Consider the following 144,179-nt stretch of genomic DNA (forward strand, 5'->3'; position numbering starts at 1 on the left):
AAGGATTAAACACTGAAAGAATGAGTTTGTTTAATTAAAGGCAGACTACAAGAGATTGATTTTCCTATTTATTATATGGCAGTATAATTTAAAATAGTGGTAATATTGACTACAATACATATTTCTTATTACAAAGTGAAAATACTCTACTTTGTCATAATGTTGTCCACACTTACCAGCAACACCATAAAAGATGCGTAAAACACTTATATACACAAAAATGAAACTTTGATTGCAGGAGTATCATCTCACACTAAAAAATTAGGAAAAATCCCACCTTTAATTTGAGAACATTTATTCAATGTGGTAAAAATTCTGTGGTAAGAAATAACTGATTCTAAAAAAACAGTTGTTCCACAATCATTGTATCCCTGCTGATAATACTTTGTACAACCGAGTTTGCCAAATGTACAGCACCTAGTTTTCTTCTATAAAAGTTCACAAATTTAAGTAAACAGAAAGTGAGATCTTTGATGTGTCCTTTTTGCATAATCCCTGTAGATCGTCCAGAGTCCTGGGTCCTCTCTCATCTCTTCTCTTCAGCTCATCACACAGGTTTTCTAAAGGATCCAGATCAGGAGACTGAGATGACTGTGGAAGAAGGATGATTTGGTGTCTAGCAAACGATTTGTGTTGATTTGAGTACATGTGTTGGGCCACTATCTTGCCCCGTGGTGACCCATTTTCAGTTTTCTGGTCAAGGTTTCAAAATTTTACTGCTGAACGAGTTGATAATGTTGTATACTCTAAGGTGCTTGTACATATAATGTAACAGATGTTGCTAAGCTATGAGCTACCAAGCATGCCACCCTGCACTTTGCACCCAAGTTGAAAGGAGAAAATCCGACAGAAATATCTACACAAAAATCCATGTCTGTGAATGAGCCTTAGCACTCATGTCTTGACCATAAAATTATTGCTTGCTTTCTTTTATTTGTTATCAGTAAATATAGATGCAAATGTTTTGGCTGGTAACGAGATGTTATGGCCTCTGTTTTAGATTATATTTGTACCACAGGCAAACAGAAAGTCATGCATTTAAAACTTTCTGAAAACTTTGATCAACTTAAAATCGTAGTTAAACAAATATTTCGGTTAAATGTATAAGAATTGTTAGGATTTGACAATAATTATGCTCTCCTTGATTTTGTATGCAATGAAGGCTTTCAATGTAAGATTGGATTTTTCTTAAAACATGTAGAGTGAAACTGCAAAAGTTAGTTCTTAACTGATTAATCCAATCAAAAGTTGAACCTTTAAAGAGTGAAGGGTTTGTGGAAGGGTCCTGTTGAAACAGATCAAGAAGCAGTCAGACACAGGCAGCATTTATAAATCTTATTATTTAACAATAGTCACAAAACAACATCAACAATGCCTTGCTAGTGACAGGTTCTAATAATCCCAATATATTGTATAGTTACTTTGTAATACATTATTGAGAGGCACTTCCAGTAAGTCTGGCAATAGAGGAGCTACAGTATTGTGTCTAAATTACAAAACAGTAAAAATAAATATTATTTCTAAAAGTTTTTTTTTCTTTGTCGTAATATACTTTTGAATATGTACAGTATATATTTTTATACAAAGTCAAACAATAACAAGAAATAAAATGTTATATTTTCCTTAAATACTGGTGAATCACACACGTTCCCCATCCTGTAGGTATTGCTACATGAGTTAAGTGCAAGATACTGGAGACAGAAAATATAAAGAACTGAGCATGTGAAGCATTTGCCTTAGCATTAACAGATAAAACTGTACCAGCCTAATCTTATTTTACAGATGGTGGAAAAAATCATTTTGGTTTTGCTTGTGACAAATGTGGAAAACCATAAAACAGTAGAGAGCAGTAGAGACATACACGTGAGACCTAGCAGAAGCCACAAACCCAAGAAAAAAAGAGAGTTTTTTGGTTTATGATGGCTTCATTCTGTGGAGAGTTGGTGAGTTAAACTGTAGTCCTACCAAAGTCCACCGACACGAGAGAGAAAGAATAAATTAATCAAAGGTACAAACACTTTAAGCATTGGTCCGTCAGACGGTTTTGTTTCACTTTAATTTCTGTTTACATATAAAAACAAAATGTGTATACAATGTATGCATATCCTAAAATTGTCACCAAATTCTATATAACAATGTCACCCCCCCCCCCAAAAAAACATGCTTCGTTTAGGGCTCATTTTGTGCAAATCAACAAAAGCTGCAAAGCTCAAAAGTATTTCTTTGGTTTGCACAAGTAAGTCTGGTTGCAGCAATCCCCTTTTCCATATTTAAAAAATACTTAAAAGAAAGAACTCGATGAAATGAAATTGTTTGCCTCTCATTGTAGACTGTTGTTTTTCTTTGTTTTGGCAAAGTTGTGGCAGAACAAAGAAAAAACTAGTTATTAATGCCATCATGTAGGACTCAGATGACTAAATCCAAAAAAATAAAAAAACAGAAAGTATAGAGAAGGTAGAACTGCTAACCAGAGTAGCCATAAATGCGAACAAAACCTAGTTGTTATGGGGTGGTAAAATCATCAAATTATCTCTGTACTTCAAAGTTTTAAAGAGGAACAAAGGGCTACAAAGGTAAAAGCTTTGAAGCTATTTTTTCAGCAGTGCATTGTTGTATTTGTATTAAGAATATTCTTCACTTATGAGGTTTAATGATATGTTATGCTTAAAGGGCATTTATCATCATGTTTAGAACCAGAAAATCTAACAGTTTTTTTTTCACACAAATCAGCTTTCAGAGACATGACTTTGTAAACCAGTGATGACGTGCTATACGTGAAAGCAGAGCTTTATCCAAAATATCTGTTGTATTGAAAAATCAGGTGAAGTTTGTAAAATAATCTAAGAAAGGGGGTGATTTTCTCCTCACCAACTAAACACAGTCTCTCTGTTCAAAACACACCAGGATTAAGAAACAATTGGATGCTGAGGGACAAATACACAGCACAGTTCATGCAGTTCATGGCTGCTACAAATTTCTCTAATGGAGTATGCAACCAGATAACTGTGGCGACCAGTGGTGTTATCCGTGAGCAAAAAAAAAATCTCAGGAGGGAAAATTTGTTGTTTTACAGCAGTTTCTCTTTGTTATTTGGCCTCTGACATCAGCTGATCCTGTAAAATTTAATCAATAACTGCTCTTTCTGCAGGGTTTTACTGACCGTAGCAACAATCTTTTTCTATGTCTAATCCAAATGTGTCCAAGCCAAACAACTAAGCTTACAGCATTAGCTTAACCTGACCTAGGGCCAAACAACGGGTTTAAAGAAAACCAACTGTACCGACTTTAAGGGGCCTGTCACTGAAATGATATTTGACAGCAGCACTACTTTAGTGCAGTTAAACCTACTTATCACTGAGTGATAAGTAGAAAACTGAGACTTTCAGCTGCTTCCATTCACTGCTGCTATGTTTTACAGAAACACCGCTTGGCTTGCTAATTTAAAGTGCTCTGGTGACACAGTTGATTGTGCTAGTTCATCCCCTTGCTGGTCAGAACAGACTGACTGTCCGCTACAATGCTGAGCAGAACCAGAGCAAAAATTAATTCTACCCACATAATGCTAGGATTGTAATTTCTGAAAACAAATTTTGTCACAAGCAGTTTTTTTTTTTTTTACTACTGTGTTGGAATTACAAGCAAACAGAGCTTTGAAGGGTGCTGGTTTGTTAAGTCTCCAAACTGCTGCTAGTATTCCCTCCCTGGCTTCCTCTTCCTTACTGGACAAACTGCCAAATGAAACTTTCCTATGAGACTTAGCTATTACTACTTTGGTATTGGCTAGTAATTGTGTTATGCACATATGCCTGTGTTTGGTGTTTCTTATGTAACGCCATCACTCATTAGCAACTTCCAGCTGCGTTCTTAGCTTTGCAGGGGATTTGATCCTGCATCAGTTTGCCTCAGAAGTCGGAACACTGATCTGTGAATGAAGTGCAAGTTGACCCTGTCCTAGTTAGAAGTCTCAAGACCAGTGTGATGTGCAAATTGCTGATTTGCAAGCTTTATCTTTTTCAAGTGTTTTTTTAAAATATATTTCTTGACTTTGAACATCAGAATATTATAATTATTGTATAGTGATATTAAGCAAATCTCCTAGTATCTGGATGAAGTTATTCTACTAGAATATTGCACTGCACCAAGACATCATGCAGTGTTATGGTCTTCACCCATCTTAATCATATGGCTGATTTGTGTATGTAAAACAAAAACTTTGTTAAATGTAAGTTCTGCTAAACTAATTATTTTTGGAAAAGGCCTTAAAAACTTTCAAGAAAATACTTTTTTTCTAATGGAATAATCTAAAGAGTTTTAAACAAAATTTTCCTAATTAATTTCCTACTATAAGAAATATTTCATTTGTATTACAATTTCTCAGAGGTTTTCTACAAACATTTAAATAATGCATTATCTTATTCAGTGTGTTTAGCTCTCATGTTACAGAAAAAGAAGATAAAAATGTTGAAAATGTTTGATAAGTCTTTTCAAAACAAATAAAATTAAGATATTCACTCATTTGCGTAACGTTTGGATACCCTTTATTTCCCTTTAGTTCTTTATCAAATGGGTGTTTAACTAAGTTAAATGGTTATGAAACATTGATTCAGCGTGGATTAAACAATTCTCAAGCTTATGGGGTCGGAAATAAATAAGGCAGAAAATTAGTTTGTTTCAAAATAGTTAATAAAAACGAGAATTTGTATAGTCTGCTTTTTAAACTGTTAATGATTATAAACAATATGTAGTTAAAAAGTGAAAACATTGCAATCATTTGGAAATTTTACTTCTCATTTAAAAAATATGCAAACAAGTCTTAACTTTTTTTAGGTTTCCTAAAAATGTAGACACACTAAATAACAAAAAAAAAAAATTCTTTAACTGTACTTTTACATTATCAACTGGCTGGAATTTAGGTGTAATTTCTGCCCGTTTATTATGCTTGTTACCCGGAGGACTCCACTAGGTGGCCCATCAGAATGGTTACAACAATTGGACAACAGAGGATGTTATTCTGCACCAAATTGCCTCAGAAGTCAGAACACAGACCCAGGAATAATGTCACAGGTGAGTTGACCCTGTTCTAGTTGGGAGTCACAAGATCATTGTGATGTGCAAATTGCAGTTGTGGTAACTTCTGCTAGCAATGCATGTCAATAACAACAAATTTCTCTCCATTTCATGCGTTTAAAAAAATAGAAGATACAAAAAACATTATATAGCACTATGTACGCCTCGGTTTTATAAGCTGCATGTAAATAGCGCATTACTGCAACTTTCACTGCATCTCAGCCAAACTGAATCCAAACACGGGTTGGCCAAGAAATTCTGACTTGTAATTTTGACATCTATGGTTTTCTGATTTGAAAAAACAAACATACCATTAGCCATAATTTGATGTTTTTTGTGCAGCTGATTTGCAAACTTGTCTTTAAAATATTCTGGCATTTATATCCACAGTACTGTGAAGGAGTTATTGCCCTTTTATATTTATTCTGTTTTTGCTTTCTTTTACACTTAGGTGTTAGAACTTTAAACTATTTTTTATGTTAGACAAAGATAAGATGAGTAAAAGCAAAAAGCAGTTTTCAAAATATGATTTCACTCATTGGGGAAAAAAGATTTGCAAACCAACCTGGCCCTATCAGAAAAAATCCTAATATCCCTGGTTAAACTGAATTAACTTTGATTAATCTTGTTTTTTTGGCTCAATCTTACTAGCTACTCCAAGTCATGATTACTGTTAGACCTGCAAAATCAAGAAATTCCTTAAATAGAACGTGTCTTAAAACATGAAGTAGGCTAAAAAATCTCAAAAAGTCACATATTATGCTTTGTTGGCTATCAGTTTGGAAAGGGTTACAAAGACAAGACTTTGGGACTTCAGGGCCTTATCTACAAATTAAGAAAACATTGTGGTTGGCCTACAGAAGTTACTCCAAGAAGATGACCAAAAGTGGAATATTCTGGTGTTAGTATGATGGTCTGGGGTGGTTTTGCTCCTTCAGGATCAGGATGACTAATTTATTAAACTATGAATCTTGCTTTCTATCCAAAAATATTTCAAGTGAATCTTTGGGCATTGGATCTTGACCTTATGGTTAAGCAAACTTGGGTAATCTAGCAGTACGATTGTTTGAAGCACACCACAAGTCCACCTCTGAATGCCTAAAAGAAAAATAAAAGAAGATTTTGGAGTGGTCAAGTAAAACTCTGGACTTAAACCCAAGTGAAATGCTGCTGCATGACCTTTAAACATGCCTTTTATGCTTGAAAACTGTCAAATGTGGCTGAATATGAAGTTTTTGCAAACTTTTAAAGGCAATTGTTGCCATGGTGGCACAAGTATTCGGTGGGTTTAGGGGCAATTTCTTTTTCACACAGGACCAGGTTGGTTTGACTTATCATCATTAATCAAATCATCAGTTGAAAATAGCATTTTGTATTTACACTGCTTATCTCTATCTGAAAATGATGATCTAAAACATTTGTGACAAAAAGCAGAATAAATGTGTAAGAGGACAAATTCTTTTTCACGGCCCTTTGTAGTTGAATTAGTAAGTACAAGTCCAGTCAAAATTGCCTCTTCTCTTCTATTGCTGCTTCAAAACACTGATTCACACATTTAATTTTCTGAGAACTTGTACAAGCAGAGCTCCAAACAGAGGCAGAATTTGTTTTACCAGACAGAAATCAAGTTCAAACGGTTCCTCTCTGTAAGGAGCCACAGCTGCAGACATCATTTATGTTTGAGGGAATCTTCATCTGCATTTCAAGGCAATGCAAAGTCAAACCCCTGAAGCATTAGTTCAGGAAGGTATTCCAGATCCAGATGGTTGTTTTTATTAAGATATTAAAAAAGATTTACATTTTATTTATAATTTTATTTTTAACTTTGCCAATTATCTCTTTTGACCTGGATTTCCTGTCAGCTTAACATGTTTATGTGGTCTCAAAAGCAGTTCCTTCTTTGAACGTCTAACTGGCTTCTATAAAAACAATCCACATCTAAGCCTTTCGACTTAAATGTAAACGAGAACAATAAGCAGACGGTTTGATTAACTCTGGCTTCCTAATTTATAGCATAACAAACAAACTGAAGTAATGCAATCCATTAGTGAGCAAAGCCAAGGAGCAGTCAAGGGTATTATGTTGCACTGTTTAGCCCTCCTGTGCAACAATGGGCATTTTGACAACAGTGCAGTTAATACAGCTAAATATTTATACAGCATTACAACAGTATTAGAAAACAGTAATTGATTGAAGAAAATGTGTCAAAGCAAACATGCTTGTTTAACAAACTGCATAAGTCTCTCTTTTCATCCAGTGTATTTGAAAAATGTTAGCCTAGTTGCTTAAAGGGCATATATAGTGTATGTCAGGTAGTTATTACTGATCAATAATTACCCTGCAACTCACATGCTACATTAGAGCTTTAGGGGCTCCAACCATCAATACTCACGGTTATTACCTGTCATCTTGCTCCTCAGCTTATCATACAGTCGAAAACGCCCTGCTGTTTGATTGTTTTACACAGCTAGCACCATTGCTCTTAAACTCAAAGGCTACTTTATTAGGTACACCATATTAGTACTGGGTTGAACCCCCTTTTGCCTATAAAACTGCCTTAAATGTGACATAGATTAAACAAAGTTGCTGCTCATCCATGATGCTAATGTCCCAGTCCACCGCATTCAAAGGCGTTCTGGTGGATAAAAATCTGGTGAATGGAGAGGCCTCTGGAGTACAGTGAACTTAATGTTATTTCAAGAAACCAATTTGAGATGATTTGAGTTTTGGGACATGGTTGATTATCCTGCTGGAAGTAGCCTTTAGAAGATGGGTATGCTGTGGTATTTTCCCTCACAACATTAGTCTACCAGCAGCCTGAACCGCTGATCCAAGGCAGGATGGATCTATGCCTTGAGGTTGTTTATGCCAAAATCTGACCCTTCCATCTGAATATATCTGCTGAGAGTGAGACCCGTCAGACCAGGCAACATTTTTCCAGTCTGTTATTGTTAACTTTTAGTGAGCCTGTGTTAAGCCTCAGTTTTCTGTTTTTAACTTATAGGAGTGGCACCATGTGTGGTGTTCTGCTACTGTCGCCTGTCCACTATAAGGTTCAGCATGATGTGCATTCAGAGATGGTTTTCCACATACCTTGGTTATAATGATTGATTGTTTGAGATACTGTTGTCTTTCAATCATCTCAAATCAGTTTGCCCATTTTCCTCTGACCTTTGACATCAACAAAGCCTTGTCACTCACACAACTACCACCCCCTGGATAGTTTCTCTTTTTCAGACCATTCTCTGTAAACTTGATGGATGCTTGTCTCTAAAAATGCCAGTAGATCAGCAGTTTCTTAAATACTCAACCATGTCCCATTCAAAGTCCCTTAATTCCCTTTCATCACCATTCTCATGCCCAGTTTGAACATCAGCAAGTCTTCACAGTGTTTGATGCCTAAATGTAATTGCCTGATTTATCATAAGCCTTATCAAGCAATTAATCAGAAGTACCTCATTAAGTGTCTGATGAGTGTATATCTGCGTTGCGTGTATTAGAGATAGCAACAACTCTCACACAGTGCCAGTGAAGTCTTTCAGCTGTGAAAATGAAGCTACCTGTTGCTGATGTGAGTAAAGACAATAAGTAGCCTCAATCCCCCCCTGTTGCTTTGCCAATGTCAGTTTAAATATGCTGCAATGCATGTCTGCATAATGACTGGGAAACACATATCATCACATGGTTTTGATTTGAATCCAAACTGGCTCCTCTTCAAAGAGCTGCATTAGGAAGAATCTGCTAAAATATGAAAGCTATCAAGACCCTGCTGACCATTCGTGGAAAGCTACATGTGATGCTAAAAGGCTCCTCTCCCTTCTCTCATGTCTCCTCTGTTTCCTTGCTAAGCCTCATTACTTGGGGCAGTTCTTCATGTTCACGCTTTCCTCCATCACCACCAATCAGAATCTCTGAAGGCACCAAAGGAGAGCATGAACACCACCTGTCAGGATATATGTTGTGTTATAGTTACAATCAAATGTGGAGTTCATAGTGTTGGGACAGAAACATCATTCTTTAAATTACCTCTATTTTGGTCACAGGATAAAATAAAAGGGTAAAATTATGCTGTATAATAATGTTAACGTTATTGGGTTTTCTGATGACTTTTGTTCACACTAGAAAACAAGTTTGTTCACTTAATATAACATTTGGCTTTTACATGCTCAGTACCTGATAGCTACTTTTTCCAGGTAATGCAACCTCAACGTTCATGTTTTGACCAAAGCGATACTTTATACAGTGTTATATTCTGAGAATAAACTTTAAGCCACAAATTCAACCGTTAATAAACGTCTTATTACTTGGTTTGTGACTATTAGTGTTATGTTTAGTGGGCAAATGTTTCTAGTATTTATGGCATTAATTAACTGAATTAAAAAGTAAGAAAAATGGTTTTAATAAATGGTTCTAAAATGCAAGTAATGCATGGGGGTTCTACTTGCCGAAGAGGCAATTTGACCTGGAGCTACTGGTGACCTGTCCAGAAGATGCCCTGCTGACTGCTACAGATAGGCCACACACCCCCTGCAACCCTGCAAAGATCAAATGTTTACAGAAACTGGAGGTATCAATATAAATAATACATTTTATCCAAATATTACTTGTTTAGTAATATTTCATCGGTTTTTAACAATTAATTTTAGCCATTCTTTGGGGGTTAAAACCTAACCCTGTATGCTGTATAAAATTAATTGCTCAACCGTGTTGTGTAAAATCAACTTAAGACCATTAAGACTAATAGCAAAATAATGGTAAATAGGATGTTTATAACCCAGCAGTTTTTAGAGTGTAAGGTTTAAGCTGAGGAACCTTCACCTACAGGATCAGTGTCAACCTCGAATAAAAATGTGAGTCTCTGTGTTATTTAAAGTGCTTACACCTCTTATTCTGCTTTTTTCTCCATGCTACTATTAGGAACTGGCTACATACACATGCTACTTAAATTCCCCTTACCTCTTTATTATAAAAAAGGCTTGATTACCCTTGTCCTAAATGTGACATATAAACAGTTTCCTGTTGCTGCACGGCGCCCCCTGGATGCCGACAGGTGATTTGCTGTGACTCAGCACTAGCCTGGTCCACTACAGCAGATTACTTTACATTCTCAGAGATTTCACTAAACTGCTAACATTGAAGTTTCCTGCCATGTTGTACAAATCTCGCCCAGATATTTAGAGGACATAAAAGCAAACAAATAAAAGAAGAAGCAGAGAGAAATACAAGGACAAGGACGTTGGAAGTCCTTTTGTGATTCTAAATCTGCCTTCCTGAGTTGTTCAGCCTGAAAACACGTTGGTGTCTGTGTGGACTGAATGACCAAAAGCAAAAAAAAACAGGGATAAAATGAATGCTAAAATTGGACACGGACGAAACTTCGTTTAGCAAGATTTTCCAAGAATAAAGCTTTTGGAGCAACACGGTTCTTTGTCAAATATCTTCTCTGTTTCGAGCGTTAAATGTGAGTGTGACTGTGTGAAACTTGTGTGGTCCTCTGTTTTTTTATACAATACCATTGGCTCTTTCTTCAGTCTCCTTTAATCCACATGACTGTAGACAGCTTTTTCCCTCACTTTCATCCCATTATCCTGAAGAAGGCGCTTGCTGCACACCTTCAGCCAGCTGGGTTGGTTACATGGAGTGTTGATAAAATGAGAGATGCAGGAAGAGCGTTTGTTGGCCCATTAGTGCACGAGGGACAGCCTGGGTGAGGACAGGGCTCCAGATCCAGAGTAAAACAGCTGCTAAAGTAAAAAACAAACGTAGTCCGTTATTTGTAATTACCACTCTGTTTCTTCTTTTTCTTCTTCTTTTGAACATCTCCTAATCAGATATACTGGTCATCATGCGTCATCCCAGTCCTCTACCCTGTTTTTGTTAGGCACATTTTACCCAAAAACATCTTCTACAGTGTTGTGTCAAAGTGATGTGCTGGCTACAATACAAAGAGTTTGGTTAGGAAAGAAACAAACGTTTCAAAGAATGGTCAAGATTCCTGGTTTAAGAGGAGGTTCAAGTTCATAATCTCATTCTGGAACTTCCTCTTTTTCTCCTGAGGTCTCTGATTGTGGAAGGACTTCCTCTTCCTCCGCTGCCGTTGCCTCTTCACCTTCATTCAGGTCATCGGCTGACTCGTCCTCTTTGCTTACTGGCTCCTCCTCTTCCTCGTGGATTGCTGTGATTGAATCTACAGGGTTCCCTAAGCAGTTTGCCTTTTCTCCTTGGGTCTCTGAGGTTTCAGTTGCAATTACACGTTTCCACATTTCATGATTTTCCAGAAGATGCTGTGTGATCTGACAAAAAACCTTCCGTCTTTTCAGCTTTTTGGTTTCCTGTTGCTCTATAAAAACAAAAGGACAAAAAAACTGTTAGACAAACGATTGATGAGAAATTAAGATTTACATATAATGTAAAAAAGTACTTAGAAGCTTTTTTTTCACTATCATAAAATGACATTAACACATAAAATCACACTAAATTTTCTTGTCAGGTCAGTTAAGATCACAAAAGATATCTCTATTTGCTTAATGTCAGAAAAATGAGAGAGAAAGAGCTTTTTTTCAAGATTTTTATTATTTTCTTTGAGTCAGAGGTTTACACAAACTAAAATTAGTAAGCCTTTAAATAATTTGAGAAAGCCCAGATAATGATATAATTGCTTTGTAGGCCTCTGATAGTTTGCCCTGCGGTGGACTGGCGACCTGTCCAGGGTATCCTGCCTCTCGCCCATAGACTGCTGGGGATGGGCACCAGCTCCCCTGTGACCCACTATGGGATAAGCGGTATAGAAGATGAATGAATGAAGGCCTCTGATAGGTTAATGTGCAACATTTTGAAGTAAATAGAGACACACATCTAGATGAATTTTAAGGCAACATCTCAAACACACTCTTTCATGGGAAAATCAAAAGAAATATGCCATGAAATCAGGATGAAAATTGTGCAATTCCCCAAGTCTGTTTTATGCTTTGATATAATTGTGAGATGCTTAAGGTGCCATTTTCATCTGTGTAAAGAATTATACACTGTAATAACCATGGGAATTTCCAGCCATCATACTGTTTGGAAATATATGGGTTCCGATATCCTAGAGATGAACAGGTATCATTGCAAAATGTGCGCATCAAACACAAAACAAAAGCAAAACACCTTGTGAAGATGGAGTCTAAAGCTGGCAAGAGAATGTCATTATTCACAATGAAACAGATTCTGCACCAGTATGGCATGAAGGACCACTCATAAGCTTAGGGACGAATACCTTAATTTTTGGAGACATGTTAATGTGGTATGATAAAACTTAAACTGAAATGTTGCCAATGATGACCATCATAACTTTTGGAACAAAAAGAGTAAGCTTGCGAGCCAGAGACCACCATCCCTACTGTAAAGTACGGGGGTGGCAGCATCATGCTGTGTGGGTGTTTTGCTATAGAAAGGACTGGTGCATTTTTTAACAAAGATGGCATCATGAGGTAAGAACATTATGGAGAAATACTGAAACATCTTAAGACGTTAGTCAGGAAGTTAAAGTTTCTGCAGAAATGGTTCTTTGAAATACAAAATGACCCTAATTTAGCACACTGCTAAAAATTGGTTACAAAATGGCATAATATATATGAGGCCATTCTGATGCGAAGCCATAACTGTACACTTTAGCGGTAGCACAGTTGTTTCTTGCTAACACAAGAAAACAAAGCTTATAAAACATCTGCAGCCTTGTTTATTGCAATTAATGTGAAATGTACAGTGGTTGGACAATGAAACTGAAACACCTGGTTTTAGACCACAATAATTTATTAGTATGGTGTAGGGCCTCCTTTTGCGGCCAATACAGCATCAATTCGTCTTGAGAATGACATATACAAGTCCTGCACAGTGGTCAGAGGGATTTTAAGCCATTCTTCTTGCAGGATAGTGGCCAGGTCATTACTTGATACTGGTGGAGGAAAACGTTTCCTGACTCGCTCCTCCAAAACACCCCAAAGTGGCTCAATAATATTTATATCTGGTGACTGTGCAGGCCATGGGAGATGTTCCAACTTCACTTTCATGTTCATCAAACCAATCTATCACCAGTCTTGCTGTGTGTATTGGTGCATTGTCATCCTGATACACGGCACCGCCTTCAGGATACAATGTTTGGACCATTGGATGCACATGGTCCTCAAGTATGGTTCGGTAGTCCTTGGCAGTGACGCACCCATCTAGCACAAGTATTGGGCCAAGGGAATGCCATGATGTGGCAGCCCAAACCATCACAGATACATCCCCATGCTTCACTCTGGGCATGCAACAGTCTGGGTGGTACGCTTCTTTGGGGCTTCTCCACACCGTAACTCTCCCGGATGTGGGGAAAACAGTAAAGGTGGACTCATCAGAGAACAATACATGTTTCACATTGTCCACAGCGCAGGATTTGCGCTCTTTGCACCATCGAAACCGCTGTTTGGCATTGGCATGAGTGACCAAAGGTTTGGCTATAGCAGCCCGGCTGTGTATATTGACCCTGTGGAGCTCTCGACGGACAGTTCTGGTGGAAACAGGACAGTTGAGGTGCACATTTAATTCTGCCGTGATTTAGGCAGCCGTGGTTTTATGTTTTTTGGATACAATACGGGTTAGCACCCGAACATCCCTTTCAGACAGCTTCCTCTTGCGTCCACAGTTAATCCTGTTGGATGTGGTTCGTCCTTCTTGGTGGTATGCTGACATTACCCTGGATACCGTGGCTCTTGATACATCACAAAGACTTGCTGTCTTGGTCACAGATGCGCCAGCAAGACGTGCACCAACAATTTGTCCTCTTTTGAACTCTGGTATGTCACCCATAATGTTGTGTGCATTTCAATATTTTGAGCAAAACTGTGCTCTTACCCTGCTAATTGAACCTTCACACTCTGCTCTTACTGGTGCAATGTGCAATCAATGAAGACTGGCTACCAGGCTGGTCCAATTTAGCCTTGAAACCTCCCACACTAAAATGACAGGTGTTTCAGTTTCATTGTCCAACCCCTGTAGGTGGAGAGGGTCATTTCAGCTAGAATTATGATATGACTGAAATAAACTCAGCTGATCATTGTATATCAGAGGAAAAATACAGTGAAAATTTAGATATCATAAAAAACTTAAACGTTTTCTATAATAAACTTTTTTGCAACTAAATAATAATAATAATTATCTAAAAACAAAGTTAACGTTCAGCACAAAAACTGAAACCAAAGCTTCCCCCCTTAAGTGTAGATGTGAGATTAACTTGGGGTTGGTGTACATAGATAAACATTTCTGGTTTGTTGACAATTAAAAGCTTTTAATTTGTGCATTTTGTCTTGGTCAATGTTTTGTCTTAGTTTAATACCCATATTTTCTCAGAAGTTTCATTATGTTTAAGTTGTCGTCTATATATATATTTAGCATTTGCAAACAAAACATTAAAACCCAGTTATTGCTGTGCTTTTGACTGATTACAAGGAGTCCTGGATCAGAAACCATGCTACAGTGGTCAAATTAGCTCCATGCTGTAGGCTACTTGTTGATCATAGTTTCTACAGAGCAACCTAACTCAGAGTTATTCTGGTTATTTTTACTGCACCTTTCAGCAATGATTTCCTGCAATTTAATAATTAGGAGGCAGACATACGGGAGGCATCGGAACCTGTTGAGGCCTCCTCATCCGCTGTGTCCTCCTCTTCTGTATCTTGTCCTTCCTTGTCCGCAACCAGCTCAACCGCCTCTTCAGATGGGTCCACCCAGCGCCCCGGCATAAGAGCAGCAGAGTCGTAGGAGGTACACAGTGGTCCCACTATGTGAGAGATGAAGGATTGCTGCAGTTTGGCGAGCTGGGGGGCAGACCGGTCCATAAATGGGCTGATAGGAAGGCCTAAAGTTGCCTCTTCATCACCCTGGAGGGATATACAAAATGGTAAATATGTAAAAGGGAGAGAAAAGATCAAATATACAGGCAATGGAATATTAAAGATTTACATGTTATTTAATAATAGTACTCAGAGTAAGCCAACATTTAATTGGCTTAATTGACACAATTTAACAGTGATCATGAATATATCACACAGCATAGTCATGACAATCCATTTTCCTGTTTTCACATATGATCATCTTTTTAACTGCTTGAAATGATAAAGTGAAATTTTTTTTTTATTTCAACTAAAAAATTAATTATAATAAAGGGTTTTCTTTCAAGAACCCCTCATGACGACTCCTAAATCGAGGCACGTGACGTTGCTCGGTACTGCGGAGCCGGATTCCCACCCTAGAGACAGGCCTGGGGTTGGGACTCATTGGAGAGCGCCCGGTGGCTGGGTTGCTCCTCGCGAGACCCAGCCGGGCCAAGCCCGGACGAGAGACGCAAGGCCATCCCTCTCAGTGGACGAGAAGATCACATCCCTGCTCCTTCGGGTTCGGGACAGGTCTCTGACTGTCATTTTGGCCAACGGGTTGAGTGGTAGTGCGGAGTACCCGGCCTTCTTGGCGTCCCTGTCAGGGGTGCCCCTCCCGGGGACTCCATTATTCTGCTGGGGGACTTCAACGCCCATGTGGGAAACGACAATGACACCTGGAGAGGCATGAATGGCCTCCCCGATCTGAATCCGAGTGGTGTTTTGATATTGGACTTCTGTGCTAGTCACGGATTGTCCATAATGATCACCATGTTCAAACATAAAGGTGTCCATCAGTGAACTTGGCACCAGGACACCCTAGGCAGGAGGTCAATAATAGACTTCGTTGTCGTATCATCAGACCTTCGGCCGCATGTTTTGGACACTTGGGTGAATAGAGGGGCTGAGCTGTCCACTGATCACCACCTGGTGGTGAGTTGGATCCGCTGAAGGAGGAGAAAGCCAGACAGACTTGGCAGGCACAAGCGCATAGTGAGGGTCTGCTGGGAACGTCTGGCGGAGCCCTTGGCCAGGGATGTATTCAACTCTCACCTCCAGGAGAACTTTGACCAGATTCCGAGGGATGTTGGAGACATTGAGTCCAAGTGGACCATGTTCTCCGCATCTATTATCGATGCTGCCGCCCGTAGCTGTGGCCGTAAGGTCTGCAGGGCCTGTCGCGGCGACAATCTCGGAACCCAGTGGTGGACACCGGCAGTAAGGGACGCTGTCAAGCTGAAGAAGGAGTCCTATCGGCTGTGGTTGGCTTGTGGGACTCATGAGGCAGCTGACGGGTACCGTGAGGCCAAGCGTGCCGCGGCCCGGACGGTGGCAGAGGCAAAATCCCGGTGAGGTGAGGCCATGGAGAAGGACTACCGGTTGGCCTCGAAGTGATTCTGGCAAACTATCCGGCCCCTCAGGAGGGGGAAGCAGTGCTTCGCCAACACTGTTTACAGTGGGTATGGGGAGCTGTTGACTTCGACTGGGGACTTTATTGGGCGGTGGAAGGAGTACTTTGAGGATCTCCTCAATTCTGCCATCACGCATTCCGTGGTGGAAACAGAGGCTGGGGACTCGGGGTTGGACTCTTTCATCACCCAGGCGGAAGTCACCGAGGTGGTTGAAAAGCTCCACGGTGGCAGGGCTTCGGGGGTGGATGAGATCCGCCCTGAGTACCTCAAGTCTTTGGATGTTGTGGGGCTGTCATGGTTGACACGCCTCTTCAACATTGCGTGGCGGTCGGGGACAGTGCCTCTGGCCTGGCAGACTGGGGTGGTGGTCCCCCTTCATAAGAAGGGTGACCAGAGGGTGTGTTCCGACTACAGGGGCATCACACTACTCAGCCTCCCTGGTAAGGCCTACGCCAGGGTATTGGAGAGGTGAGTCCGGCCGATAGTTGAACCTCGGCTTCAGGAGGAGCAGTGTGGTTTCGTCCCGGCTGTGGAACACTGGACCATCTCTATACCCTCTACAGGGTACTCAAGGGTTCATGGGAATTTGCCCAACCGGTCCACATGCGTTTTGTGGACCTGGAGAAAGCATTCGACTGTGTCCCTCGTGATGCCCTGTGGGGGGTGCTCCAGGAGTACTAGGGGCAAACCGGTCTCTGTACAAGCGGAGCAGGAGTTTTGTTTGCATTGCCGGCACTAAGTCGCACCTGTTCCCGGTGCATGTTGGTCTCCGGCAGGGCTGCCCTTTGTCACCAGTCCTGTTCATAACTTTTATGGACAGGATTTCTAGACACAGCCAAGGGCCGGAGGGGGTCTAGTTTGGGGACCAGTGGATTTCATCTCTTCTTTTTGCAGATGACGTGGGCCTGCTGGCCCCCTCTAGCCAAGAGGGGGCCAGCCGAGTGTGAAGCGGCTGGGATGAGGATCAGCTACTCCAGTCCGAGACCATGGTTCTCGACCGGAAAAGGGTGGCTTGTCCTCTTCAAGTTTGAGGGGAGTTCCTGCCTCAAGTGGAGGAGTTTAAGTATCTCGGGGTCTTGTTCACGAGTGGGGGAAGAATGGAGCGGGAGATCGACAGACGGATCGGTGCGGCTGCCGCAGTAATGGGGGCGCTGTGCCAGTCCGTTGTGATGAAGAGAGACCTGAGCCAAAAAGCGAAGCTCTCGATTTACCGGTCGGTCTACGTTCCTACCCTCACCTATGGCCATGAACTTTGGGTCATGACCGAAAGAACGAGATCCCTGATACAAGCGGCTGAAATGAGCTTCCTCCGTAGGGTGGCCGGGCACTCCCTTAGAGATAGGGTGAGGAGCTCGGCCATCCGGGAGGGGCTCGGAGTAGAGCCGCTGCTCCTCCACATCGAGAGGAGCCAGTTGAGGTGTTCCAGGCACGTCCCACCAGGAGGAGGCCCAGGGGACGGCCCAGGACATGCTGGAGGGACTATGTCTCTCGGCTGGCCTGGGAACACCTTGGGCTCCCCCCGGAGGAGCTGGAGGACGTGTCTCGGGAGAGGACGTCTGGGCATCTCTGCTCAGTCTGCTGCCCCCGCGACCCGGTCCCGGATAAGCGGAAGACGACGAGTACGAGATGCTATCAACATGTCAATTGTTTGCTTGGGAGACATGCCAGGAAAAAATCTATTTCTGTCCTACCCTCAGACATTAACTCTATGGGAATCTTTACTGTGACCATGTGCTTTGGTCAGATGATGGTAAATGGCCTGAACTTGCATAGCGCTTTATCAAGTCCCCAGAGACACCAAAGCGCTTTACACTACAATCAGTCATTCAACCATTCATACACAAATTCACACACTGACAGCTGCCCTGGGGCCCACTGACAAAAGTGATACACAGGCACCACCAAGTCCTCTGACCACCATCAGCAGGCAAGGTCGTTGCCCAAGGACACAACAACTGAGAAGGACAGAGCGGGGGTTCAAACAGGAAACCCACCGGTTACAGGACAAACACCTACCACCTGAGCGACAGCCGCCTGAGACTAAGACTGTGCTTTTTGACAACAAACACTCAAGCTGGTTCAAAGGGATCAATATGTCACGAAGTACCTCATTAGGCATGGTGGGGGATCCATGATACTGTGGGCCTGTTTCTCTTCCAAAGGCACCAGCAACCTTGTTATAGTACATGGTATCATGAACTTTATGAAATAACTGGACTGTACCAGTTACATGAAAATGGGCTTTCATTCTTTCAGAAACATAATAATCCAGAACATAAGACCACATCAAAACAGAAATGGTTGACATGACACAAAATCAACCTTCTTCTGTGGTCACCACAGTCCCAAGACCTAAATCCTATAAAAACCAGTCAAGTGAGCGGAAAAAATGAGGGTGTAAGACAGACTGTGACAAGAGGAATGATCAAATTTCCATCTATCTCTGTATACTCAAACCTTGTGCAATGTTAGAAGATAAACTGCTGCCCTACTGGCAAAAGAAGATATGCAAAATATAAACAGTTGGGGTACCAATAACTGCAGCAATAGTGATTATGTTATTTCTTCTGTTGCATTAAAAGATTGACTTATTGTAAGGGTTTTTTCCATATCTTTACTAATGGCGAATGGAAAAGCTAAGGTTTTGGAGAGTAAAATGTATCAAAAAATAATTAAAATAGCTGTTCAGTCAAATGTGGGTAAGCTATCTGTGAAATATTATGCACTAAGCTGTCAAGCACTGAGAGTCCTAGATATACAGCCCCCGGGTACAGTCACTGGAAAGTAGGTCAAGAAGACTACAAATAGAAAAAGATGACTTCAAAGTATTACTAATTTGTAGGTATGAGCTCCACAAATAAAACCGTTTGATTGACTGAGATTTAGTGCAGTCGTGACGACTACAATCTGCACATTTGTGCCCACACGACCAACACAAATGCAGACATAAATACTCTGCTGAAAATTCATCTGCCCCCATTTACTCTAGTTAACAGATTACTCATCCAGAAACATGATAGTTCATGAGTCCATACATTTCCCAAACCCAAAATAACAAAAAGGGGAAAAAATTGTTGTTTTGCTCCTTCAGACAGTATGACAGCACAGGATTCTGCTTTTATGTTAGTTGGTCTGATGTTACTGCTTTCAAGCGGTACAAAAAGAGGACAGGGGGGGTTGGGGCACAAGGATTTCTATTTCCATGGCAACCCAAAACCTGTATGGCGTCATTGTGGAGTACTGGTGGGTATTGTATATATTGTATGTAGGTAGAATCAAAGCCTGCATCGTATAATCAGATATCAGTGGCGTTTAATATGTTAAAGATGCATACTGCAGGGTGTAAAATAAATGTGTGTGTTTACATTTCTGACAAACAAAACAACCAAATGCAGTCTCTCTTTTAAGATTTTCTAGATTAGAGCTCTGCTGAACTGTGGTTTTATGTTTCTGATATGCAATTTCCCTTTATTGTTAGTCAAAGTAATGCCTTTTACAACATCTGCATGTTAAACATATACATTATTATCATACATTCAGTTTTTTACATGTGGGAAAAATATGGATAGAGTTACAAAAACAAACCTCCCTAAAAGTTCCAAATCAGGACAGTTGCTGCGCAATAACACTATGCTTCCAGCTAATCAGATCATATCTTTAAGGTTCAAGTAGTTCGAGGACGGATTTGTTGCCAAGCATCTGCCTACATTAACAAATTCATGAACCAGAAAGTGTTCTGAATATTCGATTCCAGGCAGAGGTAGACACACGTAGTTGCACACAAAAGATCCTTAGTGGAGTGTCCTTAAGCACAAACAACCGTAAATCCCCATCATATGCAGAGGTACATGTTTTCCACTTCTCCTTGAAGCATGATCTCCCTCAGGAGAACTGCATGCGCAGAGATAAATTACCTCTTGAGAGATGGGGAATTCAAAATATTGACTTTCCTATATATTCTTTCCTTTCCTTTATTGTAAACATCAGAGAAAGTTAATGGTTGTTGCCTTCATGTTTAACTATACAGTGCAGTGAGAAACTAGTTTTCCCCCTTATGAATTTCCTCTATTTTGCTTGTTTCTCACAATTAAATGTTCCAAATCTTCTGAGCAATCTGAGTAAATACAAAAAGCAGTTTTCAAATGAGGATTTCATTTACTAAGGGAAAAAAAGCTGTCAAAACCAACCTAGCTCTATCACAAATTGTGAATTCAATTTCAGTTTCCACACACAGGACTGAATACTGCCAGACCTGTAGAATAAAAAAACCACTTAAATAGAACCTCTCTGACAACATGAAGTAGGCCAAAAGATCTTAAAAAGCAATACATCATGCTCCAACCTAAAGAAATTCAAGAACATTTGAGAAACAAAGTGATTGGCATCTTTCAGTCTGGAAAGGGTTATAAACCCAATTCAAAGGCAATGAACCACAGTGAGAGCCATAATCCACAAACGAGAAAACATTGAAAAGAGAACTTCACTGTAAATGGCCGTCCTACAAGAATTACTGCAGACGCGTATTGATGACTTATCCAGCAGGTTTCAAAAGAACCTAAAAACAACATCTAAGGTACTGCAGGTCTCTCTTGCCTCAGTTAAGGTCAGTATTTATGATTCAACAACAAGAAAGAGAGACTGGGCAAAATGGCAACCATAAGAGAGTTCTAAAGACTGCCAACCAAAAGAACACACAAGCCCATCTGACATTTGTCCAAAAGTGTCTTGATGATCCCTGAGACTATGCTCAACTTTACAGAAAACTCTGGGTAGCAGCTTTAAATGTGCAATCACTGCGTTTCCTTTTATAGGATTTTTCATGTGATTTAATCACTATCTAACTATTTGGCTACAGATATTGTCATAACCTCACTTGTTCATAGAACTCATTCACAATCCCTTCTGTCCATTGCAGATGTAGCTCCTTATTCTTCAGAGGTCCATTGACATCAGCCAGCTTGATGCACATCTGGCACACCAGCAATCGGTCGTTGTCATTGGTCCAGTCAATGCCAGACACTCCTTCATCACCAACCTGAAGAGGAACGAAGGCAAAAGAAAATGTGTTGTCTATTGATTAGGATATTCAGGATTAAACAACAATTACCAAAAGCCAGAAAGAGATACGTAATCTAGCTAATAAAGATAATTATAAAGAAAATATTTTACCTTTGCATTAAATTCTGCGAGGAAGTCAAAGTGCTTTTTGAGGTCGGTGGCCAGGATTGCTTCAATGACGAGAAAGCGGAACCGCTTGAACTCCACGTGTTCAAGATTAGCCAGGAAGTTGAACTCGGGTCGAGACATAAAGAGGTTCCAAGCTGCTGCCGCGTGATGGTTTTCTAGCACCGACCTGTCGTTGTACAGAAGAGCCTACAGCAAAGGAAGAGAGAATAACATCCAAATTAACAGTGTTCATTGGATTATTCACACGAGTTTACATGGTTTATTACGTTATTACAGTATAATAAGTATGACTATGAGTTTGCCATTTAAAAAATACCTACTTAATTCATTGATTAGTAAAGTTTCTTTACATGATTTTTCTACTAGTTGTTGGTTTGTATTTGCATTCTGTTTGTTATAAAGCAGTTAAATAGGAATATCTACCAAATCATAAACAATGGATATTAGATATTATTCTCTGATACTGTGTGGGAAGGCAAATTACACAACCTTTTTTTATTTCACTCAATCAAAACATTAATGAACCTTTGAAATATGTGAAGCCTTAAGAAATACTAAAGATCAAAAAACAAACGGACATAAACGGAGCCTAACCTGAAAAAGTACTAATTTGACACTTGGTTGGTTAAAAATAATAAATACCTGATTTCCTATCATAACATTTTTTGAGAAAAGGTAAAATTGATTTCTTTATTAGTGGAGGAAAAGCTAGAAATTGTCTAGCTCTCCAGAAATGTGTGTGCATAATAGTAAGTAAAAGGATCTGCTGGTTTAAAAAAAAAAACCACAGCTTTGAAAGAGGAAAACAAAATGTGCAAAAGTAGAAAGTTTTCATACCTTTGGTAAAAAGGTAAAACAGGGATTCACTGTTTGTTAAAGTCTGAGCCACTAAATCTGTAAAAATATAATTTAGCCAATGACCATTACCAATCAACCCATATTTTTATCATGTGTTTCATCTTTAATTGTAGGGAAACATCTGCAAATATGTCCATTACACTGTCTTTCAGTGTGCAACTAGTATTTGAAAACACAATTTTATACAGTCTTTCGTTTTTGAAAAAAATGGAAATTTTCAAGTTACGGTACAGTGAAAATTGCCTGCCTGATTCTTTTGCTCGTGGATGGATGAATGGATGGATGGATGGATGGATGGATGGATGGATGGATGGATGGAAGGAAGGAAAAACAGATGGACAGTTGATACATAGATAAATGAATGAAGAGAGGAATGGTTGGGTGGATATTAGACAAAGGAATGAAGAGATGGATGGAGATTTTTCCAGACTTCATAGGAACCTGGGAGATTACAAAATGATTTGCTATAAAGGTTGGCTGTCTTGGCCTACTAATGTGTGCCTTGTATCATCATAACTTAGCACAGCTCATGTTTTCCAAATAAAAGATACCCGACAGCTTGAGTTTCATCACAATCTGAGTAACAGTTCAAACTAGTTATATACTTGATCTTTGTCTTTTGTTAATTAATTTCTCTATAAATACAATAAATTTAAGCTGAATCTGCAGCTGTTTGTGAACGCTACAAAGACTAAACCATTGCCAACCTTTGCCACCCGCTGAGCTCCCTCTCACTGCCAGGACACTACGTTTACGTACCTGTGGTGCACTTGTGGCTACCAGAAAGGCATTTGTTCTCCCAGGATGGTCGTAGTCATGCATGGCAGCAGCTACATAGAGGGCCATGAGCTCCAGAGCAGGAATTAGGCCAGACAGGGAGCCGTAGCCATCTTCTATCTCAGAGCCCATCTTGGATACCAGGAATCCTGACGTTCCAGGTGTAATGCTGTTCACTGAGTCTGAAGACAGCAACAAAACAAACTGTCAGTGAACAAAATCTTGTCTCTTCTTTGATACAGTGCAACACTTTAACAATCTGACTGATTCAATCAGTCATCTTTAACAGTCCTAATAAAAACAAGAGACACTGAAAGAAGAATACTAAATAAGAGGAAAATAGTGCTGTACCAGCATAATTTGCTTTTACACTCTTCTTGAGACACAATAAAAACATGAGTTGTGTTTAAACTGCCACAACATACATTGCTAAATGTGCTTTATTATCTGTTCATTCTATTTTGCTTCCTAGGTGAAACACATTTGTGTTCAGTTTATCTATCAAAGTAAAGTACACTCTGCTGGGTTGCATCTTTAACCCAGACGTTGAGAAGATGTTGTTGGGACGGATGTTGGGTAATTGTAATCAATCGTTGGGTCAGCAATTGTGACCTAGTTGTTTGGCTAGAGAAGAGGCGGGAAACAGCCTCATCTTTCTTCACAGATTGCCATTTCGAGCTATCAATAATCTGTTCAGACTTCACTGAACCTTTTCCACAGAACGAAATATGAGACAGAAAGAGGATAAAATGATGCTATAATGTTCACGTCAATGGATTGTGTTTATGACTTTGGTTCATGCTAGAGAGGGATTTAATTATTTTCTTTTAAGATAACATTAGGCTTTTACTTGCTAAGTATATTAGTTTGCATGAGCAAGTGCTAGCTATGTTTAAGACACATTTTGACCAAAAAATTGGTCACAAAGTCAATATAAACAGGTACAAATATTTGCTTATATCTAAATAAGAAACTATATTTAATTCTACTCTGTTTCCCTGTCAGTCATTTATCATTCAATTATAAAGTTTTGGTCAAAGAGGACATCAAAAATACGACACATTTTATAGAGTGTTATCTATTTAGTGTGCCTTGTGTTATCCAAATTCAACTGTTTACCAATGAAAGTCCTATAAGGATAATATGACTTTTTAAAACCCGCACTGAGTTGTTTTTACCATGCATGTGGTTCGAGTGTTTATTAACAGCACAAATAAACTTAATATATAAATAAGCTTTTAGAGATCTCCATTTGACATTTCTGAAAATGCCTTAACTAAATGTAAAGAAGAGGGAACACTCTAGAAGTTTATCTATAAGAAATTACTATCTTTAGATGCTACGCACCATTGTGTATCCCGTTCTCAGTGGGCAGGGAGGGCAGGCCCGGCACAGGCTGTGTGGTGAGGTACCAAACGGCATGCAGCACGTCAGTCGCATGGATTCGGTTGTGATCTGAAAGAAGAACCACATTGCTAATACAGAAACAGCAGTGAGCATATTTCTGCCGTAAAGTAGCCCTTTACAATCACACAACTTCCAAGTGCCACAATGATTAATGTTGTTGCATCAAATTACTAAAGAGCTTTTTAATTGTTTAATACTTATTAAGTTGGCTTGCTTACAAAGTGACAGCAAAACGTAATTAAAATTAGGCCCAAAGGAATCAGAAACATGGTCAGAAAATGTTTTGAAAATATAAACACATAACTTGAACCAAGACAACACGTAAGCAATTTGTCTGTACCCTAATAATTTGCACTGAAAAAATGAACCCAAAAACGCCTGATTGTGCTGTTTTTAATGTATAATTAAGATGAGAGAACAAACCTGAGTGAAGCATGTGCAGAAAATTAGCCAGTCACAAAATGAAGATGTGACGACTTTTTAAAAACCACATTGCTTTTCAGAGATATTTTATTTAAATAGACCAGGAGAGGCATCTGAGTAATCTGAGATTTTCATGATATAAATAAAACTTGTTCCCTAAAGTTGGACTTTCAGCTTTGTCTTCGTATGGGTATAACACAATCATCTTAGAACCAAACAAAACCTTTGCAAAGAAGGTGAAATTAGGTATGATTAGCATATTTTTGACTGTTGGCTTCTTTGCCAACCTCAAACAGGCTACAGTTTGGGTACTTTTCTTTATGCCCCAGCTGGTGTAAATTGATGTGATACATTTTGATGCCCTACTTTAAAATGAGTTCTCAGACCCTCTAGATGTACGTACGGAAGGCTTTGAGGAAGGAAACATATTCAGAACTAATCTGATTATGGTTTAGCTTGAAATACTTTATGGATTCCCATTATAGGGTAGAAAACTTAAAATGTATTGAGCTGAAAGAGTTAAGATAAATCACATGTAGCTTAGGATTGTTACAAAGACATGTTAGTAGCTGCATCATTATTGCTGTGATTTATAGTATTTTATGTTCTATGAAACAATCTGCTGCACCTGTCAGTATCTTACCTGCAAGCAACACCTGCTGTGTCAAGTGCTGCTGTTGATTGATCAAGTAAGTATGTAAAAGAGCACATTTATAACTTTATATTGTAATTGCTGTAGTTAAAATAAAATAAAAAAGGTCCATCTGTCCTAAACTCATGTCTGCAACCTGTTTCCAGTGTTAAATTACACATTCCAGACAGAGACTGAGAAGTGATGAAGTTTTATTACATGAGCAACAGATCCACCATGTGGCAGCTAAAGGTATTACTGCAGTTGTTTTTTATACTGTATATAAAAATGTGGATAGTCTACTCACAAGGTATATCCCTGTATCCGTTTTCCAAGGCATGGAAGTAGTTCATAAACTCTTTAGGGGGAATCCTGAAGGTCTCAAACAGACCAGTGTCCTCAAAAAGTCGATAGGAAACCTAAAAAATAAGAAAACAATCACCGCTGAAAATCTGAGCAAATGTTTACAAAACTGCTTTCAAATAATTTAAGAACCTATCTACCGGAGAATACAGAGATCTGCAAATCATAAGCACCATTCATCCACTTTTAATGCTACAAAAACAACAAGATGGATGTTGCAATTACAAAAAGTTAAAAGGTTCTGTAATGCTAAATATGAAAAACAGTTATTTTACTGATATCTAGACACTTGCTGTTTTAAAAAAAAATATTTTTAAAATATTTATTTAGTCAGTCATTTTCTACCGCTTATGCCATAGTGGGTCGCGGGGGAGCTGGTGCCTATCTCCAGCAGTCTATGGGCGAGAGGCGGGGTACACCCTGGACAGGTCGCCAGTTCATCGCAGGGCAACACACAAACAACCAAGCACACACTCATTCATACACCTAAGGGCAATTTAGAGAGACCAATTAACAGGCATGTCTTTGGACTGTGGGAGGAAGCCGGAGTACCCGGTGAGAACCCACGCATGCATGGGGAGAACATGCAAACTCCATGCAGAAAGACCCTGGCTGGGAATCGAACCCAGGACCTTCTTGCTGCAAGGCAACAGTGCTACCAACTGTGCAGCCCCCATATTTATTTATATATGTTAAATTTATGGGTCTTGATGATCTGGTTTGACCTGGACTCGTGGGCAGATTTTTTTGTTGTTTACTTTTCCAAAGTTGTTTTGCTGAAAACTTAATGTGCAAACAGTCCCTGTGACCCACACTGTCAGCTAAATATCAACACTTCACCAGACTGTGAATTTACTTTTAATACAATTTCTTCAGATTATTTAAATAATTCATAACAAATGTTATCTCCAGGCACTTTAAATGACAAACAGGGAAAGGTCTGTTTCAATATTCTTAAAAATAAAATCCAGTTTGTTTAATTCTAATCTGTCCAATTGATTTCAGTTCAATCCTATATTCAAAATCAGATCAGAATACATACAGTCCAATTCTATCCGTATTAATAATATAGTCAATTTTAGTACACTGAGTGGTTTCATGACAACTGGTTAAAAGTTGAGTTAAACAAAGCCCAGCTGACCTGCTCAAGTGAGCACAGCAACCATCATTAGAAGCAATGTGCAGGTCATTGCAAAATTATTCATACCATTGTAACATTTTTATATTTTTTCATGTTATAGACATAAATGTTAATGTATTTTACAGATATTTTGTGTCACAGACCAACACAAATAAGGATATAACAGCAGGAGATAAACATCTGGAAGTGGCATGCATTTGCATTAAGCCCCATTTATTCTAAGAGCCCTAAATAAAATTTGGAATCCGAAAAAGTCTTTGTTAAAAGAAAGACATAGAAAGTCCTGTTGGCAGTTTCCCACAAACAATGACAAACAGCAGACATGTGTTATGTTTAAAGGAAATAATGCACATCTCCATGCCCACTATGAGACATTGTAGTTGATGCATCATGCTGTGATGTAAAGCTTCTCCTCAGCAGAGACAAGGTCAGAGTTGATGGGAAGATAGGTGAAGCTAAATACAGAGAAAAACTGGAAGAAAACCTAGGAGAGACTACAAAAGACTTGAGACTGGGGTGGGGGATCATCTTCCAGCAGGAGAACGACCCAAAGCATGCAACCAGAGCTACAAACAGAATGGTTCAGATAACAGCAGACAATACAGCGGCCATTGTAGAATAAGGTGGTTCCAAAAAGCCATAAGTTTCAGATTTCTATTCTTAAAGTTTTAAAAGTCCTGTATCATTTTCTTCCCAAATAACAATTGCGTGCTGCCTTATGTTAGTTGTCACATAAGATCCAAATAAATTCAGTGAAGTTTGTGGTTGCATTGAATGTGGACAACTTCTGTAACTTTAGGGTTACATTTGGATACAATTTTATTAGACACGTTGTTTTTACCTGGCTGAGGATGCAGCCTGATTTGCCATGAGTCTTCTCCACAAGGCTGAAAATGGGAAAGTTCCAGTTGTTGAGCTGACTCATCAGGGGTTCCAGACCCGGCATGACCGGACTCTCCGGGGCAGACACTGACTTGCTCTGACAGGTGAATGTAAAGCCATGTAAAGTTCATCTTTGAGAGCCTTACACCTCTTGTTATCTTGTTAAACCCCCTAAAACTGTTTACCTCTGAGGATGGCAGGAGTGGGTGAAGAACAATACCCTCTGTCGGACATTCCCTACAGCCATCCCTCACTTCCGGTGGCTTCTTGCCTCCCTCTCCCTCGTCGTCGTTTTGTGCAAAGTCGCTGCTGTCACTGTGGTTGGTCTCATAAGTGCTATCATAGGTGCTGTCGTAGTCTGAGGAAGCTACAACGCGCTCATCTGGGAGGGGATCACACAGAATCAGAAATATGCGATTCTAAATCTTGGCTACCTTTTCTGTTTTTACTGTTTCCATGAAATGTTTCTGGGCTTTTACCTGGATGGGGTATTCTGTCTGTTTTGCTGCCTGATCCTACTCCATTGTTTAGTCGATTGTTGAACGGCCTGCCGCAGCTAAAAGTGAGAATGCAGAGACATATCAACTTACTTTCTGTATTTAGAACTGCTTAGGAGAGCACAACTGCCTGAACTTTACCTGCCGCAGAGTGATGGAGGCCGCCAGTGTATGGTGGTGGAGCTTGGTGCGCTCTGGCTGTGTGTTAAGGCTTTGTGATGGCTCTTGGGGGCAGCAGACACAGGAACTTGCTCTGTCAGTGGCCTGGCTAGCTCAGGAAGCTGCACCGAACACGTCTTTATTGTTGGGCTGGAGACGGGAGTTCCCTGGACAGGAGGAGACGAACATGGAGAGCCTAGAGGTGATACGCTGGAGGGAGGGAAACCTGGAAAAGATTGTTCCTCATGTTAAATAGAGTCATTTAAACCAAGAGCTCAAAAGGACAGAATTGTCCACACACACACACACGCACACCCACACACACACACACACACACACACACACACACCTGGTCTTCCCAGTGGTTTGCTGTAGAGGTGGTTGGAAGTGCCAGAGGCAGTGTAGGACGCTGACATGGAGCGGCTCTTTGAGATGGTTATCATCAGCGGGTTGTTCCACGAATCACTGCTTTAATGAGAGAATTCAATCAGATACAGAAATCTAAGTAATCCCACCAGGTTTAAAGTGCTGAGGTGTTTACCTGTCCACAGTGTGTTTGATGCTGGCTGAGCGATCTCTCCGTACAGGGCCCGGCTCGATGGTGGGCAGCCCTGTAGCTGACGTGGTCGTAGTCCAGGTTGATGAAATTCTTCTCAGCAATCCTGGGGGCAGACTCCTTCTAAGACGCTGCAGGGCAAATAAGCAGATGCATGTTAACACACATGTAACAAGGTTATTCATACTCCTTCAATTGTTTCACATCTTATCTCTTGTTCTCACACAAACGTTAATCTATTTTTTGGGGATTTCCTGTGATAGACCTACACAAGCAGGCAGATAGTTGTAAAGTAGAATTAAAGGAGACAGAGTTAATATTTTTTAACAAATAATAATCTGACCTTTCACTACAATTACAGTTGTATGTAGGGCATATATCTACAAGCTTTGTCCATTGATAAGCTCTGTTCATTGATAATTTGCTTAAGCTTATTTTTGATATAAACATTGCCATTGTAGGTATGACTGTATGTTTAGGTTCGCTGTCCTGCTAGAAGGTGAGACTCCAGCCAAGTTTCAAGTCATTTGCATCCTATATAAGGTTTTCCTCCAGGAAGACCTGGGTATTTAGCTCCATCTGTTTAAACATCTTATTCATCTGACATGTTTCCCTGTCTCAGCATCCCCACAGCATGATGCTGCCTTCACCTTGCTAGGGAAGTTGTGCAGGGTGATGTGCAATGTTAGTTTTCCGCCAAACATAGCATTTTACATGTAGGCCAAATTAAATTTTGATCTCATCTGACCAGAGAACGTTCTTCCACATGTGTCCCCGCATGACTTGTGGCAAACTGCAAACAGGACTTTTAAGGGCTATCTTTCAACAATGCTTTTCTTGTTGCCACTCTTTTGTAAAGGCGAGATTTGTAAACTGTATGACTGATACTTGTCCTGTCGGTAGACTATGACAGCAGTGGTTCTTGGCAGCTCCACCAGAGTTACCCTGGGTATCTTGGCTGATTTGGTGATGAATCCTGTCCCCTCAGCCTTTCAGTTAGTGAGATAGATTTGTAAATGTCTCATACGTTTTCTACTTTCAGATGATGTGCTGACGTGGGCTGCACAGTGGATCAGATGTTAGCATGGGTCCATTGCAACAAGATGTATGGGTTCTCTCTGGGTACCCCATGTTCTTCATACTATCCAAAATCTATGCATGTTAGGTTAACAGGTCTACATAAAATTGCCCCTAGGGTCGAGTGTGTTTGCCTTAAAGTTTTCCACAGTCTCATCCCTAACTGAAGGTCTCTAACAAACCTCTGACTCCTTCATGGAACAGCTGTATTTATACTGGAGTAAAATTACACACAAATGGTCTGTTTATTACTGAAGACAGCTGGTTTCACTTGACTTTATTTAGAGGTATTAAATCAAGGGGTCTGATTTATATATGAATGCCAATCTATTTCAAAATTTTATTTTTCAAAAGAAAAACTTTGAAAACCCAATTTTTCTTTGACTGTTATAAATATAAGCTAATAAATTGTGTAAAAGTTAAAGAGTTTTTAATACTTTTTCAAGGCACAGTGGGCACCAGAGACAGTCTAAGGTTGGAAAACATGCAATGAAATAACTAGAACGTGTCTTTCCAGACCTCTGAAGAAGACCCAGCCCTGCCTTTCTACCAGACCTTTAGGTGTGATTTTTTTCCAGCTTTACTAAAATCACCATTTGCATACTCACTAAAATAATGTGCGGTTTACAGCTAATGCAGGGCATGTAATTGTGCTCCTGTGTCAAGTGTACAGCTGAGCTCCCAGTGTGAGAGTTGCTTGACTCTGCTCTGATAAACTGTGAAAATACCAGGTCTAACAGAGCAGGACATTTAATCCTCTTTGAAAAAACCTATATATATTTTTGATGTTCTTGTAGAAATGAAATATTGTAAAATAAAATAAAACATTGCATTTACTGTAAATTTATATTTAAGTTTATAAAATTCTCTTGGAAATTTATTCACAGTAGTAACCCATGAGTCTGTGTTTCCCCTGGTTATAATTATGATGTGACATAGAGATCATTTTCTGGACACAAGTGTTTATATCTTTTATTAGCAGGAATAGTGACAAGGATAGTTAGAGGTGAGATGTCCAAAGTTCACTGATAGAGAACTGCAGCTCTGCAGGAAAGAATGACATCTTGTGGTCACCCTGTCTCAATAAAAACTATTAGACACTATCAAGATCAGAACCGGCTGTTTGGAAGGAAAAAAAAACTACTGGGACTTTAACTGGAACCTACTTTGGTCAGATTAATCTAATAATGACGAACCCTTCAGGTGGGCCTGGTGTGATACAAAGGATGAATATTTAGAAAAACAACTGTGTTAAATATGGTGGAAGCTCTGTAATGGGCATCATCAGGCTTGGAACCTGGGAACTTTGTTAAAGTGAATGGCATCATAAACTCTTCGAAATACCAGAAAATCAGAAGACTGTAAAAGGAATTTGTAAATTTCAGCAGGACAATATTTCATAACACATGGTGACATGAACATAGATATAGCTCACAAAACAGAAAGAGAACCTTCTTCCATTGCTATATCAGCCTTCAGACCTAGTCCTAAAAGACATAGTAGTAAATGGCTTTTAAATACAAGCTTCATACAAAATGCTAACATTTAAAACAAATGATGCTGGTACTTTAGCAGTCCACTGTTTTGTTACACCCTCTAAAAACATGATATTTCTTAGATGATTATGTGACTAACTGGCAAACCGGAGCTGAATTATAGGTAGAAAAAAGGGCAATGAACATGAATTGTCATGTTCAGCTTGTATTATTGTAAAGCTTTGATTTTGTGCAGATGGTCCTTAAACCTACATACATATATTCGACATAGACAGAAGTTAATATATTTTTTTATGCAAGCTCCTGTGTTGCTTTGTATTAGATCCTAAAATGCTATTTAAATTTCTTCATATATGTAAGTCTTACTTGCAAAGCTCAAACCTAACACGAAAAGCTCATTGTTTCATACTTCTTTCTAAAAAATGTTTCGTTTTCACACTGCAGGTTTCCTTGTGGTTCCTAGAGCTTCTAAAAGTGGAGCAGGAAGAAGAGCCTGAGGGAGGTGACCTGGAGCTATTCCTATGGTTACACAGCTATGGCCTGAACTGATGGAGGATGTCCCATGATGCGCTCACTGTTAGCCTTTTTTTTTACTCCCATTACAGATTTCATTAGCCGACAGTTTTTATGTTTGTTTCTCTGTCCTGATTCATCAAACCATATATGGAGGAGGAAGATGCCTCCTATGCTGTATCTGTGTTTGGTTAATGTTCCTTCTTCTTTAAATTAAGTTTTTCTCTCTAAATTTACGCACTATAAACCATTATTGTAAATAGTTTCTATATTACTAAACAGAGTCAATGTGAGGGTGTGGTGATTTGTCCAGGTTATAAATCTGCTTCTCATCCACCAATTTAGGTGTTTTTGTAAGCTGAAGGAAAGGGCATTTATAGGGGAAAAACCCCATTACTATTTTTTATTCGTCATCCCACATTTAAAACCAGACACATAACCATAAACTGTTCCAGCTGAATAAGAGAAAAATACAAATAGTGCATAAAGTACAACCACAATTCTAATGAAGTTGGGATGTTGTGTAACACAAAACAAAAACAAAAAAACAGTACAGTGATTTAAAAAATTTAAAAATCCTGTTTAACCTATGCAATTAAATACATTACAAAGACAAGATAAATTATGTTCAAAGTGAAAAACTTTGTGTTTTTTTTTGCAAATATTCACTCTTTTGAATTTCATCTTTGCAACTCAATCCCTAAAAGACTGGGGAAGTTGAAGAATATTCAACACCTGTTTGGAACATTTCACAGGTGAACAGGTTAATTGGAAACATGAGTGTCATGGCTGAATTTTTCACTACATCTACAAGTGCATGTTATAACTCTACCATGCAAGGCTAAAGCCATATATCAACAAACAATGAATGGTAAATAGCCTACACTTGTACAGAGCTTTACTAAGTGCAAGGAATCCAAAGTGCTATACCCCACAATCAGTCATCCACCCATCCTCTGTCCACTATCAGCAGGCAGGGCAGGTGAAGTGTCTCGCCCAAGGACACAACGACTGAGATGGACGGTGTGGGGATTCGAACCAGCAACCCAGCGGTTACAGGACAAACTCCTGCCACAGTCGCCCAACACCCTGAAATGTTGCCAGCTTTTTTAGGCCCGAGCTCATCTTAGATGGACTGATGCAAGGTGGAAAAGTGTGATGTGATCCGACGAGTCCACATTTAAAATTGTTTTTGGAAATCATGGACATCGTGGCCTCTGGGCAAAAGAGGAAAAGGGCTTTCTGGATTATTATCAGCACAAAAGCCATCATCTTTGATGGTATGGAGGTGTGTTAGTGCCCATGGCATGGGTAACTTGTACATTTGTGACGGCACCATTAATGCTGAAAGGTTATGCTGCCATCCAAGCAACGTCTTTTTCAGGGACGACCCTGCTTATTTCAGCAAGATGATGCCAAGCCACATTCTGCACGTGTTACAAGAGCGTGGCTGCATAGTAAAAGAGTGCAGGTACTAGACTGGTCTGCCTGCCGTCCAGACCTGTCTCCCAGTGAAAACATGTGGAGCATTATGAAACGCAAAATACAACAACAGACACACTGAGCTTTTGAGCAACTGAAGTTGTAGATCAGTAGACTAATTGAATTTTGAATTGTGTCACTGTCAAACCACAAACTTGAATATGTTTTATTTGGTAGACCAGTACAAGTACTGCATTATTGTGAAGTAAAAGGGTTGGTATAACAAAATTAAAAATATGTTATCCAATTGTGTTAGGCCAACTTAATTTTTAGAATCTCTTCAATTCCAGCTACAGGTCTTATAGGTTAAGTCTTTATCGCATTTAAAGACAATATTTCTTATTCTCTGTTGCAGAGTCATCTCTTTGAGATGATTAAAGCTTGACAACTGTTTTAACCTAATCAGGTGTGTTCATTGGTCTTCATGATGCTGTTTCTTTTTTTTTATTATTATTATTATTTTTTTTTTATTTCAGACAATGATTTCGGTAAATAAATCAATTTCAGAAATGCTTATAACAAACGAACAAATATCCAAATACCATACAAAAAAGTGTTTGGTAAACATTAAATTAAATTTCCAGTTCCAAATAAATTAAATTAACTTAAACACAAATAGCAACCAGTAAAATAAACATAAAATAAACATATTCCAACAAGCAAACTTGTCAGTATAATTAACCTGAGATCTGACATTGATTATTAATTAATATAAATTGTCTGAAAAGGGGTATGAAGAAGTAAAACTTATTTTTAATACCCCTTCTCCCTCTAATTGCACTTAAATTAACTGAGTAACCTTCCTAATTAACATCTATGTTTTTGATCCAGAATTCACAAACCAAAAACTAATAAATAAATATATATACACAATTATCTATATATATACATATACACACATATACACATATATATATATACACATATATACATACATACACATACACATACATACATGCATATATACACATGCATAAATACCCACACGCATACATACACATACACACATACATATATATATATACACACATACATACATATACACATGTACACATACAAACAAACATGTACCTCCACATATGTACATGTAACTGCACACATGCATACCTACACTCACAGAAACACACCACACATTAGGCCTAAATCCACATTCACATTCTTGTATATCGGCACTTAGAGACCCCCCCCCAAATCATCAGAGCCACAATCCAACACCACAGCTCCACCACCACCAGCTCCCCCCACCAATCCCAACCCCACACTCCATAGCGCAAGGTGGCAGACAAGATCCCCAGGACCCCCCTGAACTACCAAGCCGTCCACAAGAGTCCCCTGAACCCCGACCTGCCCCCCACCACCACGAGGCACAGACCGAGGAGCAGCGAGAGAAGCCAGGCTGCAACAACTGCAGCGTCAGGCTGCAGCTACAGAGTACCAGAAGCAAAGAAGAGGGCCCAGCACCCCCATGCACCCCATGCAAACACACAGCAGAAACACAGACACGCACACACACACACACACACACATACATACCGTGCTCAGATGAGATACCATTCACCTCGCCTCTTCATCCCAATACATGTTGAAAAACATCAGTTGTAGTCTTTTTTTAAACAGACTCATGCTTGGACATTGCTTCAGCTCTTTTTGGAGTTTATTCCAGACCTTCACACCACTGACTGAAATGCACATTCTCTTCATGGTGGTTCGAACCCTCAAGGTTCTGAAATTGAGATTTTCCCTGTAGTCATAACCCCCCACTCTATCAGTGAACAGCTTTTGAATATTTTCTGGTAGTTGTTTATTTCTAGCTTTATACATCAGCTGAGCTGTTTGAAATTCTACCAGATCTGGGAGTTTGAGGAGGCAGGACTCTATAAATAGTATGTTAGTATGGTCGTGGAATCATGCCTTATGAACCATTCTGATGGCCCTTTTTTGTAATGTGCATAACGGTCGCAGTGAGGTTTTATAGGTGTTGCCCCATATTTCCACACAATAGCTCAAGTAAGGTAATATAAGTGAACAATACATAATATGAAGAGCATCATGATTTAGAAAATATTTAGCTTTGCTGAGAACAGCAATATTTCTGGATATTTTTGTTTGAATGTATTTTATATGAGGTCTCCAGCAAATCTTATTGTCTATCATTACTCCCAAAAACTTAATTTCTTTAACTCTCTCTACTGCTATATTATCTATTAGGATCTGAACATCTGTTCCTCTCCAATACCCTGGCCTACGCCAGGGTATTGGAGAGGAGAGTCCGACCGATAGTCGAACCTCGGCTTCAGGAGGAACAGTGTGGTTTTCGTCCCAGCCGTGGAACACTGGACCAGCTCTATACCCTCTACAGGGTGCTCGAGGGTTCATGGGAGTTTGCCCAACCGGTTCACATGTGTTTTGTGGACCTGGAGAAGGCATTCGACTGTGTCCCTCGTGATGCCCTGTGGGGGGTGCTCCAGGAGTATGGAATCGGGGGCCCTTTATTAGGGGCCATCCGGTCCCTGTACGAGCGGAGCAGGAGTTTGGTCCGCATTGCCGGCACTAAGTCGGACCTGTTCCCAGTGCATGTTGGACTCCGGCAGGGCTGCCCTTTGTCGCCGGTCCTGTTCATAACTTTTATGGACAGGATTTCTAGACGCAGCCAAGGGCCGGAGGGGGTCTGGTTTGGGGACCAGTGGATTTCGTCTCTTCTTTTTGCGGATGACGTGGTCCTGCTGGCCCCCTCTAGCCAAGACCTACAGCATGCGCTGTGGCGGTTCGCAGCCGAGTGTGAAGCGGCTGGGATGAGGATCAGCTCCTCCAAGTCCGAGGCCATGGTACTCGACCGGAAAAGGGTGGCTTGTCCTCTTCAGGTTGGAGGGGAGTTCCTGCCTCAAGTGGAGGAGTTTAAGTATCTCGGGGTCTTGTTCACGAGTGAGGGAAGAATGGAGCGGGAGATCGACAGACGGATCGGTGCAGCTGCCACAGTAATGGGGGCGCTGTGCCGGTCCATTGTGGTGAAGAGAGAGCTGAGCCGAAAAGCAAAGCTCTCAATTTACTGGTCGGTCTACGTTCCTACCCTCACCTATGGCCATGAACTTTGGGTCATGACCGAAAGAACGAGATCACGGATACAAGCGGCTGAAATGAGCTTCCTCCGTAGGGTGGCCGGGCACTCCCTTAGAGATAGGGTGAGGAGCTCGGCCATCCGGGAGGGGCTCGGAGTAGAGCCGCTGCTCCTCCACATCGAGAGGAGCCAGTTGAGGTGGCTCGGGCATCTATACCGGATGCCTCCTGGACGCCTTCCTCGGGAGGTGTTCCAGGCACGTCCCACCGGGAGGAGGCCCAGGGGACGGCCCAGGACACGCTGGAGGGACTATGTCTCTCGGCTGGCCTGGGAACGCCTTGGGCTCCCCCTGGAGGAACTGGAGGAGGTGTCTGGAGAGAGGGACGTCTGGGCGTCTCTGCTGAGTCTGCTGCCCCCGCGACCCGGTCCTGGATAAGCGGAAGACGACGAACGAACGAACATCTGTTCTTCTTCCGCAGTTTCCAAACAACATAAACTTGGTTTTATCCAAATTTAATGATAATTTGTTCATATCAAACCATATCTTAAGTTGACATAACTCTAAGTTGATTTCAGCCATAAGCTGATCCAAATTATCACCTGTACAAAAATATTAGTATCATCTGCAAACAAAACAAATTTAAGTACTTTAGAAACTTTACAGATGTCATTAATGTAAATAATAAACAATCTTGGCCCCAGTACTGACCCCTGGGGAACACCACAAACAATGTCCAAGCATGGTGACCGGCAGTCACCCATTTGCACAAATTGTTGCCTGTTGCTTAGATAACTTTCCATCCAGTGCAGAACTACTCCCCGGATGCCATAGCGCTCCAATTTCTTAATTAATATTTCATGATTTATTGTGTCAAAAGCTTTTTTGAGATCAATAAATACACCAACTGCCGATTTCTTATTATCTAAGGCGCCAGTGACTTCCTCTATCAATTCCATGACTGCCATTGCTGTAGATCTTTGTGATCTGAATCCATACTGACTTTCAGAAAGCAGATTATGTTTATTAATGAATGTATCTAGTCTACTCACAAATAATTTCTCCAAAATTTTGGAAAACTGTGGAAGTAGAGAAACAGGCCTATAATTTGTGAAATGGTGTCTGTCCCCATTTTTATAGAGTGGAATAACTTTGGCAATTTTCATCTTTTCTGGAAATTTACCCGATTGAAGTGACAGATTACAGATATAAGTCAGAGGCTGGATAATTTCCTCAATTACCTTCTTGATTATTGTCATATCAATACCATCACAATCAGTTGACCTTTTGCTTTTACATTTATTGACGATATCTATAATTTATTTTCCTCCCACAGCAGTGAGAAACATAGAAAAAGGATTTCTACTGATTAATGTTTCATTCAGAGCTCCAGTTGTTGTAGGATCAGGGATTTTTTCTGCCAGTTTGGGTCCCACAGTCACAAAAAATTTGTTGAAATTATGAACAACGTCATTACTCTCCTCCAATTTGCCATCATTATCTATAAAAAACTGCGAAAAATTAATTTTTCCCGAGTTTTTCTTGATAATATTATTTAATACATTCCAAATCCCTTTGATGTTTATCTTATTTCTATCTAATATTTTACTGTAGTAATCCTGTTTAGCTAATCGTAGAATAGCAGTTAATTTATTCTTATATTTCTTATATTTATTCTCCACCTCTAAAGATCTATACTTTATGAAATCTCTATAAAGTTTGTTCTTTTTTTTGCAGGCATTTTCTAAACCCTTTGTCATCCATGGAGCTTCTGAGTATTTGTTTTTGTGAGAGTACATTATTAATGGACCGTTTTTATCATATAATACTTTAAAGGTACTTAGAAAATGTTCATATGCTATATCAACATTACCTTCTTGCAAAACAGACTCCCAGTTGTGTTTCAGTAAATCATCTTTGAAAGATATGAGTGATTCCTCTGTTCTTACTCTTTTAAAGTGTGGATTACTTTTATTCTTATTTTTTATATAGAAATTGTCACTAACAACAAAGACTGGAAGATGATCACTAATATGCTGAATAATTAATCCACTTATTGTATTATTATCTAAGATATTAGTAAATATATTATCTATTAATGTGGCACTGTTCAGTGTGATCCTGCTGGGTCTAGTGATTTTGGGAAAAAGGCTCAAACTGTACATGGTGTTAATGAACTCTTCAGTAGGTTTATGATTAGTTGAGTTAAGTAGATCAATATTAAAGTCCCCACAGATGAAAAAGACCTTCTGAGATGTAGCTGTGTATGTTTGCTCAAACCATTCTCTATATATTTCCATATTGGAACCAGGAGCTCTGTAAACACAACTGACAATGACATTTTTTGACTTTTCCATATATATTTCAACGGTTATACACTCAAATACATCTTTAGTCACTCTGGTCATGTTTTCTACTATTTTATACTTTAAGTTTTTATCAACATACACGGCTACTCCTCCTCCAGGTTTCCCTTCTCTGTTGATATAATTAAACTCATAACCTTCCAGCTCAAAGTCAGCCTCCTTCTCATGACTGATCCAGGTTTCAGAGATCGCTATGATGCTGAATGGTTGTTTAAACTGACTCAGACAGTCTTTGATGCTGTTAAAGTTTGCATATAAACTTCTGCTATTGAAATGTATGATTGAAAGCTTATTATCTACTTTAACTTCCCTGTTGTATTGATCCGTTGTGTAGTAGCAGCAGTTATCAACCATATCATTAAAGAAATTGTTATCTGGATCCACATCCACTTCCATGTCCTGACTTTTATAATCCGTATAACTGAATGTCTTCAGCTCCAAGTTATCGGCACTAACAGTTGTAGGTGTTAGTGTTGTGTTCATAAGTGAAGAAGAAAGAGTTCCTGTAACTTGTGACATGCTGAAGTGAGTCGTGCGTGATATCACCTGTGCTCAAACGCTCCTCAGATAGTTCAGTCATATTTATCCAACTCCGTGATGTCCCGAACGAACAGAACCTTCGCCTCCTCCGGTGTTCCGATCAGCTTAATGAAGACTTTACAGTTCGTGGTCCACGTGGACTGGATCTTCTTCTGTCTCCTCAGGAACCGGGCCTTCCTTGCGATGTCGGCGTTTTTCTTGGTCAGGTGCTCGTTAATGAACACGTCTGACCCCTTCAGCAACCTGCCCTGTTTCAGCAGAGCAGATTTGTGATTCCGGTTGCTGAACCTCATGATGATTGCCGGTCTGTCGTTGTTACCTCGTCTCGGGAGAGGGTGGCATGCTTCCACGGAGTCACAGTCCAGCTTTATTCCCTTGGACAAGAGGAAAGAGGCCACCTGTTCCTCCGTGGACTCCGTCACGCGAGGTGACGGCTCACCAGCCGGACAGGGCCCTGCCACCGCTCCGGCGTAAGAGTGGGGCCTGACACGCAGTCCGGTGATGATCACTTCGTTCATCCTGGTGTACTGTTCCAAATCTGCCACGCGATTCTCCAGAACGGCGATCCGCTTATCCTTTTGTTCATTAAGAAATCGCAAAGTTTTCACCTCTTCAACCAAGTCCAGGATGTACTTTTGCTGGAGTCGGATGGCCGCGGTTTCTCCAGAAAGAAAATCCAATGCTTTCCTTATCTCCTCAAAATCCTCCCACGCTGGATTCTTCTTCGGGCTCATGTTCGGGATCAGTTCGGGATCAGTTTAGATACACCCCTTTCTTAACTAATGTTCTCTAAAAAACCTTTGAGGCTTTCATAGAACAGTTATGGCTGCATTGCGTTTGAAATGCACACAGGTGGATTGTGTTTGCTGCACAGGAATTTATTTTGGAGCATTGAATTTAAAGTGACTATGCACACCAGACTTTGTGTTAGTCTACCTGGCAATATCCCCATAAAATACAATTAAGTGAGTTGTTGTGTCATGGTAACATGTAAAAAAGCTCAAGTGGTATGAATGTTTTGGTAAATGTCTGTATATTTCCTGACAGAAATAGCATAAGCATAGCTCCTTAAATCATTCAATAGCCTTATGTTACTTTGTTTTTGTGTGTTCTTAGAGCACTACCAGTGAGAAAGACAAGCAGATTCTCAAATCCTGAATCCGATCAAGCAGCTCCTCATTGAGATTCAGCACATGCACTAAACATTTCAGTGCAGTCAGGCAGTTCTAAAGCAGCTACTCACTTTCCAGGTATCCTGTATTACATCACACGCTTTATTTAGTTTCGCTGCTGCCCTAAACGCCTGCTTGCATTTTGAAGCAGTGGCCTTGTCAAACATTATAAAGCCATCCAGAGGCTTTTGTACCATTAGAACCACATTAACCCTGCAATAAAATAGAGTAAGAGTGTGATTAATGCAGGAAAAGGGGTACACCTAGATAAAATCCAAAGGGTTCAAATTTCTATCCTCAACTGTTATGTCTACATAGCATTACCTGCGGAGGACAGAACTCAGACATTGTTTTGTATAGTCACAGTTTGACAAGGTAAACATGCTAATTAAATGACATGACCCCAAAGCATGCATATAGTCGGTTGGATGGATACATAAAACATTTACAAGCTTAGTGATGCTTGATAGCTAGCTTACTGCTCTCCACAATAACATAGTAAAATAAACCGGAATACAGCTTGTCTGTGGGGGGTCTTAAGACGAAACCAAATATTAACCTTTGGGATGGCCAATCTCTCTGCTTTTTCTGGCCCATCCTCTGAGTCGGAGCAGGCATTCTGCTCTGTGGGGATGCGGGGTCGATGGAGCGGCTGGACGTTGATCTGGGTGCTGAGGAGGCTGCTGACAGCTTTCAGAGAGCTACAGGTGTTCGGGGGCAGGGAAGGATCTGCCAGCAGGTCTGAGATTAAACCATGAGCCTCTCCCATCACCGCGATGTCCACCACCACGCTGGTGCCTGAAGACTGGAAGAAGGAGGAGAGAAAAGTTGAAAAGCTGTATTAAGTGCTCATTTAGGTAATGGAACAAGGATTTTGTTTCTTGAAAAAGAGAAAATAGGTTCAACAGCAAACTTTGAATCAGTGTGCCTGACTGTGTGTTTCTGTTCAACTTCTTTACAGTCCAAGAGACACAAATGTATCAAGCTTGTTGTTTCATTACATGGTAGCAGTGGGTTAGTACAGAGCAGATAATGACAGCATTAAAAGATCTCCACTAAAATCCATAAAAATAACTAAATATCCAGCCCCATCAACAGTGCCCCCAGCTGTTACAGACTAAGATTCTGTCAAAGGTCAAGTCTTTGTTGTTACAGCAAAGTATTTTCTCTTTAGAATGTGCTAATGAATTATTGTTTAGCTTATATCTCCTCACATCATATCACAGTTTATGATTAATATAATAATAATGTCAAGTTTCACCAAAAATTACTCAAGAAATGGAAGTCACTAAACAATGGTTCTGGACATGGTAATGGTAGGGCCTTTGTCATTCTTATGTAGATAGAAGGCAACAAGTGAGGCTAGAGGTTTATATTCGGTAAAAGTATTTGAATCCTGCTCACTTGCAATTATGTGTAGTTTTGTCTGATACATTGTTTTTTTCTGACAGGAAACACCAGTTCAAATAACTGAGTGCAAACAGTGCTATAACAAGCCTGAGTAATATTAGCCTATTTGGTCTCTTTCTCATTGTACACGCCTGCACTTTCACATCAACGGTACCAAAATCCTGCTGTAGGTCCTGTGATAACATTTGGGGTTCTTGGCAACTTCTTTTAGCATTTTGCTGTTCTCATGGTAAACTTGACGGCCAGATCTGGGCTTGTTGACAGTTTTGAATCTTAATTTATTCCTCATCAGATATGCAATAAATTTTGAATAGCAATTTAAAATGCATTGCCTTCAGATTTTATAGCGTATTTACATTACTTGAATATTTTAGCATTGTTTAAATTATCATTAAATGTCCATGTGTCCAAATATGTTAGGAAAGCACACACGGTATCACACAGACAAACAAAACTAACACGTTAAAGATCTTAAAAGATTTAAAGACAATAACTATGCCAAATGCTTTCTGTCTCTTATAAGTATATTCACAATTTAACCAATTAATTTGCTCAGGGCGGAAACATCGCAAATTCTTTTTTTAAGGTATGTGATTAACTCAATGAAAAGGTTTTGATAGTGTCTAATTGTGATCTTGGTGTCTTCCAAGCAAACTACTCATTGATAAAGAAAAAAGCAAGCAGAACAACCTGACATAAAGTGGTAAATTATGTGTCTCATGCAATATACTTGAAATATGCTGTGGAACATACAGCAGACAACTATAACCTGCACTACCTTTTCTGGGCTATATAGAAGTGCTCCTTCAGTGCAATCCAGACAACGGCGTTGTTCCATAAAGTGATGATACGCTGAAATGATCCAGAATTAAGAACACACAGTGTTACAAGGAGTTTTTCCATAGGAGATATGGCTTCTAGTTGTGACTTGCTCCAAATCAGCCTTTGGGTAATCCTGTAGCTCATAAATGGATAGACGACACGTCTACTTTATTTCTGACAGTCTAAATATGTTGACATGCGCACGAAAGATTCTCTCTCTCGGTTGTTTTACCTATGCCTCCTTCTCGCCAGAATGACGCAGACATGTGTTGGTAACACTGTGCCAGTTTGCACCTGCCTTTCAAATGCACTAAATACAGATGCAAGATCAGTGACCACAGTCTGTTTCAGGTTTCATAAATCACATTACGGGTGCTAAATGATGGCATTTGCATATCCTCCTCCCAGTATTTTGCACATTCTGACAATCAGCATATATTCTGCATATTCATGAACGCAAGCATACTAAATAGATTGCGCCTGCTATTTTGCTCATTAAATACGCAATCCTCAGTACACCCGGATAGTATATCCGCTTTGCGTGCACTATCAAGTTTGCACTTGTTTTTATACACGCAAACCTTTTGTACATTAGGCCCAAAAAGACAGCTGTTTACAGTTACCAACGCTAACTGCGCTAAACAGGCTCATCACAAATACAAGATTCTTAAAATTGCTTAAGCCAGGTGTGTAACACTTCAGAGCCTGGGCATGTTTTAGATGTGTCCCTGCTCCACAACACAGCTGACCGCGATAGGATTCCAGCTGTGTGTTAAGAGTGATCTGATCTGTTTGGAAGGACGTCAGGACCGCTGCGACCTCAAATCAGGGACGTCCAACTTGTTAGATTGCCTTGGCCCGATATCCTACTGTGTTGGGTTTCCCCGAGGACAAGTGAGTACTCGACCTGCTGAATGTGACGTATAGCCAATCAGAAAGCAAGGTGACAGAAGCACAGATAGGAATTACTCTGAACTCATGTCTAATCTCAAGAGGGTTTGCTCTTTCTAGATTTCCCATCTGACATCTGAATGTTCATGAGTGAAATTTGTTTGTGTGTGGTGTGTTGTGTTGTGCTTGTCATATGGCTGAACACTGCACACTGTAGGACCAAACCTGTTATATCTGCGATTTTTGTTTTTTATCGTTAGGTGCGGGCTCTCAGGTTTTGAAAATCGAATTTTAAAATTTTAAAATCTTGAGGTGTGAACCAGGCATTAAACTGTCAACTCTGTAATACTTTTCTCTTTGTTTAAAAACATTGTAAAACACTGTTGTACAGCCACTCCTCTCCCACACACACAGTGTGTTGTCGCCTCTGCTCATTGCATCACAACATCATGAGCATAAACTCAACTCCTTGGTCTCCCTCTTGTGTTAAAGCGTGGAACTCAGAGAAAATCTGACAAGTCAATGTAAAAAGTTAAAACGCCAAAAAGTTGTTGTGCACATCAGTACACAGTATAAGATTTATCAACATATCCAGTGTTTTCTAAAGGAAAAAAATGGATGGTAGAAAGTTCCAGATACATCAGTGACTAACAAATCTGTGGTAGCCATTAGGTCAAGATCATGTGTGCCATCTGCCTTTTACTACAGGCATATTTTTATTTGTTTCATAATTTTGTTTAAATATAGTTCTAAGTTTAAGTAAGTGCTACAATATAGCGGCAATTTCAATAGTGAATTTCTCAACTGTGAGATCAATAAAGTATATATTATCATTTGCTAGTTATGTAACATTCAATACTAGCAATTACCTGACAGGCGGCAGCTAGTAGCTAGTTTGTTTTTACTTGCAATAGGATATGAAATATCCAATCAACTCATCTCTAAATTGGACAATTGTCAATGTTTTCAGATGTCTGGAACCTTAACTGTTAGTCCTGGTAGTTATAGCTATAACTAGCTTATAGTACACTTGCTAAGCACATTCCCAGGTTTGAATATGGATCTGGAAACATCTAATGGTTCATTTATCATTATAATTTCAAGAAGCATGGCTTTCTTCATGCAGCAATAATTTTTTCAAGTCCTAAAATAACAATTCTTTTCTGGTTTCTGCTTACCATTACATTACAGAAAATCATAAATGAAAGTAAATTGGAATCAGCTAAAATTAGTATTGGCAGATCAGAGTGTTGTGAAAACTGGATATTAGAAATTAATCACAAAACTTTGTCCATTACATCTCTATATTAGTTGTGTTTTTATTTATTGAAAAGCAATTAAACTAAAATCTGTAATTAATACCTTATTAAATAAATCAAAACATAAATTATAATGTTCCTTTTATTTATTCAAGCTGAAATAGGCATCATGCCAAACTTATAACACTCAAAAATCAAAGCCTGTTTTCCCCTCTTCACTTCTGCTCTTTTCCTGTATCTTTCTGCCGCTCTGAGCCAGCTCTTGAAGCGAATGAGCTCACATGATCAGTCCATCTATAAGCCTCCGATCTCCCATCTGCCTGCTCCCCCCCAGGGCAATGAAGCTCAGCGACTGGCAACAGTCTTTGCTTTTGTCACTTATTTTGTATGTGTTCCAAACTTTTCCACTGCCTTTGTAATGACAGTTGTAATTTTTATTTCTCAAAGTGCAAGTTTAGTTCCCCCTCTCACGTCCACATAAAGCATTACAGTTGTGTAAAGAGGAGCAAAAAGGGGTATAATATTAGAACCGTCTAATCTTTCTCCAGCTAAGATGACATAATTCTCAAAGTTACTTTCTTTATGCAGGATGTACGAGCTTTTCAAAGCTCATGTTACAATTTGAGAAATGATCGAACTATGCAGCTTCTTGGAAAAGCTTGGGTCTATATGTGTGCATGTAGAAGGCTGCATGTGTCACCTCAACCCGAACAAAATCCATTAGACCACTTCAGAGCTTTATGACATCCTGCTATTGTGACATTCAAATATTACCTGGCAGTAATGGACTCTGTGCAGCTAATATCATGGGGAAAGTGGGATACTTGGATGGATTTATGTGTGTCTATAGACACCCGCCCACTGATGCTCATAGATTTTGGTGTTGCAACTGTTTTACGACAATTTGCCTGCTGTTGTCAGATGTTACGCGACCCCATTTTTTAAAATCTAAAACAGCCTGTAATAGGTGTGTGTCCCATTTTGTCAGTGCTTTCAGAACAACATTTAGCTGACAGAGGGTCACTGAGCACTGCTCTGATAGTCACAGTGGAGAGACAAGGCGAAGGAGAAGGTTATTGATCCCTCCCAGCATAAAGACCCACAGGATACAGCAGGGGAGTTATGGTCAATGAGTGAATCAACAGTGGAAGGTGTGTGTGTTTGTGTGCACGCACAGGCATGAATGTACCAGAGGTGCCTCTTGGGATCAGTCTACCAGGCTTTCAGGGTAATACAGTGCATGCTGCACACAGAAAGTTGGGTCATAATCCCACAACAAATGTGATACACTGTAACAGAAGACAATATCAAACGCTGGCCTCTGATGTACATAGATAAAGAAAATAAGATTTGTGTATATCAGGCTCCTAAAAATAGAAAAGCTGATTTGGATCTTTTGTCAAGCTACAGCAACAACATCAAAAGGTACACCAGCATGGATTTATAGTTTAGTCTGGGTTTTGCTTTCAGGCTGGTACAGACTGAGGGTCTCAAAACATGACAGTTTTGAAAACAGTGAATAATTTAGCATTTTCTTTTTTTCATGTTGGACATTATTTATACTCTTTTCAATAATCAATGGAAAAATCTGAATTGGTGTTACAGCAATCCTACACCTGTTGTAACTGCTGCTTTTGCATGTTTTCACTGGTATTTTGACAATTTCTCATTGAGGATGAGCTCCAAGTCTTTCAGGTAGGAAGGTCTCATTGCCATCACCCTCAGCTTCAGCTCCATCTACAGATTCTCTATCAGATTCAAGATGGGTCTCTGGCTGGGCCACTCCAAAACCTCAATATTATTTCCACTTAGAAGATATATGTTGTTAAAATGAAATGATTACTTTAAAGCTAAACTAGCAGTGGTGTGAGTAGTTTTGACAAGACATATATGGAATTTTAATCAAGATCTCTGGGAAACCTTTAAATCCACTTTTCTGTTTTTTTACAAATGGAATATAATGTTCACAGATTACAAACTATGTTTAAAAAAATCTGTTATTAGGTTAGAATGATCCAGTTCAAATTTTCATAATTTGTTATGTTATATAGAATTTGAAAATATTCATTATTTTTAGATTGTTTAGAAACAGGGGTAGGGCTTCAGGGGCTGCATCCTTCGAAGGACCTGGTCTATGTAGGCTGGGTCTGCAATGAATCATGGGATAGGGTGGGCCCTGAAGGATACACCGAAGCAATTCTTCAAATTTGGGGAAAAGAAGGATGCATTTTGTCGGCTGCATTTGTCGGTTTCGAATTTGGATAGGGCCTGTCACCTCGCTGTGACCTAATCGGCCTACAAATGGCCTTTCAAAGGATGAAACCCCTGAATTTGAACCCAGTTTTAGCTAAAAATATGAAATATGAACATAAATACCCCCAGTTATTAGGGGTCCTTTCCTTCCTGTCTTATGTATTAAAAAATATTTTAGTTGTAAAAATTTAGTTTATTAAAAGGCACTTCCTTTTTAAAACCCCATATCATTTAGTTTTAATGTTTGCTTAAGTTTAACCAAAAATGCATATCAAAGTTTGAAGGTTTTTGTTAAGAATGTATTCCTATGCATTTTAAGTATTAATAATCTCACTCTTCTTTTTTTACTTCTCTGATACTACTACTACTACTAGTTCTAATGCTAAAACCACTCCAAAAATGCCCCTTATTATGTTTTTACAATAAGGGGCTTCTACTTTACTTTCACTGTACTTTCACAAGTACAAAAAATGTTTTAATATTTCTGAAACCTTTTCAATGTAAAATGATCAAGGATCTAAAAATGTTCAAATTTTACCCTAGATGTGAACAACCGCAGTCCAGAGCAGATAAAACAATCGCTTCAGTTTAACACCAAGCAAAAGTAGATGCTAGCTTTAGCATTGTTAGCACCAAGCATTTAGCTCGCCACTGTCTTCCCTTAAAAATTGTGTAATCTTGTCAGTCACTCTGTCATTGTTTTCTTTTTCTACCATCCAGATAAACGATTTTAAAGTTGTGGAGGTTGTTTTATGTTTTTAATGCTGACTCTGTCAAACAACCAGATAAAAACTCAAGAGGTATGTCACATCCTACTTCAAACCAAAACGTAAATAACATAGTGCTTGACATCATTTTGACAAAAATACTATGGTATATTTTCCCGAGATCCCTAAACACCTATAAATAACAACAACAAAAGCCATGCCCCTTAGTCTGACATAATTCCTCATTTGTAATGTTGTTTTGTTTTATTTACCACTGACATGAACTATAAACTGCAATGAACCCCATGCTGCGATTTTTACCACATTCATATAGGGATGAAATCGCTACGGTTTTCCAGATTTAGTATTTTACAATTCCCTACAGTTAGTAAAAGCCATTCAATGTTTGAGGTAAAACAATCAACCCTGATTGTGATATTGACACCTATTCTGTGAGTGTGCTGGAGAGCCTGAGCTGCTGGATACTTCTCACTCTATTATGCGATCAACTGCAAAGTGTGTGTGATGTAAATTTTGAGAGCTGCACCCGACTTTTAACAAGTCTTTACCAGGGGTGCAAAATGTAGAAAACGTATGTGTTTGGTGTTAGTAATTTTAGAGCTTGCGCCAGAATATTAAATAAGAACATGCAAGTAGTTGCAAACAACAAAAAATTGCTACAGTTTCATTTCAGTGGCATTAGTATTATTAAGGCAACATTTCAGGTTAAATTAAATACAGCAGTCTTCCAAAATATAAAAAATTAGGAAGATATGAAACCAAGGTTCTATTATAAAACAACTCTAAATAATAATGGCAAAGGCAATCACTTATTTCTATAGTCCTTCCGTAGCTCTTTTTTGTTTTATCTTCTACTTCCCCCATCCCATATTTCCCTCTCGACCCCAGCTCTCTCCAGAGAGGCGGTTAGAAAGTATGTAGGCAGATTAGGCAGAAAGGCAGATGGGGGGAAGCAGAGAAAGAGAGATAAAGAGAAATGTAGTGACAGCCATGGTCAGTCAAGTGAAAAGGAGAGCAACTCACTCCAGGTCACCAGCTGAGCTCCTCTACATCGTAAGAGTAAAACTGCAGTGGACAGCATTGTTCCTTTTTGTAGAAAGCATGTAAACATTTTTGAGCTGGAGCAACTCACGTCTGTGAGACAACTCCTCAACAAATACATCTATTGATTTATTATTAATATTCCCAAATAATACAGAGACACGGGCCTCTTTGAGATTTTTCCTTTGGAGAAGAGACAAAATTTTTTTTATATCTTACATTTTGCAATTGTCTATTTAAGTTTGGGTAAAGATTAAGAAGGTATGCTAACCTTGTGTTGGAATCAGATAATTTTGAGCCATAGTTAACACATAAGCCCTCATTATGCAGACTTCTTAACAAATAAAAGACTACACACCTAAGAACAATAGTGACACTGATTCCCCTCAGCAGTGTCATCCCTAGTTTCTCAAAGGTGTAATTGACCTAAAAACTACAAGCTTAATTTAGACTCAGCTTCAAGTTGTCCCATTTAAACCATCTCATCATCACTGATTAAATTGCTTTTACACACTCTCCCTATACACACTCACTCAGTCAAACCAATCCGAGAAAACAGCTAACATTTAAGTTGAATTAAACCCATACTGAACCTGTCTGAGAAGATGTGCATTTTCCGGATGTCGCCCCATGGTACTAGCTGAGTGCCTCCGCTGCATCATTTGTGTTTGAACTGCTCAGTCACAAAGCTGCAACCGATTCCTTTAGATACACACAGTAATTGGCTGTTGACTAACTCTAACTCATTAAGAAATTTATAACCGAAAGCTGCAAACATTTAGTCAAGCAATTCCTTGCCGTCTCCAGCTATCCTCTGACTTTATCCTCTCTTCCCTCCTCTGACGCTTCATGAACCTCCCTCTGTCCTCTCACCCGCCCCTACCTCTCTCATCTGCCAATTACAAGTGTTCAGTGGGGTTTAAGGATGAGAAAACCTGGAGCACTTAGAAGGAACTTGCTCTAAAAACTACCTGGTCACCAGGAAACAGCAAGACAAAGATCAAAATGTCTATAAAATAGTTGTTTAGGCGTCAGTTGACCACAGTTACACTGTGGCTACTACTTGTCAAACGTTTCCTGTATCTTTGGATGATGCATGACAACCAGGCAGAGACAGAGAAGTGTTATTCTGTATCAGGAAACTGACAAAGTCATTGATTCACAAACAGTACAACTGAATTGGAGTTCTCTTGTTTGTTAAAGCTATAGTTGCATGCAAAGCATTGAGAAAATGTAGTTTGTTTTACAGAGTTTGATTGATTTTGTTGTTTTGTTATCTAAAAAGCATTATTTTAAAGGCCAGATATCAGTAATCTTTAGCCCAAATGGCTGTTTATTATATTTATAGAAAATAAATCCCTAACACTTCCCCATTCACTTAAAAACTTAATGTTTTCAGGCACATACCGAAGTAGCAAGAGAACCATCGGGTTTTAGTAGATTTCCAATCTCCAGGTTTTTGCAAATATAGCTGGTGATATATAGATTTCTCCTTTACAACTATATACACTTTCTACAATGACCAACTTATATTCAGAGCTATACAGTGTGGCAACATTTTTACCCACTTCTTTGTTTAAAGAAACAAGTATTGAAACAAAAATTGTGTCTATTGATGCAATAACCTACCCCAGACTTGATACTAAAGAGAAGTATATTGGCTAATAAACTTGCATAATTAGCTTGCCAAGCCAGCACAGCTTTATTATGTATGTTTATTCGATGTTTACTTTTTATAGCTGTTTGGTATTAATTTGTATGTAACTGTGTTTTTTTTTGTGTGGTGCTGATGCTGGAAGCCACCTTGTGTATTTCTTTGTATAATACATGCAATGACAATAAACATCTTAAATAATTTTCCATGTATAAATAAATATTTAGCTACCCAAAATGCCATCCATGCATGCACATTTCAGATATCAATCTTTCAAAAACAAATGTTGTCCCTTCTGGCGCCAGATTTCCAAAAGTACATTCTTCCAAGTTGGAATGAACAATGTGAATACCTGAAATAGAATTGTAGCAGTAGAAATGTGCATTTCAAATATACGCTATACTACTGTAATTAGTCACTAATCTCATTTTAGACCTTCAACATGATATATTTATGAAGTCATTCTGAATAGGCATAGATATTCTCCTGCCTATTTTCATCCAACTCGGAAAGTAAAAAATACACTTAAGTATGTAAAATAGTAAACACAGCCCCCGCAACCCCACACGGATAAGTGGGTAGAGACAATGGATGGATGGATGGATGTATATAATGACAATATACAAATATATATTTAAATATATTTAAAATTTTGTAGGTTACAGACAGGAAATAAGGATCTCTGTTGCTGTTAAAAGTACTTTCTGAGTACAATAAGAAGGCCTATTTGAGAAGCCAACAAACAAACATGCAGTAACTGACACATAAAGTTGATGATAATTAATTTTGATAAGTGTTTGAGGTTTAAATTTTTGAGGTCAAATTCACCTCAAAGATTAAAGATTTAATCTCTGTTTTGGAGACCTTAAAATAAAGATTTTTACTATTCAGAATACTGTTTTGGAGACTTTATACTCCTGACTGGTATAAATGGTATTTTTATCATGAGGAATCTGATTATTGACATCTAGAGAATATAATGGTATATAGGGGTGTGACTTGATTTTATGTTACAGTATCCAGTCATGCACTTCCTGATCTTCCCTTCTTCGCTCCACTGACATGGGATGTTTTCTTAGTTTATATAATATTCCCATTCTCTTAGGCACATGATCTGCAGATGGATCTGGAAGCATTTTAACAGAAGCCAGAGCTTCATCCACCTCCAGATTCTGTATGGTACAGTTTTGATTGTAAAATCACTTTTTTTCATCTTCTTTCACTGTCCCTTGTTAACTGAACCCCTCCTCCATCCTCCTTCCATCAGCCCATCTATTAATAAAACAAGAGCAGCCACTTCTGATGAAGACACAGAAAAGGACACATCACCCATAATGCTGGAGGGCTGATCTACATACGCCTCTGCTATCTCCTTACCCACTACAACCCTGCTCTGTAAGCCCTCTCCACAAATATGTAAAAGAAAAAGAAGCGTGATTTAATATGATAATCTGATTTCAACAGGCTGATAATTATGTTACACAAAAGCTTTGAGATGCAGAAATATTTCTCAAAAGGTACAAGAGAGCTAATTTAAAGATGTAGCAGGAGACAGCTCGAGGTCTCTCAAGAGTTGATGCATGAATCAAATTGACTCTTAAAGACAAAACAAACCTCCTGCAATGTGACAGGAGTACTGTAAAGTGCACACTCCTGAACTATATGATGCTAACAGCTGTTGTAGTGATGAGGACCCGAGCATTTCCCGCAATTCATACAAAATCAGGCACAAACAAAAAAAGCTGTTGTTTTGTAGCATCAAGTGTTTAACTTTTTTTTTTAATGTTTGTTATGACTAGCAATAATGCATGTTATATCGTCCCTATTTAGCTGTAGTGCAAATTATAAGATACAAATGCAAAAGCAGGATAATATAATCCAAATCAAAAGGTCAAAAAACTCAAAACAAGTCATTCCATTAAAATAAATACTTCTTAGAATAGTTTTCTGGGTGATTATGCTAACAAATATTTTTTGATTCCCAGGTTATTCCACAGTTGTGGAGCCCTTATGTCTCCAGCCCTGGGGCCTGGTAGCAACAGATGGTGTGCAGATCTGAGAGCACAAACAGGAGGGTGACGGGTGAGAAGGTTGATAGCATCAGATGGGGCACCAAAACTCAGTGAATCGCAAATCCACAATCAAATTTTCAAATCAGTCTTTATTCAAATATGAAGACACTCACCAGCAGTTATTATGACACATAACTCAGATAATCGATATTATTAAATTAGGTATTTCAAACATTTAGTATATAGTTTAAAAAGTGAACTAGATTTGCCTTCAGTAAGTGGGCTGTTTTGCTCCTAAATGAGAAATGTTCAAAATGGGGATTATTACCTGATATGGATTTTTTCTCAATCAGAACAGAATTAAATACCCACTTCAGAGGGGAGGTTGTTTCCCTAGCTTCCCCAGGGAGAACTGTAGCCCAGTGTTTTATTTACTGATCAATCCATAATATACAGGAAATATCACAGTCTCATTTGTCTCCATGTTTAAAAATCCATGTCTGTCAAATTTCGTATAATTTCCAATCTCTGTAAACGCAATTGCATAAAATTGGACAAGAATGTGGTTGCCTCAGGGTTTGTCTTGTTATTTGACAACAGTAAATAATTAACATTTATATGGTCCAGTTTATAGTATTCTAAAACCACACATACACGCAGGATTTAAATTTTTATTTGTTATTTGGCTGGAGTCTGTTTCAGCGGCCATGGGGTTGCTCCTTAGAGAAGTTTTACTGCCCTGATAATTTCAGTGATTCTACAGTTCAACTTTGTACATGTCATACTAGAGTACTAAGAAAATGTTTGAAAGAACACCTAAAAGCCAGACACTTACAGTGGTCTAGATGACTAGTTCTCCAGGTTTTCTGAAGGTTTTTAAAATGAATTGTTGAGGTAGAAAAGTTGTCTAAACCACCAAACCACCAAAGAGTGGTACTAGGCCTTTGATCTATTTGTACCGGACCGTGGAGCAATGAATTATGTGCAATAAGTATTCACAAGCGGAGTGTGTGAGAGGTTTTATTATGAAAAACCAGTAGGGGCCATCCGGTCTAATGGTATGTTGTGGCTTTTGTGGTTGTCAAAGTTGGCAGTCTGAGTTAATAACGAGGGAATGGCCTGACAGTGGCATCGTCATCCAGTGAAGATGACTTAGCATTTTGAATGGCAGATGAGATAATCTGTCTAATTCAGTGGATCTGTGTTTAATGTTAATGCCCAAGGACTGGAGCAAGGTTGTCTGGAGGAATGAAAAAAAGGAAGAGTGCTGAATCACGCATCACTCCGTTGTACTCAATTTGAAATGCTTTTCAGCTATTCACTGTTTGGATAATACAATATTAAAATAACAATGCAGTTGTTGTACACCGTCTCTGTCTCCCTTTTGCAATCACTTAGGCTTTCATCTATCCCACGGTCTATCAAATCTTCTTCTGGGTATGCTGTGCCGTCCCTCGACAGCCTCCATAATGGCCGAACATGGTTCTACTAAAACAAGCTGGAAAAATCTGTAAATTTAACATAATCTTTTACAGCCTCAGCATTCAGTTATATTTATACCACTACTAGTTTTACTTGTGATAACCAGCACGTGTACAGGTCCTTCTCAAAATATTAGCATATTGTGATAAAGTTCATTATTTTCCATAATGTCATGATGAAAATTTAACATTCATATATTTTAGATTCATTGCAAACTAACTGAAATATTTCAGGTCTTTTATTGTCTTAATACGGATGATTTTGGCATACAGCTCATGAAAACCCAAAATTCCTATCTCACAAAATTAGCATATTTCATCCGACCAATAAAATAAAATGTTTTTAATACAAAAAACGTCAACCTTCAAATAATCATGTACAGTTATGCACTCAATACTTGGTCGGGAATCCTTTTGCAGAAATGACTGCTTCAATGCGGCGTGGCATGGAGGCAATCAGCCTGTGGCACTGCTGAGGTCTTATGGAGGCCCAGGATGCTTCGATAGCGGCCTTTAGCTCATCCAGAGTGTTGGGTCTTGAGTCTCTCAACGTTCTCTTCACAATATCCCACAGATTCTCTATGGGGTTCAGGTCAGGAGAGTTGGCAGGCCAATTGAGCACAGTGATACCATGGTCAGTAAACCATTTACCAGTGGTTTTGGCACTGTGAGCAGGTGCCAGGTTGTGCTGAAAAATTAAATCTTCATCTCCATAAAGCTTTTCAGCAGATAGAAGCATGAAGTGCTCCAAAATCTCCTGATAGCTAGCTGCATTGACCCTGCCCTTGATAAAACACAGTGGACCAACACCAGCAGCTGACACGGCACCCCAGACCATCACTGACTGTGGGTACTTGACACTGGACTTCTGGCATTTTGGCATTTCCTTCTCCCCAGTCTTCCTCCAGACTCTGGCACCTTGATTTCCGAATGACATGCAGAATTTGCTTTCATCCGAAAAAAGTACTTTGGACCACTGAGCAACAGTCCAGTGCTGCTTCTCTGTAGCCCTGGTCAGGCGCTTCTGCCGCTGTTTCTGGTTCAAAAGTGGCTTGACCTGGGGAATGCGGCACCTGTAGCCCATTTCCTGCACACGCCTGTGCACGGTGGCTCTGGATGTTTCTACTCCAGACTCAGTCCACTGCTTCCGCAGGTCCCACAAGGTCTGGAATCGGCCCTTCTCCACAATCTTCCTCAGGGACCGGTCACCTCTTCTCGTTGTGCAGCGTTTTCTGCCACACTTTTTCCTTCCCACAGACTTCCCACTGAGGTGCCTTGATACAGCACTCTGGGAACAGCGTATTCGTTCAGAAATTTCTTTCTGTGTCTTACCCTCTTGCTTGAGGGTGTCAATAGTGGCCTTCTGGACAGCAGTCAGGTCGGCAGTCTTACCCATGATTGGGGTTTTGAGTGATGAACCAGGCTGGGAGTTTTAAAGGCCTCAGGAATCTTTTGCAGGTGTTTAGAGTTAACTCGTTGATTCAGATGATGAGGTTCATAGCTCGTTTAGAGACCCTTTCAATGATATGCTAATTTTGTGAGATAGGAATTTTGGGTTTTCATGAGCTGTATGCCAAAATCATCCGTATTAAGACAATAAAAGACCTCAAATATTTCAGTTAGTGTGCAATGAATCTAAAATATATGAATGTTAAATTTTCATCATGACATTATGGAAAATAATGAACTTTATCACAATATGCTAATATTTTGAGAAGGACCTGTATTCACAGAGCAGTCTGCAGGGAGAGCTGTGTCTGTTGTTCCAAGTGCATTTTAAATGTCTTCATATGGATATGTCAGTTAATTTATCATCACTATTTCTCATAAAAACAATAGTGTGTAAAGGTTTATAGTAATGCATTGATTAAATTCAAGACTCATTTTAAAACCGCAATGTAAAATACAGTAGATGAAAAACAACCTAAACCTAAAACGTTTCTGCAAATACCTTTGAAGAGTTCTGATCATTTTCTTCTGTGAAGAATTTATTTTAACCTTGCTATAAAATAGCTTTATTACTATAATTTATCATAAACAAAAAAACAAAACAAAAGGTCATTGACTGTAGTTAATCAAAGCCTTTGGCAAAGTTGGGAATACAATAAGTAGAGAGGCCACACTAAGCTAGTTTTATAAACTTAAATTTTATTCATATAGCACTTTTAAATATATCTGAAGGTGATCAAAGTGCTTTACAATTAACCACAAGATAACAAATCATAAGATGATGATATAAAAACAATAAAATTGCAATAAAATAGCATAAAAAGACTGAGTAAAATTAACCAAAATCAGTTGACTGAAAGGTCAACCCAAATGCTCCTACTGAAAATATTTTCAGCCCTTTAACTTTTTCACATGTTGTCACTAACAGCAACACAAAGCAGTGCATAATTGTGAAGTAAATGTAATGCATCCTTTTTACAAGTTTTACAAATACAAACCTGAAAAGTATGTTTGCGTTTGTATTCAAACCGCCTCAGTCAATACTTTGTAGAACCACCTTTCAGTGCAGGTATAGCTGGAAGAGACACACATTTTTGGGTTTTTCTCTTCCCAATATGTTGTGTACTATATTTATCCTTCACTCTTTTTCACTTTGTGTTCATTTGTAATTTGAAAACAATCAGGCAGCTTTTGAGAAAGAACTGAACCCAAACCATCCAAATCTGGTTATTTCCCATTGTGAAAATTAATTGTTTTGCCTAACCCAGGCAATTATATAAAACTGCATATTTCTGACTTCAGTGCTTAAAACGTTTCCCACCTTTTCAAATTTTTGGTAAATTTACTCAGAGCTAAAATTCAAACTTTATCCGTCACCCTCTAAGCAGTTGAGTGCTTTCTGTAACAGGCTGCTGTATTTCAAATCTAAAATTAATATAGAGACTACTAGACATTTACAAATGAATGTTTACATATCTACTAATGCGCTCCCGTCCACACAAACTCCCACAGCGGCACCAACACATAAGGGTGCACTGAGACACACATGCTCTGTGTCACGACTCAGAGTATGGAGTCCGAAAAATCCCAGCAAGCCAGACCCAAAACCCCTACTGGTCAGCAACTGTTCTTGCTAGATCCCAGCTGAGGCAGATAAGAGATAAAGAACAGACTAATTATATTTATGCAAATGCAGTAGACTAACACAAAAATATTATTCGTCATGATCACACTAACCTGACTGGAGTATTTGATGCCATGGAAAGAATAAGAAATAAATAAAAAAACATTAAATCTATTCTGTCCTCATACAGTTTTGCTTCTTCTGTTTTTCATATCACCAAACAAATGTTTAATTCAAACAAAGATAACTTGAGTGAACACAAAAACTATCCATACCAACCTACACATGTGAGAAAATATAACTGTCCCACTGTTAATTCATGAAGGTACTGATTGACTACCTTTTATTTTTTGGTTCAGTTTCACTAGTCACACCCAGGCCCGATTACTGCCAGACCTTTAGAATCATGAAATCCCTTAAAATAAACCTGTCTGACAACACGAAGAAGCGTAAAGTAACACTAAATGCAACACATCATGCCCCAGTTTAATAAAGTTTAACAACAGATGAGAAACTAAGACATCTATCAGTCTTACAAAGCCTTTTTTTAACGTGTCCTGTCTGGCAGAGTAAGGTAAGGTAAGTTTATTTATATAGCGCTTTTCAGCAACAAGACACTCAAAGCGCTGAGTAGCACTCAGAATTGCACGGTACTTATGAATGCAAGATGTATTTAGTGGCAACTACAGCTCAATATAGAACATCTGTGTATCTGCTAACATCTGAATCCAAACACCTGTGGGTGTAAGTGTTAGCACGCTTGTGTATATAAGGATTTTCCATTAAAAATATGCAATAGCAAATGTGAGGAGCCACAGATCTGCCCCCCTGGATCCGAGACAAACACGGAAGAGATCTGACAAAGCCATTTTTAAAGGCACCACATTGACAGCCATTATCCACAAATAGAGAAAACATTGAACAGTGGTGAACCTTACCTGGAGAGGCCGGTTTACCAAAATTACTTCAAGAGTGCATTGATGGCTCATCCAGGAGGACAGAAAAAAACAAAATGAATGTCACTCTGGAGAACAATCGCTCACATATAGCACTTTTTATCCTCTGATCAATAAAATGTTGACTTGTGCCAGTGTTTTATTTTTCCTTGAGAATTTTAAATGGGAATTTAATAAATGTTTTAACAACAAAAAACCCTATTACAAATCCTATCTTTGAATGTTCTCTCAAATAGCTGTTTAATCACTTAGAATTAGCTGACAACAGTGTCTAAATTTAGCTGGTAAAAATTCTCAGTCATTCAGGACATGGTAAATCCAAAAAAGGTTAAGAAACAAAACGACTGGACTTCAATTCTTGTAAATGATGACGTTTCGGTCTTTAAGTACTTCCTCAATTTGAAGCTAGTGAGAGAAATATTCCAAACATCCTAAACAGCTTGGAAGATTGGAACTTCTTCTTCACTACCTTCAAACTGAGAAAGCTCTTCGTATGAAGAGCAAAATGTCATCATTTACAAGAACCGGAGCCCAGTTGTTTTGTTTTTTAACCTTTTATGGATATCTAAGTTTAACTATTTACAAAACCTTCCCCTACATTAACTGAGAGATGTCAAGGTAATGCTGCTTTAGTCATGTCGGGTCAGTGGGTGGTTCAGGTGGTTTTTTAGTCTTAACACTTCAGACTCACGCAAATAAATTTCCCAGACCTGAAACCATCCTCAAAATGTTATGAGTGCATTCATCCCTGTATGTGTTGCTGTTTGGACATCATCAGATCATCCAGGATGGATATTAGTGCTAGGTGTGAGTGTTAAGCGAATTTAAACATACTATAAAAGTTTTCAAAAAATATTATTTGGAAAAATAAACTAGTTAAAAGGGTTGTTGGTCATAATGCACCATAAAATTAACCATAAAATATAGCTTCTCAGCGCCAACGTCTAATAAATGTCAAGCATGGCAGTGGAGGGAAGATAGTTCAGCCACAGGACCTGGGAACTTTGCAGTCACTGAGTGACCATGAAGTCCTCTGGAAAACAAAGTATTCAAGAGGCAAAAATGAGGACCTAATCTTGCAGCTATAAGGTTTGAATTTTGCTATGCAATAGGACAATTATCACAAGCCAATACATTTTTAACAAAAAGACTAAAAATGAAAAGGATCCAGGTTTTTCAATGGCCCAGTCAAAGTCCAAACTTCAAACCGATTGCAGTACTTATACAGGAAATTCAAATAGCTGTGTTTAAGCATATGTCCTCAAACCTCAGAGAAAATAAGAGATGCTATAGACAAATTCTTCCATTATGATAATGGTTAAAAAGGTCATACAAAACAATGTTGTTGCAAATGGTGCATGAAAAGTACCTGAATCGTAAATATTTACATTCAACGAATTGTGTTGAAAAAAAAATATTTTAATCGTAAAGCCATTTGTAAACAGTCCTTAAAAAAGTCCTTAACAGCTTTACTATTGACAGATCAATGCAACCATCCAGATGACAATTAGCCTACTAGCATTTAGCATTACAACCTTTTACCCATTTATTAATTACATTTGAATATAGCAAATATTATTTCTAAAAACAACAAAATGTAACTATTTTATCAATTACATTTTTTGTTTACCACAATCTGTCTGAGCAGTTTCCTGCAGTTGCAACTCACTTTTCCAGGATTTATTTGAATGTTTATTATTAAAATCAGGTTTTCTGTGCACCATCGTCATTTCATTACATCATACACTATGCAGTAAAAGCAGAAGGTATTTGCTGCATAGACTGGTTTGATTTGCCAGAGAAGAGTCATCGTTTACTCACTCAATAGGACCTAGCTTTGCCAGAAGGATTTGGCAAAGCTTTCTGTGCCTTTATGGTTTGCATGTGTGTGTGTTTATGAAACTGTGAGTAAAAGTAAGGGTGTGAGAGAGTGATGGGACTCCTAGGTCTGGATAATGATGACTCATCCACCCACACGTGCACACGTGAATTCAGACATTACCGTCATCAGTCAAAACCCTGTTAGCGCCGCTTACTGATGCTAATTGTTCCCAGTCAGCACATCAGGGGCCTTGTCAATGCACTGTGAAACCAGACCACACCACCAATAGCTTATTGATCTCATTACAGGCTCACGTCACTCCATCAGTCAAGTGCATGTGTGTCTGTGCATTCAATGGACTGACAAAAACATCCGTTTTTAATGCAGCTACATGCTTTAGTCTTTAAAAGGAGAAAGGAACAAGGGTGAAAATAATTTCTGCCTTCAAACCAGCCTTTGAAGGTAAAAAAATGTATATAATTTTAATTGCAGATAGTGTCAGTGGAGGCAAAGTCTATTTGTAGCTGTTGCTCTTACACATTCCCTACAAAGTAATGGAGCAAACATGAGGCAGCATGAGATAAATGATGCATGTTTATCTGGTTTGATATATTTTTTGTCGTATGTCATCTATGGCAAATGATTGCAGCTGCTAGTTTCTAGAACCTCTCACAACAGAAATACATTTTAAAAGAGAGATTCCTTTTCTGACAATGAATTAAATCAGATTTTCTAAACAATACTCCATCCATCCATCCATTGGCTTATTCACCTTGGACACGTCACCATCCAAGGCCTGGGCCATGTTCCAACTGACAATACTACAATCTAATGGAAAAAAAATAATAATATAGAGACAGTTTATACCTGAACATAGGTGTTTTTAGCTGGAAAGCCTTAATCACCAGTATTCAAACACGACATAAAATGTGTTCTTAATAATTAGAATTAAATTACCTCACCGTACATGCAAATAAACCGATACTGTGCAGATGTTTGCTGTGTCCACTACATGATATGTTGCACATGATAACAGGGATTCTTATGGCTTTCTTACAACAGTGGCTTTTGTCTTGCCACTCTTCCATAAAGCCCTGATTTGTGGAAAACTGGACTCCTAGTTAGCCTGTTAACAGATTTCCCTATCTTAGTGGTGGATCTCTGCAGCACCGCCACAATGACCATCTCTTTGCCCAGCCTGTCAGTTTTGTTGAACGGCTATGCCTCGGTAGGTTTGCGGTCGTGCCATATTCTTTCCAAAATGATGGATGTACTTCAGTGTGTTAGTTGTTCTAAACTTGGGATATTATTTTATGACCTAGCCCTGCTTAAATCAATTCCACAGCATTCTTTCTGACCTGTCTGCTGTGTTCATTGGTCTTCATAATGCTGTTTGTTCTCTAATGTACCAACCCAGCTTCCAAGAGGAGCTGACCTGGAAGCTAAAGCCTCTGGGTGAAAAAGAACAAGCCATCATCATCAAACTGAAGGAAGAGGAGTGTGAGATGAGAGGCCTTCCTTTTAACAGACAGCTGCACACCTAGGACCCTCAACATTTCATGAAATGGGTGGAAGAGACTCAAGATGCTGTGGATCAGACTCTGCTAAAGGAGTACTACCCAATGGAGGTGGTGACTCAGGGTCTGCTGGATCTTAGCTTTGAGCTGGTTGATGGGGCGTTTGTCTGGCATCCTGACGTAACACTGTACTGTGTGAAGAACTGCAGCAGCAGTCAGGTGGTGGGACAGTTCTACCTGGACCTGTACCTCAGGCACAGGAAGTATGGACACACTATCTGCTTTGGCCTGTAGCCCAGGTGCTTCCTGCCCGATAGGATGCGGCAGATGTCTGTAGAGGCAATTGTGGCCAACTACAGCAGCCAATGGCCAACACCTGTGACTCCTGCAGCACGATGAGGTTAAGACTTACTTCCACGAGTTCAGCAAAGACATGATCCAGCTCTGTGCTCAGTTGGAATTTGCCATGTTCATCGGAACCTCATGTGGAGTGAGACTGTGGAGGCTCCATCTCAGATGTTGGATAATTGGGCCTGGGAGAAGGAACTGCTGTAGAGAATGTCTAAACACTACCAGATCAGAAAACCCATCCCAGAAGAGCTGCAGAACAAACTCACTAAGTCCCGACTCACCAACACCAGTCTGTTTAACCTGTGGCAGATCGTTCTGGCAAAGGTGGATCAGGCTCTGCACACCAGAACTGGCTGGAACCTGCAAAGGATCCTGGGGATCCTTATATTACAATGAACCAACATGCCAGCCACCATCGGTCACTTGGCGGGCAGTAACAACACTCAGTACTACAGTTACCTGTAGAGCAAGGTGTTCTCCATGGAAATGTTATTTGCTCGCTTTAAAGAGGAGGGCATCATGAACCCCTTGGTGTGTTTCATCCTGCAGCTTGGCAACTCCAAGGATGCCACAGAGATGCTGAGGATGTTCCTCTGGCAGGAACCCAAAAAGAAAGCATTCCTTCTGAGCAGAGGCCTGATGATGGAGCTGGACACCAGCACACCTTGTCCTTGCTGACCAATCAGAGGAGCATGCTCTGGTCCCAGTCCCAGTCTCAACTTTTGACTTAGGTTTTTTGGAAAAATCCTCACAGGACACAATAACTGGGGTTCTTAATGTGCAGTCTTTTATTGTCAGTGAAGATAGATTAAACAGAAATGTCCTCTTTCTCTTTACGTTTGTCCAACAACCAAAATATATGGACTTGTACTAAACGTTTGCAACAAAAGATGAAATGCCAAAAGGCAAATTTACAGATTAAGAAAAAAAACAAATAAATAAAGATCGAATGAGAAAAATGCAAGAAATGAAATAAATACAGCAGTGGCCTAAGGTTGTACACAGCAAAGTTCAAAGATCTAAATTACACTAGACTCATTTAAGATGTGTTGCAATGTTACATGCATTATTTTATACTTACATTAACACTTACATTCCACAGCAACATCTCAGCTCACCCTGGACACTGGAGTACAAAGATAAACACACAACCTATCCCTACACACAAGAAATGTCTGCCCAGCACTGCGCAAACACTGACTGCTCAACATATTTTAAGATATGTGCATATTTACCTACTTCTTGTCAAAACATTTCACCTACTACTGAAAATCAGGATTCACATCCAAACATACAAAACAGGAAGTCCAAAGATGGATTTTTGCTAAGTCTTGGGGAAACTGTAGTCATTCTTTAATCACTGCCTTCTGGAGAACAAAAGATGCTTCTACAAAGACGAATGAAATGAACATTCAAGTGTACATGCAGATAACAAACAAACAAACAATAAAATAAAATGACTCAATAACATGGTTGCTGTAGCATACAAAGTAATCAACATAAGACCTCTTTTTACACCTTAAAGGGACATTTATTTAACTAAAGTAGACAATATTATAAATTAAATTTTTCTTAATGGCTACATTGAGATTAAATTATACTATGTGCTAAATAGATTACTTCTAAATGTTGTACTGGTTGTACTGGATTTTATCAGAGTATCTGGATTCAGAGCTTTTTACACTGATATAACTTTGATTTAGATTTTTATTTGCAAAAATCTTTAACAACCATGTGTCACTTCCCTTCCGCTTCACAATTGTAAAACACTGTGCAGTTGTCTATCCAACAAAAAGCTCAAATTAAAATGAAATTAAGTTTGCGGTCGTAAAATGTGAAAAATTCTGGTGGTCAATATTTTCAAGCTACATTATAGCTGTGTCACACAGTGGGGTGTTTGCTTCACAGCAAACAGGACAACAGATCTACTTATATAACAGTAAAAACCAAAAATATTAAGTTACCTGAACATTTATGTGTTGAGTGTTTCAGTACGAAAGTCTTGATAGGCCTGAATATGTGACATATCAGACACTATGTGAGAGAAGTACTTGAGAGTAAAATGGTTTGTATCTTCACAGAATTCTACTCAAAGAGTTACCTCTTATAACTTTATATCTGAAAGCTTGCTTGCAGCTAGTAACACTTTTCTGCACAACCTCACTGTGAGCATAAGGTTTGTGTGCCGACATAAGCTGACACAGAATTGGAAGAACAACCTCTGGTGTGACAGACACAAATCGGAGACCTCAGAGGCTACCAACAGCTACAGACGTAAACAACACTAACAATTAACTAACTAAAACAACTCATCCAGTGTTCTGGTCCTCAAATCGTGAAAGTAATCCCAACAGAATTGCATTTTTGATACATAAGGGTCCCCTCCTTGAACCGTCACCTTAACGTGGTGGAGGGGTTTGAGTGCTCAAATGATCCTAGAGGCTATGTTGTCTGGGGCCTAAATGCCCCTGGTAGGGTCTCCCATGGCAAACAGGTTCTAGGTGATGGGTCAGACAAAGAATGGTTCAAGAACCCCTCATGAAGAACACAATATCGAGGCACGTGACGTTGCCCGGTACGGCGGAGCCGGGGTCCCACCCTGGAGCCAGGCCTGGGGTCGGGACTCGTCGGAGAGCGCCTGGTGGCCGGGTTGCTCCTCGCGGGACCCGGCCGGGCCAAGCCCGAACGAGAGACGCGAGGCCATCCCCCAGTGGGCCCACCACCTGCAGGGGGAACCGTGAGGGACCGGTGCAAAGAGGATTGGGTGGCGGACGAAGATGGAGACCTCAACGACCCGATCCCCGGATGCTTAGGCTGGCTCTAGGGACGTGGAATGTCACCTCGATGGGGGGGAAGGAGCCTGAGCTTGTGCGGGAGGTCGAGAGATATCGACTAGAAATAGTCGGGCTCGCCTCCACGCACAGCGTGGGCTCTGGAACCCATCTCCTTGAGAGGGGTTGGACTCTCTTCTACTCTGGAGTGGCCCACGGGGAGAGGCGGCGGGCTGGTGTGGGTTTGCTTGTTGCCCCCCAGCTCAGCCGTCTCGTGTTGGGGTTTACCCCAGTGGATGAGAGGGTTGTATCCCTGCGCCTTCGGGTTGGGGAGAGGTCTCTGACTATCATTTCAGCCTACGGGCCGAGTGGTAGTGCAGAGTACCCTGCCTTCTTGGCGTCCCTGTCGGGGGTGCTGGATAGTGCCCCTCCCGGGGACTCCATTATTCTGCTGGGGGACTTCAACGCCCACGTGGGGAACGACAGTGACATCTGGAGAGGCGTGATCGGGAGTAATGGCCTCCCCGATCTGAATCCGAGTGGTGTTTTGTTATTGGACTTCTGTGCTAGTCACGGATTGTCCATAACGAACACCATGTTCAAACATAAGGGTGTCCATCAGTGCACTTGGCACCAGGACACCCTAGGCAGGAGGTCGATGATCGACTTTGTTGTCGTATCATCAGACCTTCGGCCGCATGTTTTGGACACTCGGGTGAAGAGAGGGGCTGAGCTGTCCACTGATCATCACCTGGTGGTGAGTTGGATCCGCTGGAGGAGGAGAAAGCCGGACAGACTCGGCAGGTCCAAGCGCATAGTGAGGGTCTGCTGGGAACGTCTGGCGGAGCCCTCGGCCAGGGATGTATTCAACTCCCACCTCCGGGAGAGCTTCGACCAGATCCCGGGGGATGTTGGAGACATAGAGTCCGAGTGGACCATGTTCTCTGCATCTATTGTCGATGCTGCTGCCCATAGCTGCGGCCGTAAGGTCTGCGGTGCCTGTCGTGGCGGCAATCCCAGAACCCGGTGGTGGACACCGGCAGTAAGGGATGCTGTTAAGCTGAAGAAGGAGTCCTATCGGCTGTGGTTGGCTTGTGGGACTCCTGAGGCGGCTGACGGGTACCGTGAGGCCAAGCCTGCTGTGGCCCGGGCTGTGGCAGAGGCAAAAACTCGGGCCTGGGAAGAGTTCGGTGAGACCATGGAGAAGGACTACCGGTTGGCCTCGAAGCGATTCTGGCAAACCGTCCGGCGCCTCAGGAGGGGGAAGCAGTGCTTTGCCAACACTGTTTATAGTGGGGGCGGGAGACTGCTGACCTCGACTGAGGACATTATCGGGCGGTGGAAGGAGTACTTCGAGGACCTCCTCAATCCTGCCATCACGCATTCCGTGGTGGAAACAGAGGCTGGGGACTCGGGGTTGGACTCTTTCATCACCCAGGCTGAAGTCACCGAGGTGGTTAAAAAGCTCCGCGGTGGCAAGGCTTCGGGGGTGGATGAGATCCGCCCTGAGTACCTCAAGTGTCTGGATGTTGTAGGGCTGTCATGGTTGACACGCCTCTTCAACATTGCGTGGCGGTCGGGGACAGTGCCTCTGGCCTGGCAGACTGGGGTGGTGGTCCCCCTTCATAAGAAGGGTGACCAGAGGGTGTGTTCCAACTACAGGGGGATCACACTCCTCAGCCTCCCTGGTAAGGCCTACGCCAGGGTATTGGAGAGGAGGGTCCGACCGATAGTCGAACCTCGGCTTCAGGAGGAACAGTGTGGTTTTCGTCCCAGCCGTGGAACACTGGACCAGCTCTATACCCTCTACAGGGTGCTCGAGGGTTCATGGGAGTTTGCCCAACCGGTTCACATGTGTTTTGTGGACCTGGAGAAGGCATTCGACTGTGTCCCTCGTGATGCCCTGTGGGGGGTGCTCCAGGAGTATGGAATCGGGGGCCCTTTATTAGGGGCCATCCGGTCCCTGTACGAGCGGAGCAGGAGTTTGGTCCGCATTGCCGGCACTAAGTCGGACCTGTTCCCAGTGCATGTTGGACTCCGGCAGGGCTGCCCTTTGTCGCCGGTCCTGTTCATAACTTTTATGGACAGGATTTCTAGACGCAGCCAAGGGCCGGAGGGGGTCTGGTTTGGGGACCAGTGGATTTCGTCTCTTCTTTTTGCGGATGACGTGGTCCTGCTGGCCCCCTCTAGCCAAGACCTACAGCATGCGCTGTGGCGGTTCGCAGCCGAGTGTGAAGTGGCTGGGATGAGGATCAGCTCCTCCAAGTCCGAGGCCATGGTACTCGACCGGAAAATGGTGGCTTGTCCTCTTCAGGTTGGAGGGGAGTTCCTGCCTCAAGTGGAGGAGTTTAAGTATCTCGGGGTCTTGTTCACGAGTGAGGGAAGAATGGAGCGGGAGATCGACAGACGGATTGGTGCAGCTGCCACAGTAATGGGGGCGCTGTGCCGGTCCGTTGTGGTGAAGAGAGAGCTGAGCCTAAAAGCAAAGCTCTCAATTTACTGGTCGGTCTACGTTCCTACCCTCACCTATGGCCATGAACTTTGGGTCATGACCGAAAGAACGAGATCACGGATACAAGCGGCTGAAATGAGCTTCCTCCGTAGGGGGGCCGGGCACTCCCTTAGAGATAGGGTGAGGAGCTCGGCCATCCGGGAGGAGCTTGCAGTAGAGCCGCTGCTCCTCCACATTGAGAGGAGCCAGTTGAGGTGGCTTGGGCATCTATACCGGATGCCTCCTGGACGCCTTCCTCGGGAGGTGTTCCAGGCACGTCCCACCAGGAGGAGGCCCAGGGGACGGCCCAGGACACGCTGGAGGGACTATGTCTCTCGGCTGGCCTGGGAACGCCTTGGGCTCCCCCTGGAGGAGCTGGAGGAGGTGTCTGGAGAGAGGGACGTCTGGGCGTCTCTGCTGAGTCTGCTGCCCCCGCGACCCGGTCCTGGATAAGCGGAAGACGACGATACATAAGGGTTCCAACAAAAAGTCAGATGAACCAATTTAAAAAATCTAACTTCGTATTGCCACCGATAGCTCTTTAATTGTTTCAAGTTATCCAGCATTGGTGGCTGATTGTATATTAGTTTTTATAACTAATGCTGCTTGACGGGAGACACATTTGCATATATAGTTCAATTGTCTTTTTCTAATCTAATCAAAACACTGAAAAACACTTTAAAATATTTTAGCTAATTTAGCTCTTTTATTAGCCTGTTGTCATTTTTTAGTATAGAAACCTTTTATCCTTATATTCATATTTTAAGTTATTTGGTTGTATAGTCTATAGACTGCTGGAGAATAGGCACCAGCTTCCCCGCGACCCACTATGGAATAAGCGGTAGAAAATGACTGACTGACTGGTTGTATAGTTTATAATGAAATACGATAGGGGAATCCTTTTTTAAACTAGGGATATGGAGTTAAGACACATGTTTGTGTTAAAATGTGAGTAGGAAGTACTATTTATTACAGCTATTACTTTATTTTTGTACATAATTAATCACAATTTATCAATGTTTTGAATTACTGTATTCCCACAAGTCACACTAGGGTTAATTGTTTATATTTATGTATATAACATAAAGTAGGTCAGTGGGCTTCAGAGAAAGGAACATTCAAAAGCTATCCTTTTTCAGTCTTGTATGCTAAAACATATAGCCTGTTACACATCCACTGTTTCTTGATTTTATTCAAGGGAAAACACAGTTTCGTTTATCACTTAATTTATATTTCTACTCCTCTTCTTTCCCGTGTGTATCCCTTGTGCTAATAGCAGCCAATAACATAGCCTTAGGCTCCAAGCTGAGTTGTATGACTAAGTCGTTGCATGTCCTGTCAAGTAAATGCATGCGCACATCTGTCAGCAAGTTCAGATGTGTACATCTAATGTCTGTACTTCTTTTATCATGTTTGATGCATGAGCTGTCACATGTGGCTTTGGATGTATGCATGTAATCTCACAGGCTATAGTAGCAGATCTTGCAGCTATTGGGTCTTTTTTTCCCCTTATCACAGTTGGCAGACTGATATTCAAAAATCACTATAAAATAAGCCATATAGATAATAAAAAGTCAGTCAGTCATTTTCTACCGCTTATTCCATAGTGGGTCGCGGGGAGCTGGTGCCTATCTCCAGCAGTCTATGGGCGAAAGGCGGGGTACACCCTGGACAGGTTGCCAGTCCATCGCAGGGCATAATAAAAAGTATCTTATAATTATAAATGTTATTGGAGAGCGGGGGTAAGAAATACTGTTAAAATTTCAAGAAATTATAGGGTACTAATAAATGGTTTAAAGGATCTGCTAAAGTAGAAAAATGTAATTATATAGTAGATGACTATACAACATGCCATAAACAACAACATTTCCTGACATTGCTATATGTGTGTGGCCAGGGGATACTCTTCTCCAGGATCTGATAGTTATTTGAACATTTTCAACCACTGTAACACCAGCAAACGCCTCCACTGAAAATAATAAATTAAATGCCAAGCATTCACATAGTCTAGGATTTTAAGACTAAGGGACAGAGTGCTGGCTTTTAACTTCAGGTGGAAATGCATTTTAATTTTAAGGGGATTTATTGGTATGTTATTAGTTTAGAAAAAAATAATAAAGGGTATAAAAAAGACACATAGCTTTGTTTTTCTCACTGTCTGACATTAATAACCCCGAACCTTTCCTATTTAAGGTCAAGACAGATTACCAAAATTACTTCCTTTGGCAGAATACATTTTTTTAAAGATTTTCTTCTTTTACTTTGTTCAACTTTAGAAGTTTACATTAATTCCCTCATATTTGGTAGCATTGCCTTTTAAACTGTAGGAATTGGGTCAAAGGTTCTGGGTATCCTTCTACGAGCTTCTAACAAGTTTGCTGGGATCTTTGCCCATCTCTCTTGACAAAGCTAGTGTAGCTGAGTCAGGTTATGTTAACCTTGCTCACACACCTTTTCCATGGCACTGAGATCAGGGCTTTGTGATGGCCACTTACAAACTTTGACTTTGTTGTCCTTAAGCCACTTTGTAACTAACTTGGTGGTATGCTTTGGGTCATTGTTTATTTTGAAGACCCATTTGTGTCTAAGTTTTAACTTTATGTTGCTATTTTATTGAAAACATCAGTCTGTCCTGCACCATAACACCCACAAACCATGATGCTGCCACTTCCATAGTGTTCTCAGGCTTGCAAACTTCTCCCTTTTTCCTTCAGTTGTAACAGTGGTCATTATGGTCAGATGCTTACATTTTAGTTTCATCAGACCACAGGACATGTTTCTAAAAATTAATGACTTTGTCCCTGAGTGCATTTGTAAACTGTAATCTTGATTTTTTTTTACTCTGCTGTTGGGGTAATGGTTTCTTCCTCTCTGAGTGTTCATGCTGGTACAAGACTTATTTCACTGTGGATAATGACACTCTCTTACAAGATTCAGTCAACATCTTCTCAAAATCTAGTGCTTTTGTTCTAGGGTGATGGAGCTCAGAGGTTCTGAGCATCCCAAACAGTTTAAAGCCACAGTAATCTTGTGAAGAGTATCTACACTTAAACATTTAAGAAATGAATAAAAACATCTGTAAAACAATATTATGGCTTGAGGAAAAATACATAATTTTGAATCCTAACAAATTCAAATCAGGAAAGGTTTAGTTTGATTTATTGTCAGAGAGTGAGAAAAAAAGATTATGTCTTTTCTTATAGTGTGTATATAAATAGTATCTGGTTGAAATTGTACATCATTCCATCCATTTTCTATACCCGCTTATGTGAAATAGTTGAAAATATTTACCTAAATTTATATTTAAATGCACATTCTTAGGTAATATTTATCATCTTTACTTCAGCGAGCAAACTGCATCACAAGTAAATTGGCCTTCATTTATCGAAAACACTAAACTCACAGATATACGAAGCATTTTTATCTACCCTCCACCTTCCTACCTTCTTCCCTCCAAGGTTGCACGGTGTGTTCTTGCTCATGCCGCTTTCTGACGCCAGTTTGTCTTTCTTGACTTCTTTTACTGTGAGAGGCTAGCGTGTCACAGCTGCCATGACCTGCCTCTTTGAGTCAGATTTCTGCTCTTCCTGACTGACATCAACAACACTGACTATTAACATTTCCGGCTAAATTTTGAGGGAATCATGTGAGTGTCCAGCCAACACACTTTGATGTGAAGCTGTGTGAATGCAGGCTTCTGTGCAAATTTTGTCTGTGCCAAAGCTGACTTTTATAGACACACATTTTCATGAAGGTAGTTGACAAGAAATGACAAGAAATGTTTTTCCAGCTGTTTAGATTTTTCTGATTAACAACATTCATTCTTTCAAGTTTTTGTTCTAAATTTTTATTTTTTTTTGACTGCAACGAGGCCAGTAAGTTAGTTGAGTAATTTCTTTATTTAATTGGTTGCCAGAGATTTATTCTTGTATTTCCACAGAGGACAATACCTACAACAAATTAAACAGCAAAATAAAACATTGTATTAATCCTGTGCATTAAAATAAATGCTCTCCAAAGAAAGGTTTACCTTCAGAGTCAAACCTTGTGAGCAACCAGAAGCAAAAGAAACAGCTCAAATTCATGGAAAGATATGTGCACTTCTTGGTAGTTGTTACTTCAGGCTAAATTACAGACAATATGTTTCACACCAAAGCACTTTTATCAAATAAAGCCCTTCTCATTGAATTGCTTTTAAAAAAGAACTGGAAAACAGTGGGGTGAAGGGTTTGAAAGTGAGAAACACTTGAAGGAAAGTAGGCTGAATGAAAGAACTGGAAGACACCACATCAAGCATGAAAGATTCAGACAGAGCACACATATGCCATGTTTGTTTGCATCACAGAATCCCTAAAATGACAAAACAAAGACCAGAGAATGTGTACATGCACATCACCTTAAATGTCCTGCTAAGATTTTTGTGGCACATTTTTGGTTTTTCACATTTTTTCACATTTCAAAATTGTCTTCAGCATCCAATAATAGTGATTAGCACTATTACCTTTACCAACTGTAAACATTTGACCTTTACCTTAATTCTAAGATTTCCAAAACACTGCCAACATTTTCAAAGGCTGCAGGTTTCAAACCCAGGTTCAAAACTCAAAATGATAAAGTAGAGCTGCTTGTTAAGTTCCTCAATCACGTGATTTGCTTAAAATTCTGCTCTCTTTGGTGTGGATGCTCTCTCAGTGAGTGTCCACACCAAAGAGTGATTTTGTCATGCAACCAGCATTCAGTAATCAGAGAAAGATCAGATCTTTTAGTTTCCAACCAGCTGGTCAAAGTCAGGGTTGGTAAAGTAAAAACAATTAGCTAATTATTGTCAACAGCTGATTTCTCAGTGTGTCTCTACACATCACAGTTCAAGGCCAACTCCTTAGTCTACTTTTATTTATTTTATTTATTATAGTTATTAGGGTAAATGACCATTTATGGTCAATGTTAAATACACAGACGCATATGGACACGTGGAGTTTTCTGCATTCATTTTGTGTGTAGTTTAGTTTATCATCAGGGAGTTTGTGAATATGTATCCCAACACAACAAATGGCGAATATCACCAGTAATTGTGGGGGCAGTGAGAAGCAGTATTGCTTATGCACAATCAACAAAATGAACAAAGAAGACAAAGACGAGGCAACTCGTATATCTCTTTCTGAGAATGTACATTATCATGTCTTCCTTCTCTATTGCCATGTTTGGTATTGTTTGAACCTTATCTTTGAATTCAGAAGCTAACTCAGATTTGCCCTGCAGTGGTCATAGTGCCTTGACAGCCATGTCAACTTAATAAATGCGTTAAGAGCTTGAGGGCAGTGTGTTCTTGAATTATTCGTTTAAACGAACAAATTATTTCAGTGAATAAACTGAATCAAATTAACTAATGAATTCCTTGATCAGTTCAGTGGAGGTCAGCGTGAGCGTGATGGTCAGAAGTGAAACTTGGAACCATGTTCTGACTCATGCACACAGTATCTTGAAAATCTTGAGTTGGTGACCATGCGAACAAATCACATCCTCATTCGTACATTATGCGAGTGAGTGACACAGCGCCACTTTCAGCACAGTATTAGTTGGTGAATAACTCCTCAGTGGCAGTTTTTGAATGAATCATTTTAATGAACGGATTCTAAGGACTCAGTACAGTCAAACAAACTGCCGTTCAAATCTAAATACCAACAAGATGTCTCGCCATTTAAGAGCTAGAAACATTTTTTTTAAGGATGCTGTCTTGAGTAAGTCACATTTTCATTATTGGTGCACAATTAGGGGAAACTACAGCAAGCTATGCAAAATATCCTGATGACTCTTTCAAAAGCAATGTTTCCAATTCCTTTCTTATCAGGAAGCATAGCTAAGATGATATACAGAAATCCCCTGGTAAATTTAACTCCTCCCTAAAAAGTAGGTTTTGCCACACACTGATGAAAAAATACTAACTCTTTATCCCTTCACATGCTTGAAGCTCCTCTTCCCAAAAACAATCTGGTACCACATCACCAATGCTGCATAGACCAAACCTACTCTTCTATCAACTGATTACTTCAATCAACATCCAGCAAACAGAAAGCCACTAGAAAGGAACTCATTCTAAACTGGAGTTTGTTTTTTAATCAAAATAGAGTTCCATACTCTACAAACGTTCCTCTGTTCGTGTCCACCACGTGGCTGGACCGGACCAACTTCGCTACCCAAACCAGCACCCTTTTGACTGTCCTCCTTTTTCGGGAATGATACAAGTAAGAGGCGGTGTTTGGGCAAAGAAAATTTGTTTAGTATGAAATAATCTTATTTCATGATGCTTTGCATTGTTTGTGGTGCTAATGGCTAAACCATTTGTGTGCTAGCAGGCCACAGAGCCTGAGGCTACAAGCAAGATCGTCTTGGTTTTGAAGTTGATACAAACTTTATTTAATGGGTGATTTTAAACACAGATTGGTCATAACAACCGCCAGTGCTTATTCAGACATTAATATGTATATTAATGGTAGTTCAATGTCCATTTTTGACTTTAAAGTGATGAACAGGCTACAGGCTTTCCTTTGTAAGCTAAAGCCACTAATGGCTAATGCTAGTGCCAGTGTCAGGCGGGTCACAAGTTTACATTCGACTTGAGTCCTTAAACATTCCCATCCATCATTTTAGTAGTCCATTACTCCAGGTGTTGGCTAGTTAAAACGTTAAGACTGATTGCCCAAAAGATTATTGGTTTCTGATCCAGCAAATCATATTTTCTTAAATATTGTTTCACTAAGATAAGAATGCCAAATTAAACAATGTTAAGAGTCAAAATTCCAAAAGGGTTGATTTCAAATTCAGCAAATCATTCTTAAAAATATATATTTTTTTAAATAATGTTTTATCTACTCTTGTGATTTTGCATTGTGACTGGTTGCCTGAAGACATCCCAATTATTGTTCTTAATTAATTGTAAAACAAATTTATCCTTATTTTTGAGTTCCTTAAGATAAACATAATTCCACATTGAACTGTCATATCATTGCATCAGTTTTATTGGTTACCTTGTTCCTTTATTTGTACATACAGGGGTTGGACAATGAAACTGAAACACCTGTCATTTTAGTGTGGGAAGTTTCATGGCTAAATTGGACCACCCTGGTAGCCAGTCTTCATTGATTGCACATTGCACCAGTAAGAGCAGAGTGTGAAGGTTCAATTAGCAGGGTAAGAGCACAGTTTTGCTCAAAATATTGAAATGCATACAACATTATGGGTGACATACCAAAGTTCAAAAGAGGACAAATTGTTGGTGCATGTCTTGCTGGCGCATCTGTGACCAAGACAGCAAGTCTTTGTGATGTATCAAGAGCCACGGTATCCAGGGTAATGTCAGCATACCACCAAGAAGGACGAACCACATCCAACAGGATTAATTGTGGACGCAAGAAGAAGCTGTCTGAAAGGGATGTTCGGGTGTATCCAAAAAACATAAAACCATGGCTGCCCAAATCACGGCAGAATTAAATGTGCACCTCAGCTCTCCTGTTTCCACCAGAACTGTCTGTCGGGAGCTCCACAGGGTCAATATACACGGCCGGGCTGCTATAGCCAAACCTTTGGTCACTCATGCCAATGCCAAACGTCGGTTTCAATGGTGCAAGGAGCGCAAATCTTGGGCTGTGGACAATGTGAAACATGTATTGTTCTCTGATGAGTCCACCTTTGCTGTTTTCCCCACATCCGGGAGAGTTATGGTGTGGAGAAGCCCCAAAGAAGCGTACCACCCAGACTGTTGCATGCCCAGAGTGAAGCATGGGGGTGGATCAGTGATGGTTTAGGCTGCCATATCTTGGCATTCCCTTGGCCCAATACTCGTGCTAGATGGGCGCATCACTGCCAAGGACTACCGAACCATTCTTGATGACTATGTGCATCCAATGGTTCAAACATTGTATCCTGATGGCGGTGCCGTGTATCAGGATGGCAATGCACCAATACACACAGCAAGACTGGTGAAAGATTGGTTTGATGAACATAAAAGTGAAGTTGAACATCTCCCATGGCCTGCACAGTCACCAGATCTAAATACTACTGAGCCACTTTGGGATGTTTTGGAGGAGCGAGTCAGGAAATGTTTTCCTCCACCAGTATCACGTAGTGACCTGGCCACTATCCTGCAAGAAGAATGGCTTAAAATCCCTCTGACCACTGTGCAGGACTGGTATATGTCATTCCCAAGACAAATTGATGCTGTATTGGCCGCAAAAGGAGGCCCTACACCATACTAATAAATTATTGTGGTCTAAAACTAGGTGTTTCAGTTTCATTGTCCAACCCCTGTAGGTAGTTTAGTTTTCTTTACTCCTTAATTTTGCTTGGTAGTTTTAGTTGAATGGTTCTAGCCTAGTAAATAGCTTGTTGAATTTTCTTTTGTCAGTCAGTCATTTTCTACTGCTTATTCCATAGTGGGTTGTGGGGGAGCTGGTGCCTATCTCCAGCAGTCTATGGGCAAGAGGCAGGGTACACCCTGGACAGATCGCCAGTCCATCACAGGGCAACACACAAACAACCATGCACACACTCATTCATAAACCTAAGGGCAATTTAGAGTGACCAATTAACCTAACAGGCATGTCTTTGGACTGTGGGAGGAAGCCAGAGTACCCAGTGAGAACCCATGCATGCACGGGGAGAACATGCAAACTCCATGCAGAAAGACCCCAGGCTGGGAATTGAACCCAGGACCTTCTTGCTGCAAGGCAACAGTGCTACCAACTGCGCCACCATGGTAGATGTATATATAATTGGATGTTTGATATCAGGATTTCTGCTTTTTGGAGTCAGCGGTTACCTGGCATATCGAGAATTTCGGAGAATGTCAGCAGCTGTTCAGGCAATTGTGAGGCTGCCTGGCATGTTTGATGGGATCTTCAAGGCGATCAGCACTCAGACTGAGATGCTACGTGAGCTGAATCGCAGACTGGATGTGATCCTTAGGATCGCAGGCAGGTTGCGGTTCCTGGACTCAGGGGTGAAATGGGATAAATCTTGGAGAAAGTTGTTCGCTTGGATCTGGCGATAGACCAGGAATTTGGCTGTTTGGATTCGCCTTTGAGAAGCACCAGCGAGACTCTCAAGGCTGACGGAAAATTAAGAGTCAGCCTAACCCAAATAATTATTGTTTTTCTGAATCTGGCTCCCCTGCACCGCCTTGATGGCTGGCTATCTTCAACTTCTCCTGGAAGTAATGTAAACATGACGCTCTGCTCCATCTGCCCCCTCCCTTCCCTGAGGACACCTGTGGACCTGCTCAGAGCTTTGTGGCCGGTTGATGTACATTCCAACGTACCATCAAGGACAGTGGTCTCTGGGACAGTGCTTCATGGACTTACTTGCACACACTCACTTGCACACACACACATGCTCAAGATAAACATATGCACCCCCTCACACCACCTTCACCGTTCCCGGCATGATGTGTTGTTTTGTAAATTTGTTGCTTCTTTGTGCTGAGGTTTTTTGCAATTTCAAACTGTATCCTGCTAAGGATAAAGTGTGAAATATGATTTTTTTCCTCTACTTACCTAATGTGGCCTCTTTTCTCATCTAGCAAGGGCAGCGCCTGTGAGTGGGCAGCAAAGCTTCGATGACCCGTCCCCCCTTGTCTTATGTCATGATGTATGTTTGGATGGGTTGTACTGGAATTCTAATTTTCCCTCGGGGATCAATAAAGTATCTTTGAATTGATTTGAATTGAATTGAATAAATATCCTGACTGCATAATAGTGCACAGCCAGCTTGGGTAGCAATGACCTTCTTGCGGAGGGTGTCAATGAGTTATCTGCTGGCAACTGTCAAGTCAGCAGACCATTAAAAATCAAGTTTTTTTCAAACAAGCCATAGACATATAACACTGTGTACATCAGCATTTTGATTTTGTGTTGAACAATTTGATTATTTTGTTAAACCACTTAGTGTTAATATCTTCTCTCCCACCACCTGCTTAGCCATGTCAACACCTCCTCTTTGGGTCTTTCATACCTTTTTCCCTACTCTAGTCAATATTATTCTTCAAGCAACACCTTTATCACAAGCTTAAGTAAGCCCAACCATTTCAAGAGCTAAAGAGGAAATGTATATCTTTAGTTTATTAAAAGAAGTCTTGCTACCAGTTTTTATAGAGATCTGAAACAGTTCAAGTAGCCCAAGAATAAGAGGTAAAGTTAAAAGCAGACCACATATCAGCAAAGCTGAAACAGAGCTGACCTCAGTTTGGCTATGCTGCTATGAGTGTGAATTCAGATAAGGCCTATCAGGACTGAAGCCAGGGCAAAGACAAGCTCATACACACATCAGCAGTGTCTTACATAACACAGAGAGTGATGGCAGCTGAGGACACAATAATACCTTTGGCATTTGTCCTGTGAAAGTTGGACAGGGAAAGGATCGAGTGAGTGGGAGACATAACAGAGAGGGAAAGGCAAACAAAAAAAAAGAGTAACACTGAGAAAGAGAGGGATAGAATGGATGCGGGAGTGGAAAGAAGGCAGGGAAAGACTATAAAAGGGAGGTTTAAGAAGAGATTTCATTTTCAACAGATGCCCATTTACATTTTTACCAAGATTCTACAAAATAAAAAAAAACAGGCTTTACTAAATGATAAACAGAAGAAAATACTTTTATCTATACTAGTTTTAATTTTAGTTTCTGGCACAACTTTACCTATTTCCAAGATGCATGAAGATGCTCAAAGATCTGGTGAGGTGAAGACTCCATCAACACTCTATATTTTAGGGAACAACTTTATTAGCAGACTAATGATATTGAGCTCGTGGCCTTTATCAGGGATGCTGATGAATGCCAAAACTCATGTGTTGCATGAGTCTTCACCCTACTCATTTTCATTTGAGAGTAACTAGGGTATTTTCTATGTGAGACCACATAGATCCTTCAAAGATGGACCAAATTTATCCAGTAGGAATTTCTGACTAGTGTTGGTTTCATGCTTTTAAAAAAATTTCACTCTATATTGAAAGTTTATGACCTTTCATGTACCGCTTCAGCTTCAAGTGTGTAAGAATTTCCTGTTCAGTCCTCACATTGTTTTCACACTTAAATCGGTGTGAATAAAAAATAAAATATGAAAACCACTCAGCATCTACAGTGTATTCACTATGCATTCATTGACCTAAATTATCTAATTATCCTTGATTTTGACTTAAATTAATTTCATTCAAACAAGAGGTTTGTTTCTGATACAAAATGAGAGAGACATCTCTCAAGAGGGAAAAAAAGAACTATGTAAATGGAGTTTTTAATAAAATCTATTTTTATTCACATTTCAAAAATATATAACATGCTCAGTAATCAATGGAGAAATGTTTACCCGGTTGACAGCAATAAAACCCTTCTTATAATTGCTGATTAGCGATTTGCTTGTTTCCACTGCTATTCTGAGGATTTTACGTTGGTCATGAGCTGCAAGACTTAGAGAATGTTTGAAGGGAACTAATGATGAGTGTGATGGCAAGAAGCCCTCCAATCTCAATCAGAATCAGGACTCTGGCTGGGTCACTACAAAAAAAAAATTCACTTCCTGTTTGAAGAAACATGTTGGTAAAATTAAAAGATTACTTTCCATCTAAATTTGCCAGGTGCATGAACAATATTGGGCTCAACTGTACTACATTTATTAGGTATTCGTCTTTTAGATGTTTCAAGAATAAAATGAATCCAAAGATATCTAAAGCAGATAACCACTGAATAAAAATGGGAAAATCAAGACATATGATGCTGCTATTCGTGTCAGGCCAAAGCACTGTGACTGAATTGTAGTTTCTAGTGCTGCAAAAAGCAGAATATGGTACAAACCATGCTATATTTCCAATGCCTGAGCAGAGACTTCACACATTGTGATTATTAGAAGTTAATGAATCTGCTAAAGTGACTGATTTTATCTTTTAAAGTAATTCAACTCTACAGATTTGGTGTAAGAGCTGTAGAGGTTTTAGTTAGGTAAGGTTGGTGAAGTTTTAAATCATAAAGATTAAAGAGAGATGGGTATTTTGAACATTTATGTAGACTTGGCAGATGTAATGTCAATCAACCACACTGCAGTGGTCCTGATCATAAAGGCTGTAACAATAAGTTTAAAACTGATACCTTTAATACTTACAGGGGTTGGACAATGAAACTGAAACACCTGGTTTTAGACCACAATAATTTATTAGTATGGTGTAGGGCCTCCTTTTGCGGCCAATACAGCATCAATTTGTCTTGGGAATGACATATACAAGTCCTGCACAGTGGTCAGAAGGATTTTAAGCCATTCTTCTTCCAGGATTGTAGTCAGGTCACTATGTGCACCAACAATTTGTCCTCTTTTGAACTCTGTTATGTCACCCATAATGTTGTGTGCATTTCAATATTTTGAGCAAAACTGTGCTCTTACCCTGCTAATTGAACCTTCACACTCTGCTCTTACTGGTGCAATGTGCAATCAATGAAGACTGGCTACCAGGCTGGTCCAATTTAGCCATGAAACCTCCCACACTAAAATGACAGGTGTTTCAGTTTCATTGTCCAACCCCTGCATTTGTAGTTGTAATAGACTGTATTACTTCATATGAAGTAGTGATCTAAACCTGATATAAAGGGTGGTAGAGTGGCTGTTCTCCACAGAACCTTTCCTGTAAACAACCCTTTGGTTAGTGTACTGTCTGTTTTTAAGCAAGCTCCAGGGCCCCAGTTAGTGTTTTGCTAGCTTTACATCGTAAAATGTATGTTTGGCCAGTTATAAAAGCAACAATGTAGAACAAAAACTGTACATCTGAACAAAACTGAAGTACAAATTTGTAACTAAGCAACATTACATCAACGTTTATACTGATAAGTTGAATGAAAGTGTGTTTTTTAAACATTTTTCCAGCTATTTTGTTACTTTGAGTAACTTTTGATTTACAAGATGCAATTTATAACATGTTGTTTGAATTAACCTACTGTTAAAAGTAAGTGAGTGACTGACCTTTCCATTCCTATTTTGGCCAATTCCAAATATTAAAGGAATATAAGACATACAAACTAAGTTTTGAAAAACTTTGTTTTAATTTAACAATGAAATGGAATCTGTCAATTTTCCCATGATTGACACTGATCAGTTATTACCAGGTCAAATACTGAAATTATTTTCCTATTCATTAACAGCATTAAAAAGGAATTCAAACAATTTTTGGTTTATAAATGCATAAACAAACAGCAAACACTTTTTTTTAAGTTTAATGAAAATCAGATTATAGTTAGGGACAAATTCTTTGACACATTAATGGAAATAATCTTCCTTTATCCGTAATTCCTTTATTTGGTTTTTGACTTAAAACTACTACCTTTGTCAAAGAACATGTGTTATAGTATAGATAAACTATATAAAATTGCTCAAAACTGTATTCAGCAAGTTAAATGAAAATGTAAATTTGTATTGGCCTGGAAAAACATGATTGTTCCATCTCTAAACAAAGTATAACGTTTAGCCTGAAATCAATTCATGATACTCCAGTTACATTTTCTATTATCATTTTATTATTATCTTTTAAAATATTTCGCATTTCTGACCTGACAAAAAAACGATTTGGTTGAATGAAAAAAACGTTTTGGTTGAATAAAAATAAAAATTTTAAATCTAAATCTGCCAGGAGTGTTAGTTATTTTGGGCTTAACTCCATATGTCCCAGAACTTTATGTGAAAACAAAAGACAGAAAACTGTAGGAATTTTCAGTGTTGACGTGTTTAATGAACACAGGGGAAACAAATAAATTTTCCATCAGATAATCACCAGCAGAGCCCTTTAGGGAAATATTGCCAATTTGTAATGCCTGGATGTCTTCACTAGTTAAAAGCTAGTGTGCAGGTGACCTTTCATCATCCCTTTAAACATAAAACCTTTAAACCATTAAAAAGCAACTTCCTTATTCTTTTCATGTATTTTGTTGGTCTTGGCTAAAGTACTATAGCTTCTTGAACTAATAAATGTTTTGGTCATGTTTATGGATACAAAGACATCCCTTACCATTCATAAAATCAAAGGAACAATATAATAATGCAGTGTAAAAACTTGATACATTAGAGCAAACATTACAGGTTGGATATGGTTAGAAAACAGAAGATTTTTTGTCAGTGACTGTAAACATCAGAAGCAGAGTATCATTGTAATATATTATCTGTAATTCCAAGGTCCACTTTCCCATCATTATGATAACTTCAGAACCAGTTTCAAAAGCAGGTATACCACGGTTTGTTGTCTTCAAAACACTTTAGCTTTTAGTGTTGCTCTCCTGTCAAAACAAGGTCAGACAGGACAAGACAGCTGTGCATTTTTATGTCCAGATTAAACAACAATAGTATCTCACACCTCACATTTTTGTAATTATTTTGTTATATGTTTCCATGTGACAATACTGATACTAAGATGCTTTGATACAATGTAAAGTAGTCAGTAGTACAGCTTTTGTAAATTTGCTGCCCCCTCAAAAGAACTCAACACACAGCCATTAATGTCTAAACCGCTGGCAGCAAAAGTGGTTACAACCCTACATGAAAATGTCCAAATTGTGCCCAATTAGCCATTTTCCTTCCCCGGTGTCATGTGACTCATTAGTGTTGCAAGGTCTCAGATGCGAATAGGGAATAGGTGTATTGAATTTGGTGTTATCGCTCTCACATTTTTGTCATAATGGTCACTGGAAGTTCAACATAGTACTTCGTGGCAAAGAGCTCTGAGGATCTGAAAAAAACAATTGTTCCTCTACACAAAGGTGGCCTAGGCTATAAGAAGATTGCCAACACCCTGAAACACACTGCATCAAATTGTTCTGCATGCCTGTTGTCCCAGAAAGAAGCCTCTTTTAAAGATGATGCACAAGAAAGTCTGCAAACAGTTTGCTCAAGACAAGCAGACAAAGGACATGAATTACTGGAACCATGCACTGTGGTCGGATGAGACCAAGATAAACTTATTTCATTCAGATGGTGTCAAGATTGTGTGGTAGCAGCCAGGTGAGGAGTACAAAGACAAGTGTGTCTTGCCTACAGTTAAGCATGGTGGTGGGAATGTCATGGTTTGGAGCTGCTACAGGTCATTGAGGGAACCATGAATGCCAATATGTACTGTGACATGAAGCAGAACATCTCCTCCCTTCAGAAAATGGACCATAAGGCAGTATTCCAACATGATAGGGGCCCTAAACATATCTCCAAGACAACCACTGGCTTGCCAATGAAACTGGGGGTAACGTTGCTGGACTGGACAAGCTTGTCTCCAGACCTGATCCCTATTGAGCATTTGTGGTGCATCCTCAAACGGAGGGTAAAGAAGTGCAAGGTCTCTAACATCCACCAGCTCCATGATGTTATCATGGAGGGGTGAAAGAGGAATCCAGTGGCCACACAAAATATTGAAACCTTAGGCACAATTTGGACATTCTCACTTAGGGTTCTACTTGTCAGAGTTTGAGGTTCCGAAGGACAAAAGCGGCAAAAGGACATTGCCAGGTGCATTGTGAATGGTAACATTTAATAAACAAACTAAACCTACAGGACATGAAGGCAAGCTCAGGAACCAGGGCTGATAACAGGACAACAGGCGAACAGGATAACAGGAGGATAAACAGACGACCCAACAATGAGGGAACTGAAAACAGAGTTAAATACAAAAGAAATCAGGTGATAGGAATCCAAGGGAGAAATCTAAACACAGATATGAAATGATTAACCTAAACAGGAACTGAAACAGCAACTGAAGAGCGTAGGGAAAACAGACTAGGAACTCAAACCCAAAACCCTAACACAGACAGACCTATAGGAGAACACAAACTAAAACATTTAACCAGGGAAACAACAAACACCTAAACAACAGAATGAATCTAATAAATCTGAATGAACTGGAATAAAGCAAGCTCAGAACATGGAAGAGAAGAGAAAGTGAACAGAACTCAAAACCCCAAACACAAGCAGATAACACTACTCACCTTTCTTCAAATCGGTTTAGACAATTATGGTTGTGTGTTAAGTTATTTTGAGGGGACAGCAAATTTACACTGGTATACAAGCTGTATACTGACTTCTTTATGTTGTATCAAAGAGTCACCTCTTCAGTGTTACCTCATGAAAAGATGTAATACAATATTTGCGAAACTGTGAGGGGCGTACTCACTTTTGTCTCTCTACACTGACAATCTCTGGCAATTAGCTGTTCCATATATGTCATCATTGGGTGTCTGCAGCATGTGTGTGAGTGGAGCATCAATGCGTACATTATGAAGAATAATGGAAGGGAAAAACACTCCCAGATGTGTGATGCAATTATACCCTTGATTATATGATTTGGTAATCTGCAGACGTCCAAAACAAACAAGTTGTTGGCAGACTGTTGACCGAGCATACACTACTGGGACAGATAGACATTCACACACAAACACACACCTGTATCAAAACATGTGCTCAACAATGCAGAGATAAAGTGAACACCGCACAGAGACACTGTGTTGAAGCACCTTTGTCTATTAATATGTGTCTCTTGCACAAGCTGTGCCGTGTTCTGGGAGAACATGTAAGGCAGAGGAAAAGAAAGTAAACTAAGGAACTGAGCTTAGTCTGTTGTAACATTTGGAACAACTTATATCTATGTGTTATGTAAGGTGGTATTTGAAAAGAAAAATCATCTCATTACATCGCTACACTGGTGATATAAATTACTGAATTGCTGTTAAAAAGAACAAACGAAAATCGGTGTAGCTAATCATGGCCATTATTGGCGTTTCAGGTTTTTTGTCCATGAATTCACTGAATTACCTTACAAATACTTTTACAATTTTTGTCAACATTAATTCAAAAACTACGGCGTTGGTTTAGTTAAACATGGCAAATTATTTTAATTGATTGCAAATCAGTTAGCTTTAAGGTTTTTAACACATACAGTAAGTAGTCTCAACCTAATGCTTTTAAAGAATAAGTTTAAGTTTGTATCACCACATTATGTGATATACATGTGTCTAAACACTTCTCTGCTTAGATGCTACTATCTGCAAAAACAAATAAGTAAATATGGTATATGTATAAGGAGACTAGGAACATGATGGAAGATGGGTTATTGCTGGTTGCGACATTTGTTGTTTTTTTTTACATGACGTAGGGGTGGGCAACATGACGATATTAGATTGTGGGGGATATGAACCTGTGCACAGACTCCAAAAAGCAGAGTTTGTGGGATCATCTATGAGGAACATTCTATGTGCACACTTTCTACCTAATTATTATAACAGTTTTAAAATGAAATAATTAAAATCTTATTCAGTTACCAGGTTTTGCTGTGTCATCTCACGAAATGACTCTGATTATCATGCTATGATTAATATCAAAGATAACCCGAGTAAATACAAAAGATTTTCATCAGATGATTTTATTTACTAAGGGAAAAACGCTATCCAGAAAAACTGTTTCGCTTGTTACACACAGGCCTAATTACTGCCTGACATATAGAACCAAGAAGTCACTTAGGGCATTTTCACACAAGGATAGTCCAGGTGACTTGGTTCAATGGGGGGTTTTCAAATGACGTCGGGTCACGTGACCACACCTCGCGATCGCCATCTTGGGTGGCAGCGGCAGCCTGTTTTTGTTGTTTTAGCGCGATGAGTGGGGCAAAACTCCGGACCATTTAATTTAAATATGGAGAAAACTTGCTTAATTGTGGGTTGTGCTGTGCGTGGTGGTCAAGACCAACGTTCATTCTACCGTCTGCCAGCTGTGTGAGAAAACGAAAAAACTGAATACACAACGTCGACAACTGTGCCTGAATCGGATGTCCAGGGCGGATTTGGACGGCTTGAACCTCACTCACGCCCAAGTGTGCAGTGCACATTTTGTGACAGGTAAATAATGTTAGTCTACATTTATTGTAAAATTATTCTGGAAAGTAGTGTAAGGATTATGATTATTGCTTAATTATTTATCAAAAATTATAATTAAAAATTATCATTCAGAAAAATAATTTGTTAACCAAAAATCATTACTTACGAATAGAAATAAGAGATGTCTTCTGGTGTTGTGATTATGGGCTCAAAGCTCTTTAATAATTACAATTAGTTAATTATCATTAATAATTGAAAATTATTAACCAAAACAGCACTAAATGTCACTGTTTAATCAGCCGCTTCACCAATCGGTGGGGGAACTTTGACCTTATTTTGACTATTTTGGCTCCATCTAGGCTTCTTTAACAAGTCTGAAGGTGGCTTATAATGATGCATTAAGTCTCTAAAGGCTGTTTTTTTTATAAATAACAGATAAATCATTCTTACATGATAAAAACACAAAAGATTCTCCTTTATTTATTTATTTATATATATATGTGTGAAAATTTATTAAAATCATATAGCCCTAATCTAATTACTACTCTGATCCAAAAATCTTCGCCTAATTAACAAGCACTATTCTACAAAAAAGGGTTAAAAATGACTACCTAACAATAATAATAAAACAAAATATATGCGCATGTCTATGAAGATCAATGGACAAAATGTGCAATTTGGGTTAACTCGGAAAGAGAAGCCCTCCTGGTGTGCTGATGTCTCGATTTTTGGTGATCAGCTGGTAGACTGTGGGCTGTGCCATTAGCCACTAGCAGTGGCTGTGAGGCGGGAACTCAGCGGAAAAACTCCAGTAATAAAACTGGGACAAAGGGATAGTTAGGCCACGAGGCCCAGACCGCAGCTGGTTTGAATGGAAAACTTTAAAAATCCAACTTCTAATTCCTGGCTGGTTTGGGATCAGCCAGACAGAAGCATGAACATGCACCTTGCTGATCGGATCCGCGTTGCATAATTCAGCACACTTGCACAGCAAATCAAACAGCTCAGAATAAAACACGTCAATCAGTATTACATGCAACAAGATGATACCTTGTATACCCTGATTAACTACTGGTGACTCTAAATCACCTTAAACTAAGCCTTACCCTGCCCAGACCTCTAAAGATCTAAAGATGCCTATCCAATTTAATTAAAAAAATAATGAAATTACTTGATGTCTTCTCTCCACCAGTTGAGGATAGGTCGTAGGTCTGAAGAAGAACTGGGTGGGGGTGGGGGGTAGGTCAGAGTGACACGCTTCTGTGATCAACTCAAAAAAAACTGTTAACTTCTCATCTGTCCAAAACGAGAAAATATGAGGAACCGTTGCAGTCGACTGAATCAACAAAGAGGAAACTTATCTCTTTGGAGACAAACCTCTGTGGGTTTTCACCTGCACCAGGTGTTGGGCGGGGTCTTCGATCAGTTTATAAATCTTCTGGCCTTCTCGTATCAGATAGAATTCCAGCTTTCAAGCTCTTCTGGAAATGGCCGTGTGAAGGAAAAGTTTGCCAGCGAGCTTTTGTCTCACCAGATATGTGCCTCCGTTGCATCATCCCGTGAGACATGCTGGAAATGGCAGTTTAAGAGTTTGTTTCTTAACCTTTTTATAGCTCTGATGACGTCAACTTTGATGCCCATCGCTGCAACGAAGGCTGAGTTGCGATTGTTGAACTGCGTAGCCCAGTTGGCCCAAATGGATGACCCCAACGGCAGTCTGTCAAGACCGTAAGCACTGCCACCCAGCACTCAGCGCTATGACCTACTTCAGTAAGCTGCGCTCCCACGCCTTAACCAGCTAGATGGTTTACTGTTATGCTGTAAATGTATTTCCAGTAATATACCTATTAAGTAATTATCCAATAAAAGGCAATATTGAACTTACCATGGATTTTTTCCTTTGTTGTGGCCAGTGATGTCAGTAACGCGTTACTAAGTAACGAGTAATCTAACGCGTTTCTATTTCAAATCCAGTAATCGGATTAAAGTTACTTATCCAAATCACTATGCGTTACTATTTTTGTCATTTTCTATTGTAATTTAATTTTTATTCCTCTATGCGTCTCGGGGAGTGACGTCTGGTCCATGCGACAATTCAGTCACGTTATCATCACCTGTGATACTACGCCATCACAGAAACGTAAATAATGGAGGGAGGAGAGAGATACGCATTTTGTAGCTGGAAATACAGGAACTATTTTGAGTTTCTGTCAGCGAAGGATGACAATATCAAGGTTCGTTGTACCCTCTGTGCTGGCGAGAAAGTGCTGTCTAGCTTCAAAAACACCACATCAAATCTGAAGAAACATTTGGAATCGCAGCATGGGACAGTCAGACTGACGGAGCAAGTCCCGCCAGGTGCTTCGAAGCAGAGGGATGCGATGGGCCCTCCACTAACCAAACAACAAAAGCTGGATTTCGTTGCAAAACCAGCAAGTGGGGAAGAGTTAAAGAAGTTGGTCGGATGGTATGTAGTAGAAGAAATGCTGCCCTTAAACACGATTGACTCGCCCTCGTTTCGTGCCCTAATAAACAGAATCCCCACTACTGTAAATGCCGAGTTTTTTCTGCATATCTGGAGAAGGAGTATGCAGAGATGGAGAGAAATCTGAAGGCCGCACTGAATGAGGTCGACTTTGTGTCAACTACCGCAGATATATGGACTGCTAATGGCAACAATAGAAGCTACAGGTCCTTCTCAAAATATTTGCATATTGTGATAAAGTTCATTATTTTCCATAATGTCATGATGAAAATTTAACATTCATATATTTTAGATTCATTGCACACTAACTGAAATATTTCAGGTATTTTATTGTCTTAATACGGATGATTTTGGCATACAGCTCATGAAAACCCAAAATTCCTATCTCACAAAATTAGCATATCATTAAAGGGGTCTCTAAACGAGCTATGAACCTAATCATCTGAATCAACGAGTTAACTTTAAACACCTGCAAAAGATTATTGAGGCCTTTAAAACTCCCAGCCTGATTCATTACTCAAAACCCCAATCATGGGTAAGACTGCCGACCTGACTGCTGTCCAGAAGGCCACTATTGACACCCTCAAGCAAGAGGGTAAGACACAGAAAGAAATTTCTGAACGAATAGGCTGTTCCCAGAGTGCTGTATCAAGGCACTTCAGTAGGAAGTCTGTGGGAAGGAAAAAGTGTGGCAGAAAACGCTGCACAACGAGAATAGGTGACCGGACCCTGAGGAAGATTGTGGAGAAGGGCCGATTCCAGACCTTGGGGGACCTGCGGAAGCAGTGGACTGAGTCTGGAGTAGAAACATCCAGAGCCACCGTGCACAGGCGTGTGCAGGAAATGGGCTACAGGTGCCGCATTCCCCAGGTCAAGCCACTTTTGAACCAGAAACAGCGGCAGAAGCGCCTGACCTGGGCTACAGAGAAGCAGCACTGGACTGTTGCTCAGTGGTCCAAAGTACTTTTTTTGGATGAAAGCAAATTCTGCATGTCATTCGGAAATCAAGGTGCCAGAGTCTGGAGGAAGACTGGGGAGAAGGAAATGCCAGAAGTCCAGTGTCAAGTACCCACAGTCAGTGATGGTCTGGGGTGCCGTGTCAGCTGCTGGTGTTGGTCCACTGTGTTTTATCAAGGGCAGGGTCAATGCAGCTAGCTATCAGGATATTTTGGAGCACTTCATGCTTCCATCTGCTGAAAAGCTTTATGGAGATGAAGATTTCATTTTTCAGCACGACCTGGCACCTGCTCACAGTGCCAAAACCACTGGTAAATGGTTTACTGACCATGGTATCACTGTGCTCAATTGGCCTGCCAACTCTCCTGACCTGAACCCCATAGAGAATCTGTGGGATATTGTGAAGAGAACGTTGAGAGACTCAAGACCCAACACTCTGGATGAGCTAACGGCCGCTATCGAAGCATCCTGGGCCTCCATAAGACCTCAGCTGATTGCCTCCATGCCACGCCGCATTGAAGCAGTCATTTCTGCAAAAGGATTCCCGACCAAGTATTGAGTGCATAACTGTACATGATTATTTGAAGGTTGACGTTTTTTGTATTAAAAACACTTTTCTTTTATTGGTCGGATGAAATATGCTAATTTTGTGAGATAGGAATTTTGGGTTTTCATGAGCTGTTTGCCAAAATCATCCGTATTAAGACAATAAAAGACCTGAAATATTTCAGTTAGTGTGCAATGAATCTAAAATATATGAATGTTAAATTTTCATCATGACATTATGGAAAATAATGAACTTTATCACAATATGCTAATATTTTGAGAAGGACCTGTATATGGGAGTAACACTCCACTGGATTCATAGATCCACATTAGAGCGCAACACGGCTGCATTGGCATGTAGGAGAATTTGCGGTAGACACACATACGATGTTATTGGTGCAGAAATTGAAAACATTCACTCTTCGTATGGACTACTCAACAAAGTAGTTGCAACAGTGACTGATAATGGATCCAACTTTGTGAAGGCGTTTTAAGTTTTCCAGCCTGTCACAGAGTCCGATGGTGAGACGGAGGAGGAAGAGTCCACCCGCACAGATGATGATGTCACTTTTTTGGATATGTCAGAATCCTAGCAGCTGAGAATGAAGTTGTTGGCCAACTGTGTCTACCCCCGCACCACAGGTGTGCCTCACACACCATCAACATCATTTCCACAAGTGATGTGGAGAAATATTTAACTTCCCATGCAGAGAGCAAGGCCGTTTATAGGAGCAGCACAGCAAAATGCACAGCGCTATGGACCAAATCCAGCAGATCTACCCTTGCATCAGAAGCAGTGGAGGAAGTCAGCAAAAGAAAGCTCCTGGTACCAACATCCACAAGGTGGAATTCATTTTTTGATGCTATAAAGAGAATTGCAGAAATTCCCATGAGTGAGCTGAATACTCTATGCACCAAGCTGGGAGTTAAGTGCTTCATAGACCGAGAGTACCAGTTCCTTCATGAGTACTGCACCTTCATGAAGCCCCTCACTGCAACTCTGGACATTTTACAAGGTGACTGTCCTTATGGGACTTTACTACCCACACTTGAAGTTCTGATGCAGAAGACCCTGGCTGTGAAAGATTCGCTCTCCAGGATGACTGCAGGCCTTCCAGATGCTATAGTGCAGGTATGTTCCACCTGTAAGCTACTTAAAATTTCTTACACAGGATTTTTGTACATTGAACAGTATTTTCAATATTGTGGCAAAAAAGATTAAAACAAATGGAAATGTCAATAAGAATCCTAAAACAAAACAAAAAAAATCCATAACATTGATCCCACATTAGGCATGGTTTGCAGGTAATTCAATTACATAATAAACAGTAGGCCTTGTAGACATATCAAAACATATAAATTATATTTTTCAGGCTATCCAGACTCGTTTTGCTGGTGTGTTGGACGACAAAGATGCCCTTCTCGCAGCTGTCAGTTGTCCTAAATTCAAACTTCGATGGCTAAGGGATGCAGGTAGGAGGGAGCGAGTGAAAGAGCTTCTGATAACCGAGTGCCGCACAACTGCTCCTGCACCACAGGCCTGCACTACAACTGCTAGCCAAGGTGTGATGGACTTTTTCACTTTTGAGGCAGAGCCAGACGACACCTACTCTGCAGAACAGGAAGTCATGGACTACCTTAGGTCAGCCTATGACCTTCAAATTCTGCATCGATTTACAAACATAAAGACATTTTTCTTGAAGTATAACACTCCAACCCCATCAAGTGCTCCTGTGGAGCGGCTTTTTAGTCTGGGAGGTTTGGTGCTGACACCTAGAAGAAATAGACTTTCTGACAGGAGGTTTGAAAAGCTTCTGTTAATGAGATACAACCACTGGTTTACTCATCCCACTCCATTGTTTCACTCATAAAATGGGATTATAACATAAGATTAAGCCGAAGTAACAAAAGCAGACATGTCAGCCTATATGTGGTTATACACTACTGTAAACTGTTAAAGCCACTCCTTGCTGCTCCAATGCTGTGAACAGGTTCCATGTTTAGTTTTGTCATTACAGTGTTAATATTTAAACATGTCTGGTCAAGAAAGACTGTCTTCATTATATTTTTTTATTTAAAAAGTATTTATGTTCAACAAAGTGAAGAAAAACTATTTTATTTTAAAAAAAGTATTTGTTTAGTGAAGTCAAGAAAGTCACTGTATTTTGTTTATGTAAAGCAAGTTTTTTATGATACTAAAGTCAAGAAATACTATTTAATTTTTTATAAAAAAGTATTTATGTTTAATGAAGTCAAGAAAGACTTTCTTTTTCTTTTTAAACATGTATTTTTTCCTGAAATGGTTTTTAAGTTCAGCTTTATATGTCGGAAGATACATTGTTGATGTTACCAATAAAATGCACTTTTAAATTTAGCTATCCACAATTCTATTTCTAGATAGGAAGATTGTATGCATGGATATGAGCAGGTACAGACCCAATGGAAAATGTGAAGTCATTTGTCTTACAGGAACTGAAAGTAGAATAATGTTTCTGATAGCTGAAACATGCCTTGTGGATAGAAGGAATGTCATTCTGGATATCAGATGTGCTATTTTTTAACAGGAAGAACTGTTATTCACTGTTATTATTATTACTACAAGAAACACACCGTCACAGGATAAATGACTACAGACCTGTTGCCATGGCGTCTATGGGTATGAAATCCTTCGAGCGGCTGGTCCTGAGGCCTCTGAAGGACATCGCAGCCCCCTGCTGGACACCCTGCAGTTTGTCTGCTAACAGGTCAGCAGATGACCAGTCAAATTGGGTATACACTTCATCTTTCTCGCCAGGATCTTGTTTGTGGAGTTTAGCTCAGCCTTCAACACTATCAACCCAGACATCTTCCACAAGAGCTCACCCAGCTCACAGTGCCTGCCTCCACCTCCATCATCAGCTTAATAACTGACCAGCAGCAGCAGCTACAGGTGGGCCTGGGGAGCATCTTTTCCTGCACAAGAACCATGAGCACCGATGCCCACCAGAGTTGTGTTCTCTCTCCACTCCTTTCTGTACACAAATGACCGCACCTCAGAAGACCTGTCTGCAGATCTCACCACTGTTATTGGTCTGATCCTGCACCATAACAAGTCTGAGAGCACACAGGACGTGGATTGGCTGGTCCACTGGTGTGGTCAGAGCCACCTGGAGCTTAACACGCTTAAGACACTGCAGATGATAGTGGATGTTGGGACCCACAGCCATGGATACAACATGAAAGATGCGGTACAAACGTTTCTGGAACTTTCAAAATAAATTGCATTTAACCTACTTCCGGTACAGCCAAGGGGGGGGGGGGGGGGGGGGGGAACAGCGGGCTTCCTATGATGCCATTGGCCGTATAAAACCCCCCACCTTTTCTCCAGAAAGATATGGCTCTTTTCCAAAATATTCCCTTAATAATATTTCTTTAAATATTATTTTTATAAATAAAGGCAGCTAATGAGATATCATTGAGAATTAGTCATCCAGAAGGTTGGTTTTATTCAGCAGATCATTCTTTAAAACATTCTTTTATTAAAATAATATTTTATCTGATCTTGCATTGTGAATGGTTGTCTAAAGGGATGCTGATTATTACCTAAGTTAGTTCCAAGACTAACTTAACTTCATTTCCAGATTCCTCAAGATAATCCTTGGTTCTCAAACATAAATAACATTGCATTGTAATGTTGCATCACTCTTTTGGTCATGGTTTCAACCATCTTTAATCAACTTGTTTATATTGTACATAGCCCATTAGTCTTCGTTATTCTTTAATTCTGCTTAGTAGTTTAGTTGGATTGTTTTAGCATAATAAAGAGTTTGTTGATTGAAATATGTTTGGCTTTGAGTTGACTTATTTTTGTTAATAAATTCTTGTATTTTAAGAAATTGTGTCAATTCATTCCATGTGTTTGCAGAGTTTTGCTGTTCAATAATGTCAGAGCTTGGCTCACCCTTTTCAATTTTGTCCTAATACCACCGCCTTACAGGGCTGGTATTCAAAGGACAACCCTTAACAGACCGAAATATTATTTGATAAAATATTAAAGTATTAATATTAATTATTAAATAATATATTCAGACTCATAGTCACAACATGGACATCCAGAGAAAACCCTATATACTCCCTCATCTCACCATCCGCAACAACACTGTCAGCTGTGGATCACTACCGGTTCATAGGAACCACGCTTTCTATGGACCTGAGATGGTCCTCACAAACAGACGCTGTTCGGATAAGGGCACAGCAGAGACTGCACTTCCTGTGGCAACTCAAGAAGTACAACTTTCCACTGGAGCTGCTGGTCATCTTCTACACTACCATTATACATCTCATCCACATCCTCAAAACAGGACAGGACAGGTCCAATCTACAACGAACAATTCATTCTTCCATCCAGGACCTGTACAAGTCCCGAGTCAGGAAAAGAGCATCTAACATTCCTGCATGCCCCACACATCATGGACACAAACTTTTTAGACTTTTACCTTCAGATTGTCGCTACAACGCACTGTTTGCATAAAACAGCCGCCACAGAGACACTTTCCCCATGCTGTTGAGGTTCGACAGATGGTGAAAAAATTTAAAAGTTTTCCGATCACTTATATGTCTGTAGAAATATCTCCAAAAGAAACAAATCATGCCCCAAACTATAGGAATTCAAGAACAAATGAAAAACAAAATCATCAACATCTATCTGTCTGGAAAGAGTTAGAAAACCAACTAGCCCACCAGTTTTTAACTTAGGCAGAAATGTAATAACTAAGACTAGCTATAACTGTAAGTTATAACATTCAATAACACACCAACTAAATGTTATAGTAGTGGTAATAGTGGGACCAATGTTTTTTCCTTAAAGAAAAATCCAGTAGGTGGTGATCTATTATTAAAATTCTTGTTTTAAAACTGTAACATCAGAATTTTATAACAGCTCTGCTCAGTGCAAACATAAATTTTGGACCCACTATGCCATCAAAACACCAATTTGGAGAGAAACACGCACTATAAAACAGGTGGTAAACCACCTTTTCAGTGAGCACCATAATAAAATAAATATAGCTGACATTTTAATTGGGCTTGTAAAGGTTAGTGGAATGGTACCAAGGCTCGTTTCAAACCCAATGTTGCGCATGAGCAAGGTAAATTTATTAGGTTTCTGGAAAACTATTTAAACCTAAAACAACAAGCTTGCCTTCTTGGTAGCGGTAAATTACTAATGGACTGAATAAATGGACTGAATTTATATAGCGCCTTTCTAGTCATACAGTCAAAGCGCTTTACACTAGAGCCACATTCACCCAATTGCACTCACTAACGCTCACACATTCATACACCGATCGGTAGGCAACTTGAGGTTAAGTGCCTTGCCCAGGGGCACATCAACATACAGCACGAGGAAGCTGGAATCAAACCCACAACCTTCAGATTGCAAGACGACCACTCTTCCTACTGAGCCACAGTCACCCTGAACATGGTTGTGAGCACTGACAATGAAGAGCACAGATAAATGCCAAGCATTCTTGCATAAATAGTTTGAGATTCTTGCCTCTTATCCCCTAACTTGTTTTTAGGATTCTCATAATATCAACCAATATGTGTGCAAGAGCGAAATAACTAATTATGCAATGTGTACTGAGTCAGACCCTTTTCGTTTCATAGAGAATCACTCCCAATGAGGCTGAAAACATTTAGCTGTTTACAGTTCTCTCCTGCTGACAGGCTGTCACAGAGTGAGACTGTTTACAGTAGAGAAGCAGACAGACATTTGGACAGATCTAAGGTCTGCTCCTTAACATTACCTCCTGCCCAGGCCAACTCCCCTTCCTCCCCAAACCTTTCACCAAGCATATTTTGGAGCTAAAACACATCATTGAATCGAGAAACAAGGCAATCCTTGTTCTAGGCCACCAAACCCCATCTGGACAGCCAGCAGGGAAGCCACTGTATATGTATGTACTGTATGTGTTTGTGTGTGTGAATGTGTCAGCACGTGTCCAGAGGTGGACAGAAAATGATTTGCTGTTGCCTTTCAGCTGCAGGCCGTGCAGCGTCTTTGATTCCCTGACTTTACATGAAGTTGGACATTCAAAGACATTCGCATGGGCAATATCTGCCGAGCACACCCAGCAAGGTCAAAGGGAAAAGTCATGCAAGAGCTCCGAATGTTGCTGTGTTTGGAAGCCAACAGTTGTCCTGTCACCATCAACACTCTGCCTGCGCTTGGCACCAAGCTTTCTTTCATTCCGTTTTTTCCTCACGCCCCCCAACAAATCTTTCAGCGCTCGTTTAGCACTCCTCTCACTCCTTCTCTTTCACATGGCCCCTGCTTTAGGTCCCCTCTCAGCTTGTTTGTCCCCCGTTCAGCCAGCTCTCTCACTCACATGATACAGTAAATACACAACTAATCATGCTCATGCTGTTGAGTGTTGCTTAGAGCTGGATTCACCCAGTCCAAATATCTCTGATGGGGAAAGAAGAAGCAAAGATCACAGAGTTCTTCCATTCCACACTGTTCCTTTTGAATTTAAAAACATTTTAAGGAACATGGCAGCCCCATATCTGGGAATGCTGGGAAAATATCTGGGAATCTGTCTGCAAAATTCCCTTCAAATTCTAGTAAAGGTACTCTTAATTATAAACTTTCTTCTTTAAGGTATTGCTAAACAGGCACCAGCATCAGTTTAACTCTGGATCAGGTTTGGTGGAAAAACTCCCTTTATAACCTTCAATGAAAATGTATATGTATATTGAAAATGTAATATTTGTGAAATACTACAAGTTTAAAACCTTGGCCCTCTCAAGCATGAATTACAACTACTGCTACTTGGGAAGTGTTGGTCCTATAAAATGCAAAAATATTTTTCTAAACATGTACTTTTCAACTATGCAAAAGTATTCATACCCCTTCAACTTTTTCAAATGTTTTCATTACAACAAACTTCAAAATATTTGGAAATGTTGGAAATGTTTGGAATTATAGACAAACACAAATGGGAGCATAACTGTGAAGTAAAACGTTTTTTTTTGTTTTTTTACAAAAAAATTGTTTAGTGTGCATATGGATGGGTACCTTTCACAGTTCAACCGCTACAGTATCGGTACCTGGGAATCGGTACTCAGCGGTTCCAATTCTCTGTACTTTTGTGTGTGTTTCTGTAGTAATAAATGTTAATTCGATTAATAATTAAATTTAAAAATTTTTCAGTCAGTCAGTCATTTTCTACCGCTTATTCCATAGTGGGTCGCGGGGAAGCTGGTGCCTATCTCCAGCAGTCTATGGGCGAGAGGCAGGGTACACCCTGGACAGGTTGCCAGTCCATCGCAGGGCAACACACAAACAAAACTTTTTCAACTTAACTAATTTATTTTTTATGGAGCCCGCGAGGGGACATGGGGGAATTTGTTTTCTTTTACGTCCCCACGCAATACTTTTGTGTTCCCCCCGCAATACTTTTGCGTTCGCCCGCAATACTTTTGCGTTCGCTCGCAAAAGTTGTTAATCAACTTGAGAAATCTGTGCATTTTGGAACAACAGCACATTTGACAAACTGCTCACAAAACAAACAGCACTGATATGGCATTGATATGGTTTATTTGTCATATGCTGGTTAAAACAAAGTCAACAATGTGATTAAATGCTTAGGATAAGAAGAACCGTTCAAATCACTATAAAAACAAAAGTGGCATGCAAAAAAAGTACACATCATGCAGCAGTAATAAACAAATAAAGTGTCACAGATGTGGTTTCGTGCAGTATTATTGTCCAGAGTTCAGCAGTTTGACAGCATGTGGATAATAACTGTCTTTAAGTATGATTGAAGATCCTTTTATTTAAGGCCAATTTCAAAATAAAACTTAATAAATCTCAAAAACGGGTCTCCCACAAAGTATTGCGAGATAACCCAAAGACTATTGCGTGAGAACGCAAAAAGCATAGCGTGGGAACGCAAAAGTATTACGAGCAAATGCAAACGTATTGTGTGGGAACACGAAAGTTAGGTGCTAACGATGCAAAATCCAGGAGTCGTGGCTGTATATCTGAGCTGACAAAAATTGTTCTTTAGCCTTGAGAAAAATCTTGTGCTTAACCAGGTGCTTCCTCAGATTGGAAGTATTCCCACCGCAGGTCTCTTACTCCGCGTCAGAAATATTGCAGCAGGCTTAAACTGCATCGCATTTTGAGAAGTTGGAACATACTTTCGAGCACTTGTTGACGGTACCAGGGGCTACTGACGTCATTACGCTCTTGTGTGTGCAAGGCTGTGTTCATGTCTGGTGTTCTGTCCAGTCAGCATACATCGTCAGATCGACATACGCGTACCACAAACCGACAGCTCTATCTGTCTAACAAGCATGCCCTGTCAGACCAGCACACACTTACTGTTATCGGCAATATTTTGGTTTAATCGCCGACCATGTCCTCAATATCAGTTATGCTTTTAAACTTCATTTATGTGTCTGACAGTTCCTACTTTCTTGAAACTGTTATTATTTCTAGACGCAGCCAATGGCCGGAGGGGGTCTGGTTTGGGGACCAGAAGATTTTGTCTCTTCTTTTTGCAGATAACGTGGTCCTGCTGGCCCCCTCTAGCCAAGACCTATAGCATACGCTGGGGCGGTTCGCAGCCGAGTGTGAAGCGGCTGGGATGAAGATCAGCTCCTCCAAGTCCGTGGCCATGGTTCTCGACCGGAAAAGGGTGGCTTGGCCTCTTCCGGTTGGAGGGGAGTTCCTGCCTAAAGTGGAGGAGTTTAAGTATCTCGGGGTCTTGTTCACGAGTGAGGGAAGAATGGAGCGGGAGATCGACAGACGGATCGGTGCGACTGCCACAGTAATGGGGGCGCTGTGCCGGTCCGTTGTGGTGAAGAGAGAGTTGAGCCGAAAAGCAAAGCTCTCGATTTACCGGTCGGTCTACGTTCCTACCCTCACCTATGGCCATGAACTTTGGGTCATGACCGAAAGAACGAGATCCCGGATACAAGCGGCGGAAATGAGCTTCCTCTGTAGGGTGGCCGGGCACTCCCTTAGAGATAGGGTGAGGAGCTCGGCCATCCGGGAGGTGCTCGGAGTAGAGCCGCTACTCCTCCACATCGAGAGGAGCCAGTTGAGGTGGCTTGGGCATCTATACCGGATGCCTCCTGGACGCCTTCCTTGGGAGGTGTTCCAGGCACGTCCCACCGGGAGGAGCCCCAGGGGATGGCCCAGGACACGCTGGAGGGACTATGTCTCTCGGCTGGCCTGGGAACGCCTTGGGCTCCCCCCGGAGGAGCTGGAGGAGGTGTCTGGGGAGAGGGACGTCTGGGCATCTCTGCTGAGTCTGCTGCCCCCGCGACCCGGTCCCGGATAAAGCGGAAGACGACGAATACGAGTATAATTCCACGTGTTAATTCATAGTTTTGATGCGTTCAGTGTGAAGCTACAATATTCATAGTTTTGAAAATGAAGAAAACTCTTTGAATGGGAAGGTGTTTCCAAACTTTTGGTCTGTACTGTATATAACCAAAACTGAAATCCTTGAGGATATTTTTTTTTTTTTTTTTAGAAAACTCTGATCTAATCATGTGTTTTAACCATTGTTACTGTAAAATATAAATATTTTTTGGAAGCTATGAGCACATTTTATTTTTGTCAAGGTCTTGGATGTTTTTTTATTTATTTCACTAATATTGCTTTTTTTTGTTTGATTGTTCATTGATGCTTTCCTCCACAAAAATACAACATAGAAAAAATAGAAAAATAAAAAAGGTTCAACCTCAGTTTTTTCCAGTGCTGGTGTCGTTCATCAATCCAACACTTTGTCAAGATCAATTTTCTACTATACATTATACCCATATCTATGCCAAAATTAGGTTTGTCATCAACCTCAAAACCCACTGAACTGATGACAGAATGCTAATGAAATCCTGTAATCTCCTTTTCTGTCAGGATGTGATGTTTTGGACTCTGTTTGTGGTTTTGTGTTTTTGTTTACCTTTTAGTTAGATGTTCTTACTTGTGTTTTGTATTCATGTTAGTTGTGGTTTCTTGTTTATGGTTTTGTATTTGTGTTTTCTGTTTTTCCTACAGTTCTAGTTTTCTTCTGCCCCCCAGTGTGTTCTCTCACCCTTTGTTCCCTTGGCATTGCTCTCTTGTTCTTTGAATGGTTTCATTATTATTATTATTATTATTGTTATTAGTCCTCCAGTCCCCTTCAGCCTTGTCTTGTTTATCCTTGTTCTCTATTTCCTCCTTTATAGGTTACCTTTAGTTATTGTTTACTTTTATTCTAGTCCTCGTTTCCTCTGCTTCACCCTCAGTTTTGGTTCAGTCAGTGTTTGTTTAGGGTTGTTTATTTTTTAGTCTGGGTTCTCTTTTGGTTCCTATTCTGTTAAATGCTTAGGTTGTTGTATTCCCTCGAGGTTCTCAGTTTCCTTTAGTTCATGTTGTTCTTGATTCTTATGTTTTATTTATCTTTGTTTATAGTTTTGTTTTATGTCTGCTCGGTGTCTTGTTAATTACTTGTATTAGGTTCACCTGCTCCCTCTGCCTCCCAGCCTCCTTGTGTCACCTGTTCCCTGTTCCTCTGATTACCTGCCCTATTGTTTCTTGTCCAACTTTGTCTGTATTTAAGTTTGCCTTCGTCCTTTGTTCCACGCGGTGTCGTTATGTCTTTTCAATGTCCTCATGAGATGTCTTTTGGATTTTGTCCTTGAACTGGAGAATCTTGTCACCCTGCACCTCACCTGCATGTGAGTGATCTCTTTAAATTAAAGTTGGAGTTTTGATCCCACTCTGCTTTTCTCTGTGCTTGTCTGCCTTTTGGTCCACCACAAAAATAGAACTATGACATTTTCCTCATTATCCAGCCACATTAACTGCAAATTTACAATGTAAGGGTTGTGTATTTAATGATGGTCCACCCATAGCTTCTATCATTTTATTGCACTTTTTTGGTCTCTCTTGTTGCAGAGGGAAAAAATATCCAAAATTTTGAAATGAGTATGGCACAGGACTCCATGCTGTACTAATAAGATGACAACACTGGTTGCTATTAACTCACATTTTCCTAACTCTTCACCTAATTGTCCATCTTTATGATTTCCTTTCCATGAACCACAGCCACCAAAGTCTACGTGATATTTGAGCATCATGGCCAAATCTATAATTTGCATGCAGAGAATAAATGCATGCAGAATACTGCACACACTAATACTGTGATGAGGACTATATTTCCATATAATATCCACTTTTCAGCAATCAGATTAGCAGGTTTCTCTGTCCAATTTTGATCCATTTTTAAAGGATAAATGCAAAGGTTCACAATTAAGCTACAAAATAAATTTCTATTGAGGTCAGGCTTTGATGTTGGAATGATGGATGGATGAAAAACATTTTACAAATCCAAATATGTTTTAATATAAATATTTTATTTTTCCATAATTATCCACACTTGGGAAATACTTAAATCAAATTCTATACTTTTCCAGGCTACGTAGGCAATTTCTTATTCTGGCAAACACCCAAACGTTAAAAACCTTTGCAGCTCTATCCATCAGAAACAAAGAACAAACTCCTCCTTCATCTTGGAAGAGATATATTAGGCCTAGACACTATTCCAAGTGAGACAGATCAGGCGAGTGGAGCAGGTTGTGTGTCTCCCTGGAAAAGTATATGCGTCAGTGAGAGAATGTGGGCCTTCCCCTTAAATAGATTTTAGAGCACATGTTTCTGTTTTAAAATCTGCCTCCATTCTTCTGCTGTTCATTTTTAAACAGACACAGCACCCTTTGTTACCTTTAATTGAAACCTATGTATATGCTTTTGGATATTAAACGTTTGCCACTATGTTCCACAAACTGGGCTTGTTATATTTTCTGCAAATAAATCTTCTGAAATAAGTGTGACCTAAAACATATACAACTCATATATATCTACAAAACCCAAAACCCCAATCTAATGACACTTTTGGAAAAAAGACAAAACTTCTCCTCTCATTCCTGATGACCATTACGGAGAAAAAAAGGTTGATGAAAACTTAAAAGGTGTGTATTATTTTGGCTTAAAACTTCTTATTAAACTCAGGAAAGCCTCCACAGAGAAGTTTAAAATGTTATTTTTCATTCATAGGAGGAGAAAAGGGAAAAATATAGCAATGAAACTGAGCCAATGCTATTTTCCAGCTTTTAGATTAGCAGAGTGCTTGTCTTGCCTCCGGCTCGGCAGTCTGCCCCAGCCTGCTTCATAAATACTGCACAGCCGGCGCTTGATGAAAACCCCGCTTCTCTCAGGTACAACTACACTCTGGAGAGCTTCATTATCCACAGCACAGATAAACTGTACCATAACTGTGTGTGTTTGTGTCAGCCAGAGAGCGCCAGGAGAACATATGATCCTCAAAACAATGTCAAATTTTTGAGTTTTTAACAAATACCTTCATTTAAGTTTTTGTAATTCTACAAATTTTTTGCATGTATCTTTAATATTGTAAGCTCAGTTTCTTCTTATTTTTCTTTTTTAACCAAAGGTGTTTATTCCTACAAGAATCCAGTGACTTTATTGTTTCTAAATGTAAGTTAACCACTCAGACATTGATCTTTACTTTTCTGATAGCCTAACTGAAGTCTTTTATATTCTCAGCAGGAAGACTTTTTTTTTTTTGCTGGATTGTCCTTCTTTAGTGCTATATATTTTATCTGAAGTAAAACGCGAGAACTCTAAATAATCAGAATTTCTTATTGGTGTTTTTCAGATCAAATACTAAAATCTTGCATTCATTAAAAGCAGCAAAAGCACATATGTACTTTGTTTATGCATGTATGTGTGTGTGTGTGTGTGTGTGTGTGTGTGTTTTTGATAGATAGATAGATAGATAGATAGATAGATAGATAGATAGATAGATAGATAGATAGATAGATAGATAGATAGATAGATAGATTATCTCACACATAACCTCTAACATAACAAGGCCACACGTCATGTGCCCACTTTGATATTTTAAATCTTGATAGGGCAGAACAACAGTTGAGCCACAGCTTAGCATAGTTTTCATTTATAGTTCATAATCATGACTCTTAGCAAACATGAACATTTTAGTTAAGTTAACATAATCTTTTTTTTTTCTTTACATGATTCTTAATAATGCATAGGTGCTTAGATACAGCAGACAAGGGAGAAAGGACACTGCAACACAGGAAAGGGATGAGCTATATATTTTGCATGCCAACAGGCAGGTACTGAACCGAAGATTTCTTAAAGAAAATGAGACAAACTCCAGATAAAAGCTTTGACAGTCTGAAGAAAGTCTGAAGATAAGGCCAACTGATTCAGGGCTATTTTAAAGGTTACAAGACAATCATATTTAGCATAAAGACAAAGCCTTTGCACAGTACTGTTCTTTGCAATTATGTACATTGACTGTCTCTATTCTATCAACCAAGGTTTTAAAAATAAAATGAATAAGAATGTAGACAATTGCTAATGTTCAGATAGTTACTTGAAATATGCCTATGTTTCTGTGAGACCCATATCAATTTCCCTGTTCGGTTTACAGGTCCTACACATTATACAGTGAGGACAGTCAACAGGAGGACATCATGTCCTTTGCATCTGGTCAGCTGAGAGTTAGTTTTCTTTCACCCTTCTGAGTTCAATTTGTCATCATTTTTGTTGCAGGCATGATGAGGCAGAATGTGTAATGGAGCCGTTCTAATAGTACAGATAGTGCACTAACTCAGTGTTCCCTAGATACCAATTAGCAATGAACAACCAAGCATCAAGAGTGAGACAACTGATGAGTGAACATTTAGAGCTCACAGAAGAGAGAATGAAAGTAAAGACAGTGTGTAATCACATGTTCAAAGGTGTGTGTACTCTTTTCAAACAAGGCATTTGGGGCCTCACAACGATTGCCAAATCAGTGTATTTTCTTTAATCACATTTTAATTGCAAACAATGGTTCCGAGACAAGAAAAAATGTAATACCCCCATTCCACTTTTACTTGTCTGCTTTGCATTTTAGTTGCATTGGAAGATTTACAACTATAAGTAAATAATGCTCCAGAATTGCTTTCTTCTGCATTTAAAACAGCAGCATACACTGTCTATAACTATCTAAGTCAGGGTTCCATAGATTTTTGGATGTGTTGATGTTGGCATTTGAATCAATATTTTTAGAGACCACATATACTGCACGTATGCACCATCATGTTTATGTAAGTGCTAATCAAAAGTCACATAAATGGCCCAATAGAAATATTACTTGATTTTCATGGTAACTTATGCAGATGCTCTGTCTGCACTATAGAAGATTTACACAACTTAAACTTGCTGAACGCTTGAATAGGTTCCAACTGACGTCAATGCAACCTACATGCAAACATTTAGTTAAAACTTGGAGCACTATAGAGCATTAAACTTCAATCTCCAGATTGTCTGCAGAGTAATTTAGTTGACAAAAATGGTTGTCATAGTTTTCATAAGTAACCCTTTTTTCTGGATAAAAACATGAAAACAGACTGGCAAGGACATAAAATCAAATCAGATCTAATTTTCGCTGTTTGGAATGATGAAACTAGTTTAAAAATAAATAGTGAGATTTAATTTTTGCATATAATCTTATTTATTACTTAGTTTTCGGTACTTCATTAAAAAAGCAAATCATAATACATTTGTTTTAAATAACTAAAGTTAATCTATATCTGTGAATTTCAAAATGTACATTGTGGTTGGTTCCATCTAAGGATACATATTTTCCCAGTAGGTGTAAAGAAATATTTTTTTTCTGTAAAACCTAAGAAATTTATTAATCTATGAATTCATATTAAAATTTATTACATTTGCAGTAAATTTATTTTGAGATGTAAAAAAGATTACATCAACTTAAACTAGACAAAAACTGAAATGACTACAGATGACTAGATTGTGTGTAAAACTAAGTTACATTTTAGCCAAGACTAACTAAAATAACTAACTTAAATAAAATGTGCTTTAAAAATTGACGGTCGGCTATCCTTTAAATATGGAAAAAAAAAAAAAAAAAAAGACTGTGACTCCAATAAATCATGTACCAACCATGTACAACACCTTAAATTCCTCACCTTTCAAATAAATACACATGGGTTATACAAAATGGAGATGTATCAAAACAGCACATGTGATACAGGTTTGCTTTTCATCCAAATATGTCTCATTTCCTCACATTTAGATCCATGTATCACATGTTTTCTGGTACACCAACATATATTAAAAGTTATGCTCAAATCTGCAGGAATTTCTTTTTATGATGAATTTGAAAACTTGAACATCTAAAAGTGCTGAGAAGCTTCATCAGTAACTGACTCACAATTATCGTTTGCACAACATACAGTATATTCCACTAAAATAACTAAAAGGGCATTGCCCCTGCTTATTACCATAAGTCAAAGAAAATATTTTGTGGTTTTGACATCTGGAAGGGAAGTTATCAATATCTTAGCATTAAGAGAGACTGACCTTAAAGCAACTTGGGTTTTAAATATGTAAAAAATATTTACAGCACAGTTTGCAGAATGTGGTACATATAAAATGTTTTGCTCATTGGGATCGAACATGGATTAAGTTGCATGTTTGTATGTATTGGTTCTATCTAGATACCCTGGCTTCCACCCTCTGTTATGTTAATCGGTTACTCTAAATTGCTCTTGAGTGTGTGTGGTTGTTTTGTCTTCACGTTGCCCTGCCTCTCCTTGCCCTAGCCAATGACTGCTGGGAATAGGCACCAACCCCTCTGTGGCGCAGTGAGCAGAAGCAGTGAATGAAAGGAATCCATCATACTGCTGTTTTTTAAGTGTAATGGTGATATAAGTTCTGCAATTTAGAAAAAGCAGACCGAAATAAAATTGTATTTATTGTAAAAAGATGAATGCAGAGAAACGGGTGAATTTCTGAACGTGATCTAACAATACTGAGCTTTTCACTCAAAGAGTTTAGACTTATTTATGTAGTGTTTCAGTGAAGGACTGGCTGTACTTTGGCTGCTGCTGCTCCATGGTTGTGGAATGTGACCTGCTCAGTTGAGGATCAGGCCTCGTTCATATGGAGGTCTATAGCAAAGAACATTTGAAGCAAAGCACCAAGTGTTGAAATGTAAGATGAAATTTTGTCAAAATGTTGTCCAAGCAATTGACAAGGAACATCAGAGCAACCAACTCAAAGCCAGACACACCGAAGAGGTACTTAAATTACAAAATGTATGAATTATAAATATATATATATATATATATATAGATAGATAGATAGATAGATAGATCTCATCATGTATGTAATAACTTACAGATTTTATTTTTTTTTTTTTTTTTGCTGCACTAGTCGGCTTTCTTTTTGCTATTTTTCGATAGCAGACAAACAGGAAATGGTGGAGAGACAGGGAAGACGTGCAGAACAGGTCTCCTGGGGCGGTACTCAAACCAGGGACAGCTGTGTCGAGGACTAAATGGGTCGCATGCTCTAATTCTACGCCAGAAATATTCTATTAAATTGTTGAAATTGCATCCATCCAATTGGTTGGACAACTTTTATGTGAAAAAAAAATTAGGTAACATCTTAAAACAGGATAAAATATAAAAAAGAAAATAATTTACCAGTTTTACTACATGTTCTTTATCTGCTCCATCTTGTTTCTCCCTTCTTGCTAATCAAACATTAAGATATCTTAACACACTTTTCCCCATGTGGTGACGGATTTAAATCTGACACCAGATCAGAATGTAATTATTCTCCATTTCGATATAAGCTCATGTCCAACAGTAGGAGGGCTCCCTGAGCAGGCAGTGGGACTTTTTTGTAGGAAAGGTACAACATAAACAGTTAAATGGGAAGCAAGCATCTGTCATTCTTAAGATCTGACCTGAATATGATCTTTCTTAAATAGAATATGTTGAATAGGTTTTAATCAAATACACTTTCACTTTAAAACATATCCCACTTTCCTGGGTTATACAGAGAACAAAGATCACAAAAGGGACTAGATGTGACACCAGTTCTGTACGGCAATAATAGGTCACATGCACTCATAATAGATGTCCAACTTTTGAACAAACACAATTATGATTAATTATGAATCCATGACATCAAAGCAAACAGCTTAAAAATATATTGAGGTATTTGTACATTGTGCTTCTTCCCACATTGTATATTCAATGTGGGAAGAAGCACAAGCAATGAAAGTTGGAAAACATGATCATTAGGTGTCACAGCTGCCAAATATACGTTTGTTTTAGTAAAAATGTATAATTCATTAAAACCATTTTAAACATAAGAAACACAAATTTACAGTGAAAAATCATTAGGATATTTCAAGTGTAGTGAAATTTCCATAATATGTTTACGTGAAGTTAATTCCCATGAAAACATTGTAAACATCTACATTCAATCCAGGTTGTCAGCCAAAAACCAATGCCTCACCATTTGCCCTAAATTTAAACATATTGCACTGTTTGCATTCATACAGCAAGATAGACATTCATCGCAGCGTTTAACGCTATTGTTAAGAATTTCTTATCATGAAACAAATTTGAATTTATCATGAGATAATACATTCCAATTAATGATGTTTGAAAAGCCCCAAAGCTGACTGCATTGTTGGAATTTTGTGTTTGCAATTTTCCCCACTGTTTATTCCATGAGAGCGTCAGTGAAAATAAATAAATAAATTTGCTTAAATGCCATTACTGTTTGTAGTTTAATGAAAAGAATCACACTTCTTTATGTAACTGGTGTCCTGATGTGGCTTACTTCAAAATAGGTCTGTTTTATTAGGAGCAGTATTTATGTTTCTGGGGCTTTTAAGCAATGACATACATTGGCCTAAGAAGATTGAATAGAAGTTGTAAATAACAACACAATAAATAACAAACCATATCTTATCGCCCACCCTTTTGAAGTTCTCTGAAGGTCTGAAGTCTGGACATCACAGTAGAGCAACCAGGATAGCCTGAGTCTATCAAAATAGTGTCACTTAACATCTCACTTCACACCTATGAATGCACATGCACACAGTCATGTGCACTCGAAACCTTGACAGGAGGAATGAACCCTCCATTTGTTTATTAGCAACACAAACAAAGCGCACAGCATGAAGTTAAAAAAACTCCAAAGTTATATATAAACACCAGTATGTGGATGATGAATTTTAGAACCCAACAACAAAAAAGGACAAGAACAGCACACTATAAAAAAGAATTCTCGACAGTATTACATTTTATTTATTATAATTATTACGTTGTAATGAAGTTTGTACAGATAATGTTCAATAATGACAAAATTCCTACATTTTGAACTTCATTTGGTGACAAATCCTAACATTTTGATTAGGAGTTATAGGAAGATGCTGATTCAGTTAATCAATACTTAAAAAAACATCTTTAAAGATACTCATTTGCATCAAAATCCCTTCAAACAGAGCCATTTTCATCTCTGCAAGTGGGCCCACAGCTTCAAACAACAGTGCTGCAGATAATCAGCCCCTCCCCTTCCCACAAAGGCTCACCTGAACAATCAATTTGCGCCCCTTTTTAGCCAACACAGCAAAGGCAAAATTATTGTTCAGAGGCATTCTGCCCTATTATTCTAGTCTACATGGTAAAAAATATTTGTGTGCATCAGATAAACTTTGACATGGTAAAAAAAAAAATATTTACATTGGAATAATCATTCTTTTGTTCCTCTGTGGGAAAATTTAGTTGTGACAGGAAAATGGGAGTTCACTGACACCCCTACTAAAATTATACATTATAATAAAGTCAAAATAACAGTCAATGCATAACTAAATTTATGGTTAATACTTTTACCTCTAAATAATTTTTTTTGCATGTGCTGAATTGCCTTCTACATATTGGTTTTTCCCTAAATAAGACATGAAAAGATTGTCATACAGTATTTTTTTGTATTTCTCTGCTCTTTATTAGAAAAAAAAACCTTGCTTTAAGGAATGGCTGTCACAGTTTCAAAAATTGTATTAAAGTAATTTTCTTAGTATTGTGTCCAGTTTGAGATTTTGGGATTATGACAACTCAAGGCCTATTGGCCTTGAGTTGTCATAATCAACCCATTTATATGGGTTGTAATATGACTGAATACAGTCATATTACTCAAGTATTTGCCCCCTTACAGAACTCTTCTGCCTTTATTTTTTGTCATACATTAATGGTTCGGAAGAAAAATTAATTAATTTCATGCAAGGATAACCTAAGCAAATACAAACTGCAATTTTAAAATCATTATTTCTTTTGTCAAGAAGAACCTCTCCAACAATTGTTAAATCATGAATTAACCTTCAAAACTGATTTTGGGATGATGAGCTCAGGGCACAGTGGGACCTGATTTATGTCAACGTCAAGAAATCACATAAGTAGAATCTATTTGAAAACACAAAGTAGGCTAATATATCTTTAAAAATAATCTAAAAAGGAATTCAAATACATATTTATCAATTTACAAATGGTAAAAAAAGCAATAGTAAGGGTTTAAGATATCAGTGACCACACTTTTGAGCAATTATCCACAGGTGAACAAAACAAAGAAAAGTGGTAAACAGAGCAAGCTGTCTCCTTCGGCTTGCAGTACGCATTCTTTGACGGGGATCCAAAATTATAAATAGAATGTCACGAAATCTGTGTTAAATGAGCTGCACTTCATCCTAATGATGATATTACAACTGTAATAAAGGCACAAATATGCAGAACAGAAATGCAACACGCAGTTCCACAGTTGTTTTCCTCCATTTCTAGGTCTGTGCTCTGTCCAGCCCTTGTCATTGTAATTAAAACATTTTTATGTATATGTGTTAATAGAAACGGGGGAAAAAATCCCATTTACAATGTATAGATGTCATGCAGGGCCTTGCATAGCATTTCAGAAAAACAACATCCCACTGACAGTCAAACATGGTGGTGGTAGTGTGATGTTCCATGGCTACTTTTGTTATTTAGATCCTTGTCATAATTAATGAATTCTGCTCTCTAACAGAAATTCTTGAAGAAGCTCACAATTATTACGCAGCAGTACAGTAAACTGAAAGCACACCATCAAGTCCACCTCTAAGTGGATAAAATAAATCAAAGGCTTTAAAGTGACCAAGTCAAAGTCTAAGCTTAAATTCAAATGAGGTATTGTGGCATGACCATAAACAGCTGGCCTGAATCGAAACAATTTTGCAAGGAAGAGTGGCCCAACATTTGTGCACAGTAATGTAAAAATGCTCGATGGATGTTGAAAGGTTTAAGAGGCTGTTATATTTTCACACAGAGCCAGGTTGGATTGGACAACTTTTTTCCCATAACAAAACACATAATCATTTTTCTAAAAACAGCTTTATCAAGTCTGAGGACTCCAAAGCGCTTCACAGTACAATCAGTCATCCACCCATTTATCCACATTTTCACACACTGTCAGTGGGACTACGGAGTAGGGGTTCAAGCCGACAACCCACTGGTACCAAAACAAACCACCTGAACCACCTGAGCCCCTGATGGACAGTATTTTTATGCATGAATTTAAGAGAGCAAAGGACAGGCTTCAGTTGAACTATACTATTTTTTATTTGTTTTTATAATTTGAAAAGAATGTTTTAACAAATACAATTGGCTGTTTTTTTTTTTTTTTTGGTATACTGGCACTCTGAAACATGAACACAGTAACTATAAGGTTGCTTAAAAAAACTTTGTTTTAATTGCACCTAAAATTTAACTTCTGTCATAGCCGCATACTAGACCGGAGTCTTTAAAAAAGAAACTGCTTAGTCAATCACTTAACCTGGATGGCATTAAATTGACCTCTGATAATAAAGTAAAAAACCTTGGTGTTATTTTTGACCAGGACATGTCATTTAAATCCCATATTAAACAGGTTTCTAGGATTTCCTTCTTTCATCTCCGGAACATTGCCAAAATTAGAAACATCCTATCCAGGAGTGACGCTGAAAAACTAGTCCATGCATTTGTTACTTCAATGCTGGACTATTGTAATTCGTTACTATCAGTATGTCCACAAAATGGAGTTAAAAGCCTTCAGCTGATTCAGAATGCTGCAGCAAGAGTTCTGATGAAAATTAAAAAGAGAGATCATATTTCTCTTATTTTAGCTTCCCTTCATTGGCTCCCTGTTAAATTTAGAATAGAATTTAAAATTCTCCTCCTCACATATAAAGCCCTTAATGATTTAGCTCCATCATACATCAGAGATCTGATTGGTCCATATGTTCCTAACAGAGCACTTCGTTCTCAGACTGCAGGTTTACTGGTGGTTCCTAGAGTCTCTAGAAGTAGAATGGGAGGCAGATCCTTTAGTTATCAGGCTCCTCTCCTGTGGAACCAGCTCCCAGTTTTAGTCCGTGAGGCAGACACCCTGTCTACTTTTAAGGCTAGGCTTAAAACTTTCCTTTTTGATAAAGCTTATAGTTAGAGTGGCTTATGTTATTCTGAGCTATCTCTGTAGTTATGCTGCTATCGGCTTAGGCTGCGGGAGGACATAATGACCACTTTCACCCTCTTCGCTACATTCTCACACTACTCTCCAATTTTGCATTATTTGCTGTTATTTCATCTTTTAACTTTGTTCTCTCTCTTTTCTCTTCCTAGAAGCTACACCTGGCCTGACTCTGTGTCTACCTGTGACACCTTTCTGGAGAGGGGAATCGTCCGAGCTTCTGCTGGCAACAACTTAATGCTCACCCTCTACCGATGATCCACATGGCCCTGTCTTTTAGTGTTTAACCCTTTCTCTCTCCTAGATATAGCAATTGACTGAGCTTTTACTGTAACTAACTCTATGTGCTCTCTTTCAGACTCTTGGTTCAAAGTTTGTCTGTTCTTTCTTTCTAGGTGAAACGACTAAAAGAGCTACATCCATTAACATATACTTTTCCTTCCCATAGAAAGTACTCCTAGATCAGTGCTTCTTTGTTCTCTTTGTGTCTCTGCTCTGTTCTCTCAAACCCCCAGTCGGTCGTGGCAGATGGCCGCTCACACTGAGCCTGGTTCTGCTGGAGGTTTCTTCCTGTTAAAAGGGAGTTTTTCCTCTCCACTGTCGCTACATGCATGCTCAGTATGAGGGATTGCTGCAAAGTCAATGCCAGTGACTGTCCACTATCTCTACATGCTCATCCAGGAGGAGTGAATGCTGCAAGTCACTGACTGGATGCAATCTGCTGGGTTTCCTTAGACAGAAAAACTTTTTATCCAATTTGAATAAATAACTGAATCTGACTGCAATGTTCAATGGTTAGGATTAATTGGATCATATGTACTTGACTTTTGTGAAGTGCCCTGAGACAACAAGTGAATTGGCGCTATATAAATAAAATGAATTGAATTGAATAGACTAAAACTCCTGAAATTCTGTTATTACTTTTGCTGTGCAACCTAAAGATTATTAGTGGTTCCAATCTGGCAACCTCTACAAAACTTTCTGGAGGCCCCTTAGTGTTTCAACTGGTAAAGTTACATAATTCCTACACAGGAATTATATAACTTTGTATTTGGGCCCCATATGATTTTTGCTCAGGCTCAGGGTGTAGCCTCACAATGGGCTACTTGGATGGGAGCCACTTGGGTTGACTAAATACATCCCATATCAGCTATGACCTATGCATTAAGAAAATCAAATCTAATTATACAGCACGTCTTGGGGACATATGTTGCCAATTTTTTACGCAGAGTTGCTTCACATCTATAGAGGCAGCTCAGTACAATAGGATATGATTGAAAAGTTCATTAAATAAACTCAGTGAACACAGAGATATACTACAAGCTTTTATTTTAGTTAAATTTAATAATTTAAACTGAAACCAATGGAAACAAAACAAAATGTTTCTCAGAAAATTACAATATTATATACGCCCAATCCAAAATTATTTTTAATATAGAAATGTTATGTTATGGACTATAAAATCAATCTCCGGGGGACATTCCACCAAGCATATCATTGGAAAGTTGAGTAGAAGAAAAAAGTGTGGCAGAAAAAGGTTCTCAAGGAGCACGGATAACTGTGGCCTTGACAGGGCTGAAGGCCACTTTAAAAGCAACAGTGCCACAGGCTGATCACCACCATGCCAAAGAGCACAGATACAGTAATGCATACATAATAGGTAAGTACTGACTGCATAAACTATTAGGAACATAGACATACTTTTCGGTATGCCAAATTATTTTTTATTGATGTCATGATTTTCTGAGAAACTAAAAATTGTGACTTCAAAAGCTGTAACCTCTAATTATCATAAATAACAAACATATGCTTAAAATAATTGATATGCATATTAAATATGATATAGAAGTTCACTTTTTGAATTAAATAACTTTTGGCTTATATTTGACTTTACTAACATCCACATGTACATAGGTATTAAAACTCTGTTGAAAATGTGGACAATCTCATCTATGGTATGTAATTTAACACATTTTCTACATTTATGCACCTCATTTGTAAATGTTGGCGGATATTTTATTGGTTAACTTCTTTCTGTTTGTCTTCCTTAATGCAGTCGGTCAGAGAATATAGGCCTAGATGACGGCCTACAAAGCAAACATTCACGATCATCACCATAATGACATTGCTTTGTTTTGCAGTCTTTTATTCCACTTGTCCCGATGCAGCTACTGAGATGAAGCCGTGTAAAGCTGCCACACATGCCACCGGAGAAAGCAAAAAGCACCCCGGGCTTAGAGGTTATAAAAGATCATAAGCAGCAACAAAAATCCCTACGTGATCAAATACAGATGTCCAAAGTTGGACATGTCTCACCTGGTCCCGCGGAATGCAGGGCAGCGAAGTCCTGCGGTGGGACTTGCTGTTGCTCTGACTGTGAGCCATCATCTCCGAGGCCGCTGTGGAGCTGGACCTCCGTCTCCTTTTGAAGACAGGGATGTCCTCCTCCTTCGCCCCGGTCACAGAGCCACAGCACCCCGTCCCGCTGGTCCCTGAGGCCGGCAAAAGCCGGTCAGCATAACTCGCAAGCAAAACCCCCAACAGTCCCAGCAGGTAGGCCAGGTAGGGTCTCCAACTGGCCCGGACCCTGCTCAGAGTGAGAAGGGACACGGCCCTGATGACGCTAATGAAGACGAGGATGGACACTCCCTGTCCCGACCGGACGACCAGCAAAGCCCCGCCGCCCAAGCAGCCGAGGACTACCAGGGTTGCGGTCAGGGACAACTCCTCCGCGCCGCTCAGCAGCGATTGCGCCGCGGCTTCGCCCAGGTGGCACACCGCTAACAAGAAGAGCGCACTCCGGATCAGCAGCCCGCAGCGAATCAAGCAGAGCCAGAGCCAGAAGAAGGCACATACAAGTGTAAAAACAGGCGAGACGCAGTGACACGCAGTGAAAAGCAGCTCCACCGCGTAGCCCGCCGCTGAGTGGAAACGAGAGCCGACGCAGCTACTATTTCCGCTGCTGCCTGCATCCCACTCGACCAATCTGAGCAGCAGAGCGAGGAGAGCGGAGATGGAGGCGACGCAGACAGCAGAGGACACTCTTCTGCAAGACCATGTCGCGGTGAGTCTCGGCCACGACTGGCTTCGCTCGTCCCGGTGCAGCGGAGTGACACATGTCTTCACGTAGCAGCCACGCTCCAACGCTGCCCGGGGATGTTTTTTTCGAGCGCCTCCTGATGAACCTCTGTCGCTCTCTGCCTCTAAGGACATCTTTATCACTGAAGCTTGTGAGGATGCTTGTCCAGGGATATAATAGATTTACTTTCAGTGTGAGTGTTTCATTCACATGTTCCATGTTCATCTGTGCACACACTGGTCACTGATGCTTGTCCCATTACGTTTTAAATGATTAAACTCGTGTTTGCACAACCTTTCTTAGTTTTATGGCTTATAACTTCCCTATTTCATTCAGAGTTACCCCTGGAAGTCAAGCAGTGAACAAAAAAGCAAACCCCGGCGTTTCACACATCTAGGCCACTACCCCAGCTCCTCCACACAGCAACCTCTTTACCTCAGCCTCTCTCTCTCCTTCTCTTCTCTCCCCACCCACCAGACATTATCCCCTATTTTGTGCCGCTCCTGTGATTACTCCATCACGTTTCAGCCCTGCTCAGTCTGCAGGCTGCAGTCTGCCCTGGATGTGACTCAGTTCGCAGTGGATGTATGCCATGTTTTCATAAAGATTGCCCGGCTTGTTCTGGAAGATGGAGCGGTCTGATTATGGCAATTAACTATAATAATCCTGAGATACATTTTATGAACGGAGAGCAGTAAAGGGAGAGGGCCCCAAAAGTGTCTGTTATACTCGTCACTTTACTTTAAACAGTAGTGTACTTCAGTGAAAGGTCAAAAGGCCATGAATAAAAACGGTACGCTGATAGATGAAATCCAGTGTAACTGCGTAAAGAAGCCACCCTATTAATGAACAAAGTTCCCCTGTGTGTATTTGTTCTCAATATAAATGTTTTGAGAGGACCACGAATGTTTTTCAGAAAACATTAGTTAACAAATAACATCACGAAGACTTAAGAACACAGCAGTCAGGTCAGGGATATAGTGAAGTAGTTTTAAACAGGAAGGGTTTATATTAAAGCACATCCATGTGTTGGAGTATCCCAGTCAAACTCCAGACCAACATTTGGAATCTGGGACAAGATTAGAAAATTACTATACACAAATGTTCTCCTTCCAATCTGATTGAACTTGAGCTACTTTGCAAAGACAAATAGTCTCTAGATGTGCAAAACTGGAGCTAGTTTGCAAAGCTATCATAAAGAATGTTAGGAGGAAACCAGCTAAATCAAGTAGCAATTTTACCTCTAAACTTACAATATTGCAATAAATGTTTGAATAGTTCGTTACCTAATGGTCTTTTATTGTTATTTCTATGAGACCTGCATATAAGCATATATACCCACTTGCCCCAAGCACCCATCATGGTAAAGATGGATGACAACCCCTACATTTATAAATTTTGAAAAATACAATCATTTATTTGAATACAGTTATTTAGTAAAGAAAAAGTCCTACACTAAGAAACATAGCATCTAATGTTTTGTTTGCATTTATTCCTGCTTAAGTATCTTTTTCATCAGTAATTTTTACGAAAAAGTTCAAAACATAAACACACCAAAAAAGAAAAAGCACAAACCATCAAAGAAGAGCCCTTTTCTGAGCCTTTAGCATTAAATATGTCGATATGGTGTCAAAGATTTCTTTTTGGGTTAAAGTCTTAAATCACATCATCCTTTTTCTTTTTTTTTTTGTGGCAGAATGAAAATCAAGTTAGCAGTGTTACCTCGCTTGCCCTACATTTTTGAAAGGATTGTAAAGAGGCCCTTGCAATCAAGTCTGTCATCTCTTTCTGACCTATTAATATTTCACAAAAGACAAATAAATACCTTCTTTTTAAAAAACAAAAAGCACTACAACTGCTGGATTATCTCTGATTTGTTGGGGATGAAAGTCAAAAGAATCTGTCTAACATGGGACTACTAAGACACCAGGAAAGTGCAAACAAAATCACATTTGTTTCATATTAGAGGGGTTGTAGCATAGGGGGAGTGTTATTGTGTATTGCGTTCTTATGTAACTTGAGTCAGAATAATAGGTCAAGTGCTATAAACGTATAAATCACTGACTATTTATTGCTATTTTTAGGGCAGTTTAACATGCAAGAGGCCAAAAAGTCGTCTGTTGGATTTACTCTATCCTGCTTTACAATCTTGTAAACTCCCCACATCCCATTTATGACTATTATTGTGCCCTCACTAAATGTCAGTTGAAACACGGTCATGTAGCTGTGTACAGAAATATGTAATAAACCAGGTTCAGTCTTGACTTTAATGTGCTGTGAATCACATTTGGCAAAGGTAGCAATGATAATAACATCTTTGTGTCATTTTCCCTGAGAGAAATTGTCCAGACACACTTCTTTGGCTGTTTGGAGGAAGTAAAATAACAGTTTCATAAATCATTAGCAAGTCTTTTGGTGAGCTTAGTTGCATTGTGTGATTTTGTGCAGCTTCTTGAACATTCACAGATGTGCATTTGCATGTAATATATTTGTGTTGTCTTTAACTGAAATTGTACTTGTATTTTTTTGTCTGAAAGAGTAGATGACTGGAGGCTCTTGGAGTAGAGCATATATAGGTGAGTCCTAATGCTTTACCAATGATACATTTGTGACTGAGTTTTATTAAATAGATGTTCTCATGTTCTGATCAAGGGTTTGATTTTTCATCTGGAACTCATTCTAAATACCTCTCTCACCTGCTCGGGAGTCCTGTTTGTGTCCACCTGCCTGTCTTCGCCTTCCTGCACCAGAGAGATCAACAACAATAGTTGCAAAGTAAAGAACAATAACCACAAACTTCGGCAGCAAAAACAGTATTTCCGGAACCTCAGCACCCCTTTCTAGGACCTCACCTTTACAGCACCAATTAAGACTCAATCCAGCTTCTATCGTACACCTACCTTTTTCGCCATTTTTTAACTCCTGTGCTCCCCTCCGTAGAAATCCATCTGCACCTCTTTACCAAAAAAATACTGCTCAGTAAATCCTTCAAACAATCTTTGTCTCTCATGGTTATCTGCTTTAGGGTCAATCAAAGCTTGTAAACATGATGCAAAATATGAGATTGTGTCATAGTTTCTAATTTGCTATCTTTATTGAGTTGCTTATGGCAGCAGCAGTAGGACAATTTATTTAGGATACTAAACTTGAAGGAAAATTATTCTTTACAGAGATGATGTATTCTTTGCTTCTTTTCATTAAATTATTTCCAGAAACCTTTGAGATTTTTGATAAATCCCCTTGAATCTCAAATTATACAAACAACTAACTGTTGTAGAATGATGCTTGGAACCACTCAATTCCACGAGGGCAATGTTAAATGCTTAAGTATCAACATTTTTTAGGATGTCAGAACTGTAAAATCTGCACCACTTTACCAGAAACATATTTCACTCACTGCCCCAACCTTCCACATGTAGTTTAGTAGCCACAGTTGAAATAAGTACTGCTATGGGTGGAATAACTCTTCACTTTACTTCATTCTTTTGGATTTATTAAAGTAAGGTTTTGCGTAAGGCGTAAGTAGAAGCTGCATTGGTAAAAGTAGGAACTGAACTTATCATGCATATGTTTAAAAGTAAAATCATGCGGTTCGGATATTAACGGATGTTATTTGATGTCTCAAAGTCAGTCTCTTAGAGAAATAAATGGCCCTCTTCTGTTTTTCTCAGAACAGTAAAGTTAAAAGCTTGTGACAACAACAGAAAAATCATTGTTTTGAAATAGTATGAATCTAGACCATTTTTGACTGAGTTGGATTATGCTTGTGGTTGTGCCACAAACAGAAACAGCAATAAATCTTAGGAAGAACCCAGTGGTAGAAATGGGGTCAGGTGGGGGTTGGTGTGGAGATTGAGAGTTAGGTCAACACCTAAATCACTTTAAAACAGGAAAGGAGTTTTATACACACAGACATTATATCCACAAACTTCAGTGTATTTTGTTAGAATTTTATGTAATAGACAAACACAAAGAAACACAATTGTGAAGGTTTTCAGCATTGTTTTTAGAAATAAATCTCTAAATCTAAAACTGTGGCTTGCATATGTTTCTTAACTTCTTTTACACCGATACCCCTAAAGAAAATCCTGTGCAACCACCTGGCTGTCTGCTAATTAGTACAATTAATCTGAGTATCTCAGAGCAGAAAATATTTGTAACATCAATGCTTTGTAGGAACCATCTTTGACTGCAGTTACAGCTGTTTGTCCATTAGGCTATGTCTCTATCAGCTTTACACATCTAAGACCTTTTTTTTATTTTTAGATTTTTAAATCTTGCCACAATTTGTCAATTGGATTTGGATCTGGACTTTGACTGAGCCATTTGAAAACCTGAAGATGCTTTGATCTACAGTAAACCATTCCATTGTTGCTCTGCCTGTGTATCTTGCTGAAAGGTGAACCTCTGCCAAAGTTGTAAGTCTTCTGCAGTCACTAAGAGGTTTTCACTCAGGAGTGTCTGTATTTAACTCAATCCAACTTCCTATCAACTCTAAAAAGCTTCCGATCCCCGCTGAAGAGAGCCACCCCCTCAGCATGATGAAGGCACTTCACGTTCTTTAATCTTTACTATATGACATTTTTACTCAAAGACATAAGACTGGGTTTAATGTCACTGATTCACCACACACATTCCTAAAACAAATTCAGAGCCTGTGTGGCGAAAGACTGTTAAGATATCATGGACTGGAAGATGTTTATGAGTTATCACAGCATAAAATGCATCATGTCATGTTTATTGCTCTCTAGCTGACATAAATTTTATATAGTGGTCTTTTCTCACCACTAGTGACTTGGAGCATATAACTGAGATACCTGACAAAAGGGGAAACATATGTTCTTTAAATATGGGTATAAAATGAGGATTTGCCAGCAAAACTGGTGGATTGCCATAGGTTTTTATGATGGGACAAAGAAAAGAAAACATCTGTATTTTATGACTCATTCCTAGGAATCATCAGGTCTCAGGCCAGTTTGTTTGCTCACAGTCCCTCTTTTCTCATGTGATCTTCACTGTTTGTCCAGCTATCTACATGCCATTGTAAATCTTTGAGATAGCACAAACAGAAGGCCTACTTGTTCAAGTGCACATTATAGGTTCAGTTTAAAAAAAAAATGTAAATACTAACTAGGAGCATCAACACTAATGTTGTAAGATTTGCTCTTTGTTTGCTCTTTGCCACATTAGTATAAACCTCAGTGTGTTTTATTGGTGAATTTATGTGACCAAAAACCCAACACAAAACAGCACCTAGCGTGCAGCGTAAACACAACTGGGGGATTTTGAAATTTTTTTACAAATAGAAATCTGCTTGCATTTGATTTGGGGGATGTTGGAGACATAATGTTATGATTTGTGGGTGTTTATGGGTTTTGTTGGTCTGTTTCACAGTTAATTCTAGGGTCCTCTATCTCGCAAGCCCTAACACATAGAGTCTGAGTGGACCATGTTCTCCACATCTATTGTCGATGCTGCTGCCCGTAGCTGTGGCCGTAAGGTCTGCGGTGCCTGTCGCGGCGGCAATCCCCAAACCCGGTGGTGGACACCGGCAGTAAGGGATGCTGTCAAGCTGAAGAAGGAGTCCTATCAGCTGTGGTTGGCTTGTGGGACTCCTCAGGCAGCTGACGGGTACCGTGAGGTCAAGTGGGCTGCGGCCCAGGTTGTGGCAGAGGCAAAAACCCGGGCCTGGGAGGAGTTCGGTGAGACCATGGAGAAGGACTACCGGTTGGCCTCGAAGCGATTCTGGTAAACTGTCCAGCGCCTCAAGAGGGGGAAGCAGTGCTTCGCCAACACTGTTTACAGTGGGGGTGGGAGGCTGCTGACCTTGACTGGGGACATTATTGGGCAGTGGAAGGAATACTTCAAGGATCTCCTTAATCCTGCCATCACGCATTCCCTGGTGGAAACAGAGGCTGGGGACTCGGGGTTCTTTCATCACCCAGGCTGAAGTCATCGAGGTGGTTAAAAAGCTCCGCGGTGGCGGGGCTTCGGGGGTGGATGAGATCTGGCCTGAGTATATCAAGTCTCTGAATGTTGAAAGGCTGTCATGGTTGACACGCCTCCTCAACATTGCGTGGCAGTCGGGGACAGTGCCTCTGGACTGGCAGTCTGGGGTGGTGGTACCCCTTTATAAGAGGGGTGACCGGAGGGTGTGTTTCAACTTCAGGGAGATCACTCTCCTCAGCCTCCCTGGTAAGGCCTATGCCAGGGTACTGGAGAGTCGAACCTCAGCTTCCGGAAGAGCAGTGTGGTTTTCGTTCTGGCTGTGGAACACTGGACCAGCTCTATACCCTCTACAGGGTATTCGAGGGTTCATGGGAGTTTGCCCAACCGGTCCACATGTGTTTTGTGGACCTGGAGAAGGCATTTGACTATGTCCCTTGTGGTGCCCTGTGGGTGGTGCTCCAGGAGTATGGAATTGGGGCCCTTTATTAGGGGCCATCCGGTCTCTGTACAAGCGGAGCAGGAGTTTGGTCCGCATTGCCGGCACCATGTCGTACCTGTTCCCAGTGCATGTTGGACTCCGGCAGGGCTGCCCTTTGTCACCGGTCCTGTTCATAACTTTTATGGACAGGATTTCTAGGCGCAGCCAAGGGCCGGAGGGGGTCTGGTTTGGGGACCAGTGGATTTCGTCTTTTCTTTTTGCAGATGACGTGGTCCTGCTGGCCCCCTCTGGCCAAGACCTACAGCATGTGCTGGGGCGGTTCACAGCCGAGTGTGAAGCAGGTGGGTTGAAGATCAGTTCCTCCAAGTCCAAGGCCATGGTTCTCAACCGGAAAAGAGTGCCTTGTCCTCTACAGGTTGGAGGGGAGTTCCTGCCTCAAGTGGAGGAGTTCAAGTATCTCGGGGTCTTGTTCACGAGTGGGGGAAGAATGGGGCGGGAGATCGACAGACGGATCGGTGCAGTTGCCGCAGTATTGGGGGCACTGTGCCGGTCCGTTGTGGGGAAGAGAGAGCTGAGCAAAGCTCTCGATTTACTGGTCAGTCTACGTTCCTACCCTCACCTATGGCCATGAACTTTGGGTCATGACCGAAAGAACGAGATCCCGGATACAAGCGGCTGAAATGAGCTTCCTCCTTAGGGTGGCCGGGCACTCCCTTAGAGATAGGGTGAGGAGCTCAGCCATCCGGGAGGCGCTTGGAGTAAAGCTGCTGCTCCTCCACATTGAGAGGAGCCAGTTGAGAAGGCTCGGGCATCTATACCAGATGCCTCCTGGACGCCTCCCTCGGGAGGAGGCCCAGGGGATGGCCCAGGACAAAGTTTAGGGCCTATGTCTCTCGGCTGGCCTGGGAACGCCTTGGGCACCCCCTGGAGGAGCTGGAGGAGGTGTCTGGGGAGAGGGACGTCTGGGCGTCTCTGCTCAGTCTGCTGCTCCCGCGACCCAGTCCCGGATAAAGCGGAAGATGATGAGTACGAGTACGAGAAATCTGCTTGCATTTGATTTGTGTAATGTGCGACTAATAGGTGACCTGACAACAGATTCAACCAGCTGAGCTGTAGATCTCAGCTGCTCCTCCAGAGTTACCATGGGTGTCTTGGCTGTTTCTTTTATTCATTCTCTCCTTTCCAATGCTGTTATTTCAGGGGGACAGCTATCTTTGGCTAGGTTTGCAGGTGTGTCATATTTCCTCTATTTGCAGATGATGGATTGAACAGTGCTGTAACATAAAATCCTGCGATAATGTTTTTAGCCCAACCCTACTTTAAACATCTCCACAACTTTACTCCTGACCAGTCTGCTGTGTTCCTTGATCTTCATGATGCTATATGATCAGTAGCAGTTTCTAAAAACACCTTTGAGGCCTTAAAGTGTCATTATCCATTATAAGTCGTTACCCAAAGTCAGTCACACAAGCTCAAACACTTTGTGATCATGTAAATCCAGTCAGGGATTAGGGTAACATGGACGACAGATTTTATTTGTGCCTGTTATCAATCACACATGTAGATTAGACCAGCTTTTAGGTAAGAAATTTCAACCAAAATCATTATCTTTTTTTTTTTTTCTTTTTATCGTGTCCTGTCTAGCAGAGTATTGCTCAGAATTGTTGTCTGAGTGCCAAGAAATTGTCCAACAGATTTACTTTCACAAGCAGAGCATCACAGCTAATGCTTTAAAGCTCTGCTTGATATTTATAGAAGAAACTTTATTATAAACTTCTTTGGGAATATTTCAATTGTTACGGACACGGAGACTGAAATGAAAAGGAAAAATGAAGCTCAAAAAAGAGAGAGATGGGGAAAAAGGGGAGAAAAGGAGGAAAGAGTGGAGGAGAGAAAGAAGGATAAAGAGAATACAAGATTACACCCTGCTTGCTTATACACCTACAGCTGTTTTTTTTTTTTTTTTTAACAAAATAGTACATGGTAATTCTGAATGTAAAATGTACTTAGTGAGAGGTGCCGCCCAAAATAGAACATCTGTGTATCTGTCAACACCTGAAGCTTAACACCTGTGAGTATGAGTGTGGACGCGCTTTTGTATACAAGGTTTCTCCACAAAAATATGCAATAGCGAGTGTGAGGACCCACAGGCCTGCCCCATGGTCTCCGGACGGACACTGAGGAGAACTGAGTCACAGACATCTAAAGGCCCCCCAAAGCACAAGAACCCCAGGAGAACCACCGCCGGGACTACCGCAACCCCCCCAGAGAAGAGCAGTGAAGAGTCCCAGGGGAACCACCCAGCAACAGGACAGACCCCACCCAGCACCGCACCCACAACCGGACCTCCGACCCCACACCATGATGGGACAAACTCATCCACCCAGAGGTCCCCGGCCAGCGGCAGGCACCCAGGGCCAGTGACCCCACCACGCCCCCCTCAGCAACAAAAAACACTACATCACTGCCACTGCAATGACCGCCCAGGGAGAAACACTATCCAGCTCAGCTCCACCATCGCCGCCCAGCTGATCCAAACGCCAGTGACCCCACACCCTAGAAGTGGACACAACCCCTCCACCCCACAGGCTGCAGCCCCTCCACGCCACCCCCCAGTCCACCGCCCCGATCCTCCCTCGGACAAGACAGCCAGCAGAGCAGCACACCTCCAAGCCCGCCCAACCCCCCCAGACAGTGCCAGCAGCTCCAGCCCACCAGTCCACGAGAGGGATACATGCACCGGCCGGGGACCTGGGCCATGCAGGCCAACCGCTCCAGGCCAAGCACACCCCGCCAGCCGTCCCAGTGCAGTCACAAGACATGCTCTGCCACCCCACCCACCCGACCGCCAACCGCAGCCCAGCGCCCGACCCCGGGCCAGGACCACAGAAGGAAGCCGTGGAAAGAAGGCCACGGCAGCCCCAGTTACCGGGCACCCCGCCAAACACACCCCCAAACCCGGGGGCGCCCCAGCCCACCGGCCACCCGCACCCCTGCATGGCGCACCACGGCCATGCGGGGCAGTCCAGCCCCCCCATCAAAGCGGGGCCACATCCCAATAAACGTCGGCTAAGACCCCCCCGCCGTAGCCCGGCACCCCCCCAGCCGGCAGACCAGGGCCCAAAGCCAGGGGCCGAGATCCAAGGGAACCCAAACGATCCCGAGAGAGCCAAAACGCCAGCCCAGCACCACACAATCCCCAAGACCTGACCCCCAACCCCAGCTCAAACCCGACTAGAGGGCCCATTCCCTCTCCCGGCCTCCGTCCACAGATGGGAAATAGCGAACGGGGGTGTGAAATGACCCCAAGCCTGCCTCCGCCAGCTCAATTGTGGTGTTGATGCGCGTTGTTGTAGTGTGCATTTGAAAAGAAAAATGGTGGGGAAGAGGGTCTGCCCCCCCCCCCCGCCACTCTGAACCCTCAATGTCTACATGCAATTATATCCTTAGAGGTGAGCGCAGGCACCAGAGGTTAGGCTACTAGGATATCCTTCCCTCCTGATGCCATTGAGTGCGCCCACCCCTAAGACCCTACATGTGAATGTCATGAAAATGTTATAGGTGAGAGTGTCTAAGTTGTACAATAAAATTGGGGCACAGGCTTCCATGGGACCGCAGAGATGGAAAACCCTTGCGGCACTCCGATGGCGCACCCGCACCCCAAGGCCCTCCATGAGTGGTATTGTGATGGAGCTGGCGGAGGGAGGTGTCTGGGGATGGGGAGGGAAAGACTGGGGGGCAAACCGCTCTCCCAGGGAGCCAGCTCCCCGGCTGACCCCAATAGGAACCCCCGTTTGCCGAGTCCCAACAAAGGAGGGAGGCATAGGCACATCTGCCGGGCAAAAATCTAGGGACAGGTAACAGGCCCCGAGAACCAACTGAAAACCGGGCAGTTACAGCTGTTTGTCCATTAGGCTATGTCTCTATCAGCTTTACACATCTAAGACAAATGTGCCCCCACCACCCCCCCAAAAACGAAGCCCCCCATGAAAGTGCACCCCCACGAAAAGAAGACCTGCACCATCCATGTCCTAGAACATTCACGACACCCATACCCCTGCCAGAAGCATGGGATTAGTGAAGACCCTTTCATTTTTAGATATTCCCACCATGCTGTCAGAGAGTTGTTGACGTTGAGGTTTTTGAAGCATACATGCCGTTTTATATTTGAGCTAATAAATGCAAAATCATTATCTTTTTAACTTCCTTTTGCCTAGAATGACTAAAATTGAATATACATATGCATTCTATACTTGTTCTATATTCATTTGTAATCTAATATGATATTAAAAAATATATAAGATATAAAAACAAATCGGGGCTAAAACATGTGAGTAAAATTAGTTTTATGAAAAGCCTTGTTTTAAAACAAATGGTGGCAATAGGCTGCAGGGATTAACAGTGTCTATCAAGAAAATATCCTATCTGCAAGGCTTTTAACCTATTTTCTAAGATGAGCTTGTTCATATTCTGCACAAACAAAACATTACGTACATTTAAGTAAGTGTTATACAATTAGATTTATATTCATCCATTTACCTAAGGTGTTTTTCATTTTATTTAGAAACAGTATTTTCTAAAACACCTCAAAGAGATTGTTTGAGACTTTGGAAGTGAGGTTCTGTTCATAAGTTAAAACCAGTTAATATTTCACCAGCAGCAGATACATGTTGGCCTCTTCATTTAGTATAAATTCAGATTTATTGGTCCTGAGGCTAAGGGTAAGTGTTAGTCTGACACCAAAGCAGATCTCAAAAATCTCCAATCTCACAAATTTTGATGATTATTTACTTGGGAAACATCTGTAGCAGGTGATGGAACATATGTTTCAGAGTAAATATTTAATATAGAAGTAGATCTGTGCAAAACTGTAATTCAGTGTCATAAAAGAACAGGGGATTGTGGGATGTCGTCTACCGGATCTGGACTAGATTTATGCTGCAAGAGTCCAGAAAAGAGCCAGACACATTGCTACAGACCACACCCACCCAGGCAATGCACCGTTTGTCCCACTTCGGTCAGGAAAACGATTGAGGAACATTAGATCAAAAACAAATAGACTGAGAGACAGTTTCTTTCCAAAAGCAGTGAAGGCAGTTGTCCCCCTGCAGGCAGACACTAAACATCATGTTTTGCTGAGTTTGTACTGTAGGTTGTCCTTTAATGCCCTAAGTAACAGATCTCACTCTAAGCCTTCAAAATGAAGTTATGTCCCAACACAAAGAGTAAGACAGAAATTAACAAATTTGCAACTGTTTTAGAATCACAAACTGGTCTGAAAACCCTAACTCCATAAAGCCAAAGTTTGTTTAACCAGCAGGTTTAATAGTTTAATTCAATAGCCGTTGATCTGGTTAAATTAAGGTTTAATTTCAAGGCTGTGCCACCTTTGTGGGGACAGGAGGTGCTACAGTTTGAATGAGTGTCATTGACATTTCTAAGCTCAAACTAATTAATTTTGAAAGTTGTAGGTGGTAGAATATCATGCAAGACAAGGCAAACAATTATAAGCTGTAGTCACAAGTCATTGATGTGCAATGCTATGTAGAAAAAAGGTGACGCAGCCACAGACAGGCTAAAGTGATTGTTGATTGTTCCATCAATTTAATACTGTGGAAGATCAGCAGACAGAAGTGACACCTATTATTTTTTAACTTGTCTGTCATGATATCCAAGCACCTAAAACTCAGAAAACATGCTTGTTTGCGCATTTTATTGTGCCAACCACCCCAGAAGTTGAATTGAAACTATAAGGTAAAATATTCACCAAAAGTGGGCACAGCTGTTGTTGAAGGGCTAAATGTAAATCCATCTATGGAGGAATATTGTCACTATGAGATAAACATCTCAGCCCCAAGTCTCTCAGCTACTGTTGCATACCCTCAATGAATGCAGCCCTTGTATGGCATCATCAAGTAGCCCAGATAAGTATGACTGAACTGCTTGGAAATGATTCATTAACACAACAAAATGATACAAGCACATTACCTGCTATTAATGTGCAAATGCCAGTTTTGCATCTCTGTGGAACATTTGCTTAAGTGGTCATAAACAAAAAGAAAAGAAGTCTCTGATCCAGTTAGTGTGCGCTCAGAAAGGGATGAGGCATTGGTGCTGGTGAGGGCTCATAGAAACGTAACTAAACTGTGTGTACCTTTCTGAACAGCACTACATATCGCTTGTCTCCCAGAGAACTATCGCTCCATTGTTCTTTGCTTTTGAAGTTTATGCTAATTGTTTATTTATACCTGCGTACATTTCCCAGTTATCTTTTCTGTCTAATTTTCTTCAGTTCAGCCTGTCTATAAAGACAGAAGAATATATAATATATTGCCCCTCAATGATGACAACAAAGCTTTTTTTTCCCCCTTCACTTAGCTCACTTTTTGTCACTCTAGAGACCCTCTGAGCTAGATGTTAGTAAAGCTCTGGGTAAATTTGCCTCTTCACCAATTTGTAGTCCTATGTTTTGCCTTTTTATCCCAACCTTCTCTTTTTTTGTATCCATAAATAAACCAATATAGTCCTCATGTTGTCCTGTGTCTCTCTTTGCTCCCATGTGATGGACAGGCAACCTGTCCAGGTCCTGTGAATATCAGTTGAAACTGATATTCACATACACTGTATACTTGTCCATTATGACGTGTGCTGCAGCCTTTTTTTAGCCAGGTCACCCTGGTGAAGAGATCTTGATCTCAATGGGTCATTTATCTGGTTAAATAAATAGCATATGTATGGAGAGTGTGAGTGAGTGTACAATGTCCATTGTTGTGTGTCTTACATTGGGTGTGTGGGTGTGAGTGTTTTTATGTGTACGCATGAGGGTGGGAATGTGTGATTGTGACTCTGTTCGCCTGTTTTTGTGTTGGGCTGCTTGGAATGTATGTAACTGACTTTGAGTCTGTCTATATGATTGGGCTGAATTGATTTTTATGTCTCTATGTTAAATATAACTGCTTGTCTTGTTTTCCCTTAAGAGAAAATTTGTTGTGGATATGCATAAACTGAAATTTGGAAATGTTGAGTCTGGAAGACTATGGAGTTTTAAAATACAAAAATGCATGTGAACTAGAATGAGAGAAAGAGGTGGAGAGGAAACAGTACAAACAGAGCTAATGAGGGAGACAATGAGCTAGATTAGAAATTGAGAAGGGAATAATAGCTTGGACAGCATGAGGCTCAGTTGTTTATGTAGCAAGTATCAATGCTACAGTAGATTCTGTACTAACATCTTTCTCACTGTGTAGAACAGAAACATTTTGCTGAATATTGTTATGCTAATAAAAATATATTAACATATGCATCATCAGTTAGTAAAGATAATGTTTATAAAGCTCTAATAAAGTGCAGAAATCCCTTTCCTCTGAAAATTTTAACCATCCTACCACAGCTCTGCAGCACTCCCTGACAAAGACCAAATGCTCAGAGGAAGACAGGGGAAGATACTTGTATCAGCCCATGCATGACTGCACATGCATGTAACTGTAACAGTGGCACAAACCGATGCAAAACCAAGACACACAAATGTGGACAAAGAGGCAAATGCACACACTGTGGGGGGAAACAGAGATGCAGCACAAACAGCATGAACCTCAACTCTAAGCTGACAATTAAAAGATGTTTCTGAACAATCATCATCAGTTGAGAAGATGCTGAGCTTACTGTTTGTGACTGAACCGGCACATTTCGCACTTTTATTCCTTCTCATACTCCCACTTAATGACACTGGTTGAACTTTGGTCAGGGCAAATCAGCAAGTCAAGCATTTAGTTTTTTCCATGATGATTCCTCAATGTCCTTATGTGGCCTTCCTTTATGATTAGAGCTGCCTTGTCATCAGACAGTCCACCTGGGATGCAGAACAACATGCACCTACATGTTAAAGCATCCTGCCTTTGTTGCATGGACACTTCTAAAATGTTCTTGTGGAACAAACATGTTTGTTATTGGATAACTTTAATATACACCCCGACCCTGTAAGTTGATCTGGAATTCAAACTGACCCAAAAAAGGCTGTTCACATACGCTCTCAATTCCATCTGATTACGCTTGAGGTGCATTGCAATGGGGACACACTTCTCAAATTTTTATTAGTAAAATATTTTATGGGTCCAATGTGGCAAAATGTACAAAGGTCCAAGGAATTATGAATACTCTTGGGCTCTACTAGATCAGTGACCTGTCCAGGAGGTACCCCACCTCTCCTGACTGGTGCAGATAGGCACCAGACCCCACTGCACAGACAAGCTGGCATAGAAAGTGGATGGCTGGAAGATTAGATAAATCATAATAACATGATCTCACATGCCTAGAGTCCAAAAATCATTAGTTATAGAGAATCTAAGTTTAACAAAGAGTTTTGCTACGAGATTAAACGTTCTTGCCTCTATACAACCTCCTCTAATCACCTCATACAGGTCCTTCTCAAAATATTAGCATATTGTGATAAAGTTCATTATTTTCCATAATGTCATTATGAAAATTTAACATTTATATATTTTAGATTTATTGCACACTAACTGAAATATTTCAGGTCTTTTATTGTCTTAATACGGATGATTGTGGCATACAGCTCATGAAAACCCAAAATTCCTATCTCACAAAATTAGCATATCATTAAAAGGGTCTCTAAACGAGCTATGAACCTAATCATCTGAATCAACGAGTTAACTCTAAACACCTGCAAAAGATTCCTGAGGCCTTTAAAACTCCCGGCCTGGTTCATCACTCAAAACCCCAATCATGGGTAAGACTGCCGACCTGACTGCTGTCCAGAAGGCCACTATTGACACCCTCAAGCAAGAGGGTAAGACACAGAAAGAAATTTCTGAACGAATAGGCTGTTCCCAGAGTGCTGTATCAAGGCACCTCAGTGGGAAGTCTGTGGGAAGGAAAAAGTGTGGCAGAAAACGCTGCACAACGAGAAGAGGTGACCGGACCCTGAGGAAGATTGTGGAGAAGGGCTGATTCCAGACCTTGGGGGACCTGCGGAAGCAGTGGACTGAGTCTGGAGTAGAAACATCCAGAGCCACCGTGCACAGGCGTGTGCAGGAAATGGGCTACAGGTGCCGCATTCCCCAGGTCAAGCCACTTTTGAACCAGAAACAGCGGCAGAAGCGCCTGACCTGGGCTACAGAGAAGCAGCACTGGACTGTTGCTCAGTGGTCCAAAGTACTTTTTTCGGATGAAAGCAAATTCTTCATGTCATTCGGAAATCAAGGTGCCAGAGTCTGGAGGAAGACTGGGGAGAAGGAAATGCCAAAATGCCAGAAGTCCAGTGTCAAGTACCCACAGTCAGTGATGGTCTGGGGTGCCGTGTCAGCTGCTGGTGTTGGTCCACTGTGTTTTATCAAGGGCAGGGTCAATGCAGCTAGCTATCAGGAGATTTTGGAGCACTTCATGCTTCCATCTGCTGAAAAGCTTTATGGAGATGAAGATTTCATTTTTCAGCACGACCTGGCACCTGCTCACAGTGCCAAAACCACTGGTAAATGGTTTACTGACCATGGTATCACTGTGCTCAATTGGCCTGCCAACTCTCCTGACCTGAACCCCATAGAGAATCTGTGGGATATTGTGAAGAGAACGTTGAGAGACTCAAGACCCAACACTCTGGATGAGCTAAAGGCTGCTATCGAAGCATCCTGGGCCTCCATAAGACCTCAGCAGTGCCACAGGCTGATTGCCTCCATGCCACGCCGCATTGAAGCAGTCATTTCTGCAAAAGGATTCCCGACCAAGTATTGAGTGCATAACTGTACATGATTATTTGAAGGTTGACGTTTTTTGTATTAAAAAAATTTTTCTTTTATTTGTCGGATGAAATATGCTAATTTTGTGAGATAGGAATTTTGGGTTTTCATGAGCTGTATGCCAAAATCATCCGTATTAAGACAATAAAAGACCTGAAATATTTCAGTTAGTGTGCAATGAATATAAAATATATGAATGTTAAATTTTCATCATGACATTATGGAAAATAATGAACTTTATCACAATATGCTAATTTTTTGAGAAGGACCTGTACATGTCCAGTGGCAGACAGCATGCGTGTACTGAAATAGAAACCATCCCTCAGGCGCAGTGTATTACTGTAGTTAAGCCTCTGTAGTGGTTTACCATGCCACTTTACCAAAAGACAAATGATTTAAAGTAGCTTGATTTCCAAAAACGCTACCACTGCGGACTTTGAAGTGTGAACCCAAATAAAATGCCAATTTTATCACTGCACTATATGTTCTGTCTTCTTTTACTTTGAAAATTCCCTTTCAAATACAGTAGTTTTTAGTACTTAATGTTACAACTCTGAGTGTTGTCTCTATTTTGTGGCTTGACAGTTGCAGAGGTTTTCATTTGTTCTCCTAGCAGGTAGTCCATGCCAGGCCCTTGTCCAAGATTGGTCTTACTCAACCACAGTTACTCAACCAGCTTCCACTGCATCTCGTTAAGCTGCTTATTTTAATCGGCATGTCATTCCCATGCTCCAAAAAAGCAGCAGGAATTCCCCGCACCTGCTGCTATAATAGAGCAGCCGGTCTGTGGGCTGACGCATGCAGGTCGTCATTGGGTCTTTTGTCGTGGTCAGTTTGTTTTTAAGAGTTTAGCTTGCAGCAGTGCGACTCTTTGGGTTTGTTTGTTTGTTTGCTGACAGGGCCAAACTGAAACACTGATGTCATTTGTTTTGTGGTTCATGTGCCTGCAGTGTGGACCTGGAAGATGGGAAAGGGAGTATAAAAAGTTTGTCATACAAAAGACATGCATATAAAAAAAGACACATTTAGCTTTGCAAAAATATTTTTGCTGTACTTAAGTAAGTTTAAAAACAGTAGTGCAGTTAAACTATGGTTTTGGTTGTTCATTTATACCCCTTGTGAATTAGATTATTGGCAACACTCAAACTCACTGAGGGAATGTGGCCTAATGCCTATCAACAGCTGTGAACTGGCAAGAGGTGTCATACACCTACACATTTTAAATGAAAAACATTTCAAGTATGCAATTAATTCAACATGCATGGGTTTGACTTGTAGGAGGCAACTAGAGTACTCAGAAATAACCCACACAGGCACAAGAAGAACATGCAATGTACCTACAGGACGCCCCATCAAAATTGCCAAGTGAAAGCCTTTCTGAATGGATACAACACACTGACATTTCCTCTCAAAAATGGATTTGAAACACTCCCAAATGTTAATTATTTATTACAGATTTTTTGCATATCTGCCCCCACAATGACTCTGGAATGTAAATGTAAATATACAGGTCCTTCTCAAAATATTAGCATATTGTGATAAAGTTCATTATTTTCCATAATGTCATGATGAAAATTTAACATTCATATATTTTAGATTCATTGCACACTAACTGAAATATTTCAGGTCTTTTATTGTCTTAATACGGATGATTTTGGCATACAGCTCATGAAAACTCAAAATTCCTATCTCACAAAATTAGCATATCATCAAAAGGGTCTCTAAACGAGCTATGAACCTAATCATCTGAATCAACGAGTTAACTCTAAACACCTGCAAAAGATTCCAGAGGCCTTTAAAACTCCCAGCCTGGTTCATCACTCAAAACCCCAATCATGGGTAAGACTGACGACCTGACTGCTGTCCAGAAGGCCACTTTTGACACCCTCATGCAAGAGGGTAAGACACAGAAAGAAATTTCTGAACGAATAGGCCGTTCCCAGAGTGCTGTATCAAGGCACCTCAGTGGGAAGTCTGTGGGAAGGAAAAAGTGTGGCAGAAAACGCTGCACAACGAGAAGAGGTGACCGGACCCCGAGGAAGATTGTGGAGAAGGGCTGATTCCAGACCTTGGGGGACCTGCGGAATCAGTGGACTGAGTCTGGAGTAGAAACATCCAGAGCCACCGTGCACAGGCATGTGCAGGAAATGGGCTACAGGTGCCGCATTCCCCAGGTCAAGCCACTTTTGAACCAGAAACAGCGGCAGAAGCGCCTGACCTGGGCTACAGAGAAGCAGCACTGGACTGTTGCTCAGTGGTCCAAAGTACCTTTTTCGGATGAAAGCAAATTCTGCATGTCATTCGGAAATCAAGGTGCCAGAGTCTGGAGGAAGATTGGGGAGAAGGAAATGCCAAAATGCCAGAAGTCCAGTGTCAAGTACCCACAGTCAGTGATGGTCTGGGTTGCCATGTCAGCTGCTGGTGTTGGTCCACTGTGTTTTATCAAGGGCAGGGTCAATGCAGCTAGCTATCAGGAGATTTTGGAGCACTTCATGCTTCCATCTGCTGAAAAGCTTTATGGAGATGAAGATTTCATTTTTCAGCACGACCTGGCACCTGCTCACAGTGCCAAAACCACTGGTAAATAGTTTACTGACCATGGTATCACTGTGCTCAATTGGCCTGCCAACTCTCCTGACCTGAACCCCATAGAGAAACTGTGGGATATTGTGAAGAGAACGTTGAGAGACTCAAGACCCAACACTCTGGATGAGCTAAAGGCCGCTATCGAAGCATCCTGGGCCTCCATAAGACCTCAGCAGTGCCACAGGCTGATTGCCTCCATGCCACGCCGCATTGAAGCAGTCATTTCTGCCAAAGGATTCCCGACCAAGTATTGAGTGCATAACTGTACATGATTATTTGAAGGTTGACGTTTTTTGTATTAAAAACACTTTTCTTTTATTGGTCGGATGAAATATGCTAATTTTGTGAGATAGGAATTTTGGGTTTTCATGAGCTGTATGCCACAATCATCCGTATTAAGACAATAAAAGACCTGAAATATTTCAGTTAGTGTGCAATGAATCTAAAATATATGAATGTTAAATTTTCATCATGACATTATGGAAAATAATGAACTTTATCACAATATGCTACTATTTTGAGAAGGACCTGTAGGTTCTTGGTAAAAATGTCTTTGTTGACTGAGTGTTTTCTGCATGTGGGTCAGGACACTGCTAAAAACTATGGCAGTCTGCTATTAGTAAATTCAGTGTTCATGCTCCTCGTGTCTTTCCAATTACGGTCCATATTTGACAGCTGGACATTGTCAGAGTCATTAGTCAGTCCAGGTTTTAAGGATGTACATGTATCACTTTGGGCCCCTGTTGGAAATAATGGGCATGTCAGGGGACCCACACACACTGATCCTCCACTCTGTTTTAAAGAGCCTAATACCTGTCTCTGGAGGGGTTCTGTAATGCTTGGAACACAATACAGTGACGTGGTCTATCTTTCATACCCTGAACCTTCACAATTTGTGTAAATGGTTTGAAATATGGAGTCATCGTGTGCCCAATATGGAAGGTAGTTACATGAAACAGCAGTTTATTATGTTTACTATCAATCCTCTTAGTTTAATGACTTTAGATCTGTGTTTTGACTGAAGGTTGGGCAGCCTGTTAAACTATCGCACAACGTGATGCCACCAATCACGTCTTCTGATGCTGTTTTAGAAACAGCAGTTAAATCACCAACATACCCAGAGTTGCTCTTCATATGGGACACATTACATACAGCCACAATGCATTTGCTCTGGGTGTTTATTTGAGTTTATTTTTTGTAAGTGTAGCCTGGGCTGTCTTGCTATCTAACTATTTCTAACTCAGAAAATAAGTCCTGGATTAAAAACGAGTGAATAAGTAGAGAAAGTCCAAAGAAAAACTTTAAAAGACTACCAGTAACCCTAATGAAATATTGATCAACACCACTTTAAAAGACTTGAAGAAAGTATCAGCAAAATATCAAGAAATAAGAGTACTGTATATTGCTATAGTAGCCAAATATAAATTCAACACCAAAAGTAAAAAAAAAAAGAAAATGTTTTTGGTCAATTATTTCTTTATTGTGGGTTGAGCAGCAGAGTTGAGTATATTGGCTGAATCCATTAAAATGTCCACTCTGCAGATACCACACAGTTTTTGCTAGAGGCTTTGTAATGCTGTGGGGTGGCATCTCCTTGACTGGAAAATCAAAGCTTATCAATGGAAAAAATCTCAGTTCAGAGAGATATCAACGTGAGTTCCTGTAACCAGTGGCAATCCCATATCTGTCTTAGGTACCAAACTCTGTCCAAAATGTCAGTGCTCACCCCCACAGAGACTATACCTCCAGAAAATGAGAGTGGAGAGGATAGAAAGGATGGCCTGCCTGCAGCCCTGACCTCAACCCACATGAACATGTGTGAACAGCTTGATGTGTGTTGTCTGTTCATGCCAGAGTTACCAACACAATCAGACTGACTGACTTGTGACAAATACTGACTGAAGAATGGGAGGCCATCCAATAGCAGTGTGTGACCAAGCTAGTGACCAGCATGAGGAGGTGCCAGGCTATTGTGGTTTTGCCCGGTTCTCCAACACACTACTGAGGCCACTGTTGCTACTGTTACATGAATAAATTGTTAAACTGTCTATATATCTTGTTTCTTGAAACTTCAATGATCCAATCCAATGAACAACCTTAAACAAGAGTCTGTGGCAGAAAAAGCTGTTTATTTTTGGCAAAGAGGATTCTGTAGGTTTTTCACACCACATACTTAAGTCACAAATGTATATTGCTAACAAATATGGTACCATTTAAGGAATATAAAGAGTCTTTCCAACTGTGTAGAATTAATTGCCAAAAGGTTTGTTATAAATGAAACACAGTGGACCAAACACATACTTCCTTGCCTTGTGTGATATAAGCTGGTTTTTCCTCACACATGTTGAACTTGAGATTGAATTTGTAATTAATTGATTTTTTTTTGTTTTGTTGTAATATTGGTATTTTTCGTAGTAAGAGATAATCATTTACAGACACATTTAAATTAATTTAGTATACATATCAAAACGTTTTTATATGCGCAGGTGCAAAAACAAATGTTAATCTCCACAATTTGGATTGTGCAAGGTTATTATCTAGGTACCTGTTTCCTTGAATCCTCTGAATACCAAGAACAAGAGACACTGTGGGCTGCTGCGCTGCTTTTGTCACAATGACTAAATGGGAAAAGAATGTGCCTGTGCTTACAGGTTATGTGTAAACAGCATGGATAATTAAAGAAACTGCAGAGTTACTGGTGATGTCACAGTCTTATCATTCTGTGTCCCCTTGCTTCTTTTCTCCCCATTTTCTTAGTTAAACTAGTCCACAAATAAAGTGGACTAGTATGTAATGCAATGCAGCATCTAGTGATCTAATTCTTTAGTCTTAGTGTAAAGGCACTCATTCATTTTATCCCAATGCTGCACGTGTGCACCTCCGCTATTTGTCTTACGAACATCTGAGAATCATAAATAGAAAGAGGACAGCCAGACACAGCTGTGAAAGCCCCATCACTCCACTCCTACGTTCCCTTCCTGCCTCTCCCTGCTTTCCAGACTGTCTGTTTCTTATCGCCCTAACACCTTCCCATAGGAGCTGTGAGCTCGCAGCAGCGCAGAGCTGGGGGAGGGTGAGAAACAAGAACAAAAGCAGATCATTTTAAAACAGCAAAGGGGTGGGGACACATAAACATTTAACTTTGTTTACAAAATGTGTTTATAGAAAATCTCTCTGGGAAGATATCTTTTTTCAGTTAACTTTTATGACATATAAAATTGTTTTATTTTACAATTTTCCTATTTGCCATTATAAAAGAATAATTTAACTCTGGGAATTTATGAATAAAAGAATGATTCTGATTAAACCATCAAATTGAGAACCTTACTGAAAAAAGTTGGTATGTTCCCCAGTTTATCTAAAAACTCTGCTCACTCTCACTCAAATCCCCTCTTGAGAGAAACGGCTGGTTCACATCAGTCCGTTGAGACATCATGAATGTCCCACTTTTCCCAGAGGTATCTTAAGTAAGGATGAGAATCTGCTGCCTGAGTCACAACTGCCTTCTGTAGCATCTCCAAGACTTTCTCTAAGGCCTTCTTACAGCACTGTTCTTTTGCAATACATGTAAAAATTAGATCTATTTCTTTAAATAAAGAAACAAGACAAACAAAAGCATTTAAGATCACACAAACATCTTACACTGCTTAACACTGTCAAGTGTTAAACTGTGTAAGAAGCAATCTTCAAATGCACAGCTTGATCCATGTAATAGAGACACTAGAATTTGGTTCTGGTTTATATGCAAGGTCAGAGTATTGTTGTCCTTCAACTTTTTAAAACCATAAGGCTTTAGGTAATTATTGAGAAGTAAAGCAACACAGTGTATAATAATAAACGGGATTAAAATGATCTGAAAAATCTGGTGTGCATTTGCAGATGGGATGGATAGAACCTAATTTGTGTTTGGACTGTTTTGATCCACTTCAGCTTTCTGAGTTGTCAAAAATATTAGCGCCATCTAAACCAAAGTCGGTCCTCGAGAGCCAGCGTACTGCATGTTTTAGATGTTTCCCTGCTTTAACACGCGTGACTCAGACGACTGCAGTTCAGCAAAAGCCTGTTAATCAGCCTTAGATGAAAAACATTTGAGCTGAAGCAGGGAAACATCTAAAACATGCAGGACACCGGCCCTCGAGGTCCAACTTTGGAGACCCCACCTTCATCTTGTTTGTTAGACCCAATCTTAACCAAATAATTTACGGAAGTGTTCCCTTTGATTACCTCCCCCATTTTAGATATGATTAATCTATCCTTAGTAAATGGATATGTACCACAGACTTTTAAGGTTAATGTAATTAAACCTTTACTTAAGAATCCTCTCAATCAAGATGACTTAATAAACTACAGATCTATAGTTGATCTCCCATTCTTATAAAAAATTCTTGAGAAATAGTTCCTAATCAAGTGTGTGAGCATTTACACAATAATTATCTGTTTGAAGAGTTTCAGTCAGGTTTCAGAGCTCATCACAGCACTAGTGAAAGTCACTAGTGATATTCTCATGGCCTCAGACAATAGACTTGTGTCTGTACTTGTTCTGTTAGATCTCAGTGCTGCATTTGTTACATTCCATCACAATTTTCTCTTAGAAAGGCAGGAACATGTTGTAGGGATCAAGGGAACAGCGTTAAGCTGGTTTAAGTCTTATATGTCTGACTTTGTTTGTTCATGTAAATGATAAATCTTCACACTACAGGGTTATTTGTGGAGTACCACAGGGTTCTTTGCTTGGGCGAATTCTCTTTACTATACATATGCTTCCAATTTGTTAAATAAAATGACAGCATGTGATAAATTTCCACTGCTGATGATACACATATATTTATTAATATAGCAAGACCTTCAAGAAAATCTAGTCTGGCTTTAGTAAATTACTTAAAAAATACGGACGTTGTGCTCGTTCCATTTCCTGTCGGTGCAGTGTGATCTGTGTAGACTGACTCCGAACTCACTCTGGCATTAAGGTGGTCATAGTGTTGTGTCTGATCAGGGTTTACAAGCACATGTTCATGCTTACAGTAAGAATTGCATGAGAAATTAAGGGTCATAGCAGGGTCTGAACCGATTTAAAAGGAAGCCTTGTGTTTCAAATTTTATGTGATCAGATTAAATTTGCCCTTTCATCATAAAAAGGAAAATCCTTATCCATTTTAGGTATAAGTCTTAATGTCTTTTAATGCTTGGAAAGCTGATTATTTGTATATCTTCTAACATACTAAAATTGCAGTGGAAATCAGGAATGCATTTTTGCTAGAAGAGATTTAATAATTAGATAATTAAATTAAACTATCTAATTATCTGCATTTAGTGTTTTTTACTTTAATCTGTTTTTAATAATTTTAAGATTTGTTACTGCATTTATAACTAGGTCAAAATACTTGATTGGGTTGAACTGACTACATATTTCTGTATAGAAACTGGATCTGTTTGGTTTGTAACGTACTTTGAGACAACATTTGTAGTGGACTGGTGCTGATATAAATAAATATTCAGTTGAACAGAATTGTAACATCTGTCTTTTTAATTATTTATATCATGCTGTTTGCTTACATGCAGCTCATTTTGGTAATAATACTCTATATTCTGTCGTACTTCTTGGTAAATAAATGATATCACAGAATATGTGGAGTATAATTACCACACTGCCTCTCAATGTTTGCATGACTATGTGAATGAAAAAAGGAGATAAACACAAAGAGAGTTTATTAAGGCTTCAGACATTTTAAATGTGCATCCAAACCTTCTTTTACATAAAGCTTTAAATTCTCACAGTGTAATATTGAGTAAAAGTCATGGTGGTGTGTTTCCAGCTCTGAGCAATCACCAACTTCACACGCACACTGCAGTGAATGGCAGATGCAGACAGCTTGTGGGCTGGGCTTTTGCATCAATGACGTCTTGAGTCTCTCTGCTCCCTCCGTCTGTCTACTCAATGGAAATCTCCATCATGCAGCTAGCTCCCACCCCAGGCCAGCATTGATGTCATAGGCGGCCCCATTTCCCTGCCTCCCATTGGATTGTCTACAGTGAGCATTCTTGTGTTTGACGTTGAATTAGCAAATTCACGTCACTGTAGTAAGTGGTCCGATCTGTCTCCATCCCTCTCCCTCTCTCTCCTGCACCTCTAAGTATGTTGCTGTGCTTCCATCCTGCTGCAGTGAAAAAGGAAACAACCAGGGAGCTGGTTGCTGATTGGCTGAAATAAAACATGTCAGTTGTGCGTGTGGCTGTCACAAACCCATGTGTTTCTGTGCGACTGTGCTCAGCATTTGTTTATTTCCCAGTTCTTATCTCATAGGGAAGCCTGCCATGAGAACAGATGGCGATAAGAGCATACATTACTCCTCACACTCTGAGTGTGTTTACACATGATGGGATGGGTGCTAAGTCTCTCATATGGGTATGATTCTCAGATATCTCTCAGAATACATCCTTCTTGTTTAGTTTGCATCTTAATAATATGGAGTTTATATTTAGCCATTTTTAATTTCTTTAATTTTTCACCACATGCAACACCAAAGGACTGGCTTAAGAAGAATATGAAAATATGTTGATGGTGCAGCAGCAGATGTGACTTACAGCAAACAGACTTAAAGTGGTCTCATGTCAGGTCATTTCTTAATGTAGTTTAAATGTTATTTATTAATATCATAACATAATATACTAATTATTGAATGCTAAATTGGGTAGTTAAACAAAGCAACAAAATTAAAAAGGGGAAAAAAACACTTTTATCTACATTTATTTATTAAATCTGCAAAAAACCTTAACATAAATGTATTTTTTATTGCAGTAGCAAACTCTCTGACTGAAAACATTTGTCCCAGTTTTCTAACAGTAAAATTTGGAGGCATATTTTACCTCCCTTAGCATCCTCACTGTTTGTTTCCACTGCCATTTTAATTATTACACTGACTGTATTTATAGGCAACTGTAGGTGAGGAGCTTTTTTATTGTGGCTACATGCTGTCTTATAAAGATCCACTGAAATCTGTCTTGCTTAGATATTTACAGTGCTGTGAAAAAGTATTTTCTTTCTGACAGATTTCTCCTGGTTTAACTTTTTTGTCACACTTAAATGTTTCAGATTATCAAAGATCATCTGAGTACATACAAAATGTAGTTTTTAAATAAATATTATTATTAATAAGTAAAAAAAGTTCTGAACCAACCTGGTCATATGCATCTTTTTATGGAGGAAATTTCACACACTCTGCTAAATTGTTTTATTTCAGACACACTGGATAGTTTTTGAGTATGAATGGCCTGTTAAAAGTCATGCCACTGAATCCCAATCGGATTTAAGTGCAGAGGTGTAAATGTAACTGTTTATCCTTTAACTACAAAACCACTACAGTAAATTCCAGTCTAAGCCACTCCAAAACCTTTATTTTGTAAATTATATTTTTTAGAGACTTTCAAAGGTTGGCTCATGATGTGCTTTAGACTATTGAACTGCAGCATAGCCTAAATGTCCGTGGTAGAGAGCAGAATTCCTGGTTTCATTAGTTACAGCAAGTGTCCAGGTCCAGACGCAGCACAGCAGCGTTGGACCACACTGCCACCACTATGCATGTTCTTTTCTGGCATTTTCTTAGTTTTATCCTAGCTTTGGCAGGAGAAAAACTTTGCAAAAAGTTCAGCTATTGTCTTGTCAATTCACTGAATATTTCCTTAAAGGTCTTGGGGACAATCAAGTAGATTTTTGGTAAACGTAAGACAGGCCTTTTTTCGCTCTTTTTGGTTAGCTGTGGTTTTGGAACTCTCAATAGGAGGCCATTTTTGCCTTTTTCGGTTTCTAATTGTTGAAACATGACCTTAACTGAGTCAAGTAAGGCCTGCAGAGCTTTAGATGTTGTGCTGGGCTCTTTTGTGATCTTTTGTGTTGGACTCATGGAGTAATTTTGGTAGGCCTAGGCCTCCTGAGAAGGTTCCCCACTGTTGATGTTTTCTCCATTTGTAGACAATGTCTCTCACGTGGGTTTGCTGAAGACAAACTTTGTAGCCCTTTACAGAATGATAGATGCAAATGACTTTGTGTCTTATCTGTTCTCAAATTTCTTTAGATCTTTGAATGATGTGTTGCATTTAGTTAGCTTTTAACCTAGTTCATGTAGTAAGACAGGATCTGAATAAATGAATTGTTGATTCTACAGGTCTGGCAGCAATCAGGTCTGATTGTGGCTTGTGAAATTAATCAAAAAATGTGATTATTCAAAGCTCAATCTACTTGTTAATCTGATCTAACAAGACAAGCAATATATCTTCACCTAGGACTGGGTTGGTTTGGACAGTGTTTTTCCTTTTAATAAATTACATTTACAGACAGTATATTTGGAAAACATTGGAAAACAAAAAAACAAAAAAAAAGAGATTTTAAATAAATATATATATATATATATACACACACATATAAATACACTCTAGACAAGATAAAGTACAATAGACTAAGCACTATATACATAGAACATGTAAATGATGTGAATAAGTATTTGCTGTATTGTACATGATGATGTCAGTGGCCTAAGCCTAAATGGTCATCTACAATGCTCCTCTGTCTGTGGAGAAGTTCTCTGGTGTGCTGCTATCTCCTCTCTAGCTTCTGAATTCAGCAGGTACCAGAGCTGCTCATATTCCAGGCTTGTGCTGAAAGCAGAGGGAAAGAAACATTGATCTGCTTGGGAATGCCTGTTTGTTCGCACCGTGATTCCAGGACCAAATCTACCTTTCAACACTCCTCTCTTCTCCTCCACCAGCAGGTTATGCTCCTTTGTTCAGTTCGGTTTTCTCCACCTTTTTTTCCTCCATTTTGTTTTGGTGATTTTACCAAACTAAACCTCCTAATAAAAAGAAGGCAATCATGGTAAAATGCTGAATTGTAATATTAATACGAAATTAAGTAATATGAAATAGGTGCAGTATGAAAGATAAGATAAGATATACTTTATTGATCCCACAATGGAAAATTTAACTTGTTACAGTAGCTCTTAGTAACACACAAGTAGGGTGCAGACAGTAATGAAGAAATGTGCAATCAAAGGCAAATGTGCAAAAAGAAGTAGTAATAATAAAATAAAACAAAAAAATTAAATAAATAAATAAAATTACTTATGTACTTTAAAAGTGGAGGTCATTTGTGGTAAAGTGACAATGATTGCAGGTATTGACAAATACCAGCGACCAGCATGGCAAGTAAACAATAATAAGCAAATCAAAATAATGATGAGCATTTAATAAGCTACGTTCAAACATTTTGATGGTGTGTGACAATTAATTTAATCTTGCTAAGTTTTATCATCACGATTTACACATTTCTGAATCCAGTCTGTATTCTATTATGGTTAATTTCTCTCCATTGCTTACTACGAGCATATTTCTTGTTTTGTTTTTTTAAACAACCAATCACAGCTCTTAGAAGACAGCGTCACACCTAGCAGGGGGGTCAACAACACCTCCTCACTAAGATAGGAATCTGCCATGTCCTTACTCGAAATCACTCACAGCAGAGAACACAATCACTCTTAAGCTAGGAGTCCTTGCCAGGAACCTTTAGGCTAAGTTAGGAGCTCTCTGAGAGGACTCTGAGAATTTTTGTGAATACGGGCCCTGGTTCATAACATGCATGACTAATAGTTGTCCAGATGAAACATTTTCTCTCCTGAGCTGTGGATCTTTGCAGCTCCTCCAGAGTTATGATGGGCCTCTTGGCTGATTCTCCAATTGATTTTGTTCAGCATTTTACTTTAGGTGGTCTTCATGGGTTTGTAGTTGTGCCAAACTCATTCCATTCCCAGATAGACTGAACAGTGCTCTGTGTGATATTTAAATCTTAGGATGTTATTTTAACCCTGCTTCTCTGCAACTTTATCTCTTTATGCTCTGCTTCTTAGTCTTCTTCATGCTATTCACTAAGGCTCTACAACTCTGTTTAGCTTTATGCTTTTTTTCAACCTTCTTGTTCTTTGTTTAAGCCATACGTCTTCCTTGTCTCCCTTGTTTTTAAGATACAACTGCATAGCTGAGTCCTAAGAAGCTGAACTATGTCATATGCTTGTCAAGTGTTTATAAAGCTTCTATAATAAGGTCCCAGCATTACTGTAAACATTTTTCAACTCCTCCTCAATAGGTCAGTGACTACAACCCAAAAAAATACACCAGAAAAAGGTTTTTAAAATTCTTACTTTCCAAATAGTTTTTTAATGTATAATAAGCACCGCTCTAGTCTTGTCTCACAACCCCTGTCAAGATCTCTGAAAACCAGAGGAGTATAAGTTACTAAGATATGCTCCCCAAATAATCCTCAATCTAGAATCAAATCCATGCCTCCTCATTTCTTCTTTGTAAGAAGTTGAGGTGTTTCTCGCAAATGTCGTAGTTTCTTTTACAGGGTTCCAGTTAAGGTATTCATTCCAAACACAGTGAATTCTAATTTGTTTAGCAACTTTGATAAAGATGTGAAAAAAAGATGTGAAATAGTAACAAAATATTTCCTGCAGTTTCAGCAGCATTTAGCCAATGCTTATTTTTGCAATGGTAGGACAGCTTTTTCCTGGAATGTCTCAACTGGTATGTAGGCTGTTAAGGAGACTTGGTAATTTCAAGATGTTGCTCTTTCCTGCAGTTATGCAACAGTGAGATGTGTGACATTGTATTTATGAACAAAGGGAAACAAGTCATTGATTATTAAATAAAAGTTCATAGATCAACTTAAAACAGCAAAGCATAAATACATAAAAATGCTTCAGTTGCATTTTCCATCCACCCATCCAATGTCTTCCACTAATCCAAAATTGGGTCGCAAGGGGACAACAGGTCCAGGAGGGAACCCAAGACATCCCTCTCCCCGACTCATCCTGGGGGGTCCCAAGGTATTCCCAGGCCAGACAAGATATAGTCGGCCAGCGAGTTCTGGGTCGTCCCCGGGGCCTCCTCCCTTTGTGACGTGCCCAGAAGGCCTCCAAAGGGAGGTTCCTAGGGGGCATCCTGATCAGATGCTGATCCACAATAACTGTCTTCTTTCAATGAGGAGAAGAAGTGGCCATACTTTAAGCTCCCCTCAGATAACGGAGCTGGAAGGCGGAATCCTCCCTCCAGAGGAAGCTTATTTTGGTTGCTGGAATCTCGTTCTTTTGGTCATGATCCATATTTCACGACCATTGGTGAGGTTTGAAAAGCAGATGGACCGGTAAATCGAGAGCTTTGTTTTTTAGCCGCATTACTGCTGATGAAGCCCCGTCTGTCCATCTCCCATTCCAACCTCCCATCACTCTTGAACAATTCACCAAGTTACTTAAACTCCTCCGACCTACCCCAACCCAGAGGGGGCAATCCACCTTTTCTGCTCCAGAATTGCCCCCGCAACCACATTAATTTTTATAAAAACTGTTAGGGGTGCCTGGTGTTTTGATAAAAGCTAGTTATTTCGTTATTTTATAAACAAGGGACTTTTTCTCTTAGAACAGAATAAATGGTGTCAGTTTTTTTTTTTTTTTCATTTTTAACACATTTTTTACCATGGATGCCAAGAGGTGTGGATGACACTGTACCATGAGTGGGAGCACTGAGCATCAGTTTATAGGGGTCAGTGCTTGTATTAAGAAGGTGTGTATT

General features: G+C 40.0%; 1 protein-coding gene and 1 pseudogene across 1 annotated transcript; one reads left to right on the forward strand and one right to left on the reverse strand.

Moving 5' to 3' along the window:
• Nucleotides 1-1,320: 1,320 nt before the first annotated feature.
• Nucleotides 1,321-116,497, reverse strand: LOC124884138 (cGMP-inhibited 3',5'-cyclic phosphodiesterase A-like). The gene is made up of 15 exons (XM_047391833.1): nucleotides 113,078-116,497; nucleotides 41,512-41,757; nucleotides 29,239-29,384; nucleotides 29,047-29,165; nucleotides 28,680-28,923; nucleotides 28,521-28,597; nucleotides 28,227-28,423; nucleotides 28,001-28,138; nucleotides 25,963-26,074; nucleotides 24,542-24,649; nucleotides 23,177-23,376; nucleotides 21,542-21,745; nucleotides 21,246-21,407; nucleotides 14,705-14,966; nucleotides 1,321-11,407 (listed from the first exon to the last, which is right to left on the reverse strand). The coding sequence occupies exons 1-15, from the start codon at nucleotides 113,972-113,974 to the stop codon at nucleotides 11,094-11,096; spliced, it is 3,426 nt and encodes a 1,141-aa protein (XP_047247789.1). The 5' UTR covers nucleotides 113,975-116,497; the 3' UTR covers nucleotides 1,321-11,093.
• Nucleotides 61,758-62,900, forward strand: LOC124883708 (annotated as a pseudogene).
• Nucleotides 116,498-144,179: the final 27,682 nt, after the last annotated feature.

Source organism: Girardinichthys multiradiatus, chromosome 18, assembly GCF_021462225.1.
Source record: "Girardinichthys multiradiatus isolate DD_20200921_A chromosome 18, DD_fGirMul_XY1, whole genome shotgun sequence".
Classification (NCBI taxonomy): domain Eukaryota; kingdom Metazoa; phylum Chordata; class Actinopteri; order Cyprinodontiformes; family Goodeidae; genus Girardinichthys; species Girardinichthys multiradiatus.

Excerpts from the sequence above, each read along its gene's own strand:
- LOC124884138 (XM_047391833.1), bottom strand. The coding sequence starts at position 113,974 with ATGTCCTTAGAGGCAGAGAGCGACAGAGGTTCATCAGGAGGCGCTCGA. Across the intron at positions 29,385-41,511 it reads AGAGATTGGCCATCCCAAAG|CGTCTTAGAAGGAGTCTGCC; the intron begins GTTAATATTTGG and ends TTTGCCCTGCAG. Across the intron at positions 28,924-29,046 it reads CAAACCACTGGGAAGACCAG|GTTTCCCTCCCTCCAGCGTA; the intron begins GTGTGTGTGTGT and ends AATCTTTTCCAG.